Genomic DNA, 144,179 nt, shown 5'->3' on the forward strand with positions numbered 1-144,179 from the left:
TGGAAGGATTACATCTCTCAGCTGGCTTGGGAACAACTTGGAGAGTGTGTGGATGAACTGGAGGAGGTAGCCAGGGGATGGCTGCTGACATTGCTGTGGATGGATCTGATCTGATATCACCCAGTTCTGAAGTTCTAATCTCAGAGTTTCGTGGAAACCTTCGTCTCCAGATGAGAAAAGATGTTATGTCCATGTAGCTGGGCTGCCTCTGTGTCCACTGTAGAGCCCATACATCCAGGAGCGCCGAAGGCAAACGGAAAAAAAAGCTCAGTTTATTCAGATGTGCCCAAATAGAGCAGCTAATAGCAAAAAAGTCACCACAATAATGACTGGGGCAGCAGTCAATACTCATTTTGGTATATTTGAATCAACACAGCCGAGATATCAGTCAGATGAGCTGTTTCTTTCTGCACTCTACCTGAAAGCTGAGTCGTATGTTCTGAAAACTACTTCACTGTTTTATTAAATCCCTTCACAGACCACACATGAACATTCCCTTCTCTTCTCCTTTAGATTGGAGGCCAGTAATGTAAATTCCCATAATGACGGAGCCAGGAAGGAAAACAAAACTGGCCAAAATGAGCTCTCAGGTGACCAGAGGGAGAGCTGGATCAAAACTGCTCCGCTGCGGTATGAATGTGTCGATGAAAGCAGCTGATAACAGCTTCTCCACCATCATCAACCTGACAACTGAGTAAAGGAGCAAAGTTAAATGAGGTGGAGAGGCCAACGGGTGGTAGGAGGCAGTGCAGGGGGTGGAGGGCAATTAAACAAAATCGGCATCAAAGCAACAAATTGACAATTTACTGTCTGGTTTTAAAAAAGCATCATAGTTACAATTTAAAATAATAGCATGTGTTTCTAATCTGCAGCTATTTTAGTCTCTTACGCCACAATAAATAATAATTCTATTGCAAGAACAAAAAAAAAATCAAGTGTTTTATTATTAGAGCTTTTAAAAAGTTTCCCCTAAATAAGTGAGCAACATGTTCACAGCCATCTGAAGCTGTTCACATCAGACATTTGTGACCTGCTGTGCTGTCACAGTGCAGGGAGGCTGGAGGTGGTCGACATCCAAGGACAGGTTGTTCATCATGTGTAGAAAATCCATCAGCTGGGGAAAACATCAAGCTTTACATCCTTGGATGGACAGGCTGAGGCTGTTTAGTGAACAGATAGGTCCAGCTGTCCTTACGTAAGACATTGGAGCTCTACTTAAGAGCTACTTGAGGCTCTACCTGTGAATTACTGTGTGTGCATTTGGATGAATGACAAACACATTACAGAGCTCTCTGGTGACCCAGTACGGTTGCTGGTCCTATAAAAGTGCATTCTAATGGGCATTATCACCTTTATCTCATCCATAGGTTTGCATTTTGGCCACTGCTTTTGGAAGCGACCATATGTGCAAAATGGCTTAATTAGGAATCTGCACCTTCGTCTTTGAAGCTCTGCCTCGAGTTTCCACATTTCACAGGCAAACTGACAAGAGAAGAGAGCATAGAGAGATGTTTTTGTCTCTCCAGCTGGTTTAACCTTCGCTCTTACTCTTGTCTGTACTATCCATAAAATTCAGTCACTGTTATGAAGGGGAAAACATGGGAATCTGTTAGGATTGTGGAACTGCAGATCACAACATTATTTCAGCATTAGGAGAAATGTATGGCCCTTTATGTGGTTGATGAGACTAGAAAAGTGCCATATAACTGCAGTCTGTTTACCCTATTTAGCTAATTCCAGCCGTCTTTAAATAGCCAACTTGTGGCCTAAATCTAAGCACACTTGATCAGAGAACACAAAAACCTGACCTGATAGTCAGATAGTGAGGAGCCATATAAGGCTTTTTCATTCTCCAATTTAGCATTTCCCCAAGTTTTTATCTTCTCCTGCTCTGTTTATTTAACTTTCCCGAGAGAGGAAGTGTGTTTTTACCACTGAAGATGACGAGGGTAATGATGATGAGGCATGTTTGTTGAAGGCTGGGTGGTTCTTTAAAGCTGAGATTTTCTCCCTCAGCAAAACATTTTATTTGAATCCTACTGAACTATTATTCACTCATCTCAGGACTTTATGAAAAACACAATATTTCACAACTCTACTCTATATGTCACTGCTCCAAGAGAAATGTTGGATTGTTTGAGACCAGTCTAGTCATTTGTGTTATGTTTTAAGTTATTTAACACTTATTCAAGCCAAGAGTGGCTTAACTCGCAAAGTCTAGACTAAATTCTTTCAGCACAAGTCCAAGTTTACTTTTAAGCTATTCAAGGATAGATGATGTCATGCATCTTATCTTTCTACTTCTTGTTTTTGCTGCATCCTTTTCTATTGTCTCTTGTATGTCCCCTCATTGGGTCTCTTTCTGTGATGTTATAGTCATGTCCTTACAGTATAATGTGGCTTAAGTTGACTACTGTGATTCATCACGTAGATGAAATTGAATTCTCTCTCAGGTTTGTTAGAGTCAAGTAGCAAGTCATGCAAAACAATTCAAATGCATAAGTCCAATTTCAATTTTCAGTCATTTATAACTCCTTAAAGAGTCTTTTTCTCAAACTGGTCAAATATCACAATGACACCAGAAATCCTTCATATGAAGCTGTTTCTCCACTTGCACTGCAACTTTGAACTCTTCTACGACTTTCCTGACGGAGGTGCATGTGAGAACTCAGATGTCCAACACAATCTGATCAGACTATAACTGGTCTTTAATCTGCCAGCTCTGTAAAAAGAAGTCCATGACCTGTCACATTGCATTAGCTCAGCTAGTATTCTAGGACATTTAGTAGTAGCAGCAGTGAAAGGAAGTCTCACTGGGGTTTGACCATCCAGTTGAAAATGTTTGGACATCACAAAGGCTTACAGGTTATGGTTCTGCAGATGTTTGGGGTGCCATAGTCATCGTTGTGACTGATACGGTTTGTGTGACCAAAGTGAGAGTTATGTCTACTTCCGTGGCACAAAATTAGGCATGTTTTCAGTAGGTGCTGGACTCCACCAAGGTTCTGCCTCGTTTCCAAGATCTGACGATCTATCCTGTGCACCTAGTTAGTCAGGGGTTCATCCTACAGCAAGATAATGACCCAAACCACAGGTCCAAGCTATGCCAGAACTACCTCAGCAAAAAAGAACAAGATGGTGAGCTTGGAAACATGGAGAGTCCAGCACAGTCTCCAGACTTAAACCGCATCGAATTGTTATGTGAAAGCAAAGCAACCTACAAGTGCCACATTTATAGGAACACTGATTCTGAACACTTGATTTCTATTGGTCTATAAATTAATTCCATGATTTCTTTTTTAACTAAAATTTGCTTATTTGCACTGTAGTTTCATTTCAGAGTGCAATGAGACATTAAACTGCACAACTTCCAATAAAAAATGGAAAAATTGGGGCTTTCTAAAACTTTAGACCGGTAGTGTCTAAATGAACAACTGGAAAAAAAACCCAACCTGATTCTCTCAAAGTTGCTCAAAGCTCATGTGAGAAAAGTCTGACAAGTCGATCCTTGCATCATTCCAAACAAGTCCAAGTCGGCCTCGCCTCTGCAAGCTGTTCCTCAAACAACAGCCTCCCTTCAAAGCTTTAAAGTTGCTTTTACATAACTGAGACCAAGCTGCCACCACGAAGAGGCCCGATAATGAAATATTCAGAGTGTGTGCGGCAGTGCAGTGTCTCGCAGTGTGCATGGAAGTGTTTGTGTTTATAATGCGAGTGTGTCTGCTTCCTTTTGCGTGCGTGTTTATACTGCTGATGCCTTTAACCCAGGTTAGATGTCATTTCCTCTCTTCAGGCCGGCCAAATCCTTTAATTTCTGACACAAGCACGCACACACAAAAGATAAATACTTCTCATTCTCGCTCTGCCTCGCACACACACGGACACTGTAATCATTCGCTTATCTTTCAGCTACACACGCACACTCAAAATTGCACTGATATTTTTGTGAGGATCTTCGCTGACATATTACATCCCCTTGCCCCATAAACAAATTCTTAACTCTCAAAACACCCTTTGAAGGCTTGTCCCAAAGTTTGGACCGTCCCAAACATCCTGACTTGATGAATTTGGCTCTCACAAAGATAGATGTACCCACACACTTAACTTTCTGAGTGTGGAGCTGTAGGGAGGGAAAGGGCTGTGCTGTTTCACAAATTGCATGCAGACTTTTTGCATCAAGTGTCAGCCCCCCCTGCCTCCTCTTCTACCTCCTCCTCCTCCTCCTCCTTCCTTACTTTGCTGAACTCTTAAGTGAAGCACACCCTCCGCATGAGCCGTGACAGAGTGAACGCTGCCCGCATGGATTAGAAACTGTCCAGAAACACAGGTTTCTCACTGGGAATATGTGACTGTCGAACGTGTGGAATATGGCTCAGCACACGACGGTAAAATCTCAGCTGCGGAGATCTTTCAGCGAGCATGTCAAAGACTCCACCAACAAGGCTTGGGATGTCTTCTGGAGGGGTGTGAGGGAGAGGCGGCTGTGGGGTGAGTTGGGATTCGATGTGGGTGAAGATTATTTAGCTGGAAAAAAGCGGTTTATGCAAGGTTGCAGAAGTGTTTTGGTAAAAGTGTTCTGTGCAACTCAGCATGGTGAAGGAAACTGATGTTAGGGAAGGGAGGTATAGTTAAAAGCATTCGTCTGTTTCCAGTTGAGATGCTGTGCAGAAGGTGAATTAAATCAAAATGCAGTGGTTTGCAAATCAGCTGAACCCTAAAGTCCAATCGCAAAGTTTTAAATTGGCAATGTCATTGTTTTTCTGCTCATCGTGAATTCAAAGCAAGGAATGTATTTCAAAAAAGTTGGATTAGGAGCAACAAAAGAGTGAAAATTTCATGCTTAAAAGCATAAAACACCTGGTGGAACATGCTGCTTTTCACTGAAGTTCACTGGCAACAAGTCAGGAGAATGAGTGGGTATAAAAGGAGCCTCCCAGGAGGCGATGGGGATGGTTTCAGCTCTCTGTGGAAGAGTGTGTGGTGAAGAAGTTCAGTAAGTTAAGTTCCACTGATGCTAAATGAAGCATAACATCCAGGCTTTGTTTTATTTAGGCAGAGTTGTGCTTAATTCAGCAACATCGTCATTAAACAGTCAGCAGCACTGGCCTTTATCAGTCCAGACCACGAATCACCATGTGAAAACAGAGTCATCTGCAGATGTTTCTGGAAATTCCAGTGCATCTCTGAAGCAGTTGTGATTCACACACTCTTCATTTACAGAGGCAGTGCTGAGGTGAGTCAGAACCCAGTTTGATGGGAGATGTGATCAGAAAGCCTTACCTGACTGGCATTTGGCCAATCCCACACTCAGTCACCTTCTCATACACCTGTCTGGACTAGTTGGTGTTTTTAGGTCAGTCTGTTCACTCTTTACCCAAAGAAAGCCTGCTAGGAGCAGTCTTTGAAGCTCTTTTGTGAGCTGAGTGGTTTCAGGCCTGCTGATAATAGAAAGTGACTGGATTTGCATCAGAAGTTAGGGAGGGTGGTCTCTGCTTGTGCAGCTACCTTTGGAAAAACCCTGAAAAGTATTCCAGTGTTCATCAAACTCGTCTTTGGTGATATAAACTGAGGTGTCGAGACTCATCAAATGTTGTCTTTATGGGTGCAAAGTCCTGTTGGGTTCCCTTGCTCATGCGTTTCTGTGGTGTGGATTCTTTACCTTGTTTTTTATTTTGGAGGATGCCGTTGCGGGGACACAAATCTGGTGAGTGGTCCAGACTGTGAGTGAAGACTGTCTGTGTAGGCAAAATCGAGTAAAACTCGGGATATCACATTGGAGGATGAATTCATGGTGCACAACGAACAACAAGAGACTGTTGAGCTGGTTCGTTATCTCACTCCTCACCTGATGCCCTGGCTTCAGGTTTGGATACTGTGATCTCTACAACTGAAAACTACTAAGAACTCCTCGGTTGTAGCTGAACAGCCAATCTGTTATCGTAAGCCTGGAAAAATCTCTTTCTAGATGACAAAACAAGGTTCGTTAAAGAAAAGTTAAACTAAAATTGTGCACGAGTTTTGCAAATTGAAATAACAGATAATATGTACACCATAAATTTAAGCAAGAGCTGCAAGAACGTATGATACAGAAGGCGTTGTAAGTTAGTTGCTCTGGCCTTTCCTCATCTTCGAGTAACTTTGCTGGTGTCTTCAATCGAGGTATTTCAATTATTTCTGTTTGGTTCATGCAGAGACACACTACGTGTTGTTCTGGGGCTCTGACTCCTGTGAATTTTGTGAATTTTGAGCAACTGACACTTTATTTCCAGCATGCTGGTGAATTTGAATCAGCATCAGATTATGGCAGAAGTGTATTACTGGGACTAAAGAACGGCAAGTCCTGAAGATCTGAAGCATCGTTGTCCCGCTGGTTATCGTTTTCAAACGCATGTGTGCTAAATGCTGGCATCATGAAATCTACACCTTTGCCTTTAAAAGCTATGAATAATAAAATCCATGGACTGTATCATAACATGGTGGTCAGCTGCTGCTTCCTGCTGCCCATCATAGACAGTCCCATGAAGCCACTAGCATGCGAGCTGCAGCTGTGACTGATTGTGGTTTCACGTCTCATTGAAGCTGAGTGTTTTCCCGCGCTGCGAGGCAAACTCGCCGGGTGATACTCGGGGTGCTAAACGGAGCTCTCGGTTTTCGAGGAATCCCAGCGTGGCGTCCGCAGTGAGAACTTGGAAGCTCTCTCTCCATCTGAGAGATCAGGGGCAGCATTTCAGCGCTCTTAACACAAAGCAGGTTTTAATGGATCCGTGAGCCCGCGGAGAAAATATCACGCGGTCGAGCTGAAGCTGGGTTGGTCTTATTTTCCTGGAGGCCGTTTGTGTGTGGGCTTGTTAGGTGAGCCTGTGACTAAAAGGTTAATTCACTGAAGTAGCTGGGAAAATGTCAAGGTGACCCCCGAGCGTGACTCTTCGCCTCCACCTGCTGCGCCCTGTGTGCTCCACTCTCAGGTGTAAATGTGAATGTAAAGCAGGATGCTGTGAAATACCAGCGCTGGCAAAAAAGGGAGCTTCAAAGGACTTTCAGTGCTAAAGTGAGAAGTTGAGAATGGAATAATATTTTCTGCTGTGTGCATATGGATGGATTATGAAACCGAGCTCCTCCGGGCAAGACCTCCACACTGCAGAAAAGACAAAGCAGCTCATGCATTGTGTCTTTTTGTCTCCAGCTCTGTGTCTTGCAGGTGTTTTGTGAGTCCTGCTGGTGATTTGACATCTGTTTGCAGTGTTTTCCGTGGACATTTTTTTTCCATCCTTCAGTAATTTTCTGCCTTTTGTTGTTATTCATCTTTGATGATATCATTTCATTTTTGGTCATTTCCTGTCCTATTTTGGTTATTTTTGTATTTCTTTCTGGGCTGTTGTGCAGGTAAAGTCCAATTTTCAGTTATTTTCACATACTAATTAATTCCGACCTGTCGCGTATGCTTTATGTACTCACAGCATTTAATTTAAGCTGCCAAACTGAGAAGAAAGTTGATGAGTCAGCTAATTTTGGTAGCTCGTTACCCGGTCTCATAGCCTACAGAGATTTTGATGCTTTCTGCATAATCATTGGATGTTTCTCTTTTCATTGGTGCTCATTACTCTCAATAGTGTAGTGGTTTAAACGTTACCTGGACAAACAAAGGGTTGCTGGTTCGATTCTATCCAGAGGTTGTGTGTCAGAAAGAGCCAAAAGACAGTTGTAAAACTCTTCTGAATCAAACATGTAGATCTGCGCTCTGTGAAGGAAGCAGGAAATGTAGCTTTTCATTATTTCTTAATGGTATTTTATAAACAATGGTAACCCAGGGATGTCTTTGTGAGAAGGAAACGCCACCAAAATAAAAGTACCAGCTGTTTCTTTCTAAGCTTTCACACCAGCACCAGGCTGACACTTTTCTATCAAAGCGAATGGTAGAAAAGTGAAACCGTGAAGCAGTTTTCATATGTTGGTTTCACAGGATTATATTCATACTGGCTCAAAAAGATTTTTTTTCAATAGGAGCAAAAAATGGAAATGCTTTTGAGGATCACAAATTCTTCAAACTGATCCATTGTTAGCGTTATTTAAATTTTGTACGTAGCATTTGGAAAGAACACTTTCATGTGGGCGTGCTTTGGAGCCCTGATTGGATTTTTTATACATGTCCTCATTGTGACTTTGTACAGAGCCCCGCAAGGGACATAGGAGAAAAAAAAATTAAGATGAACTTTTGCGCAAATGTTTTTGCCGCATCCTTCAGAGGGCGCCAGCTCGAAGCCGACCGGGAGGTCGAAGCACGATGTGCCGGGAGTGCGGCGTTCCCCCCAGCTGTAGTGGGCCTCGACCTAAAGTTAGCTTCGAGATGGTGGGTAACAGACGTCTCCGAAAACATCTGAGCACTTTTACAAATATGTGATGTCTTGATAAACCGAGCAGATACTTGAAGTTTACACAGCTACATTCACGCCTGAAAATAGCATCAACGTTTATTTTGTAACCCAGAAAACATAAGATTAAAACTAACTAGCTGCCGCCATTGTTAGAAATGACTTGGCTGGGCCGCGCTATGAATTCTGGGATAGGTTGGGTCACGAAGGATACACCGACTCAGCCTTCAAATGCGACCTGCGAAGGATGCAGTGTATTTTGCGAGATCATGCAAAAGTTCATCTTAATTTTTTTGTCTCCCATGTCCTTGGCGGGGCTCCGTAACTGTGCAATTCTAACTTTTGTGCAAAATCAGAGACAATCAGAAACAATTAACATATAAAACACCAGCTTGCCTCTACTAAAACACATATTGTGTGAGTTTTCCTGAATCTGAACACCACATTAATGTGGCGCCACAGAACTGCCACATTAATCGGAAACACACAAGATTGAAATATACACACATTCCCATTGACCCCAGTCTCCTGTCATAACATGTAACTGTGGCCTCATTTTGGAAGAAGTGGAGGAATGAAACAGTGTGTGTTGATCCAAACAGCGGGGAGTTCGATATGTTACAGATCAGCAGGCTGCAGAGGACGAGGCCGGTCTCTGAGCTCAGAAGCTTTTAATGACAACGCTGCAAGAGCTACCTGCAGGTCTTCAAATGAACGTGAAAGTTGAGTAATCCTAGTGATGCATATTAACACCAGTGTGTGTGTGTGTGTGTGTGTGTTCTGACAGCTGGTTTGGGTTTTCTAGTGAGAACAGATACCTGGCTCCAGCTGTGTGTACACTTACATCAGTGTGTGTGTGTGTGTTTCTGGATCAGATCAACAAATGACGGTAGAAGGGTTGTGCTCACTGATTGGCTGAGAGAGAGATTATGTAATGCTGTGGTTCAGATCCCTGTAGCACACATATTCACACACAGCTGAGAGAAAAGCAGCTACAAAAAGTTTGGGTAATGGCTCAGTCACAGGGTATAGGAACATAAGACGGCAGCCTTCTGGTGATGAGAGAGAAAATCTGAGTTTGCCTGGTGACCAGAGGTGGAAAGAGTACTAAAATATTTTACTCAAGTAAAAGTACTATTACTTTGCTGAAATTTTACTCAAGTACAAGTAAAATTACCTGTCTAAAAATGTACTCAAGTAAAAGTAAAAAGTAGCTCATTTAAAATGTACTCAGAGTAAAAGTTACATAGTTACTTTTCTGTCAGCAGGAGGACAGCCGTTTCTGAGTAGTGCAAAAAAAGACAGTGGATATAAATCTCAAAGTAGTTCTTTTTTAGTGAAAAGAAAAACTTTACGAATTAAAGTGCAGTGGCAGTTAAACTGCAAGTCTATACATGAAAATGGATAATGGTCACCAAACCAATCAAGCAAACTGTCAGGTATCACAGTGTTTTCAATACAAAACCATATCATTCTTTCACATGAGAATGTGTTCTAAACTGTCAAATAAGAGAACAAGTCCTGAACTGAACGGCAGCTGCTTTAAAAATGTTTTTTAATTTTTTAAACTTGGCCCTGCCCTACTGTACCTCTAGATTAAAGTTCCTTTGTATCCATCCTAGAGTGTTACTCTCTGAACTTCCTGTTAATTTTGAGAAGCAGTTGATTTTCAAAGTTAGTAGAGTTCATCCTTGTTCACTTTGCAGTGAACAGCAGTCCAGCACAGCTAAAGAGACGCTCGCAGGCAGCTGAGGCAGGCAGGCAGTGTTAAGTTTGAGAGAAAGTTTTTTGACGTCCCTAATAAGACATCAATGCATTACATAGCTACCGCTGGTAAATTATACCAATATACCTCGCGTTTTTTTTTTTATTGGACAGTAACAGGCTAGTTAACGGGAGGTTGCAAGTGCTAATTAACAAGTAACACAAGTCAGCTGTCTTTGACTAATCTAAGGTAAGTGAGCGCTCTGTTATTCTTTTGCCTGCAGTGTGAACATATGTGGGTTAAGTAAGAAAGTAGCCGCTTCTGTCTTTAATTTAACTATTTTTTTAAATAAATTATTATTATTAACAAACAGGAAAAACGTAGGTAAACACATTTTCTTTTGGCAATTTACCAACCCAGTAAAAAAAATGTAAGTTGCGTGGACAACAACGTGCCCGATTACAGCAAGTTGCTATACCAACCAACGTTATCTGTGTTCTTCGCAGATGTCTTAACGTAATGTGATTAATTTGAACACAGCCTTTTTGCTACCATAACGGTACGAGTTGTATTTAACTTACCTCTACATGCTTGCGCAGGTTTGATGTGGAATTTTTAAAAGCTGCTAACTCGGTCTCTCTGGGCAAACACAGCTTACACTGCATAATAAAGCTGTTGCCTTTCTTGCACTTGAAGCCGAAATGGTCCCTTAAATACGGCCAGGGGTTCACATCCGTTTCTTCGAGTTCAGGGTCAGCAGAATTCGACTTCTTTTTTCACTGGATCCGTAACACCGATGTCAGACTCCATCTTTAACGTGACCTTAGCGCCAATTTGTTCTACTACCCATCATTCCCTGCAGTATTTCCGAAGCACAATGTTTTTTTTTATTTTTAATTTACTCAGTAACGGGTGTGATTGAAAACGTAGCGAACTACAATACTTTTTAAAAAATATACTTAAGTAAAAGTAAAATTACAGACTTGAAAAATTACTTTAAAAAGTACAAATACACAAAAAAAACTACTCAATTACAGTAACGCAAGTAAATGTAATTCGTTACTTTCCACCTCTGCTGGTGACTGTATCGTGTATCGAGTTGTTTGTACACTGTTCAGGGGAACTGAACCCTACAGATACCATACATGATATTTAGAATAGAATAGAATAGAATAGAATAGAATAGAATAGAATTCAACTTTATTGTCATTGCACATGCACAGGTACAGGGCAACGAAATGCAGTTTGCATCCATCCAGAAGTGCTTTAGTGATATAGATATATTACAATATATATTAGCAATAATATAGATATGTAAGTATATTACAGAAATGGGTCTATTATGGTATGTTATAATGTACACGGTATGAAGTATGTTGTGAATATTCTATAACTATAGGTATGTACAGGCTGTAGTGAGTACAAGCTATGAACAGGATATGAAGAGGATATAAATATGAAAAACTATACAGAATATGAAATAAATAACTTTACAGAAATCTGAGATATACAGTTATACAGAAATGGGAACTATGCAAGTTGTAAACAGTTGTAGGGTTAAAAATTATTGTATGTACAGAATGATTATTTACACAGAGCTATACAGTAGTGCAGTTAAGATAAATTAGATATGTGGATAATTTCTACAGTATCTATATAAAGTGCTAGTGGTTGTGAGTGGTGGTTCAGTCCATGTTATTATTGTGTGTTTGAGGGTACAGTTGTCCATTGTGGGTGTGTGTATGTTCAGTCCATGTGTTAACGTGGGTCAGATGTCAGGAGGCAGAGTTCAGGAGTCTGACAGCTGTGGGGAAGAAGCTGTTCCGGTACCTGGTGGTCTTAGTCCAGAGGCTCCTGTAGCGCCTCCCAGAGGGCAGGAGGGTGAAGAGTCCATGTGATGGGTGACTGGGGTCTCTGATGATTTTCCCAGCCCTTTTCAGACACCGCTTCCTGTAGATGTCTTTTATGGCAGGAAGTGGTGCTCCGGCGATGCGCTGGGCAGTTTTCACGACCCTCTGCAACGCCTTCCGGTCCGAGGCAGAGCAGTTCCCGTGCCAGACTGTTATACAGTTGGTCAGGATGCTCTCGATGGTGCAACGATAGAAGTTCACCAGGATGTCTGAGGACAGGTGGTTCTTCCTCAGAGTCCTCAAGAAGAAGAGGCGCTGGTGAGCCTTCTTGACCAGCTTGGAGCAGTTGGTCGTCCAGGTGAGATCCTCGGAGATGTGGACTCCCAGGAACTTGAAGCTGCTCACACGCTCCACAGCCGTCCCCTTAATGTGAATGTTTAAGCTGTTACTCTAGTGACAGGAAGTGATTGTTATTTTCTTCTTTTATAACCAAACTGTCACTGAACTGAACCAGGTTTGTGTCTCTCCTGAGGAGTGACAACTGTGGTGTAGTGTGAACACAACCCTCGAGAATCACCTCTAATTTTCATTCCTGCCTCTCGTTTTGTCCTCTGGTTTTCTTTTGTTGCTCTCAGTCTCTGAGCCTCTCCACCACGGCAGCCATTCTTCATCAGCCTGTCCCAATATTTAGAATAAAAAAAATTTGTCATAATTCAAATCCCAAATATGGCTGTCCATTGAAACCTTGCAGGCAGCATGACTCCAAACAGTCTGTGTCATAAGCTTTCTGTAAACTCTTCTGCACCGATATGAAAGCATGAGAATATCCAGAAACTCACAACAGGTGCAGGTGCCTGCAGATTCATGTCCATGGAGAATTTGAGTGCTCTTATAATCGTGTGGATTCAACTCATCTTCTGTATTTTATGCAAACATTACGATTAAAAGAACATGATGAGTAACTGCTGTATTATAGGCAAAACCATTATATTTAGCTCAACCTAATCTAGTTGCTTTTACTACTTAAACTTAACCAGAGAACATATCTTGGATTAATAATATCTCCCACCTCCACCAACCCCTCCAACCTCTAAATTTCTTTTAAAATTGTAAATCACTAAATATAAGAGTGAAAATTGTCATGATGGACACGGAAAAGGTGGCACAGCAACACAAATTAACGAATTTGAGGTTCTGACTACTGCCTATAGACTAGATCTGTCCACACACCAATCATTTTAATTCAATTCAATGTCAATTAAATTTAAGTTAGTCCGACTAATTTTCCTGCCAAGCAAAATTAGCAAGCTTCCTTTTTTCCATCTTATCTAAATTTTGCCAAAGCTGAAATATTTTCACTTGAACAAATGCTCATTTGCCATGTTCGCATCATTTGAGACAACCTAATTACATACAGCACCACACAAAACGCTTTGCTTTAGATTTGGTGAAATTTTGGCTCTCTATGACATCATAGAGATCCAAAAGTGTAAAAAAAAATGTGTAAAGCTGCTGTTTAGAGGACTTATTATTTGTATATGTTTGTTTTGGGTGGGGTTTTTTGGCCATGTTTAATTTGTATATGACAGAAAATAAGAACAATTCTAAAAGGTCCAGTTGAGAGTTTAGGTTTTGTCGTCATTTCCATGTTTTCACTGTGGGCGGCTTAATCAGTATTTGAAGACAGACGTGAGAAATGCTTGATGGATTACTAATTCTCCCCACAAAGCGCTCTTTTAATTTTGGCTTGCTCACTTTGGGATCAATTTGCCACCAATAGAGTTGTACTGATGGAGAAAAAAATAATCACAAAAAAGCGTAAATTTCCGTCCTTGCATTTTTTTCTTTCCGATGAAGCCGTAGAAGCTTCTGCTCTCCATTTGCATAAACAGACAGCAAATTATACAGTGATTTTACAGTTAAATAGCCTTGCATAATGAAGTGGTTCTTGAGGATAAAGATGATTAAAACTGAAAATGAGAAAGCAGAGAGTCACCGAGGCTCTGAGCCAAAAGTGATGGGGGAATCGATGTGAAGGCTGGTGTTTGTTCTGCGATCAGAGACGGGCCAAACTAAACAGCCGAGTGGGGAAAACTGGGGTGAGAACCTGGGTGACACGCACACACCGAAACAAAACACAAACTTCCCCTTCATGTCTCTGCAGGCTTGACAGTAAGAGGATAACACACACAGGGCGACACACACTCTTTATAATCAGCTTTCAGACACACACACACACAGAGTTTTGTTTTTTGCTGCTTGTGTGGTAAATGGATCTGTTTTGGGGCAAAAGGAGCAGCATGACTGCAGAAAAAGGGCATGTGTGTTTCATCATCTGTCTCTGAGCGGCGGCAGGACGTGAGGAAGAGCGTGTGTGATGGAACGAACTGCAGGGTTTAAAACACAGGAGACAAAGAAATAACAAACACACTGTACTCTCCCACAGTTTGAAGGCTCAGTCATGGCAGCACTGCTGACACACAAAACAGTGGACACAAATCAGTCCTTACCCTCGACGAGGTCCGTGCCCTCCCGGCTCAACCCAGAGCTGTTGTCATCTAAGTTCACGCAGTTCTTTGGTTAATCGTCCATGGGGCATCACACACCGAATCATTATTTTAAATAAAAGAGACAAAAAAAGCTTAATGATTTATCAGTTTGCATCCTGTTTGATCTACAGCAGCCTTTCTTAAAATCAAGAGTGCTGCGACCCACACAAAAACCTGAAAATCCCACACGGCCCACTGAATCTTAAATCTACATCTAATCAACATAAATGAGAGTTTATTTAAGTTAAAAAATGTTATTCAAAAATTATAAACAACGTAGGCTGTTTTAAGGCCAGTGTGTGTGACCCACCACGGGGAAGCAAACATCAGTATTAGATCAGTAAATTTAGGTCCAAGTAATGAGCAGCATCACAAACTGACCACTTCTATTACCAGTCTGAATTCACGTTTATATTAAAATAAATGCACACATTTATATAAATGCAACTGCACATCCTCATTTCAAACTGAATTTCTGTTATTACTGCGACCCACCTGCAGTACCTTCACAGCCCACCAGGGGGGCTACCACTTCACTAAGGTTTAGCGCACCTGTCGATACATTTAAGAAACCAAGAAAAAAGAATGAGGCTGCCAGCGTCTCACATTTACATTGAAGGTGGTTTTTGAGCGTCTTGACGCTCCTGATTTATTACAATCTGCCTGACCGAGCGTCTTCAACGTTTGATAAGACGCTCTCTGTAACATGCTGCAGTTCTGTCTCCTTTATTTTCAACCATGACTCTTGTTCTCTCCAGCTTTTTGTTGACTGTTGTCATGTGCAACACATATATGAACTTTAAAAAACCCACAGTGTAGCTACAGCCGACAACCTCACTGAGATTTCACTGTGGACTGTCATAGTGAGTAATCAACATATTTGTAACTAATATCGTGCTGAAGATGTGCATGAATTTGGACCATTTTCAGACCCTCAGTATTAACTTTTATTTTTTGGAACAATTTAATCGTGACCTTAAGTTGTTCCTCTCCTAAGGTGTTTATATCAGCCTAATTATAGCAGTGTAGCTAGCTAGCATGTAGGAGACCAGTATATGCCAAGTAGCCAGACTTCGCTAGCTGTCCAAACATTGCTGATATTTGTGGGGCAAGATGTCAATTTCATGTTTGCACCTTGTTAAACTCTAATCATAATGTATAACTTTTTATGCACCTACCAGTGAGAGTGCAGGTAGCTGCTTGGTGTGTACAGTGTTAGGTGCATGGAGTATGAGGGTGAAGTCAAAGTAGTGAGAAGTCTTAGCTGCAACTGTGTCAGGGAAGAGCTATGCTCACCGCAGAGACAAAGAAATCTCTTTGAGATTGTTCGCTTTCATAAACGCATCGGATGTCTGTCGTCATCGCTGCCTGGGTTTCATCAGTGGTATTACCTCATCCTCAATGCCTTCCTTCACTCCGTCTTTTTTCCTTTCCCCTCGCTCTGCTTTGCTCTTTTCCTCTCCATGTGCTGCCTCCGCTCTTCTCCTCTTTCCTCTGTTTGCCGTCACTCCGGCTGCATTCACACGACGGACTCTGGAGAGTACAGAGCTGTGTCTGTGTGTGTTCGATGGGCTTTTTGCCATTCAGATGGAGCCTACGCTACACTTAAAAAACCTTTCCAGATGTGCAGTGGGGGCACAAAAACTCCAGCTGGAATAAAAGAGTAAAGGATTCAGATTTCAGGTTTCTCGACTCCAACATCCACAAAGAGAATATTTGAAAATTGTCTTATTTACTGATAGGTTTCCCATCTGCAATTTTCCCCTCACAGTTCATGAATATTTTAGCGTATGAAGCCCTCCGAATCATTTTTATCAGAAATTGTTTGATTTATGAAGATGCAATCTTCATGTGGGGGAAGATGAGAATAAGGAGGAGGCAGGTCTTCCTGTTCAGAATGAGAATGATGGACTTTCTACTTAAAGCTGAAAAGAAAATGTCAGGAGAGGCAACAAAGTGGTCGAGTTTGCGGAGCTATTCAGGGAGCCTGTTAACACCGCCATCGACCGCATCTTCTTCTGTGAGTTAAACCTAATGGTTTCAGGGCCAATCACAGAGAGTTTGTGTTTTTAAACCTTTAAGTTAGTCCAATGAATGACTGATGAGTCGGTGAAGAAAAAGCAGGAAATTCAAGAGTTGGGAGTTTACTTTTGACTCGTCACACAAAAAAGCAGCAAAGATGGACGATTTTTCAGTCGCTCGGCTCTGCATTAGGGAGGAGGACGGCTCAGCGTGGCAGCAAGCGCCGTACCACCTGGTTTAGTTACTTATTTCAAAGGTTTGGATCGAAATGCTTCATGAGCCGATTCATATTCAGCCCATGTTGGATGCAGAGGAATGAAATTTTCATGCGCTACGTCCATCAACGCTCGCATCAAGTAGCAGCTTGACTGCGGTTAAATTCCAAAATTAAGTAATTTCCCTGAAAACAGTATGCACTGGTCTGATTGCAATGCACCACTCTGTTGATTTCTATTAGGACCTAATAAAAATCAAATGAATGAGCTACTGGAAGCTAGAAAACTCAATAAAAACATCCTCGCAGTATTTTAGGTGGCTGCAGTCTGGCTCCTAATGAAGAGATTCAACGTTGAATTTGAAGGTTCAAATTTACTGCCCTGAATTCATATGTCAGTCTTATAAAAACTAAAAATCATCATAGCAATGACCTTGACATGTTGTGTACTGACTTTAATCAAAAACCACTCTCTCTCGTTTGCAGCCTCTCACACCTTCAGCTTGAGTTCAGCCAATAGGATCAAAACTCTTCACTCTGTTTCCGCACCATGAAGAAAAACCTGTTCCCATTAAAAGCCACGTTTTCAAAGTTCGATGGTTACAGTGCTCAAACCTCTTTAACCAGCTTTTTAAACACTGAAACATGATGGCATACAGAAAATTAGATTTTCAAATTAAGATTAATTATTAAATTGAAAACCCACAATTTGGAACCAGTAGTCTGAATATTTCAAATAAATGTTTTCTCTAACCCTATAATTCACCTGTCATCATATCTTGTGACCTGTTTCTTTCCTTCTGGGATATTTTAAGGACTAAAATGTGCGCTGCTGTAAGGTGGTACCAGCATTCCTGGAGGTAGCACAGCTGGTATTTTCCCCATTTTCCTGCCACAGATTTCAGTGTCGAGAGATTAAATGAAATGTTCCCTTCCATCTGTGCTCAACCTTTTAGTGTTTTTGTTGCTTTGCTTTATCTCTCAGAAATGACAAATCACTCTAATGCTCCTGTCATAACAACACGTACTGCTGCAAACTCAACACTGCAACCATATTTTTAATGCATGAGGTATCAAACATAGAGCACAGTTAAAGTTAAAGCAAAAATTCTGACAAAGCTAGAGAAGCCAATCGACTGCTTTGTGGGTCATACATGGTTAAGAGGCCAGTTCGTGTCTCCATCATCATCTAACTATTTTTCAATCAAGACTAAACATCAAGAAAAGATGGTCAGCTGGTTGTTTTAAATGGAGAAAACTTGACAAAGTGCCTTTTGGTAAACTTTTAAAGGTCCTAATACCGATTGAAAATTATTAGAAAGCAGATCAAACATCCAGGATACCACTGCTTGTGTTGGACTGAGAAGTAAAGGAAAGTCAGGCACGGGTTAAAGTCCAACAAAAAAAGGTTTTTCTATTTAACCCAGAAAACAAACTTGGTTAAATTATACTAAAGATCTAAATCTTGGGCCCATAAAAGAGGTCAAAGTAACAGAACTCTACTCAAAAGTTGGTAACAAACAAACTGACGTACCTAAATAAGACTTAAACTTAAATACAGCCCACAAAAAGGGGTAGAATGCACAAAAACGTAGCTGAAACTAACATAACAAATTCTATTTCCCCCCCATGATCCAGAGTTGTGGTATGACCCAGTTTACAGGTCTCCATATAGCCTTGCTCCGCCCCTTTTTCCACCTATTAGCTCATCAACCCAGAGACTGGGAGCAGCTGCCACTGAGAAAACAAAGAAAAATTAAATAATACACTAAAACTAACTAAAATCTATGCACTTATTTTATGTGATCGTATAAGTAAGTTAATTATAAACCAAAACCAGTTTGTATTTCCCTGTAAGTTAAATCCTATATTTAAAGAGAAAAATATAAGTGTTGTGTTATGTATAAGTCTATTGTAGCACTGTGATGTTTGACAGATATTACCCAATATGTGTGGCTGTAACTGCAGCCATCACACCCTGGCTAGAGAAAAGAGCAGTGGAAAGTAATTTTGATGTGTTATGATGTAAATAGTTTGGTCGCCTTTTTGATTTAAATAAAGATGTGGGCCAATTAGATCATTTGTTATTATGTAACCTGGCCAATCAGCAATGATTTCCCAGCAACCCTTGCTGTTGACATTGGTCCGACGAGGTCCGTGGCGGGAGGGCACGAACCTCGTCAAGTGTGGAAAATCTAACTGGTTAGAAGGAAAATGTCAGAAGTGGCAGGACAGAAAGTCAGCTAGCCACTAAGCTAACAGCTACAGTAGAGAAAAACCCATAAGCTGTGTCCCAAAACCTAGGCCGCATCCTTCGGAAAACCCGTCCTTCGCGGTCTACGTGGGTCGGGTCCTTCTAAGACCCAGAAGGCCGGAAGAGCGAGGCTGTGAAGCGGGACGGTCTAGCCTTCAGATTTGCGTCACCAGCTGTCTTGGTGGAGTTTAATAAACTCAGACATCTGCTCCTCCCTAAAATATAACAGGACACTGGAGCAAATTCTCGACCATCGCACACTTCTGTTTGATCAGTTGTCTGCTTGACGTTTATTCAGCTGTGTGAAAACTATAACTTTACTCTCAGCCAAACCGATTTACTCAGGAACAAATAAAACACTGATAAAAGCCAAACAACAACAAGTCTGACACAGACCAGAAAACTGTACTATGCAAATTATGCAAATTATGCCACAAACCGGCCCCCATCTCGGACTCAAACACGGAAAACCTTTTCGACCATCTACACGAGAGAGTTTACAGTTGAGAAGCAAAACAGAGCCGTCAGGCACTCAAAATAGACCTTAGACTCAAACGTTAGAACAGGCTTTCACCCGCAGCACGCCGTGTAATAAATACTCACAAAGAAAACGGCGGCCGTTACAAATGTGTCTAAAAATGTATCGTTTCATGCATCGGTCAAAACACTCGACTGCAGGTACACAACGCCCAGCTGGAAACACTTCACACAAGTCGAGTTGCCCGAGTTTCATTTAATTTTTACAGAAAATACAATCTTTTGCGATTTATATGGTTATCGGGATAAGAAATGTTTTATGTTAGGATATGAGATTTTGGTCATATCGCACAGCCCTATGGCCTAGTGTCCTTTTCTCTAGTTCACTGACATTACGCTGATGCAGTTCACTGATACTGTGATCCCATGATACCGGTGCTCAAAGCTGGCTATAGAAACGTTTTAGCTTCGTGCCACTTGGAGTGATTGTAAAGTTGCTGTGGTTTTTAACAGAGCTTTAATGTGCTTTTAAGCCCTGAAAGTATCAGATGGATGTTGTACTAGTTAAGTTAGGAGGGATCAAAAATGCTGGGATTGTTTAAAATTACTGCATTATTTAATGTACCACTATTTTAGGATTTTCCCCTTAAAGATGTGGCAATGCAAACACCTTTTGCATCCTCCCCTTGCATGCACACTTGCCGGGCATATTTTCTATTTAGAATTTGATATAAATGTTTTCACATTTCAGGCCACTCAATATTTGCCTCCAAGAACCGAGCCGGCAGCCAGTTGGCGGGTTTGACGAGGTGGAAAAAAAACTGCTCTCTGCATCTCTCGCCACAATGAAATTCAATGTAAAGCACCTGCGGTTGTATTAAAGCAGCAGAGGGACACAGCTTTGAAAGGACAGCAGAATGAAAAGAAGAAAATACGCTTTCAGCAAAAGCCAGAGTCCCATATTCCACAATATTTATTGAGTTGGATTCATTATCTTGGAGGAAATGTGCTTTAGTTGTTTCCAAAGAGAGCAGAGAGGCGAGGAGGAGGCGGCCACCTGAGAGCCACAGAAAGGCCCAAAATGGCTGCTTTTATCATCATCTCTCAGCAGATTTTCAGAGAGGCAGGGTGTGGCAGTAAACCAGGGCACAGCCGAGGAAAATGGCTTAGCTGAAATGATTCTGCTATCCTGGAACAGCAGGGTGTCCTGTGGCTTAGAGGGTGAGTTTGTTAAAGGTACAACAGACTCTTCATCTTGTGGCAGCAATAGTTTCGCCCGTTTCGGTGCAGCTTTTACTCACCTCCTCATTCCACAACCTTAAAATCTAGTTTCTGTCTTATTGGATTTGAGAGTCATTCTGTGGAGCTGAAGTCAGTCATGGAGGTGCTATGAAAACACTGTATCAACCCCTGTTTTGCCATCGAACTTATAAGCTTGTTATAAGAGCCTCACATAAAAAAGAAGCTTTTTTTTATTATTTCTGTGAAACTTAATGTCATCCAGGTTAGAATAACCAGACACCCAGGAAATCTTACACTAACTCCAGCCTTCGTTCTAAAGCTGGTGAACTCGATCGGTGAATATCGAGCTGTTTGCTGCTGACAAACTTGCACAATCCTGGTGCATTAGTGTATTGTGTGTTCTATGATGTTGGATTGCGGAAGACTTTGGCCTTTAGCTCAGCATTAGTGAAGTAAAGTTTATTTATACAGCACATTTAAGTACAACAGAAGTTGAGTGTTTATGCTGAACAACACACGATAAAATAGCAAAACAGTAGAAAACATAAGAATATAATTGTAAATAAAAGTAACATCCTATACTGTTCATATACCTTTTCATGATTTCACTTCCTGCCTTTTATTTCGATTATGCTGCACTATCCATAGACGTCGTCACTTTTCTGCGCTCCCTTAAGGCTGAAGAACTGTAAAAAAATCATTACTTCTATATTTCCCATCATGAATATTGTACTGTTAGCTGACGATGAGCAGTGGTGGATGAATGTGTGGAGCTATTCATTCATAAAGGAATAAAATAAGTAAAACATTTGAAAGTGTTTCCCAAAAAATTATTTCGCCAAAAATGTTACCAAATAGCGTTAAATGGATCAATATTACTTCTGCATTTGTTTAAGATAAGCTCAGTTTAGATATGTTTTATTCATGTATTCTGTTCAGTTTTGAATATTGAAATATTGAATCATATTCTATAAAATCATATATTTTTCCGTGTGGCTTTCAAGTTAGGACCGTGTATCACTGAAAAAAGAGCTCTGAAAAACAAGCTAACACCTGTTTTTTATTTTTTAAACATACATATTACAATACAGTAATTAAAAAAATCAAAGCTGAATTAAAGGGTTTAACCCGTTAAGACCTAGCATAGAACCAAGTCTGCCAGAGCTTATATTATATTTTTACATGTTGTAGTGCCATTTTTGGGAGCATTTCAAGTTGCTATACATCAATACAACTGTTATAGCCCAAATTTTAATAATATGTATGCATTAAGTGCATAGCAATTACATTAATTGCAAAAAAGTGCAATAAACTACAAAAAAATTGAAAATCGTTTTTGGTTTTTTTTACATATATTTCTACTTGGAGAAATTTAAGAGGTTTATCCCTCAAAACTTTAAATAAAAAAAAGTTGCAAAAAATAGTTTACAACAACAGGAAATTTATTTTGAGTGTCTTCGTAGTTTTATTTTTGAGATACACCAATTTTTATATACTGCAGGAAAAACGAAAAACAATCCTATGATGCAAATTTGCAAAGAAAACAGCATGTGCATCAAAATAAACTATTTTAAGCAGTGCAATTTGAGTTCTAAGCATCCCAGCAACTATTCAGAAAAGCATAAAGTCAAACATGACTTATAAAAACACCAGTATAGGCTTTTAAGGCCTACAAATAAAAAAACTACATTTTCCGCGAAAATGACGTCACTTCCGGTTTCGGGCAGGAAATGGGTCTGTTTCAATGTGGGAAGTGTTACGAACAGCTGATCAGATCGGCAAAGCGTGTTTCTGGAATATTATGTTTTTGTTCCTGCAAGCGCTTTTTATGCAATTTTTGCAAAGCTATATGTGGAAGGAAACTGTGACCTAGCACGAGCTGATGGCATAAGATGTAAGTACAACTCCTCCGGTTTCATATGCAAAAAAAATTTTTTGCGCTAGCTTACACGGTTCCGGTTCTACAGAGATTTAAAAATAGTTATGCAAAACAGAGCGTGCCAGCTCCGACCGGCTTTAAAGGGTTAAGCCATGTATGACAGTATCTATGGGAGATTATTAAAAGAATGTGAAATTGAAATCGCTACAGTTTCAGTGGTGCCAAAAAAGTTAAAGATCCCTGGTTTGAGAAGGAGACACAAATCTCTTGGGGCTTTGTCAGGAGGTATCTGCCATAGAAATCTGCCAAATCACATATGCAGGACTCACTGTAGCGAAGCCTTGTGAGTCAGGCAGCAGTGGAAGTAGCTTTCTGGGCCAACTGGAGTTAAGGCTGCTTCCAGAGACAATAGTCAACTGTGGCCACAAGATGTCACTAAGTTTAGAGGATGGTCTGCACAGGCAACAAGAGAAGCTTAAGTGAATACTGTTTGAGATGAAAGGAGAGAAGATCCGTTTAGTTTTTAGATTTCACTGAGTAAGCAGTGCTTGGCCTGACAGAAACCCACCACATTAGTGGGGCAGGCCTTTTTTAAAGTTTTTGAAGTTTAGGTTATTTTAAAAAAAAACAAATTCAGTGTAAAAGCTAGCTGGAACCATTAACATCTATCAGTTAGCTAACCTAAGCATTCACCGTGGTGTATAAATTGATAACATGTCTTAAGGACAACCCTTGGAAGCATTTAAAAGTGCTGTCACTGCCTCTAACATCGTCCGATCCACTGCTCAGCACTTTTCATAGTTAAATGTAGCTCAAAGTTTTCCACAGAGTCACTGAAGTTGATTAAGACGGAACAAGCGCAGACAATAATTAGCTGGATGGAAAAAACCACTGGGCAATTAAAACTCAATAAGTTGTTATTTCACCTGTCAAAGCTTATCATCCTGTGATGTTCGGGCTTTGTAAGCTGATTAGCTTTTCTTGTTATTCCTCCTGTATGTTGTTGTGCTTCCTACTGAAGGCCTGACATGATTCGTGTTATCGTTCTCACATTCACATAATGTTGGGGTTGTGAGCCTTGGTTATTTTATGCTGTTTTTGTAGCTGTTGTTTCACATTGAGAAAATGTCTCTACCTGACTGAGCGTTATGTTCATTTTCATATCTCTGAAAACTCCCAGGATACAGTCATCATTTGGGGATCTGTGGCTGAATAACTTTCCATTCAGTTTCCCAGGGGGAAAAAAAATCTATTTATTTACTTCTTGAAGGAGGATACACGATAACAGCGCAGGCAACGGGTTGGTTGGGACAATTGAGCACAGCGGCATTGTGCTGCTGAGACGGATGGGAGCGAGTCACCTCGCACAGTGTTGTCCCCAGACGGACCTCATTTTCTCTTCTGCTCGAGTTAGCACATTCACACTCACTGCTGGGTGAGACGCTTCAATCTTAGAAAAACTGTTTTTCTAAGATGCCACCTGCATTTGTGAACTTTCAGTTACTACCAAGAGCTTCCTGACCCTGGGTGAAGACAGGAAAACATCAAGTGCTAATTTCAAACCTTTGTTTTGGAATTAGCACCTGAGGATTAACGTCTTCTGTCAAAGAGTGCGCGCTGTTGCAGATGAGGCTGCAGTCTCCCTTTCTCCTGTCTACCTTCACTCATGAACAAGCATGAACTCCTTCAACTCTCTCCCAGGTTCCTGAGGCCAAGATGCTGTTTTCTCCCAAAGTACCATCTCCCATCAAAGCTGTAACCTTCTGTAAATGGTCCATTTTTGGTACTGAGAAAAGTTTGGTAGTGTGTAAGCTGGAGTTTAAAAAATAAAATTGGAAGTTGCTTCATTCACAGAAACTGTTATCGTAGATAAAGTGGATGGCTGGGTCGTGCTTGTCTTCTCGAAGTGACGTTAAAGTACTTTATTAGAAAGAGTCCAACAGAGGATTCTGACCTTCATCTCTTTCAGTCATTCTGACAGTGTACTCTGACCAAAATCTCGTCAACTCCTTCACAGTACACATGCTCACATCTTTCTTATCTGGGTGCACAGCTCTCCAGCATCCCAACAGTCAACACAAAACGAGTCCATTTCAACAGACTCTCAGCTCAGCCTTTAATGAAACAGACTGGCTGGAAAAAAAGTTGCAGCTTTCTGCAGGTATTCAAAAAGTTCACCGGTTCATGGAGTACTTAAAGCTTGAAAAGATTAAAGCACCACATCAAATACAGCAATGTACTGGGTTACATCCCATATATCCACCATAGCCACAATATCTTTGTTAGTGAGTTTAGGTTTATAACATCTTTACGTCTGTGTGTACGCAGTTTGAGATTTTATGTCTTTCTTTGCAAAATGTCTCTGTAATGGCAATGTGGGTCTCACAGTTGTTTAGCAGAAACTATAAACAGTTACTGAAATGACTGTCAGTCATCAATTTGATGCTAATATTCAAATCAGAGGGTAAATCTTCATCATTCGGATAATTCCTGTGTTAATCCTTAAAAGTGCCAAGTTCGATTACTTTGATGCAAAATAAAGTATTTTGTCCTTACAGGTTAACGTTAGCTCTGCCCTGTCCTGTAATATCACATATTTGAGTTTTTGATGTCAATTCTGTCCATCCGACTGTCTTAAACTCCTTTGCCTTAGACTGCAGCTGGTGTTTAACCACGCAAACCAAGGTGATGGAGTTGGACTCCACCTGCAGGATGAGGGATTCGGCAGAGAGGCAACGCTACAGTCACACCAGAGAAAACAGTGGTTGGAGACCACAGCATGACCAAAATTAGTGCAATAGGGTGCAATGCATTTGCAATTTTGCAACTGTTCAAATGTTGTGGCCTTTAAACCGACATTGGTTCATCAAGACGGTGACAAAATGAATTCAGTCTGCCGTCACTCTGCAATGTAATGTGATCAGGTTAGCAGTTGCATGCACTCTGTTTGTGATAATATGGCAATTTACTGTAGCAAATCTGCAAAAATCACAGACGTGTTGCTGTGCATTTGTTGAAATCTGTTGACATTTATGTACTTTACATTAAGCAGAAATTCATGAACTACTTACATTTGAGTCCAGCTAGAAGCTCACAGGTTTAACACAGAAATTCCTCCACAAATCGGGCCGTGATTGCTGCAGGACAGCGTTTAAGTGTTCATCGGTTATGCTCATCAGACTGATCAAAATATGTTGGCTATATAATATATGTGTCTGTCAAACGGTCTGAGGGTGGTTGCAGTCAGTCCGAGTCAGATTGTGATCGTTGGAGACAGGTTGCCTCCCACCAGGTGGCCTCTGCCATCATCTTAAGATAGGCATGAGGTTGACAAACTGGAAAATAGATGCCAGAATGAGGCAGTTCTCAGGTGGACTGTCAGCTCGCTCTCCCTCAGTAGTCTTGCATCTGAATTCTCAGTTCAATTCAATTAAATTCAATTTTATTTATATAGCGCCAAATCACAGTCGCCTCAAGGTGCTTCATAGATACAGAGAAAAACCCAACAATCATATGACCCCCTATGAGCAAGCACTTTGGCGACAGTGGGAAGGAAAAACTCCCTTTTAACAGGAAGAAACCTCCGTTAGAACCAGGCTCAGGGAGGGGCGGGGCCATCTGCTGCGACCGGTTGGGGTGAGAGAAGGAAGACAGGATAGAAGACATGCTGTGGAAGAGAGACAGAGGTTAATAACAGATATGATTCAGTCTTGGTAGTTTCTACTCAAAATAATGAAAACAATAAACATATTACTGTCAGTATATTTCAGACTGGGCTTTAATATACTGAAAACAAATATATAAACTGTGTGTTTTGAGAGTTGATCGTTGACTGGACCATCACTAATGTATTTTAACCTATTTTCTGCTGCCAGACTCAGAGTCTTTGGATGAAAGCTTCAGCATCATGCTTAAAGCATAAAAATGTGGCTGTGTTTCTTATTCAGGCTGAAAGGATACTTTAGACATTGTGGGATTACTTCTGCTCATTATGTGCACGAAATGATTCTCTGTGTGCGATCGCTGTCAGTCATTTGACATTTCAAATGTTCTCTTGCTATTCTTTCCACTTTCACACCAGGGGGAAACAACGATTAAGTATGCAGCAGTGGGGCTGCAGTTCATACATGTATTCATGCGTAATAAATGTGTAGTGAAGTGAGAGTGTTTAACTCGGTGGTTGTTCCTGCCCACTGATACACGTCTCTCCGCCGCTGCGATTTACGTGTTTACACTGCGTGAATCTGTCAGGATGCCTCTCAAACACAGCTGCGGTGATGTTTAATCTGGGTTTTAGCTGCACGTACGCAGTTATCACAGAGCATCAGGAGAATGTAAGACTCAACGCTGGCGATGAAGAATATTGAGTGAAAATGATAAAGCGCTATCACTGAAACGTCAGTTATTAATTGCACTTCAGGAGCGACTATTCAAACATGTTGATTTTTAGTAGGAGCTGTCATCTGCGCTCATACTGCGCTCCATGATTTCCCTCTTCACTCCAGTGTTTCAGGAATTAATGTCTGTCTGCAGACATCAGTCATACCTTATCAGTATGAGAAATAAGGTGCTTCAGGAAGTTCAAGAAAAACTGTAAACTATCGTAGCAAAACATTTCCCATTACAAGTTGTCATCATTTACTTTGGCTTTGTACTTTAGTTACACCCTATACATCTGCTCCAGATGTTTTTTTTGTCCATAGCCATTCTGGCAGGCCTCTATTTTGAGCTAAACAGTAACATGCTATTGCTTGCACTAGTTCACAACAAGGCGAGCAACACTTGGTGTCAACAGGGAGGAAGAACTCCTGTTCAACAGGAAGAGACCTCCAGCAGAGCCAGGCTCAGAGTCAGGCACTTTTCTTATCTTATTTATTTGCTTTCTTACTAAAAGATTCATTCACTCATTCACACAATCATTCATACAGCACTTTTAATCTAACGTTCACTCATCCACACTCTGATAGAGTCATTGGGACAAACTCGGGGTTCTGTATCAGTAAAGTACCTTTAGTGAGATCATTGTTGCTGTGGGAGGAAATCCACACAGTTTTGTCATTTGGAGAACGCTCGTATGGATCCTGCCGCTCATAGACGGTGCAGGTGAAAAATTCCTTCAGCTTTGCCATGATTTCTGGGAATGCAATGGACATTTCATGAGGTATTTCAGTCTGCAGCAGAAGTAGTAAATCAAAAATATCACCATTATAAAAAAGTTGCACTTAAATTTTTAAATGATTTTGTTACTTTTTTATTAGTGAGTATCGATCTGCCAGCACCTGAGTGACATCAGTAATAATATAATTGAATGTTTGACTTGTGTCACTGTGTTAACCATGAATACCCTCACTAGAAGCTTTAATGTTGATTCATATGTTGTATTTTGAGTAATGTGTGCATCCTTTGATATAAACTCAGTGGTGACTTTAGTCATCTGAGCATCCATATGTGCTGCAAACATGATAATTTCCATAAAGCACTGTTCTTGCAAACAGTCCCTCTTGTTTTCCGCACATTTCACATGCACATTTAGCCGTGGAGCTAAAGCTGCAGTGCCCCAGAGAAGGATCTCTAATGGCGGCTGACTGGTGCTTTGGTGGCTCTGTATCTTCTACCTGCCTGTATCGTTGTCATTCACATCATCACAGGACAGAACTTTGTTTGCTTTTATAGCTTCACTCGGAAACCACAAACAGATGAACAGATGCTAAATGGTTTTCAGAAACGGTAAACAAGCATCTATATTCATTGTGTGTCTGATGGAGTGTGTGGGACTGTGTGTGTTATAGGATTGGCTATGTGACAAGTAACTCTGTTGTAAAATAACTTCTCTGCTCGAGTCTCACGTCAAACAGCCAGAAGCCTTATGGCCCTAAAAGGAGTTGTGCTGTCGGACAAAGATGAACATCTCTGGTCGGATTTGTGTTTGGACTAAAGCTCCCGCTGAACCTGGAGACTTCAAAACAAAAGTGTTAGCCTGCATCATTTCTCAGCCGAAGGGTGACTGCCTTTGTATGCAGCTGTTTTTCAGAGGTGTCCACGAGGTATATGGGCTCTTTTCTTTTTCTTTTGCTTTTTTAAGGGGGGAATGGGTCTATCCGCTTGTTAAGACTGAGCTCATTTGCCATTTATGGGTCCAAATATTCGTGAAGTTCCTAAAGTACAAACACTGTGACACAGCTGAGAATTAAAAATGGTCCTGATTTGTTCAGCTCCAAGAAAGTGATGTGTGGCTGTTCTCCTGGGTGCTGCATTAAAGTTTAATGTCCAGACATCCATGAAAACTAAGATTTACGAGGCTAGAGAAAAATGTGCACTCTCAACCAGCTGGCAAGTGGTTGCAGGAAGTTGCTGAGTGAAATTGGACCCAAAGAGGATTCTCCACCAAAAACAACCACAAGCAGATTGGTGCAGTTGCCTGCACCAATCGAGTTGCATGGAAAATGCCAACTTGTCTGCAAATACTTGGAGAGCAGTAGTGAAGCCTGAAAAAGCATGACGCAAACCAGAAACGGCACCTTCAAAGTAAAACTAGTGACAGTTTCCGATTCATGTCACACTTATTTTTCACTACCGCTTAGAGAGTATAGATAAGTAGATAAGTCAGCCTCTTCGATGCAAACTACTTACAACCGCTGCAATATGCTAAGCCAAAGCAATCAAAAAGAGGTCTTTGGCTAACCGTTAGGGAGTACACATTTTCCTCAAGCGAACAGTCAGATGGTCGAGGACCAATCACTAAGCCTTATTCACTTGACCCTACATGGTCACCGCAAATAAATAAATTGAATCTCATTACTGCTTCATGAACCAGCATCAGACTGTTTGGTAATTAGAAACTGATCCTAATTAGTGCATCTTATTGGAATAATACATTTTAAAATATTAAAAAATAGTAACAGTAATAGTTTCCGAGATAAGTCTATGGATTTTTTATTAAATGAAATGCTCTCCCACAGTACTTTAAATCACCAAACTTTCCAGTTACTTTCTCATCTATATTCTGAAGGCATGGCCAGATTTACAGAACATTTTATACCTCCCAAACCGATTTTTCTGGAGTTTGACAGTTTTCTGATTTATGGAGTGATTAAAAATAAAATATTTCTAAAATCCCCCCTGCAGAAGTGCTCAGATCTACCAACAAAATCAAACCGTGTTCAGATCTCTGTGCTCAGTTTTCATCTGATTGGCTGTGCTGTGAAAAAGTATTTGCCCCACTCCTGATTTCTCAGGTTTTTTTCTTGGTTTCTTAGCTCAGATAATTATTTAAATAATAACTATAAGTTCAGAAAGGGGGCCAGTGCTTTCTCACAGCAATATATTGGAGATATCCTCTCTCTGACATCATGCAGACGCAAGAGTAGAAAAAACTGACAGAAACTGAGTGTTTCTGTCCGTCTGAAGCTGACTTGGATATTCACAGAGTCACTTATTTGAAACTTTGGGCATATTTTAAAGCACATGTCATCGTAACAGTGCAATATAAGAATAGTGAGTGTTCTTTAAAACACATGGACCCATAAAAATGATTATTCTTCCCCAATGTTTCCCGGCTTTAGCTCAGTGTTCATTTCTTCATGTTAAAGAAGACAGATGATGATTTTTCTCTATTACGTTCCCCTCTTAATCCCAAACCTGCTGTTATACAACTCCATCGCCACGAATCATCCGTCTTCGATAATGAGTTTACTTTGATGGCGACAGTCGATTTGTCAGAGTTGCTGAGCGGGGTTGTGAGGTGCTCATTTACCTGGAGGATGCAGTCAGGCTGTCTGAGCCCAGCTGTGCCTCCAGACAGAAAGCCGCCGTCCCCGAGCGCGAGAACTTTCATCATTTAATGTCAGTGAAGATTTTCAACGTGAAACTTTCATTCATCAACATCAAAAATGTTTGTGTTTGCCGGGTTTTCACAAGCTTTGCATCGATGTCTGCTCTACTTTTCTTTTTTGCTCTAATGGAGACCAGAATTTACTAAATAAATATCATGTTGCATTCAAAATCACACGAAACCAGTGACTGAGACCACAAAGTCGTCAGTGTTTTCTGTGCTCGTAAAGAAGTAGGGTCATATTTCCACACATACAATCTGAATTCAGATGATGCGCCCCCTGCTGGTCACTGAGCAGAATACAGGTTTAAGGTACTTAACTGACTTTCTTATCAGATATGGAAGCTTTTGGTCATTTTTTGTGGTAATGTGCATCTCTGGGTGTTGTAATGTAGGTAAACACCTCCTCCCAGGTGTGTGTGTGTGAGAGAGAGAGTGTGTTTATATATCTTTGTGGGGACCAAAGATTGGAAGTTTACTATGCTTGTGGGGACCAACAGCCCATATGGAGACAAAATCCTGGTCCCCACGAGTTTGAAGGCATTTTTCAAGCTCAAAATGTGGTTTTAGTGTCAGGGTTACAATTCGGTTATGGTTAGGTTTAGGCTAAGGGTTAGCCATTCATTCATTTAATGGTTAGGATTAGGGTACGCGGCATTATGTCAATTAGATGTCCCCACAAAGATATGAAAACACAGTGTGTGTGTGTGTGTGTGTGCAAACATGCATCCCTGCATTAGTGCCATTTCACATTTGATCTGCTTTGCTTTATTGCGAACAACTGTGTGACTGCTGTGCCAAATCAGTGTAATTCAGCCAGCAGATTATTTGTGCTAATGGATGAAAGCAAACCAAAGGTGCTGGGTTTTATTTGTCTCGTCTCTCCTGAAGACAGAGCAGGATTACAGCAGCCGCAGAGGAAGCAGCCAGAACAGGAAGTGGACGTTTCTTTTATTCTCTTATGAATGCAGTCGTAAACTTGGCAGAGTGGCTCCAACATTAATCCCGATCCGGTTGCTCTGTTTTCCTTTTTGCTTTTGCTTTTTCATGTTTCTGTTGTTGTGGGGTTTTTTTTGGAGTCCTGCGATACCACCGGCTGAGGATTACTCGTCCCCCCGCTGCGTTCCTGGCTCCAGCAGCTCGTCCGGGTGGCTGCGAACCCCTCCAACGATTCATCTTCGTGCGGCGTGAATGTGGCCGCTGCTGATAAAGTGGAGACGCAGCGGCGGCGCTGTTCCCCTCAGCGAGCGGAGAGGAGGCTCAGACAAAAGGAAAGGAGAGGAGAGGAAGGGAGGGATGTGGGAAGTTGAAACCAGGTCCAGTGACGCATCATCTGCACTTCTGACTGTCTGATCGTGCTGCAATCTCCATAGACTCCCATGTGAAAATTTTCACCTTTAAACACGTCTACAGCCTTAATAGTGTTTAAATACTTCAGTCTCAGTCTCACACAGCTGTTAACCTCCTTCTTGACTCCAGATGTGAGGATCACAGGAGCCTCGTAGTTTGACTTCCATGTTTTTCCTTTTGCTGTGCAAGGTGTTCCTGCTATTTTAGGAAAAGCACTGTTTATTCTTTTCTTCAGCTGGAAAAGCTGCAGTGCAGGAAACAACTGAGCTGTTCCTCATTTTTAAGTGGGCACCCTGAGGAGTCCCTCGAGGACCCCCGGAGCGCCCCACATCACTAATTTGCTGCTTTCTCCCACTGAGCCGACGGTGGAGAGTGAAACTTCATGACAACTTTATTTAAAACAAAACAAGATGTTCAGCTGAGCCGAGCGTGTGTGTGTGTGTGTGTGTGTGTGTGCGTGTGCGTGTGTGTGTGTGTGTTTGTGTGGGCTAATGATCTGATATTGTTTTATGGGTTTGTTTTGGAGTGTGTTTGGTTGTGGTTAGCAACAGCAGGCCTGCAGGGATTGAGATGTGGATTGAGAAAAAAGAGTTGAGAGGGTGAGGATCCAGCCAAGAGGCTCCATATCTGCCAGGCTGTGTATGGAAACACAAAACACACACACTCAGTATTGCAGTGCTTTGTTGCAGACTCATCTCTCCTGAACCCTCTGAGCCACATGAAAAAAGGAAAATCAGGATCTCTAGCTGATGCACACCCTCACCCCTCCTCTGCAGATTATTCCCACATCATGAACTTAAAAAAAAAAGATGCTGCTCCAGCAACTTCTCTCTTTTTTTGGAGGAAGTCAACCTGCGACTCTCGGCTACCGTCCCTCACACCGAACCCCTCCGTCAGGCGACATTCAATTTGCAGTTAGCTCTCTTTCCATTTGCAGTTAGTTGGCTAAATGTGAGACTCCGGGGACGTGAAGAGCAGGCTGAAGATGAGCAATCGTTGTGGCGCTTCATTACTTAACTCTTCTCCCTTTTGAGAGTCAAAATTAAGTTTAAGTGTGTTTGGAGGAGGTGAGAAATTTGGCAGCAATTAAAAGCCCCCTCCATCCACGTCCAGAGACAAATATGTTGTTTTTACTGAGGTTAATGCAAATGTTTGATATCCTGAGGAGAGGATCTCTCATGTGTAGTCAATCAGCTATTGAGCAGAATATTTATGTCTCCACATTAAGCTGTTCAGTTTGCACATTTCTCCCTGTGGAAGCGTTTGTTTGAACAATCACTGGAATTTCCAGTACTTTATAATTTTGCCCGTTTGGCCATCTTTTCCATCTTATGAAAACACTGGGTGCATTTTATTTTTCTAATTTATTACCTTTGTTTTACCAGGAAGTCTTTACAAGACAAAACATCTCAAAAATGCTGCCAATAAACCAAAAAATACAAAATCCACTTTCTATTCTCTAGTATTAATCCAGTACCGACACTGGTGTCAATACTCAGCCCTAACATTAAGTGGTTTCACAAAAGAAACATCTGTAACAGGTTGAGACAAATCTCTCCCATACAGCAAACAGGCATGTTTAGGCCACACCCCCACTTTAATGCCACTTTCTTATGATTGGTTGAACAGCAGGTGGGTGGGGTTTCTGGGGCTGGGATGACCATATTTGGGATATATGCAATCTGTGACATCATACAGATCCAAGAGTAGAAAAAACGCCTGAAAGTGAATGTTTCTGACAAAAGTTTGAGTTTGTACAAACGCCGGTTTCTTTATTTGAACTTTTAATCATCGAAATATGAGCATCCACCACTGCAACTGTATATCTGTGACAATAAGGGAAAGCATATTCGGGCCACTTCTATGAGACTTTTTTAATCTTAATGTTTTCTGGTGTTTTCACTTCTGATTCAAAGCTGGCAGTTTTTAAAAGCTCACAAACTCCACCCAGCTGCTCCGTCAGCAAGCCCTTATACACACATCTAATTTTGTTTGTCCACCTTTCACTGCATCAGCCAGTGTGGAAACGAGCATCTCATCATTTACATGGTGAATAACTTTGCTATGTTCTTCGAGGTCACAACTAAAAGCTCATCCCGGATTGCTTTCAGAGACTCGTTAGCCTTCTTGGGGAAGATTGATTTATAATTTTACTCCACGAGACGTCCACAATTACAAAAAACGGTTGCTGGCATGAAAATTTATAACAAAGCAATTATTAAACTTCACAGCTACGAGCCATTTGCACGACCGTAAGGATGCAGCCATCCTTATAATGCCCACCCTAATCATCCGTGTCATCGCTGTCATTGTTGTCTCAAAATGTGTGCAGCTTCTCCTGTTATGGATGAGAAAATTCAATACAAAATTACCCTGAATGTAGCCCACCATCTGTTAGAGCCAAGTTCTGATTGTCATCATCATCATCATTAGCGAGTAATGGAAGACTACCAAACTGAGCTGGCCTCTGCCCAGCGGTAGTGTGTTTTTAAAGTGCATCGAAGATGGCTTCTCGCAGTTGTTCTGCATCCAGCCGACAAGAAGATGAACAACAAGAGTGAGTGAAAGAAAACCAGCTCCAGAAACAAATTAGTGTCCTCAATTAACATTCCAGCACAGAGAGAGGAGAGTTTTTGTCCTATAAGTAAACTGCCATGGTTACGTATTATCGATATATAACGGGCCCTCCTAAGACTAAACAAATGTTTTCTGAGCTAAGAGGAAATAAACCACCAGCTGTGAATAAAAGATGCCATAACTGTTGGTTTCTGGAGGAATTCTGAAGCTTTTTGGAATCAAAACTGACTTTAGCTAGCGAGCTTGGTTAGCGAGCAATAAACATGCTAATGAGAGCAAAGTAGCTAAGATGGCTTCCAAAAGCCACAGCTGTGTTTTCAGTTCTTCTCTCTTGATGCTTTTGACAAATTGAATTAACCAACAGAGCTCACAAATACTGATGGTTATAAGTACAGCCTGTAAACTCTACCGAGTACACCTTGCTAGTACCGGGTTGGGTTTTTCCTTCAGAAATGCTTCAGTTAATCATTGCTCAGAGGTTTTGGTCCATGTTGTCACGACAACATCACACAGCTCCTGCAGATTTGTGACACAGCGTTATGATCATGTCTGCATGCCTAAGTGCAACGAGTTGCTGCCATGTGAACTTACTGCACATTTTCTTTCACATCCTAAAAACAGTAACAGGAAGTGTCCTGCTCCCTCCTTCCTCCACGGTCGGTCCAACCATTGCACACCAGAAAAATCGTACTGATTATTTAGCCGTCCTCTCTCTGGCGGATTTGTGAGAGTCTCTTGCTTGAAGCGGCGGTACTATTCTTCTTTCTGGTATTGTTATGTCTCACTCTGTCACGGCTCCAGCAGATCTCCGAGCCAGCCGGGGCAGCAACGCCTTCGCCGCCGATGCCAGACGTGCTGCTGGAGGACTCTGCTGTGGCCTGGCTGCTTCTCTTCAGTCATTTGGCCTGATGGATAGCTTTGTGCTGTTGGATGAGTCTCAGGGATGCACCAGGACTACTTTGTCACTGCAGCTCTGTCTGCTTTGTGTAGAGCTGCGTGCTGCCCAACAGTCTGCCTACAACTGTAACCGAGGCGATCAGCAGTGAACCCGAACGCTGTGATGCAAAATCAAAAAAGCTTCATTTACTTAACAACAACAAACTGACATATGTGATGTAACGCCTACTTTTCTGCACGACTCTGACTGCTCTGCTCCTCACTAATGACAAAGAGGTGAAGCAGACGAGGTCACTCAAGGGGACGTCGGGTTCACGGAGGCCATTCGCCGCCGTAGTTCTCATTACATTGTGCCACGGGCCCTTCAAACCTCATTCATCACCGCGGGGATGGAAATGACGAGGAGGATGCAGCTGAGACGAGGCAAGAGGCTGAAAAACAATCTGTTTGTGTCTGAGATGGAGCTCTGAGGGAGCTCGCTGCCTGGGGATCAGAGTCAGGGTCAGGCAGGTTTGTAAAGGGATTCATATCTACGAGTATTTTTTTCATTTGGAAGCAAATGTTCATATTTGTTGCTGGAAACTTGTTGGAAACTTTCCAGGAAGTAGAGCTGTAGCACTGAAGTACTAAGGAGGGGAAAATGAGTGAAATGGAAAAATAATTCAATATTTCTATTTCATGTTGGAGAAATGCAGCAAGCTTCTGCCTGCAGAAGGACCGCGTGTTTCTTCAATGAGGATTAAACAAAAAATGCTGATTAAAACAACAGCACAATGAAAAGAAGTTATTTATTGAAGCCATAAACACATTTTAAGCTGCACAAAGTAACAAATTCCTCTTATTTTGTGAGCGGTGAGCGTTCAGGTCATTTTATCTGCTCTGCGATGTTAAACGGAGCTGCCTGAACACTTCCAGCACTGATTAATGTTGTGCAAAAATAAACAGGGCGCTGAAACTGAACTGATCTTAATGAAACAAACCTTTGCAAAGGGATCAATGCAGCAGGGACAGGTATAAAGAAATAATACCAGTTCGTTTACACCCACTATGAAACTCTTTAGTCCTTTGGGCCAGAAACAGCACGACGTAGGGTCCAATCTGACCCACGAGGTGGCTCTGCCAAGAAGGGCTGGGTATCGTCACTGATTTCTAGAATCGATTCGATTTTAATCGGGGAAATCACAGTCAGAAATATTATAATTCTGATCATTTTTCAGTACTGACACTTGTGAGACTTCAACACAGCAGATGCCTTTCTGTCAGAATAACTGAGGATAAAACACAAAAAACATGAAGGAGATTTTCGTGGCCGATATCTACGGTGGCCCTGAGAGGCCAAACGGACTGCAACTTAAGAAAACACCAGCAATAAGGAAAAGGCTGCAAAAGCACACAAAACACAGCAGAAATAGGAAAAAACAGATTTCCAAAACCACAAGGGAAGTGTTTCTGGGGAGACAATAACCTGACGGACCAGTTGCAGGAACCCAAAACATGCTAGGTGTGTTTTATCATTCATATAATACTGATGACGGATTTTTAGGCTAATAGTTAGGCTAACACACTTACCTCTCCTCTTTTCTTTCCTTACAAAACCGATACATCCTCCACTTCTTTTAAATGTCTCCCAGTGCAATTCTTAGCATATTTTGGTTCCTGCAACTGGTCCGTCAGGTTATTGTCTCCCCAGAAACACTTCCCTTGTGCTTTTGGAAATCTGTTTTTTCCTATTTCTGTTTTCTTTTTCCTATTTCTGTTGTGTTTTGTGTGCTTTTGCAGCGTTTTCCTTATTGCTGGTGTTTTCTTAAGTTGTAGTCTGTTTGGCCTCTCAGGGCCACCATAGATAACCTTAAAAATATTCTGCAGAAGAACAAGAACAGAAGATAACCATGAATCAACACATGAACATTACCTGATGCTGCTGAAGTGAAGCAGAGCAAAGTTAGAGGTTTAATTAGAGACACAGCTGAGCATTTTGCAGTTTGGTATGATTTTAAAAGGTTTACATTTCTTCGGTATTGAACAGCAGAAATGAGGCTTTCTTATCAGAAGTGATTAAAAAGAAAAACAGCGGCCGACAGCGCCGTACATGGTAGACTGGTGCGTAATAAGCAAGCAAATAATGCAGAAAAGAGAAATTTTTAGATGGGAAACTGGTCTTGAAGTACACTGAGAGAGAGAGCTGTGCATGAAGTGTGATTTTATTGTGGTGGAAGCAAAACAGCAAAAGTCAGAGAGAATTAACAACGATGTTTATGTGAAGTGTAGTTTGGATCTTCTATTCGATTTTGGTTGGAGAGAGACAAAACCTGCAGCTTCAGAATCAGAGCAAAAAAAGACGTAAACACAGAGCGCAGACCCGCCGACGCATCAGAGTCAGTGAGCTGTCGGCTTTCAGCCCGGACGGGGCTGAAGCAGTTTTAATCTATAAACCAATTATTGAAACCCAGGCCTACTGCCAAGTGCGAATGAGTTTTGGATTAAAAAATCTCAATGTGGTGAAGAAACTGGAAGTATCTGTGAACTTTACAGAGCGTGGAAATAAAACGTTCGTTCCAAAGAATCTCGACATCATCGTTTTTTTTAATCGATTTTTGTCATTGAAGGTGAATATTTTGAGGATGTGGCTGTCTACACTGACGGCATTAGAGATTTTTATTGAACTTAAAAGAGCCCAACACTCCTGGATTGGACACCAGGAGAAACCCTGCGGCTGCATGTTGTAGATAATAGATGTAGGTATGGTTTCCCCTCCTTCACACTTCAGATGCACTTTTTAACCTTTAGAGTCCTTCAGTAACTCCCTCAGCTGTTTCACATGAAAAAGATGTTTAGATGTGTTTAGATGTGGAGTAATTCAGCAGCAATGACAAAGAGTTCATAAGTCAACCTTAGCTAGGGCTGTCAGAGAAAATTTAAAGGTTAATCATAAAATCACATTGATTGTGTCGATTAATATTCGACGTCTCGCTCTCGAGAGGGCAGAATGCGAAGCGAAGCTGTCGGGTCCACACACTCGTTCAGGGTTTCTAAACCACCACTGTGATGAAACTCCTCATTAGGATCAGTTTGTGTGGTGATCTTCTGTTTGTCACTTGAAGGAACATTTTTGCACAATTATGTATTTCCTTGTTAGAAGGTTTGTAACAAATTGTGCAGTGAAATGAAGCAGACCAAGCACTGAGCAGTGGAGGAAGCAGTGATACGTGAGGTTTGAATGTATGACCAGCAAAAAGCAAGTTCTGACTGCTTAGACTGGCCGACCATGAGCAGGTGACTGAGTCCTGACTTAACAAACCAGCTCTTCTCTGGGGTTGTCTGAGGCTGAAGTAGAAGAAGGGTCTGGTTTTCAGGATAAGGGGGCCATCCCGAGCCTCTGCATCCATGAGTCAGAGTGTGCTGCAGGACATTGTGTGTCAGTTAGGCTAAATTAAGAGCTCTGCAGCTCTGACAGCCTCCCAGCCATGAAAGACCCTTTTTTTCCTTCCCTCCCTCTCTTCAGAGGATGGTGTGGCTCAGCCTGTGAACTAAAAACTCACCATGAAGATTTATGATAAAGGCCTGAGAAAGCTGCTCTTATCTTGAGCTATTTCTAAAATAACCGAGCTGGAAAACAAGGGCTGCTATCCAACAAACACAGAGGCACAAACTCTACAAAAGATGGATGATTTTTACAAATGAGCTGCTGCTTGTTAACGGAGATCGTCTCCATGTAGGGTCATTTTTTATTATTTTTATGAAAACAGCAATTAGATATCAGTTTCTATGCTGATGATAACATCTTGTTTGCATAAGTTCCACTCCAAACACAGCGCTTAGTACTAATCAGTCAGTTTTGATGCTCCGCAGATATACATACCAGCCTTAACTTACTATGAAAGAAACATGCCTTTCACAGGTTTGGGTAATAAATCAGTAATCAGCTAAATGATTAGGAACAAATACCTTTCCTCTTTCGATGCAGAGCTGCTGACATTGATTACCAAGAGTTTATTAAAGGCACACAGAGCCTAAAACACAGAATTCAGATCAAACTGGACACAAACAAAGTAAGAGACAAACATCTTTAGTGACACAGTGTGAGCAAACAGCGCCCTCTGTGTTGATAACTGGTCATTACAGGATGATGGTCAATTCTGAAAGTGGTTACCAGACTTCAAAGATAAAGTAGCTAAAAAACACACTTGACAAGTGGATTGATACACGCCGTCTACACGAATCTTTAGACCTGCATTCTTGAAAATGGCCAGCAGGGGTCGACTCCTCTAAGATGATTTTATGGTCTCAGTTGTTAGTTTCAAGTTTTACAGAATAGAACACGATGTTCATAAAACAACAGTTTAATTTAGACTAAAATGGACAGTAAGCTTTATTTATGCTCATTGCTTACAGCGATATATAACCTGTCACTGCCACTACAGCTGGATTAAACACATGAGTGTATAATCGTGTCGGTTTTAGCTTCTTTTTAATGCTATTTCAGTACAGAAGCTCAGAGATTCACACATTATACAGACAGAAATGTTTGAAAACCTGAGACTTCGTGGAAAAAGTCATCGGCGCTGATGTGGCAGTGTTGCCTGAGTGGTGACGCTTATTGTTCAGGAGAATACTGCAGTGGCTTCCTGCGCTGTAATGGTGGGTGTAGATAAAAGAGCATCTCTTTGGTTGTCCACCACCCCTTCCTCTTCTTCTGACCACTCCCAAAATACCAAGATGGTGATGCCCAAGATGTTCACTCAACACATTTACCTCCATCTTTTGTGTACAGTCTATGTATGTACAGTAAGCTGCTTTTTTTTTAATTGATTCTAAAATGAATGATTTTGTTTTCTAAGTTGACCTCCAGATTTTAAAGACCAATAAATAAGAGTCAAGCCCAACTGAAGACGAAAATGTTAAATGTACGTGAGATTTCAGTCGCATTAGCTGCTCCAACCAGCACAGCCGCGCTGCATTAATGTTGCATTAGCTGAACAAAAAAGAATGAAGAAGACTCTTTTTAAACGTACACAGGGCCACGTGCACTTTCACGCTCTCAGGTGTTTGTTTCTTATCATCCAACAATATCATAAATATTTTCCAACACATTTCTACATTTTATAGTCATGCTTTGTAATAACTGTCATAAGTAAACGGAAAATTGTCAGCTATGAAACTTTAGTCGTATTTAACCGTAAAATAATCATATTAATTATTTGTAAGCTTCCAATTTGAAAGAAATGATTTTATAGCCTCATCGCTGACACCTGCTACCCTCCTTTATTGTTGTAAAGTTGTTGTTACCTTTGCATTTATAAACCCATGGCTTCCTTGTTAATCCTGCAAACAGTGATGCAGGGAAGGCAGAATGTCTCCGACTGTTTTCCTGTTTGCAGCGTGCACAGTGCCGTGCGATAACAGCCTGATAATCGTATTATTTCTGCACCTCTGCCACTGATCTGTGACGTCTTCAGAGTGAAAACCAGGAAAGAAATTAGACAAAAATCGCTCTGCTCTAATCTCCACTTTTCCTGCGTCCCTCCCACAGTTTACCTGGCGTCTTATTGATTTCATGCACCTCTCCACGGTCCCCGGTCCTGCTGTAAACCTGTAAGCCAGTCTGTTGCTCTTTATGGATCAGGTTTTTCTCCTTCATAAGCACATGCAGGGAAACTCTGCGAGGTGCCAACCTCTCTGCACCGCTGCCTCTGAGGCATATCCCCGCACATTTATCATACTTGTCGGATAAAGTGACTCTGATTTAGATCTCTCCCCCTCCCCGCTTTCCTCTTTCTTCCTCCGAGCTTGGAAAATGGCTTATTCTGCTCCGTCCTCTCCACAAAGAAAGAGATGCATTCATCTCGGAGTGGCCTAGCTTTTGCTCCCCTCATTGCTGCTTGTCAGCTGTTTTCTCCTCAAACACGCTAACTCCGTCTGACCTGCTTATCCAGCACTATCTGGAGCTGCTGTGGCCCTGGAGCAAACTGTTCCTGGCCCGAGTGAAATCCATCATGCCACCTGGGGTCCTTATCACGAGGAGAGGGGAAGCAGGAAAATACGATAGGGGTGGTCCTGACACAAAGGTGAGCAGAAAGAGAACAGAGGAGAGATCGGAGGCAGAAGAAGGGGAGATAAGAGGAGAGAGGAGGAGGAGAGATTTGAAAGAGAGCAGAAAAGTTGGGAAGGCTTCAGGGAGAGATGGAGTCTGAGAAACAGTTTAGGAGCAGGGGCGGTTCAGATAAGGCAGATGCGACAGTCTGGGAAGACGTCACTCAGATAAGATGCACGACCAGCTACAAGCAGGGTCAACAAACAAAACGAGCAGGCTAAAAGAGAGGCGGGCAGAAGCTTTAAGCCGCACGTATCCCCGCCACATCAACCCCCCTCAGGGCCAAAAAATACAGCAGCTACACCCTTATTTACCAGCTCGAAACACGCCAAGGGATCCACCCATGCATATTTTTCCAGTTCTGACACCAATACCCGATTAATAAGCTGTGCTCCTCTCTGTGAGGAGGAGACAGGGAGTTGTAGTTTTATTATAAGGTAACATCAGGCTCGACTTAAACTTCCTTTCCTGACTTTGTAAAAGACTAAACGGCAAAGAACGGCTCAGTAAACGGCCGGACCAGCAAAACACCTGCTAAAATTTACTGAAGATCATCAGTTATTATCAGCTCGCCCAGCTCCAGTCTTCTTTAATGGGACACACCCATGAAAAAGCAGACACTACAGATTCCAACAGCTCAGAGTCAAGCAAAGACAACCGTGACAACCTGAGATGGAGGGATAGTGGGAATACTGGACAAAGACGATTAAGATGGAGCTGCATGGTCGCAGGAAAAGAAGAAGACGATGCAGAGGGTTATTGTGACAGAGCAGGATGTTAGGCACAAGGTGAGGTGGAGGCTGATGACCTGCTTTTAGGAGCAGCTGAAAGATGAAGAAGACTTATGTTGTAAAAATTTACTCTGATTTCTGATTTCTTGTATAAAAAGTCCCTGATTTATCTTTTTTTGTATCCTGAGACAATTTAAATTTTATTGATTTGTGTGTTTTCTCACTCATATTTTATTCACAGGGACACAAAACAAAAAACAAGGATGTTAAATGTTTAAAAAATAAGAAGTAAACATGCCAGAGTTTAGTGAAAAACAGCTAATTTTCATTATAGTCCCAGAGCATCACATGAAACTACAACGTACCTAATGACACACACATAAACACACACACACACACACACACAGAGGATGGACAAACAGTCTTTGGATGGACATGCACTAATAACACATGTATGCTTGACTGCACTTTCTGTCTTTCTGTTTCTCTCTCTCACACACACACACACACACACACTCATGCACACACACACACTCTTGCACACACACTCATGCACACTCATGCACACACACTCATGCACACACACACTCACGCACACACACACACACTCACGCATACACACACACACTCATGCACACACACGCACACACACTCATGCCTTTCCTCTCGCAGTCATTTAAGGTCCCAGCAGCCCTGATCAGATTTCAGAGCCAGCCGAGTGTGATGATACAGACGAGCTGCAGCAGTGCAAAACACCAGGCTCACGCTGCTGCTCTCCTCTACTCTGTGCGTGTGTGTGTGTGTGTGTGTGTGTGTGTGTGTGTGTGTGTGTGTGAGGGGTTCAAGAAGAAACACACATGCCAGCAAAAGTGTTTCCCACCTGGGATCGGAAGCATTAGCTGTTAAACAGAGCATCAGGGTCAAAGCCTCGCGCCGCTCTCGGACTTTCACCAGCTGCTCAGTCCGAGTGCAAAAAGCTTTCCCTCACATTAGAAAACAGCTGGAAAAACACTGTCCACACTGTCACAAAGATGAGTCTACAGACGCAGGGAGGACGTCAGATAGCTCGAAGAATTTAAGCAATCTAATATTTTCCTTTGAGACAGAAAAAAGTGAAAGAAGGAATACATGAAGACTGGGATGTTTAAAATCACTGGTTCCACTGGGAAACTGGCATCGTAGGCAAGATATATTAGGTGCTCTGAGAACTTGTTGGATGGCAGCGTAAATCAGGATAATACAACACATGACGAGTGTCACAATTCCAAAACAGGGACCAAATCACTGCACAAACATCTACGGGGTCACAGCGTGAAACCCACGTGGAGCGTTTCATCTCCGAGTCTTCCCAGTCTGAAAATCATTTAGTTAACTACGTCAGAAAAATAGTTCATCCACTCTTCATCCACTGTTTACCGTTTTTAACCCTGTTACTCACCTACTCACCAGACCTCCACCGATCAATCTTATTAGTGCACCAAATAACTGAAGTGTCACAGGAAATTATTCAGAAACTAGCAATCAGTATTTTCTCAGTTACAAATATGAAACCTGCTTTGATTGAGACTGAGTTCAGGTCTTCTCTCTCCTCTGTTTCCTCCTCTGAACTCTTTGATTTTCTGTCTTTTTGTCTCCCTCCATCACTTCTCCTCTGTCACCTCTTCCGTCCTTTACTCTGAGAGGGAGTCCGCAGGGAGAACCGAACACGTGTCAATCATCTTCTTATCTCCGGCTTTTAGAGAAGAAAGCCCGGGAGTTAGATGAGACACTGAGTCATGCTTTCTTTCTGTCTTTCTTGGAAAAGCTCGCTGTCAAATTCTCCCGCAGCGTTCAGCCTGGGTTGACCTGTCTGATTCGAATAGGTGCTCATTTTGCACACCGGGATACGACTGAAGGTCTCGGGGACCGAACAAAAGCTGAATCGGTGAAACTAGTGTTCTTGAGCCTCGGCTGAGGTGACGGATGACTTCATTCACTTTCGCTCCCTTCTGGAAAACACAGCTTTAACTGTGGTCGAAGCATCTGAAAAATGAAGTGAAGTTCTTTCAACAAATCACCTCCCACCTGTAACCCATACAGTTCTCTGAATAATCACCTCCATCACTAGCAGACTCAGAAAAGGAAATTGTGACTTTAGCCTTATTGAAAGCTCTATGAAGGAGGCCTGAAACACAGAAATAAGTTTGCACCTCCTCATCCATCATGTCGAAGTAAATCTTATTTTTGAGTTTGGTCTTTGGTTATAAGTCTGAAATAAATTGATGAAATCAGCTTTAGCAATTTTCACAGATTCCCACATTAAATCAGCCTCTAATACTTTTGTTTTTGTGCAAATGAGTTACAGAAGTTTGCCATGAGAATGACATAATCCTGCTGTGGCGCCTGATGTGGACAAACAAGATTTATTCAGGAAAGAAAGTTAAAAAATATAAAATTCAGACCCCATACAGCTGTAGCCAGCTGGTGTGTTACTACAACTGTACAAAAATAAACAGCCACTTAAACAGTTTGGTTTTGCCCCAAGAGCCACTCGAGGGGGTCGGTCAAAAACTGGCCATCATTTATTTTTCGTGAGTTTACTCAGCAGAGTGACTGGACAGATCTGTCTTTGAGTTTATAGGCTGTCAGTAGACTGTTTACCTCAGCTGTCAATGTTGCATCTATTCACTGTGGAGGAGGCTGTGAAACGTTGTGAAAACAGTGTGATGTGATGAGTCAGTGAAGCTCTTTTTTGACTGATGACAGCAACACTGAGGTGAGCTGTTGAGGATATCCTGAAGTTTTCTGTCAGTAAGCGCTGTTGTTTGTGTTGCTGTGAGCTTCTGTTAGCCTCTGTTAACAGCTGTTAGCTTCTGTTAGCCTCTGTTAACAGCTGTTAGCTACATTTAGCCTCTGCTAGCTAACAGCTATTAAAACGTCAATCTAACATTTTTGATTCAGACACTTAGCGAAAAACTTCCATCCGATGTGGAAATGTAATCAAACTATTTATCAGGGGGAAAGTGTGATTTTTAGGTCATACCTGAAATAACGTTAGCTTATAACCAGCTGTTGTTGTTTAGCTCATTGTGAGCTGTCCAGGAAGCTCATGCATAATCAGCTGACAATAAGTAATTAAAATATTGAGAATGAGCGTGTTTCCGTGTTTCTGAAGCTCCGACTTCAGTTAAAGAGATGGAAGCTGAGGTGAAGAGGGTGACAGTTTATAAAGATGCTGATAGCGTCTCTGTCCTCGGCCTTTTCACTTCTTTGCTGAAGGGGATTCCTGCTCTGATGATTAAACAGATATAATGCTTCATATCTTGACTCTTAAGGTGCAGACATGAATGTAATTGTCCCTCCGCGAACTCCTACAACTTCTGTTTCGCCTTTGGCGTAACACGTCTGTGTCTGGTCTCTACTCACATAAAACATAATTAAGTATGGAAGTATGGAATAATTAAAGGTTTATAAGAAAACATCACTTTCTGTGTATATTTATGAGTACAGTGTCCTTTTTGTTAAACAACCTGAAAAAACTACTGGCTGTACCTTTAAAAAAACACGTAATACAAAGTAATTTTATGCATATATTACTAGTAATACAGATTTACTAATTATTGTGCAAAACTACAACAAACTAAAACAAAAAGTGATCGTGGCTCAAGAGTCGGGTGTTCGTCTTGTAATCGGAAGGTTGCCGGTTCGAGCCCCGGCTTGGACAGTCTCGGTCGTTGTGTCCTTGGGGAAGACACTTCACCTACTGCCTACTGGTGTTGGCCAGAGGGGCTGATGGCGCAATATGGCAGCCTCGCTTCTGTCAGTCTGACCCAGGGCAGCTGTGGCTACAACTGTAGCTGCCTCCACCAGTGTGTGAATGAATAGTGGAATTGTAAAGCGCTCTGAGAAAGCGTGAAAAGCGCTATATAAATGCAATCCATTATTATTATTATTATTAAAAAGGGGTTAAATGCCTAAAAACAAAGTCACCTCCAGGCGTTCCATACTGTAAGATAACCCTACAATAATAGAACCACCTCCTCTGAGCAAACACCTGGAGACAGTCTGAAGGAAAAACTCCCTTTTAACACCTCTGTTCGGACTCTTGTCTGTTCTTCAGTAGACAAACAGTCCACATGACAGTTGTGACTTTCACCCAGAGGTGCTTCGTGTCCCTGTGAAGCCAAGATCAAAGTGGATTTACAATGTTTAAACTGGGTGGATTCATCATTTTTAGCTCCTTTAACCTCCCAGGACCTGCCGTCCACATATGTGGGCATCAAATTTTGGGTTATTTAGACCAAATTACTAAATTTTGCTCTACAAGGGCCTGATATCCACCTACGAGGACATTATGCTGCCACTGCTCTATCGAAATTTGAAACAAATATCCTCATATGTGGCTCTCATTTTTCTCTGAAACAAAAATCTGGTAAAAAAAAAAAAAAAAATCTGGTAATTCTTTGCAAAGAGAAATTAAGAATGCATGCCATGAAAGAGTTCGGGTCTTAGGAGGTTAAATTAAGCTTTTTTAATTTCAGTTTTCTGTGGTGCCACATGAGAGCTCGTGGTGGTCTGAAACAGTCATGCAACCAAAGCGTCGTTCATTTCTAGCCTAACATCAGTGTTTTATTTGTGTGATTGCAAAGATGTCATCTCAGCAGTCTCTAGTATCATCTCCCACAGAAGCTATGTGATTTTCCCAAACATCAGACAAAACCTGTTGGCTTTTTGTCCAGAGAGCCAGAAAGTCTGTCCTGTGGGTCACGACTTGTAGTAATCTGTAAATGTCCGTCTGCTGTGAGGTTCATTCATCCTGATCTCTGATGAGACTCTGAAGTGTGAACTGCTGCGTTCAGCTCTTTTATTATTAAATATTAATAAAACATTATATTTATTATAAGACTGTAGCTGTCGAAGGAGTTTCCTATGCAAAGAGCACCTGCCTTCATCCAGACCTGCTCTGACTGAAGGATGCGATACATTCTGGTCCGATGAGTATCCTCGAGGTGCTTTTATTTTTCCCCGTGTGCCTCACGGAGACCCATTCCCCCCCCCACCCCTTGTTCTTTTGGTTTTAAAGCGACCGCTGTGAACACCTGACCTTTCATCAGATTATTTAGATTGCAGAGTTTCTCCTCGCTGCAGAATCCACTGTATCAGCGGCAAATGTCACGCCGCCATGCTTTACGTTCGCTCAGGAGGAAACTCTCTCACCTCGCCGATAATACATCTTTAATACATCCATTCAAGTGCTCTACTCTATACTTCCACTCCACTGCGTTTGAGAAATGCTGCACTGATTTACTATAAACTGGCAGCACAGTGATATTTTGCACACAGTCCAGGTTCTTGATTTTTCACAGAACTCTCAGTTTTTTATTTAAATCATCCCACTTGTGTTTTGGTGTTTTCCTTGTCTCTGACTGACAGAAGATGCACATCACCAGTTTACAGTAAATGACCCTTTAATTTGCTCAAAGGAGTCCTAAATGTTTGCACAACATCTTAAACTGTCAGTCATGCCGCCAGCGCACAGCCACCATCAAATCCACAGCACGCGATCACATGCTTGGGAGCAACATCACGCTGTAGTGGTGTTCTCCTGCCACTAGGGGTCATGTTAGAGAGCAATAGGCAGGAGGAGGAGGTGAGGGAGCAGGGCAGTGATCTCTGAGTCTCAGGCATCAGCAGCTAAACATCATCTACTCACAAAAACACTGCAGGAATAACAGCTCAGCACCTCGGATGCAGACAGCTGACGTCTGAGACGTAGAGTCTTCACAACGAGGCGGGAAAGGTCTCATCTTTTTTATATCCCTGTTTGGTTCCCCTGACTGTGAGGACAGGCCCCCTCATCGTTAGAGTTCACATAGACGTCGCCCAATGAGGCACCGACAGGGATGGGCAGGGCCTGTGATCATGTGACTTAGAGCCAAAAACACTGAGTGCGTAACTGCAAATTTGGGCTTTTGACTTACCTGCTTTCCATCGAGTAATCGCTGTCCTTGCACAAATTGCTTTTCTCCGTCTAACATTGCTACACGTGCCGAAATGAGTGTCTGCAGGGGTGGAGCTAAACTGATGGGTAACGTGGGGACCGCAAAATTCAGGAAAGATGTAACCTTTGCAAACAAGATTCTCTCCACCTGCTGAGGCACACACTTTATTGGGGGATGGGTCATCATGGGGACCAGAAAAGTCTGGAAATGTCAGCTTACTCTCATCTGCACACATTTGTTTCATGTAGGCTTGCTTTTGTTTCACTGTTGATTGTCTTTGTGTATTTTAAATTTTATTTGTCAATCAAAACAAATTATTAAAAAAGAAATCCAAAAAAGGAAAATGGATCACTTTTTTTTAAAACAGCAGTTTAAGCGCAGGAATATTGGGGCGATCGTGGCTCAAGAGTTGGCAGTTTGTCTTGTAATCGGAAGGTTGCCGGTTCGAGCCCCGGTTCGGACAGTCTCGGTCGTTGTGTCCTTGGGCAAGACACTTCACCTACTGGTGATGGCCAGAGGGGATACCTAGGTATCTAGTGGAGCCAGCTGAAAAATAGGTGGAAAAGTCCAACTGAGGGGTGGTATTTAACGTTTGTCCCATCCAGTCTCACACAAATCCAGTGATTCCACTTTAAAACAAAAAACATTAAAACATAAGTAAATTAAAAAATGTAAATCTTGAAACTAAATGGAGCATTTTGATTTAAATAATGTGCAAAAGAAAGACACGTTATATTGTGTATAATGACAAAAACTCATTAATGTAAAAATCCAAATTCATTTCCCAACTTTAAAAAAAATAAAAATAAATCCAAATCTTTTTCCCGACAGAACCGACATCATCATCGCCCGCTCCTCGGCTGAAACGTGTCGGATGTTTCTCATTCTGCCGCTTCTTCTCGCGGCGTCAAGCTCAGATCAGTCTGCTTTTGTCTTCATGTAAAATATGAATCAGTGAATCACGTTTGACTTTCATTCGCAGGCAGTTTGCATGCACATCAAACTGTTAAGCACTCGACAGCGGAGGTGTTTTTACTCTGCCACCTGCCCTCCGTCTCCCAGCCCTTCATTGCTGCAGTGTTTTGTTTTCCACAATATTGATCCTTTAATGTTTAGTTGATGGAGTGCTTTGTGTTAGTCAGCATTTTCACCAACTGCTGACGGTGTGCTGCCAGTTATTTCCACCTGCTCCGGGCTGCGAGCTCGGGTGTTTTTCTGCAACATTTTTTATTCTCTGCAGAAGTCGGAGTGAGACGTCGGCTGCACACAGACGGGAAAAGTTGACAAGAATGAGGGTTAATCTGTGCAAACTCACAGCAATTATATGAACTTCTTGTGGTGCACTTTATCATTTTCTTGCTTTTGAAGGTCTAATTTCTGCTTTTTTCCTTGGAGATCATCATCGGAGGCACCAGCTGATCTAAAGAAATATATAATGAATGTTTGCAGTAATTAGACACCACCTTCATCCTGTATTCAATCATCAAAATGTTGCCTGCACGGTGCCTACAGGAGAGTTTGAAGTCTTCAAAACAGGTTTCTAATGAAAACACGTGACTTATATGCAGTAATACTGAGAAGTACTTAGACATGCATGACGCTGGGTACATTTATCTGTTTATGTGGTTGTGCCACTGTTAATAAGCCGGTACCTTCAGTCACCGTAGTAGCAGTGAGATTACGTGAGCAGTGCCTCCAGTCACGATGATTTCAGAAACATGGAGCTACTTTAGCAACCGCCAACAAAACGTTAAAACCTTCTCGTGCCTGTCATACGTTCACGGTGCAGATCTCAATAAAGTCAGATTTGCTGTGTTTCATAGTTAGTGCTGCTGGAGAGGAGTGAGGAAGTGGCAGGTTTAACACTATATAAACTATTAACAAAGAGTTGACCTATAAAAACTTGTTTTCAGCAGTTGTTTTTAAAAAAAAGTTGTGATTGGACGACAGAGGCTACAGCCTGAAATGCCACCCTCCATCACGGTCTCACTCCAGCTGATCAAACTCCAAGTTTAGCGTGTTATACATCTATGTTACACGGTTCAAACTGCTTTTGAAAGCACATGCGTGTTGCCGTAGAGCTCGAAGGCGGAAAGCTGCAGGGTCAGAGGTTAATGTCGTCCTCTGTGAGGGAGGTGAAAGGCGTAAATTTGTGCTGCCGTTGGTGAAACTCATAAATGATTGAGTTAGAATGAATATTTAGCTCACTGGGTAAGGATAAAAGGACAAAGTGTTTGGTGAGTGATTTGCTTTGTGGCCCTCGAATAGAAAACACACAAGAACAATAATAACACGTGATATATGAAGTCAAAGGCAGTCTTGACGTCTCTCTCTCTCTCCATCGGCTCCTCGGGGGACCCGGGCCAGGTAAGATGTACGATCTCGCCGTGTTCTCGGTATACCCGCAGGTATCCTACCAGCTGGAGGTGCAAAGAGAGACGAGCACAAAAAGGTGCATGTTGACCTCTAACAGGGCGAAAATGACCGATAAAGGACTAAAATTGACTATGAAGGGACTTTGTCTCAGGAGATCGAGCAAGTTTGTGCACAAACAAAAACGTTTTTTAAAGCCTATTTAAGGGCAGAAATTACAAGTGAGCACACAATAAACTTAATTTATTTCCATTTAAATTCAAGGCTTGCCCCACAGATCTAGATTCAAGATTCTTTATTTGTCACATGCATAGTTATACAAGTACAACACGCAGTGAAATGTATCCTGACACGCTCGACTGTGCAAAAGGGGAGAGAAGAACATTATATCTTATATTAGATCTAAATGTTTTAGCAAATCCATCAGATGTTTTGATGACTCAGTACGTTGTTCTTTAAGACTAAACTCCTTTAATAACTAATTAAGAAAAGAAAGATTAGTGCTTTCCTTATAAGTGTTTTATGTGTACATTTGTTCACACTCCAGAGCAGCAGGGGGCAGCAGCAGGACACACAGGAACCAGAAGTATTTGTACAGTAAGCGTGAAAGCTCGTGATTTTGTTTGTTTCTTTGCTTTTCTTTGAACATTAACTGTTTGTTTAACATTTTTTATCCTCAGTAGACGAAATATTGGATTTTGTTTTTTTCAGTTTAGCTTTTTATATCCAAACACAGCCGTGAATGCTGGGAAACATTACCTGCAGCTCGTCAGCAGGTGTGTCTGTGGTTCACCCACAGCAGCGCTTTCAGCTGCAACATTGTTGGTAGTGAGGACTGCAGCTGTGCTCTCAAATGGTCAAAATGCTAACTGTTAGATTCAGCTTTTTAAATAAAAGCACAAACACAAAAAGGCCAAGAAAGAAAAAAACTAAATGACTACAAAAAAAGTTCTTTCAAAGACACACGAAATGATTTTTTTTGGGGGGGGTGACAACAAAGATGTAATCATGGTCTTTTAAACCATGATTAAAACAAAATGTGTAAACGCAAGACGACTCCAGAGAATGAAGTGAATCTAAAGAAAAAAGGCCAAAATCGAACCAAAATGAGCACAAAGAGCAGTGATTACAAAATGACCATAAAAGAAACAGGCAGCTATTAAAAGAAGCAAAATGATCACCAAAAAAAAGCTTCTACTCAAATCTATTGAGATTAAAGCAAAACTGTGACCAGACGGAGATTTTCTGCATTTAGAATGAACTTTTTTCAAAATTAGCTCGTCTGTGCTGCTCAGTTTCACCTTTCCTGTGGAGGAATAAGCTGCACTCGGATGTATTAAATATACATGCACACAGAGCTGAGACAGTAATGTACACAAAACTAAACTCGGGCCACGACCACATCGAAGAGCCTCTATCAGCTCTGAAAGCAACCCACTTTAACACACACACACACACACACACACACACACACACACACACACACACTTTGCTCGGCAAGGTTCGTCTGCTGCTTTAATCACTTGGTTCCACCGACTCTCTGCTAGCGCGCCGTTAGCCTACATACAGTATGTCTAATTCTTCAGCCTTTAGCGCTGGCCTCGTTTCACTGTGGGATGAAAATCGATTTCATGGCGAAACGTTGCTGAACAGTTTGTGCTTTCAAACATAAAGTAGGACAGCAAACAGAGCAGCTGCTCCGGGAAACACATGCATACATACAGTACACATGTCCTACCTGACTCTGAGGTGGGCGGCTCCTTCTTTACCCTTTGTCTTACTTTTACCCGTTGGCTGCTCTTCGTGACCTCCTGTGTTCTGGGTGTTTAATTCAAGTCTGTCTGACTGCCACAGGGCTGCACTGGAGCAGGAAGCAAGGCCACGCTTAATTTAAAGTATGTGCCTCATTTTCCCCCCTTTATTCAAAACCTGATCTTCCTCCAACCAAACTGACCCTCTGTTGGTTTCATGTTTGGTCTCCACCGAATCCTCAGAAGAAAAAGGTTTTTTAGCTTTTACAGACTCTTTCTAAGTTTTTTGGTTTTGTGGTAGAGACTTTTTGAGCCAAGTTTTCAGGCTAGTGTTAAGCTAACTGTGCTTTTCAACCTTTGCTGCAGCGATCTGGATCAGTGTGCTGACTGGCAAAGCTGGAATCTCAAATGAAGTCAGCAAAAGTTTAAGTTATGAAAACATTTTTGACTCTAAATGTTTAAAATTTATGTAAAATCAGGTTTTTTATAAAAATTAGTATACACTGTGCTATTTTACAACAGAGGTGCCGCGTTAATCTTCAGGTTACAGCAGGGGACATGAAACCAGATTTAAATAATTGTGTGTTAGCTTTTTTTAACAAATACTTTCAGATATTGACAAAAAATGTTCAAAACTATTAAATTAAATTAAATCATTTCAAAAAGGTCCAAAATAACTACCACGGAAAGCAAATACAAATACAAAGTGAATTAGATGACCTTCAGAAGACAGAAAAACACTGAAAACAAGCATAAAAAGACAAATCATGACTGCAAACAGATGCTAAATGACTACAAGGACACAGAAATGACGATAAAGGGAAACTTGCAGCCAATAAAAGTCATAAAAGGGCCACAAAACAAAGAGAAACAAGTGATCAGAGGTTTTTTTTAATCTAGTAAAATACAGAATAAGTAAAAAAAAAATGACCAAAACGATTACAAAAGAAACAAAAAGATACAAAAAAGACAAACATGATACCTCAGAGACACAAACTGAACAGTAGGTGAAAGTAAAAGACAGAAAATGACCACAAAGTGAGACTGATGGAGGACATAACGAAATCAAAAATCACTACAAAATTAACTACTGTTTGAAAATGTGGTGGTAGTAACCAAGCTTTAAAAACAGGAAGTGGTCAGAGCTCTTTAATATCTCCGTACTTTTACTCAGAGTTTTTAATTCAGAGCTTGCATTATCGTATTTTTACCCTCCTTTATCTCTGACTGTAGTATTCTCAAAGACATCCGTCTGTCTTTGCCACTGCAGACTTGTCTGTTCTTCCTCGCTCTCTTATGGCCTCTGTGCTCATACCTTTAATGTCATGATCTTTAGCAGCCAATGATTTTCAATAGGAAAAGGTGGCCTGACCTTTCTGTCAAAGCCTTCTTTCCGAATGCTCCTAATACAACGAGGCAGGCTGTTGTGAGAAGCGGGCTGCTGGCTTAGGTCTCTGGTGATGGCTGGATGTGAACTGTATACAAATGTTTGGGAAAACGGCTCAGTTTATGAAGCAGAGTCTATGACCGGGGAGAAGCAGGATCAAAGTAAATTCAGAGACCTTTTTTTGACTGAGAAACAAAGGTTGAAATTTTAAGTGACAATAGTGAGTGGTTGGTGAAGAGCCAGATATTGTTTTCAGGAGCTGGTGGAGACCAAAAACAGAGCTTAAAAAAGAGCTATCTGAATTAGAGACCACCAACCTTTTCAAAAAAAGAGTTCACGGCCTTCATAAAATGTTCCCCTGCCTGATGAAGGCTTTTTCTTTACCTTAAACATGACTGTGATAATACCCAGAGAGCAGACACGGGGCTTAATGTAGGCTACTTTCGTCACCAATGGATCATCTATGACATAAGTCACATAAACCAGTCGTAGCTGGGTGGTAACATGGGTTACAGCAGGTGTTGTCTGGACCACATGATGACCAAATGTCTCAGTGCTCCTAACATCTGCCTCATATTAGTTTAACCTGTAGCTGAGCTGTGGAATCCAGACTAGCCCTGAGCCACTGCCGCCAGATGTGGCGAATAGGAAACTGCTAATGTGGGCCACATTTGGGCCAAACAACGAGGGCTTTCTGGATAAACACACCTTAATTACTCCTGGAGTCTTCCATGGAGTTTTTTCTTGTTTTTACAGGCTTTAGAGATCAATTAATACTACAGAGAGAATGTCGGCACATCCAACTTAGGAGGTCAGGTGAAGTAGTATAGAGTGCAACTAGGTGGCTGGTGGATCCACCAGCTGGTGGCAGTCTGCTACCTGTCAGTACGAGGCAGCAGCCAGCAACTCACAACAGTTACACTAACTTAAAATAAAATCTGCTTGTTCAAATATGTAAAAATCTAGTCCCACAAAAGACCATCGAACTCTGTGTTTTCATGCCAGCCCAGCACAGTGCATAAATGAAAAGGACTGTAATCCTCTCAAACATGTGAAAATATAAATAATACTGCTGGCAACGACCACGTCACAGCTCAAGCCAACAAAGAGTAAACAGAAAGGGCTAAAATAACATCCAGTGTGGCATTATCCAGCAAGGCATCAGCAGACTGAACTTCTAAGTGGAAAAAAAACAATTCAGAAAATCCCCCTAAAAACAGCTTCTTCTTTTCTTTTTCTTTTTTTTACACTAAAAAGCCCTCGAGCAGCACCAGGAATCATGATTCTCGTCCACTGGGAGTGAAGAGGAAACAGTGTGGTGTTGCTTTAGAGCCACACAGGAAACTGGTGTTTGTCTCCTACCAGTGAATGCATGTTTCTTTGCTCCCTAATCAGGTCGTTCTTGTTTCTAAACCTAATCACATCGTATCTTATCAGGAAATGAGGGCACTTATAGTCAACATATTTTATCACTTAATAGAGAGACCGTTGCGAAGAGCAGGTCAAGGGAACGAATGGGAATTCATGTGTGGAATTTGAGGGGAAAAGGTTTAGTAAAGCACTCTGTACAACATGAAAACGTAAATATTTTACACAGAACATCTGGTCTCTGAATTGTATCCCCGTTCCCAGCATAATTCAGTTCCTTCTTAGGACCTTCTTGCACATGACGGGGGGGGGGGCTGTTAATGATGGACTTGAGGACCGAGTCCAGGAAATGAGCAAGGCATACCAAAGCATATGAATCAGCTGGAGACCACTTACATCTGTCATGAGTTGGATTCAAATTTGGACACTATATCTGGATAACCTGATCTTTTTTTAGCCCAGGTCTACTTCAGGATAATGCCCTCAGTAATTTCAGGGTACGCATTAATACATCGACATAATGAATTACTAATATGTAAGGAGTAATTATCAAATCTTTCACCTTTAGCACCCGCTGAACTCTTATGACTAGACTGCTATTTCATGTGGTGTTGGATGGAGACAGAAGAGAAAGAAATGAACAAAAATCAAATCAGCAGAGAGAAAATACCCAGCGACAGGAAGCAGACAGAGTTTACTGATTACTCATTACTGCTGATGACTTTTGGAGAAGTGATTAGCACTTATAGCTGTGTGATTCGTCATTTCAGGTCAAACACAGATATACTGTACAGTCAGACTTAGAACTACCTCCATCCAGTAAGGCATTTAAATTAACCTAAAAAAAAAGCACATATTTAAAGACTATAGAGCTAGTTTTAGTGGATGTAACCAAAACTCTTAAGCTGAGAAAGCTTTGGGACACAGATAGAGAGCCCTGTGCAGATAAATGTCCGGCCAAGTTACCAGTTTAGCCCCAGGAGTTTAGACCAACTAGCCACCGACATCATCTGAGTTAGCAGACATGCTAGCGTAAGTCAGACAATCTCTCCACTGATTGAACATTAATGTTTAGCATTTAATCAATCAAGCAGTCACTTCTATTAGGGCAAACTGGCTTTTTTCTAGTTAATGTTAGTTAATGTTAGTTAGTTAGCTTGTCAGTGAAGCTGCTTTGTACCTACTGTAGTAGCTAGCTAGCTAACGTTAGCTTGTATGCTAGCATCACTAGAAAAACAAAAAAAATCATTTTTTTTACAAGTAGATGACGTCTAAAAGACAGAAAAAAGGTTAAAAAAAATAATCTTAAAAAGATCCATCATGACTACAAAAGCAAAAATGGATCAAAATGAAAGCAAAAATGCAAAATGACCACGAAGAGAGACAGGCGAACAGCAAAAGAAAAAATCTACAGCTACAGAATGACTACAAAAACACCCAAAACAGTTAGAAAATACTCAAAAAATTATACAAACAGACAAAGAAATAAAATTGATGAATATTAAAAGATATAAAATCATTAGAAAATGAATATAATAAGTTGAAAAATAACTTTAGAGACACATAAACAGAACATTAAGAGAGACTATAAGCAACTAAGAAATACAAAATGAAAACAGAAGCATAAAAAAACCAACACAAAATGAGACAGAAAATGGCTAAAAACAAACATGTTTTAGAAAAGAGATCTGATCCCAAAAAAGTCCAGAAAAATGTCTATGACAAGTGACTGACCACAAATGGAAACAAGAAAAGTACAAGAAAAATTGTGAAAATAGGGTTCGGGTCATTTACAGAACAACGTTCTTGCTATGAAATTAAAGCTTTCGGCTTACGGCCCTCATTAGGAACATCGTAAAATATACTGAACATATTATTTGTAATAAACTTTCTCTTGTGGAACGGCTGAAGCTGTGCCAGAAACCCTTCTCTGCCTATATTATAATTATTGCCAAATGTTTCCGTAATCACATCCTTAATACCCAAGCAGTGCTCGTCTCACAAACGTGTGCGTGTGTCCTCTTCTAATCTGAAACTGAACGAGTTCAAACACTAAAAAGTTGAGTCTTGCAATTCTCTCAGTAAACCTGAGATTTATGTCCAATGCAGAAAGGTGTGTGTGAAGGTCAGGGTGGTGAATGTGCAGGTAGTGTGTCAGCCTTCAATGTACTTTGGTCAGAGTTAAGGTACCATCACATACCTCTGAGCTACAATTTTATTCACAATAAACACATTTTGTTTCCAAATTCATCCATGTGGTTCTGACGGGCGCCATCTTTAACTATATTTCTTCTCCTTATTCTTTCAGCTGCTCTCTTTCTGAGTCAAAGCAGTTCATCTTCTTACATCTCATTCTGTCTCTAGCATCCTGTTCTGTCACACTAACCCTCCTTCACTACATCCATAATCCTTCTCTCTTGCTCCCGCCTGACATGCCTTCCTCCTCTGCTCTTTCTTTTTCTTTAGCCAGCAGCAGCACAGTGTTGGTCAACAGCACCGGGCATGGTCATTGCTATTAACAATGATACTGGCCTGAAAATAACCCCTTGACTTGGGTTGTTTGAGATGAAGTTCCACATGGCTAGAGTCCAGTCAGTGACCATCTGGCAACCACAAGCCCAGGTAGGGTAGTGAGCAATGTTGCCAAGTGGTTCCTGGAGGTCAATGGTAGTTACCAGGTGAGGTGTATAATGCTGCACCAAAAGCCTTTTGTGATTGCTTTGGTTGCCAAGAATTCAAGCTAGTTTCCAATGACTTGTCTGCAAACACTCACCAAGCGTGACACAAACCAGAAAAGAAAACCAATCACCTTCAAAGAAAAGGTCGCTCTTTTTAAAGGTTCAGCGTCACTCAGCGAGAAGTTTGTGAGTATTTGCAGACAAGTCAGCATCTTCCACACCAAGTTCAGATTACAGCGACAGCATGAATCTGACAACCAGAAAACCCCGGCAACTTGTCCGGAAATACACATTTTTCCTTAGCGATCAGCCTCTGTAATGCGTCTTAGTCACCAGTAACTCATCTGATGGCACAAAGTAGAGATATATATATTTGTTTTTTACAGTAATGGCATAACAGCCTGTGAGCTTTTTCACATCCAAGTCAACTTTGGTGTATGGAGGTATACTTTAGCTGTGCAAGTAGGGAAAGCTCAGTAGGTAGAGTGGTGGCCCCATGATCGGAAGGTCGGGGGTTCGATTCCCCTGAACAGCTACCCTGAGGTACCCCTGAGCAAGGTACCGTCCCTGCACACTGCTCCCCGGGCGCCCAATGGCTGCCCACTGCTTCACTAAGTGAATGGGTTAAATGCAGAGAGGAGTTTCCCCACGGGGATTACGTATTCTTTTTTTTCTGACTTGTATTTTCATCCGTTTATTATCTTTTACTCAATCATGTGGATTGAGAGAGTTTTTGTTCTTCTGGTGGCCGTGGAACTGTTACTTTTATCAAGGAACGGGACCGCGGCACATCTCCTACACTCACGGACTGTTTACTCCAGAGATCAGCTGATCGCCCTGATGCCGGCCGGCTCGCTGGCCAGGCCCGCAGAAGTACCAGCTGAAATTTGGAGGAAAACACATCGGGGATGCAGAGGTCAAGGACAGAAGAGAAGAAAGAAGGAGACGGTGAGACAGCGGAGGCTCGAAGCGAGGAGGAGGTATAAACCGTGTCTGCCGTCTATCGTAATGGGAAATGTGCGATCGTTGGCAAATAAAATCGACGAGCTCTCAGCACTGGTACGGAGTCAGAGGGAATACCGAGAGTGTAGCCTGATGTGTTTCACTGAATCATGGATGCACCAGGACATTCCCGATGAGAATGCTTCCGTGGAAGGCTTCCACACTGTTCGGGTGGACAGGGACAGCATCGCTAGCGGTAAGCGGAAAGGAGGTGGGCTTGCTGTTTTAGTTAACAACCGGTGGTGTAACCCTGCCAACATAACAATCAAAGAAAAGATTTGTTGCCTGGACATTGAACTGTGTGCTGTAGGACTCAGGCCGTATTATTTACCCAGGGAATTCTCTCACGTCATCTTGGTGGCTGTTTATGTTCCTCCCTCTGCTAACCCCACAGCTGCATGTGACGCTATCCACTCTGCCGTAGCCCGGTTACAGACTCAGCACCCGAGTGCCTTTATTGTGATCTCGGGTGACTTCAACCATGTATCACTGGACAATACACTAACAACATTCAGACAATATGTGGACTGTCTCACCAGGGGAGAGAAAATTTTAGACTTACTGTATGCTAACGTCAAGGATGCATACAGCTCCTCCTCCCTCCCCCCACTTGGTAGGTCAGATCATAACCTGATTCACCTCACCCCCCGCTATGTGCCAATTGTGAGGAGGGAACCTGTGACCACCAGGACTGTTAGGTGGTCAGAGGAGGCAATAGCAGAACTACAGGGCTGTTTCGAGGTGACCAACTGGGAAACACTCTGTGAGCCTCACGAAGAGGACATCAATGAGCTTACTGAGTGTATCACAGACTACATAACTTTCTGCACCGACTCCATTGTTCCAGCTCAGACTGTTCATTGTTACCCAAATAACAAGCCGTGGGTGACTAAGGACATCAAAGCCCTCCTCAACAACAAGAAGAGGGCTTTCAGAGGGGGCAATAAAGAGGAGGTGAGGAAGGTCCAGGTGTTACTAAAGGACAAGATCAGAGAGGCTAAGGACAATTACAGGAGGAAGCTGGAGTGGAAACTCCAGCAGAACAGCATGAGAGAGGTGTGGAGGGGCATGAAGACCATCACTGGATTCAGGCCAACCAACAGCAGGGGAGCTGAGGGAGGTGAGAATAGAGCTAACGAGTTGAATCTGTTTTTCAATAGATTCGACACCACAGTGTCTGCTCCCACCCCCACAACCTCACCTGTAGTCAGCCTGGAATCCAGAGCCACACCACTGTGCCAGCCTCTCTCTTCACATGGCGCTGTTGCCTCCTGTGAGAGTCCTGACACCCCTCCCCCACCCATCACCTTCACTCAATACCAGGTTGAGATGCAAATGAGGAGACTTCACTCAGGCAAGTCTGCTGGACCAGACGGAGTGAGTCCCCTCGTCCTCAAGACCTGTGCCCCCCAGCTGTGTGGAGTCTTTCATAAACTGTTTATGCTGAGTCTGAGTCTGCAGAGGGTCCCAGTGATGTGGAAGACATCATGCCTCGTCCCTGTACCAAAGACGCCACGTCCCAGTGGCCCCCAGGATTACAGGCCCGTGGCACTGACCTCCCACATCATGAAGACCCTGGAAAGGCTCATCCTGGACCAGCTGCGACCCATAGTAAGACCACACCTGGATCCCCTTCAGTTCGCTTATCAGCCTCGTCTTGGAACTGAGGACGCCATCATCTACCTGCTCAATCATGTCTACACCCATCTGGACCAGCCGGCGAGCACTGTGAGGGTCATGTTTTTTGACTTTTCTAGTGCTTTCAATACCATCAGGCCGACCCTCCTGGGTGATAAGTTAGCAGCGATGCAGGTGGATGCTTCTCTGGTGTCCTGGATTGTTGATTACCTGACAGGAAGACCACAATATGTACGTCTCCCACAGTGTGTGTCTGACAAGGTAATCAGCAACACAGGGGCACCACAGGGGACTGTCCTCTCCCCCTTCCTCTTCACCCTCTACGCCACAGACTTCAGCCACTGCACAGAGACCTGCCATCTTCAGAAGTTTTCTGATGACTCTGCGGTGGTTGGATGCATCAGCAGGGATGATGAGACAGAGTACCGGGCTGTGGTCAACTCCTTTGTCACGTGGTGTGAGCAGAATCATCTGCAGCTCAACGTGGCAAAGACCAAGGAACTGATCGTGGACTTCAGGAAGCCCAGGAAACACTTGACCCCTGTTTCAATCCAGGGGGTCAGTGTTGACATTGTGGAGGACTATAAATACCTTGGAGTACACATTGACAATAAACTGGACTGGGCTAAAAACACCACAGCACTTTACAGGAAGGGCCAGAGTCGTCTCTATTTTTTGAGGCGACTGAGGTCCTTCAACATCTGCCAGAAAATGCTCAGGATTTTCTATGAGTCTGTTGTGGCCAGTGCGATCCTCTATGCTGTTGCATGCTGGGGGAGCAGGCTGAGGGTCGCAGATGCCAACAGACTTAATAAACTAATCCGTAAGGCCAGTAATGTTGTGGGGATGGAGCTGGACTCCCTCAAGGTGGTGTCGGAGAGGCGGATGCTGTCCAAGATAAAAACAATGTTGGATAACACCTCCCACCCACTCCATGACATGCTGGTCAGTCACAGGAGCACGTTCAGTGAGAGACTGAGATTACCGAAAAGCACCACTGAACGACACAGGAAATCTTTCCTGCCTGTGGCTCCCTGTACAACGCATCCACTTAACACACTGGTTACTGCTACAACTACACGTTTCTTTTCCAGCTATTTATTTATGAGTGACTTATGTATGTATATATATGTATATATTGTACTATTCTTAGTTAGCGTATTGTCTGTCTTGTCTTAATGTTGGTTTATAATGGAGCACTGTAACAAAAAATAATTTCCCCCAGGGATTAATAAAGTATTCTGATTCTGATTCTGATTCTGATTTGTGTTCTGATTACTTCATGCGGATATTTAAAACTCCTTTTCACCATGAAACTGGGACACCGGTGGATGCCATCGTGACTGCTGTGGGACTACAGCACTCAGAGCCACCTTCTATAGATCAGAGTCTGATTTTCAAAGTCGGGATTTGGGTGGAGTGTTCCTTTAACAGTCCAACCAGCAAGACAAAAGGGAGATGTGCAAAGGGAGGGAGCATGAGAAAAGTGAAACGACAAAAGAAGCAGACAGATAGTGATCTTGAGTAAAACAGAAAGATTGAAAAACAGAGAAAAATAAAACCCTACGAGGGACTAACGGAGAGAGATTAAAAGAGAGATTGAGAGTGAAAGAGTTATCCACAAGCTGTATATCCAGGTCACTTCAAAGTACTAAGAAAATCCAAAAGTCCCCTGGGCAGGCGGCCAAGTTTTACCTGCCCCTCCACTTCTTCCATTAACACCCCTCCCAAACCAAAAAAGCTGCAGCAGATTTAGTGCAACTGCAGGAAGTGTATATTAAACATTGGCAGTTTAAATACGGCTCCCTATTAACACCTCGGAACTGGATTGTGAATCACCAATAACGCAGCGGCCTAATTTTTTCTTGTTCCCGAGTTATCAGTCATTGTTCCCATCAAAGGTTTATGGGCCCCAGGAGGGGACAGTGCTGGAGAAATCGTCCGCCAGTAGAGTGATTAGAAGTTTGGAGATGAATGTGGAGAGGAATTAAGTTTCAGAAACCAAAGAAAGACAAAGGAGAGTTATATGCTGCTGAGCAGCGAGACATTTTGTTGCTTCAGTTTGGTGGATCATCCATATTTAATGTGATGTGTGGAGCATATATTAATCTTTTGTTATTGAATATATTGTAAAATAAACCTCTGCTCGGGAAGCTTTGAGAAAAAAGCTGAAGAATTTTCTCTGCTGAACTATTGGATGATTCAGATGACAGAGACTCATTCAGTAGTGTCACATGACAGCTTTCAGTCAGCTGCTACCTATGAAAAGCAGGCCACTGTTACGCAGAAGGCATCTTTGCATTGGTGCCTTGCAACTTCAGTCGTGGCACTACTGGCCACCAGGAGATGACGGTCTGTTCTACGGACTGGCCAACCACGTTAGGGTTCAAAAAAATCAATGACCTACTAAAAGATCCAGTAAAGCAGTACGCCATACTGGAACACAGAAAGTATAACAACATGGATGTAGATTGAGATATCAGATGTACTTTAGTGTAATACCACTTTGTACCACAAAATGTCATTTGGAAAAGTCTTTAAAAACACTTTATTTATATTAGTGTGGACAAGGAGGGTAAAACACCGCCCCCTGGTGGTGAAAGCTGCAGGTTAAATAGACTGTGCATGAGAAAATGCTAACTTCCTGTTTTAAGACCGGATGTAGAGTTGTACATTTCCGGTAGTTTTATTTTGCGGTTAATCGCTACTGCGAAGAAGGACTCCAAAATCATGTCCAAAATACGAAAACGAAAAGATCACGTTAAGTTACAAAGAGCAGAAGGTTTGGACACTCGCCATTGCTGTGTCCCGCTGGGGGGAGATTTAACAAGATGTTAAGTTTCCACTCCTTTCCAAAGGATCCAGAATTGCGCGCACAATGGCTGAGAAAAATCAGAAGGGACGGCTTCACAGTTACGACCAGCTCTGGTGTGTACTCGGTATTTTGAGACTGGAGAGATCTTCGTGTCTTCCTCTGGGAAACGTTGTCTTCAGCCGAAAGTTGTTCCATCGTTATTCCACTGGAATAATTTTTTTAAAAAGACAGAGCGACCCGGAGTTTGGGAGCACCGCCCTTGACCTGTTGATACCGTGGCTATGGCAACCGAGAATGACAACACAGAGGATGAAAACACCGATCGCTGGGCAAATGTTCAGCATTCAAACTACAGGTGAACATTAGTCAAAGCCAGATGTTTCCCCGGTTATGTCGATATTAGCTAGCACAGTCATGTACACATCTACACAGCATGTCAACAAACCGTGAAAAAAAGTCACAGGATATAAATAAAAATGCTGGTAAGCGTCTCTATATATTAGTATTTATGACGGGTATGTTGGGACTTACCTCCAAAATTATACAAATACTGAGAAATATAAAATTTGAATCCTTTCTCTCTTTTGCTCTGAGGCGCGGGGGAAAAATTATCGACAAGTCGATGAATATCACCTACAGATATATTTGGTAAATGCCCAAGACGTCTTGAGAAATGTAAATGGCCGCTTGATTCATCCATTTGGTTGACTTGTTTTGGAAAACCCGACTGTAAACAAGGCGCGACTATCACACCGGAAACGAAGCGCTCCACAGGAGTTTCCCCACCGGAAGTAGCATACGCTAATGCGCACATAGTCTATTCAGAGATGTTCACTGCTAAAAGTACCTTTAAGTAGCTGATACATAATAAAGCAGGAAAGATCTTTACAGCTGCCAATAGAAGAAGAGACCATCCTGCTAAAGGGGGCTACAGACCTGTGTATGTTTGCTGAGGTTTCACAGATTTTTTTTATGTAATTCAAATTGTTAAGTTACAGCAAAGTTTGTGCACACCTGACCGTTGTGTCCTCAGTGGCTCTCTGCACAAAACAACTGTATTTACACATTTTATTTAAGATTTCCTCAAACGTATTGGTTTCTCTCGAGTTAAAGGGGTATTAAGTAATTTAGAGTCTAGACAGGGAGCGCTCCCTGTGATACAGACTGCAGCCAGAAATCTGAGCAGCTGAAGGAATAGTTGTTTAGTCACTCGTATTGATCTCCAAACTCTATCAACCCTCTGCAGATGGGGATTCTGTGCTGCAGTGAAAAAAAGAGAAAATCTTACTTATTGCTCTTTTACAGCTAAGCAGAATGAGGCGGGCGTAATAAAGTGAGCAGCCAGGACGGACAGGTAATCAGACATATGGGCGAGAGGACAGTTGAGACAGGCGAGCAGACAGTCGCATTACTGCAGAGACAAACAGTCGGACAGCATAATAGGCAGACAGACAGGCAATCACGCAGCTACTCAGGAAGGGCCGCTTAATCACAGCGTGATTTCCTGAGCAGGCGAACACGAGCGCTACAAAAGGCTGTATCGTCCTGCGTATCACAGCGTTCTGGGCGGGGACTTCCTGCAGTCACGCTACAGAGTCTCTGAGGTGTGGATGGCGGCGTCCCCATAGGAGACCTCGAGGAATGTAGGCTGAGAAGCACGTAGTGAGGGTGCTCTGTGGTCACTGCCTCCCAGGTCCGTTATTTATAAGCACACGGTGAAGACTTCAAGCACATAACTGGTTTTTGAAGGAAACACTGGTGGAGTGACAAAACCTTTAGAGTGCTTTTTAATTGTGTTTGCATACAGTTTTATATCACCAATTACAAAAAACACAAATGGAGAAACCCACTGTGTGGTGCGTGCATCATGTATCCATGATGATGTGTGTGCAGCAACAACAAATAACAAGCTTCTCGGATGAGAGGTGAAACGTCTTCAAGTAAACTTAAAGAAGTCCAGACGCTTTTCTTTGCAAGCTCCTTTGACTACGATGACCTGGATGACTGAGAACCTTCACAGACAACAAATAACATCATTTGATTGGCTGGAAATGTTGAACGTTGGCTTGAAATCCAGGTGTTTTCTGGCACCTATAGTTGGATAAACTAGGATTCAGCTGCATCCAACTGTAACTGTAACCACACCCTAAAGACTAAATACAGTTAAGTGGGTGACTTGTACAGTTGGCACAAAGGAACAAATTCTCTATAGAGATCTTTAGAGACACAAACTGTTTTTGTAGCAGGTTGTAAACGTGATCATTTTAAATGGGCGTCTGTGGGTACTGACTGATGGGAAGCCCCAAGTGGACATTAGAGGAACTACAGCTTTGGCAGTCCAGTTTTAGCTTTAGTCCTTTTTAATAGAACAGTTTCATTAATACAGTTTCTTTTTCTAACAGACTTTATTGGAATAAATCAGTTTAACCATCTACAAAGTGCAGCACAAGCATAATGTAATCTTACATTCTTACTGATAAATGTGTCATTTTTTTCTCATTTTTCTATGAGTAGTGTTTCTCATAAATTGGCAGTTTTTTAAATTACCACTTTCTTCTCATAGACTTTTTTTCTTTTGGTTTTTTTTTGTTTCCTTTTTACTCATTAATTTACCATTTGTTTCTCATCTATTTATGTTTTTTTTTTTTAAATATGCTTGTAAATCTTTTCTCATAAATTTTTCTCATAACTTTAAAACTTTAACATAAAAAGTTTTTTGTTTTTGTTTTTTTTCACCAAAAGAAATGTTGCTTAATGTTACACAAAAAGTTCCCCGTGTTTTCGGTGCCCGTGCCGGGGAATGAGCCGGTGTGTTTCCAGTATTTTTCCAGTGTGTGATCATATTTGATGTTGTTCTTGCAACGCATTTCAGAGAAAACAATCAGCTCCTATAAATAGAAATCAGACATCAAAGCAAAATTTTACTGTCAAGTTGATGATGAGTGTTTAGATGAAAACACACAAACACAATGCGTCTAAATATATGTGTGCCAACACCAGCAGATTGAGAAATCAGAGGGAGGAAATCCCAGAGCCATTAATACGAACACGCTGTTTTACACTTTATGGAAAATCTGGATTTTATCTTTAGAAATGAGGTAAATTCCAGGAAACATTAACTGGACGGTCTCACATTTTCTAAATTTTTAACCTAATTTTTAAAAAAATTAATTTGTATCGCTAGCACCAGGTTGGACACGCTGATTCTGCTGTTTTCACCTCATAAATGTGTCATTTTGTCTTCTAAATTTTTCTTTTTTTTCTTATATGTGCCAACGTTTCTTTTTTCAGTCACACAAGTTTTATTCTCATAAATTTGTCATTTTTTTCCTCTTTTTTTTCTGTCTTTTTTTTTAAAATGTTTTTCAGACTTGTAATTATTGCTAATTTGATGGCGATTTTCTTTTTGGGTAATAACCACCCCAAGGACTGTTGGGATGACACGAACAAGCACAATGCTTCTAAATATACCCACACCAACACAAGCACACCCAGATGTAAGTCAGAGTGCAAAGGGAGGAAATCCCAGAGCCACTTGTGAGGACATGCTGGTTTTACATGTAATTTGACAGGAAGCATAAACTACGGCCAGAGTTCAATATTTATGATGATTTTAATAGTTTTTATGCATTTATTTGTGAAACCAGCTGAATTGGTGGTGGTCTGCACCCATGATCCCCGGGGAAAACGCTTTGTGTCCAGCATAATGTCCAGTGAGGACAGTCACCGCATTCCCGGGTTCATGAACTTATTTTGATGCCACAGCTAACGGGAAAGGAAGTCCACCACATCCTTGTTGAACAATAAAACTTTGTCGTTGCGATCTTGCGGGGTTCATACTTCTGCGCTGTGAAGATTTAGGACTGGTTTAAACCCAGGTTTGATTTTTGGTCGGGTCAAGTTTACACATTTAACTGTGATAATTCTGTAAACAAAGGTTTGCAAAAACATCAAAGTACAAATGGGTGCATTGATGAAGAGCCATTTTTGACTATCAGGATTCAGTTTATAGCACTGGGTTAATTACAGCTTCACCTCTCTCTGGAGCTGCATGGTGGGCTCTACAGAAGCCGATGGCACTATTCCCTGCACTTTGTCTCCTGCCATTTTAGTGTCTTTTCCTCAACACGTGAATTATTCATAATTTTGCGGCAGCGTTTTTATGTCTTTTATTTATTTTTTGTGGAAACACCACGCTCTGTTCCACCCCGTTGGTTTGAAATTGTGAAACTCAAAATGCAGTTAATATTTAATGTTATAGAAAGCAGATGACATAACAGCTTTCATAATAAAAGTCGCCTGTGATGCGAACCCCATCGGATGCCGTTTGGCCGTGACACTGAAGGTTGGGTGTCTTTTTCAGGTGTTGTGTTCCAGATGAAGGTGCTGACAGATTTTGGGCATCAGAGATGGTAAAGCTGTTGTTGGGGTGGGACTTCCTGACGGGAACACTCAGACCTCTAACAGTGACCTTCACCGGACACAAGTTTCCATTCATGGGTCTGAAGTCAACAACAAGCCGTCATTTATCTATAGGAACTCTTGTTAATAGTCTTATGTTTTCTACATGAGTGTTTCTGCCTGATCTATATCTATACCTGCTCTCTTACACTTTAACAGTGTCCTTGTTTGGCCTTTATCCTCAAAATCAACAAGGTCATATCAACTTTTTACCCATTCAGGACACCCGGATAACAGAACTGTGCAGCCACATGCATGTTGGAGAGTTGATGTGAAAGATAAAGGGAGCTGAGGGTGAATGTGACGCTGTCCATTTAGTGCATTTAATAAGGAATTGAGGAGATGGAGGATACAAGCAGCAGAAATGAGCTTCTTATGAAGGCGATCTGGGCTCAGGTGAGAGCTCAGCCACTACTCTTCATCTAAAAACGCCAAGATGGCTCCTGGACGGCTCAGTGAGGGAAGGAGACAACTAAATACTGGTTTAGGAACCTCTCGGTATCCCTCTGGAAGACCTGGACGGTGGTGGCCAGGGAGAAGAAGTAGAAATTTGATGGATGGGATAAAGAACCCACACTTTTTTTTTTAGCTTTTTCTTCCTAATCTTCTGTTTTTGGGAACACAAACTGCCCACTGTGGCTTCGTGCTTAGCATCTTTGCCCTGACAAGTCTCCAAACTTGGACTTTTGTCAGAGGAAGATGTCAAACATGGCGCCAGCCGGAGCCAACTGCCACACTTGGTGTTTAGAGGAATTTTGGAACAATATCCTCACTGAAAGGCTGGTAATAACATCCCTGCACATGGTGCCAGGGGCTCTGCTGACCCTTGGCAGTGTCCCCGGGCTTTTCTTCCACAGGCCAGAACAAAACAACAGAGAACACTTTATTTATAGCAGCGTGACAACAAATAAAGTTGGAAAGGTCAGCCGTGGGGCGTCCACATGGGATAAAGGGGCCTGTTGCACTGCTGAACTTCACAGCCAGTTTTTGTATGCATTTCCTAGCAACAATTACACTTCATGGCACAACTTTTTAGTCCCGCTGTTGAGTTTCCCCGGGCACGCAGGATGCTTCAGATCCCAGCTTTACGTCCAAACAGGTGCAGCCGGCTGAGAATTTATCAAAAAGAAACGGCGGCTGACAGCATGATAATGTTTGGGTTTTAGCATGGAAATACGGATGAGCTCTAGAAGACGATAACAAGATGGCAAGAAGAAAAGCAATCCATCAAGTAAATCCCCAAACGGCCATTTCTGCTTGTTATATCAACCGCATTGTGGAGAGGGAGCTGAATGGGCATTTGGTAACAAAACAGCTTTCGTCTGTAATGGCCACCACACTTCACTCTCTCTTCTTTTGTGTTTCTGGTATTTTCCTCCTAATTTAAAATGTGCTGGAGTCCTTGTTAATGCTAACTGTGCTTAAGGCCGCATGCAGACACAAAACTATGTAAAGGCAATTCAGACGACAGACTTCGACTTACTGAAGTTTGAGTTAAATCTGCACATCCCCCAAATAATATATCACTAAAATACTTCAAGAGCAAGCAGGAGAGTCCCCAAAGAAAACACGAACATGATCAGCACCGCATGCTTTATGTTTGGAGATATTAAAGCCTTTAATAGATTTTTCCAGGAGATTTCACTTCATAGACCTGAGCTTGAGGTTTTGGGCTGCACTCTCAATACATTTAACTAGTCTTCTTATTCTAGCACTATCTTCTTTATTTGGACAATCTCTGTCTGATTGCATCTTTGGTAAATCCTAGGTATTGGTTTTCTTTTAAGTTTACCTCTATATGCATCAGTAAATACTTTAATTAGATTCAGTCCTTCCTCTTCTGTGGCTTAGGTGTTTTTTAAATAACATCTTCACTGCAGGTACAGTTGGGTCAATAATTTGTTGAACAGAAACATGTTTTTTTGGTAGTTTTGCATGTACATGAGTTTGTACATGAGTTACAGTGAGTTTGAAATATTAAAAGTACAGACTTTCAGCTTTAATTTCAGGGCTTTTACAAAAGTATTGCATCAACTGTTGAGTAATTACAGGTATTTTTATACACAGTCCCTCATTTTCTAAATTCATGCTATTAATTGACCGACACACTGCCTAGGTAAAGCTGGTTCCCTCTTAAATTCTCAACAGGTTACGCAAGAAAGGATGTGGAGTTAATACTAAGTGTTTCCAACTTATATTCTGTAGGGAGGCCAGAAACCATGAAAATGACAAAATGCTGTTTCCTCTCTTTAGATGATCTGTCAGTCCATTACAGCAGCTGCTGCTTGTTTTATTGTTTCATCGGTCTAACCTGGCCTTCGTGTTCTGGAGTGTAACCAGAGGTTTGCACCTTCGTATAAAAACTGTGCATTTACATTGATGAAGGTGATTGTTGACTTTGTAAATGACACACCTACAGTGTTCTTGACTTGGCTAGATGTTGTAAAGTTGTTTTTCTTAAACATGGAAATAATTCTGTGATCATCGTTTTTAGCTGGCTTCGTTACTTTAAATGGTCAGAGCATTCATTCTTTTTAAAAATGTACCAGATTGGTTATTTGGGCACTCCCAAAGTTTCCACTGTTTCTGTGTGATATGGTTATTTTGTTTTTCAATCCTCCAAATCAACTCAGATATTATGTCTGCTTCATTTAGTATGAAATAATGAGGAGATAATACTTTTCTGTTAGCCCTCACCAGTACAAAATTCATGTATCTATTAGAAATGGTGAGGTAGTTATATTTTTGTATTGGATGTCTGAAAGGACAAATGTCCAGGTAGATCATGTATAATTTATTCTAATGGCCAACAGGTGGCAGATCCTCTGGTTTCCAGTTTGATATTCAATTCAACTCAATTTTATTTATACAGCGCCAAATCACAACAACAGTCGCCTCAAGGCGCCTTATATTGTACAGTAGATCCTACAATAATACATACAGAGAAAAACTCAACAATCATATGACCCCCTATGAGCAAACAGTTTGGCGACAGTGGGAAGGAAGAAACCTCCGGCAGAACCAGGCTCAGGAGGGGCGGGGCCATCTGCTGCGACCAGTTGAGGTGAGAGAAGGAAGACAGGATAAAGACATGCTGTGGAAGAGAGACAGAGATTAAAAACAGATATGATTCAATGCAGAGAGGTCTATTAATACATAGTGAGTGAGAAAGGTGACTGGAAAGGAAAAACTCAGTGCATCATGGGAATCCCCGGCAGCCTACGTCTATTGCAGCATAACTAAGGGAGGGTTCAGGGTCACCTGGTCCAGCCCTAACTATATGCTTTAGCAAAAAGGAAAGTTTTAAGCCTAATCTTAAAAGTAGAGATAGTGTCTGTCTCCTGAATCCAAACTGGAAGCTGGTTCCACAGAAGAGGGGCCTGAATTGAATGAATGAATTTTGGTAATTTGGAAAATTATCACTTTATTTATGACCTGAGTAAACACGTTCCTGGTGATTTTATAGTCTTGCTAGTTTGAGGTCACACTGAATGACACATTATGTCCATATTGTAAAAAAATAAGGTTCTTGTTAAGGTTTTAAAGGGTGAAAGTTAAGTCGATGCTGCAGGGTGTAATAAGAAACTGAGCCCTTTGCACTCTCAATGATAGTTTGAGGCTTCACAGCAGGACTTTATTAAGCAACAGGTGACGACACAATAGCTACATCCATCTTCTATATACAGTCTACAGTGTTATCTTGAGTGCATGCTGGAACAAAAAGGCGAAGCAGCTACAGACCACTTAACACAAAACCTTCTGGAAACATCTCTGAATCTTTAGCATTCATGCTAAATTAAATTGTAGATTTTGTTTCTATTTGTATTTATTTCTATTATTTTATTTCTCCTTTGCAGATAAATTCATATGTATGGCATTCTCACTCAGTCACTCTCCAAAGATACTAAAACAGCTGATATAAAACCAAAAGGATGCACAAATGAAGCTAATTTACTCGCGGCAAATCTGGATCCAGATGAGGATCATTTGGACAAATAAAGCAGCACAATTTAAATATAACAGGCAAGCAGGGACACAAAACCTCTGCCATGTGTACTGCCAGACTATTTTTTTCATTGTGTGGAAGGCCCATTACTTCACTCTCTCAAATGGCTCGTAAGCGCTAATGAAGAGCAGCTTTAATCAGATTCCTAATAAATTGACCATGTTTGAGGTTGGATGTACTCCTGCCAAGTCAAACAGAGTGTTTACCTCCACCAAAGAATGAGAAACCAGGATTTAAGCTTAGCAGGACAGATGCTCGCATTCACACTGGTACTTCAGTTGGATGGAGACAGACGTGCGTTTACTGTGATTATAAGTTACATCATACGTGGTTGTGTAGTGGAACTGTACGTGTGGTTTTGATGTGATCTGAAGCATGTTTAACGAAGTTATCTGACATTGTTTTGGTCCACTGCAGAGGATAAGGCTTCATAAAGTCAGCAGCAGAGACAGAGACCAGGGCAAAAACACCTGTGCTCCTCCAGTGGTTTGCAGTGAATGCAGGACACAAATTTAAGGTGGCCCAGGCATTTTTTTAGCACATCTCACCAGATGCAGAAAGAAACTGAAACTCCATCACTCATTTTGATGGTTAATAATCTCTTTGGCGCTTAATGTTGTGCAGCGGATATACACGGTCAGGCAAATGTCAGAAACCCAGTGACAGGTTCAGAGTGCATCGCTCAGAGGAGGAGGCCACAGTTCACGACAGCGGCTTGCTTCCTGTCCTGCTGCATCGGAAATACCAGAAGCGAAGCCTCCACGGCGGGACTCAGATGAAACTGCGCACACTCAGGAGCACACAAAGTAAACCCAAAGCCGTACACACCCCAGAAGCAATAAACACAGCCTCGCATGCTGATGCCACCTCCCTCAAACACCAAAAACACACATAGGACACGTGAGGATTGTCCTCACGCTGAAAACCTCCCATCCGCTGGAGGTATTGTTGGACTCTTCCTCCTCTGACGCCTGTGAGGCTCATGTTTAGCAAGAGGAAACACAGCCTCGTCTGAGTTTGTACACAGCACAGAGGCAGAAGGTTTGCACCGTGTTCCAAACCTTCTGTATTTACACTCATGATGGCGTCTCTTGATCGCAGACTTTCACCTTGAGACCTCCTCCACATGCTGAGAAGCTGTTTTTCTAAACCATAGACATAATTCTGAGATCATCTACTTCTGTTGTCTTTCAGGCTTTTTGTTGCTGCTGAGCAACAATTGTTGACACGTTGTTGATTAGGCCTCACAGAAACCTGCAGTTTCTCTAATGTCCACTAGAGGCTCCAGCAGTGAGTCGGTCCCTGTAGATTGACAGTTTCACAGCAGAAACAAGCTTACCGCCTGATTCTCCCATTACTCTGTCTTGTTTCAGCTCTTGGTGCATTTTGGTGCATATTGAATCAGATAAAAATACACTGGTACATTTAGTCACCAACCCTTGGACCCGAGCTGACTTATAGTAAAGTATAATCCTGGCTAACCAAGTTTACTATATTTAGCTGACTATTAGCACTCCACCCTCGTGACTTCTGGCTCCGAAAACCACGGCTAAAGTTACAGACTCACGATGCTGACTCAAAGGCCAACAGTAAGAAGAAAAGGAGAATCTATATTTCAAGATGGGAAATACTCACTGAAAGTTTAGATTTTTTTTAATATATTTTTATGACTGATAGAATATTCAGATATAATTTTATGACTTTAATTTTGTAAATCAAACTTTAATCAGATCCTTACTTCCTTTTTTTGATCAGCCCCACGTTCCTCTGTCCAGCGTATGTACACATCTGGGATCACCATCCCAGATGTCTCCATAAATCCCAGATGTTGTAAAATATCAGAGTAAATATTAAGGAGGCAATAGAAGTGATTGAATGTAAGCCTGCTGCTCAGTCTGTTCACAGCAGCTGCTGTCTCTCACTCACACACACACACACTCACACACACACACACACACACACCCTAATTAATCAGCGTGAATTAGGCCAGTTTAAGTGGTGACATGGACCGAAATATGACCTCATCTCTAAAATCTCTGGGTCGGTTTTAAAGCAGCTTATCGGGCCTTGTTTCCACTCCTCCTCTTCCCTCTGCACCTCCACACACTGGGAAAAGTCCATCAGTTGTTTACATACTCCCACTTCCTCCTCCTCCACTTGTGAATTAATGATGCGAGTGCCGCGAACCGCTCTCCTCTCCTCTTCTCTGAGGGAGTTATTCACATTTAAAAGCCCATAATCAAACACCTATGCGTTAAATGGAAGCCCATTAACGCTAATGGTATACCTTGGACCGAGCCGAGATGAAACCTTGAAGAACTACAGACTATTAGGGCACGGCAAGGACTTTATCCTTCCCGTGTTGAGTCACTGGCTCAGTCGCATATCTGTCTTCCATTTCATCCAAAGCTGTTCTTTTGCAGCACCAGTAATCGGTTAAGGTTGGAGACTGGAGCTGGTGGAAAGCACTGGATCTCAGAGAGAAGGAAAGTTCATTTTGCTCATTTCTTCTCTCATTTCTCTGTCTGTAATTTCACCGTCTGAGGGTTGTGATAGCAGCCTCGAGCGGAGGAGATTATTGATTAGGCCTCTTCTCAGGCAAACTGGATTTTCTGTTTTATAGTATTTAACACGGGGGGAATAATAATCACCAGCCTGCCTGGGTGCAGCCAGGTCGCTCTACAATCCAATATTTCCTTCTTGGGGGGACCTTCAACATCTGTACAGATTTTATCTCCCAAACTCACCCTTCAAACTCAAAGCGGCTCCTCCAGCAGGCGCTCACGTCTTCCCTCTGGTTATTTTTAGGATACCCCCCCCCCCTGTCTGTGGTGTTCAGATGGTCTGGTCCAAGGCATGGGAAGGGAAGGGGAGTGGTAGAGGAAAAGGGGAAAACTTCAACAATGACTTCATTAACACGGTGCCCGACACGACCAGCATAACTGGACTTCACAGCTCCGTTCCCACGCTGGATATATGTCTCTGGATTTAATTCTTTATGAAGCTCATGTGTTTGTCCGGTTCAGCTGTCAGGGGTGACATGGAGGCCTGCTGAAGTTTCCTCTGCTCACACTCCTCACACCTCGAACAGCATGTTGATCACAAGTGAGTATGAGTTCAGCTCAAGCTTAAATGTTGTGTTACACGACAGGATGGGAGGTAATGAGATCGGCCTCCTAATGCCGTTTCTCTCTGATGGCGTTATTCAAAGGAGGTGATTTGGAGATGAGTTTAGCGAGACATAAAAACTTTTTCAAAGGTTTGTTTGTTGAGTGACTTCAGATGAGACGTAAATATGTTGATTCTTGAGGCAGAAGAAGAATTTAAAGAACTCCAGCGCTGACTAAAACCTCTTTGTTGTTTGAAGGCCGTGGGCCTGAAAACATCACAAGTGAGCTTTTGAACTCTGGTGATATAAAAGCTCATTTTACTGGCAGGAAGAGCGTGGGATTCACTCTGAATGTGCGTGGGTTACTTTTGAAATGTGATCCGCTGGAGAGAACTTTCCACCTGCTGAAGAAAACCACCGTACACGTATTCAAACATTTTACTCTGAAAACACATTAAAGTGCGTCGAAGGCACTCCTGTATGTAGACTCAGTGTAAAGAATTTCAAAGTTGAGGCTTTTATTCTGAAACATGGCACTTCATACCTGTGTTTTCCTTTTGGACCCTTAGTTTCTTTCTCACCATGTTTTTATTGTCAGTAAATTTGTGTTAATGTGAAGAAGCACCTGTTTGAACTGTGGCGTAGCGGGAGCAATCAGGATGCTGTTTGGAGGTTATTGGTTCGATTCCTGGTGCCTTTTGTCCAAGTTCAACTTGTAAAGTTTTTTGAACAGAGGTTCTGTATATATGCGGTTCACTGTGGCTCCACACTCGCCAAACAGCCGAAACGTCCTCGGTTTGATCCCAGGAGGAGACGCCCTTTGGGGTTGTGTCAGGAAGGCATCCGGAGTAAAAAGATCTGCCCGACGAAAGATGCTTCACTGCCGCTGTGGCGCCTCCTGGCGAATAAGAGTGCAGCTTCGTATATGCGCTTCATTGTTCAGTGAGTTGCTTTAGCTCTCTAGTTCCGACATTTTAATTCATCTTTTTGTTGATTATCATGAATAAAACGTTTGTGGCTTCTGGACTTTTGACTCGGCATAACCAGTGATTTTATTTATGGTGGTTTTTTTTTATCATTTTAATTATTTAGTTTAATTTATAATTAATTTATCTCTCACTCATTTGTCAGCACTGTCCTTGTTCACACACACAGAAATGTTTGTCTGTAAGTGGTGTTGATGAACTTCCAGCATTGTTTTGTTTGAGTTTCCTGGCATCACAGGGGTATGTACAAGGTGCCCTTGGGTGTGGATCTCTTGGCGTACAAACCAGCCGTGGTAGTATTATTTGCTGAGAGTAAACGGTCTTGTTTGACAGAGCAATAAAGTCTACGAAAGGAGACAGGAGGCAGTGGCTTAAATCATGAGACTAGACAGTTATTCCTGCCTGTTCTCTTGCCCAAGGTTAGTGCTCACATGGTTCATTTACACACAAGGTCTGTTATTCCCAACTTGTCATTTAGTAGGTAAGTAGGGTTAGTGTGATGAACAGGTATATTTAATGCAAACCACAGGAGTCTCTAACAAACTACCTAAACCTGACCAAAACTACCTATTCAAGTAATTTTAGTGCCTAAACCTAACCACACCCATATGGAAAAGAAATAGATGTGGCCTACTTCATATAGTGAATCATAGAAGGCTTATATGATTTACTCATGAAAGTGGCCACTTTCTCATTACTTTCATATATTGTTTTAGTAAGTATCCAAAACATACAAGTTTCATTTATATAATTTTTCAATGGATCTTATATCTGTTTTCACTCTTGTATGCTTTTCATGCAAGTTTCACACAAGACAGATACAAACTTTATAAGATTTATATAAATCTTTTCCATGTGGGCAAATACCTCAGCAATTAGTTTTCAGTGTCTAAACCTAACCAGTAAATGAAAGATAAAAAAGTACAAATCCCAAAGGCAACAACAGGTCACAAAGTGCAGTCTAATATCTGATACACCTGCAGCTTACACCACCTAATGCAGTTGTTTTGAGAAAGATTCCTCCCTGAATGTCTTCAAAAACCTCCACAGAACACACATTTCTTCCTTTACATAGAAGAAAATAAAAGTTTTTCCCAGTAAAGGTTAAGAGAGAGTTTCTCCTCTTTTTCTAACTGCAGTTAATTCTGGTCCATTTCCTTCTCCAGATACTCATCTGAAAATGCCAGACAGCCTCATAAAAACAAAGTACAGCAGGTTTCATATCACAAATAATAATAATATATCAGTTGACCTTTTTTTCATCAAACACAACTTAACCATAATTTATTTTAAAAACTGCAGTAAGATTCACCGAGGACCTCACACGTGTTGTTTTTCACCTAACAGTTAATGAGCTATAGGTGTTTCTACCTAAATGCACAAGTGGCTCATTAAGTATCAGGACTCACTGAGGTTTTAGAGTCAATACTGAGGTGAGACATGTTGCAGGCCAAAGCAAATGCAGTCGGGAACCTGTTGGGAAATTAACTCTTAACATTTCATAGTAACCAGTTCATATTCTTGTCCCAAACGTATGGTTGCCATTCCACTAATTAAGTCAAACATATCTCATTGAATCTTTTAATTTAAAAAAGTATAAACCAGGTTTCTCATGTTTAGGTGTTACCTTTAGCTAACATAATGCATCTCTAGATCTGCCTCGTCAGTCTTAAAATGGTCAGTGTAGCTGCTCTACCAGGTATAACAATCAAGTTTAATATCCAGGCAGCCATAAAAAAGCATTTAAAAGGATTTGTGAAGTTTAACAGAGTTAGAAGTTAGCAGGCAGTTAGCTTGCTAGTTTCCATCTTAAGATGATATACCATGTTGTGACTGAGATTACTAAAACGTACAGCTCTGCATAAATTAAGACAGAAAGACAGACAACTAAACAGCAGCAACGTTTGTAGGGTTACTGAAGTTGGGCTAGCTGGTATATAATGGTGTCAGAGATGGGCAGTAACGTGGAATCCGATTACTTTTTTCAAGTAACAGGTAAAGTAAGGGATTACTATTGCAAAAAGGTAATTAGATTACTGTTACTTTCCCATAAGCACGCTGCGTTACTGCATTACTAAACTGTGATTTCGTTTGCGAGAATGTCTCATGACAGTGACGTAAGCGAGTGCGACGTTCGTGACAACAGCTGTGTGCAGATCAACAATGGATCATATATCGAGTGCGGGAGAGAGTATGAGCGTGCAGCGTTTAAAGCGTGGAAGTACTGACCTTACTTTGAGTTTGATTCCGTAAAAAGTGGCAAAAACATTAGCGTCCGCTGTTCACTGCGTGGGAAGAAAACTTCTTTTTACAGCAAAAAATCCCTAAACTTCTGAGTGAGCACCGACAGTACGCTGCCACGGGAATGTGACATTCACGGAGAAACTGCTGTACTTCTTTAAGTTGCTTGAAGACGTTTCACCTCTCATCCGAGAAGCTTCTTCAGTTCTAAGGTCAAATGGTGGGGAGTCCCAGATTTAAACCCAGTGGGAGTTTCCCCCCAAAGAGGGACAAAGGACCCCCTGATGATCCTCTACCTAATCACATGAACCAAGGTGTGAAAACGGGTGTGGGTCACAATCAGCCAGGGTTTTGGGTGAGCTCACCCAAAACGTCTTCAAGCAACTTAAAGAAGTCCAGACACTTTTCTTTCCAAGCTCCTTAGACTTTAAATGTTAAACAAATTTCTTCCATTCAGAGAATGTTGCATATAATTAAATTTTTAAAAGATTAGAACTAATAAAACAAGTTTTAAAAAGAGACCTTTTCATTTGATTACATTTTATATGATGGAGTATGCAGAAAAAGTAGAACTGGGCTGAAAGCTCTATCGCTTTATTACCTATTCAGGTTGTAAATCATGTTTTTTTTAAAGTAACTAAGTAACTAATTACTTTTGAAAATAAGTAATCAGTAAAGTAACGGGATTACCTTTGGGGGGAAGTAATTAGTTACTAATTACTTTTTTCAAGTAACTTGACCAGGGGCAGAGCGTGGGGGTGGCTTACAGGGCTTAAGCCCGGGTTGTTTTGTCAGAAGCCCGGGGTCTTTTGGAGTGTAATTTTTTCATAGTTAGATGCCTGGCTGACAACTGTATAAAACAAAAAGTACACACAATATTCGAAGCACATAGTGCACACTGTGGGAATTTACGACTGTGCGTGAATCCCCCCTGATATTGGTATGATCCGAGCTCAGGCACTAAGCGACTGAGCGAGGGGGCGGGGCAGCTGCTGTCTGTGAGTGCGCTGTTGGAGAAACGGAGCCAGCCATACTAAGGAGAGCTTAAGTTTGACCAGGTACCAAAGCAAATCATTCGTACTGTACAAATAATGTGAATATGACGGTGTATCACGAAAGATTGATATCAAGCTGATCACTTGACCAATATTACCTTACTTGCTCTTCGAGTGAATCAACAACTGGCGAAATGAAAAGCCGAACAAATGCTATTTTTTTTAGAGAGTCTTAGCTTACGTGTGTTTATTTCATATTTTCAGTTCTTACCCTCCCCGACTAAATCGGTTTCAGTAATGTACTGAAATATAAGAATGGACATTAGAGGGTTCTTTCAAAGAAAAAACTCAGGTAAATGTTATTTTATATATTATGCTTTGTATGTTGTTCAGTATATTTCTATGCAAAACAAGAGGGATTTCAGTACACAGCAGGATATTCACATTTGTAACCAGATATTTACATACACTTTAGGGAGAAAACAAAAACATTTTTACTGTACAACATCAATTTAGAGTAAACTTTTGTTTTAGATAAATATTGAAATATATTTTGAATTAGTTAAATGTCAGAATAAAGAGAGAGATCTGTCTATTTATTATCACTTTCATCAAATGTAGGAGTACATGTACACTAAGTTTATTGTTAATTAATAAGAAAACTCCAGACGATTCCATTCTGAGCTGAAGAAGCTTCTGATAGGTTAGTAGAGTCCATGTGAGTAAACTGGTGGCACAGCTGTGGATGCATATAAGGCAAAACACAGAGCCTGTTTCTGTGACATGGGAAAATCAAGAGATGTCAACCAAAACACCAGGAACAGAATTGTGGAGCTCCATAAGTGTGGCTCCAGTTTGAATACAATTTGGTGCCATTTACAATTAAGAAATACAGATAGTTTCTCTCTTTACTCTTAAAGTTAACAAATATGTTTTTATATTTATCAATCTAAAAAAATAAACATTTAGTCTGATTTGTTGTTACAATTAAAAAAGTGTTTGTGTTTTTATCTGAAGAGTGTGTAAATATCTGTATATTTGATGATTGTCAGCACAAAGAGGGAGAGAGAGGAACAGAGAGGGAGAGAGAGGAACAGAGATGAACAAGAGCAGGTGAGACACACATGTTAGTCAAATGGTTGTTTACCAAAAGTATCACCGTATCATAGGTCCTCATGTATCTTGTACCTAGTGTTTCTTTTTAGGTTTGCTATTTTTCAAATTCTACATTTATTAAGTTATGCAGGCTTGTTTGCACAACAAGGCTAAATAATTATATAAACTTTTCTCAATCTAAATATTGTACTTTGGTAGAATTAAAAAAAATAAGTGTAGTGCAGGTCTATGATGATTTTTAGTGCTACTATCATCTAGTTCTGATTCTGGTTCTGTCTTGGTTAAATCCCAAGTAGTCCTGATTTTGAACTGTTGTAGTCCTGTTTTAATTCTGGATCAGTTCTTGGTCTGGTTGAATTGGGGTTTAGTCCTCGTGCCTTGATACAGCCCTGACCTTGTTCTGCCTTGCTGCTTAATTAAAAAAAGTAGTTTAAGGTGTCCTGCACATGTGATATATATTTTTCCCTATATGAAGTCATTCTTTTTTGAACAAAACTCAAAACAGAGCCAATTAATCTTTCAGTCATTTCTACCCCCCCCCAAAAAAAAAAAAAATCCCACATGCATACTACCCTTTTGGGCTAAGCCCCAGGTGTTTCAAATGTCTGGCTCCGCCTCTGAACTTGACCAACACTGAATGGTGTGCTACGTGCTGGCTAGCTACAAAGCTATGGTTAGCATAATATAAACACATTAGCACAGTGAAGCTGGTGGATGAACACTAACTTTTTCCCCTCAATAAAAGTTAATGTAAGAGTCCCTGCTGAGCAGATGATCCATCCCCAGCATGAGGTTAGTCATTATTACACTGCTACATTGTTTGGATGACTCGCTGTGAAAAACTCCTGATCCTCAGCTTCATGTGCACAAATCTTAGTTAGCCTCAGAGCGTTTCTTTTCTGAACCGTTCAAATATTTGGTGTCTGGCAAACCATGAGACGACAGTGATAATAAAAACCCAGAGAGGCCACAACGATCACTGACTATGTTTTTTAAGGGCTTGTTCAAATTAAATAGAACAAGATACATAGCATAAAACACATTAAAAAAACAAACCGCCTTAATGAACACAGTGCAGTTTGTACCTAGAAGCAGGGTTCATACGTCATCACTTAACAACCAGATACCTATTTTGACCAAAAAAGAAACTTTGAGTAATTTCTTTTGGTTAGGCAGTATAGCTTATAGTCCATTAAGCTAATGTAATGATTCTTCAAATGCAAGACTATATAACCTTAAATTGGGGGGCACACCCCCGTTTTCTTCATGCTAATTCTAGTTTTCTTCTTGTCCCACAGGAAATCTTTAACAAAATGAAGTCGTATGCTGCTACAGGTATTGAATTAAGAGTGATTCATGTGTATTAGATGAGTAAGCAGCCTCATGTTGTCTACCGCAGGCCTGAACTTAACGAAGCCTACTTGCTCTTCACCTATGTTCTGGTTTAGGGGCCAGTGAGCAATTGAGTGTGTCCCACTTTGAACTCACTACCCATAATGCCGAGTTCCTGAGAAATTATTCACTCCACCTCTTGAGCCATGTACCTACTTTCTTCTTTGCCTTCTTTCAGCCCCACCATTCTCACATTAGTCCTCTGGCTCCAGTTCTCCAAATCCTCCACCCATGCCCAGAATGTTACCAATTTCTTGTCACACTTCTCCGCACATTTCTCCACCCGAGCATTTACATCTTCAACATCGGACACTCATTGTTCCACTTCGCCCAGCAGTCTTATTTGAATATTTTCTACTGAGTCTTTAAACTCAGTAGGTTCCTTGATCGAAATAACAGATGCAGCCATCACTTCCAATCACGCGTTCATCTTTAGTTTCTTACAAACAGTAGCAATCAGTACTTCTCCTGTCAGTATAGCTTGACTCTTTCAGAGTGCTCAGAGTCACTGAAATACTTTCAAGCGTTGGGCTGGTCCTCATTGCTAACTTCTCATTCCCACACAACTTTTTCAAAAGTTAGCAACATTTCTCTGGAAGAATGCTAATATCTGGCCACTGACGACGATTTTAAGTTTTTACGCATCAGAAGTACTTATATTCTGATAGGCTGAGAGGCATATAGTCCCAATTTATGTGAAATAAATGATGACTCCACAGTTAGCTTAATAGTAACCTGAGAGAGTTTATCCAAACTCACAAAAGCTATCTTCCACTGGCACAAAGGCTCTGGACAGACTGTGTTGTTAGCAACAAAGACATAATTATACTGTACCTACCTATCAGGTACGAACTAATACAGCAATGACTGAGGATGAGCTCAAACAGATCCAGTATCCTACAACATAGATATACGTTTACCACAAAACTGCTAACTACCAGTTTTAGCCTGCAGATGTTTAAACAGAGTTCTCACACAGATGTTGAATTACTATTATTACCAATTATTTGCTATAAAAGACATTTCAGAATATCAATGAATCAGAGTATAACAACATAACATATTAAGATACTTGATATAATTCAGGATAATATCAAGTAATTTAGAATTAAAAAGATGTTACCCTGAATTTAACATCATAACAAGCTGCTCAATCAGCTCTGTGCTGGCATTACTTACTGTTTTAGACCCGTATGAATGTGACCTGGATTTATTGATTAGATATTTGCATTAAAGAGCAGATGAAATGTGCACCTAGTAAGTGTTTTCCAGGAAGGAGAAAGATTTGATAGCTGTAAAACTCACTAAATACTTGAAATTACTGAAATGTGAAAGTAATTATATCATGCAGCAAAATAAAGACCACAAACAGACAACGAATAGTTTGATGTTTACGTTTGTACACCAGCATCAGTTTATCCAGGACACCTAGAAGTTTCTGTAAGCGTACCACTGAGGAGGTTTAATGAATGGGAGCTTGTATTTATTGGAAGATGCCATGAACTCAGGGTCACTGCTTCCTGAACACTTTTAAACAGCTATTTCTAAGGACTTCAATGTAATGAAGTCTTTACACAAATGTTTTCACATATTTGTAAGCTTGTAAAATTGGTTTTTGTTCATACTGTGGGTCAAAGAGGAGAACGTCCTTTCAGAACCCACAAATTGGCTCATTATTACTGTTTGCAGGAACAAATCTCTTCAGCTTCAATTAAATTCACTTTTTGTAAAATCTGGGACTTTATTTGTGAGTACTTTGCATGTTTTGTACTAAAGTGTCATAAGTTTAGTTTTCTTACAGAGTCCACAGAGCAGCCAACATGCAGTGTAGATAAAATGCCGTTACTGGACTCTCAGTCCTGTCAGTGCAAAAAACCACTTGTGTATATTTTTACTGTTGTTGGTCTAAAGCTGCATTTCTGATTTGGTGAGTTTTGGTATTTGCCCCATGTGGCCCGTCATAACCGCGGGCGTCTTAAACTTTGCAAAGCTGACTCCTTTTGCAAAGCTGACCGAACTGACAGGAGAATACCGCAGAGAAGGAGCGAGGAGGAGTACGGGAGCATGGCGTGCCGTTTTGACAGGCAGCTGACATACCTCTGATCTCCAACCACACCTCTGGAGCCCTGGAGACGCTCCCGAGCTCTCCCTGAACGGCAAACAGAACATGGACCAGTCACGCAGACATTCAGTGAGGTGTAAAAAGCACTGCCCTCAAATATCGGTTGGATATTGGACGTCTGAAGGACGGGAGCTGCTCGTGATCTGAGTGTGAGAGAAAGCTGAGAATATCTGGCTTTTGCAGATTAGATCAAAAACACAAACGACTGCATAGCAAACACGGCAAGTTAGAAGCAGAGTTGGAGTAAATGCTACTTGTTTTATATGCAGTTAGTTGGCTGTCATAGTTTATATAACACATTATATCCAGATTTGTTACAGATTATAATAAACTGAATAGTTTTTCCTCTCAAAATATAAATAACAGTCACGTAGTCCTTCAAATTAAAGTCATATTTGTCTTTTTTGTTAAAGGAATAGCCTGTTTTTACCTTTTCCTACGGTGATGTTACCTTTCGAACTTGTTTTCAGAAAGCCACGGCAAAACACACACGTGTAACTTTTAACATGCAGAAAGTTCTGAACGTGAGCAGAAATCTTACAGAAGCTTAATTTTTAAATGAATTTCTTGTTTCTGTTTACACAAACACAAACATGTTACTGCCCCGAACAAAATGCACAAAACCCGCCTGATGTGGACGAAATGTGAACTCGATAAACTGACTCACAGGAGTAAATCCTGCTGATGTGTGGTGGTTCAGTCTGGATAACAACAGAAAAGTTGAGGATGGTCATTGTTCTGAATGTACCTTAAATTTCCATCTGCTGCCTGATTTTTGTCTTTTCCTTTACATAAATGAAAAACATGTTTCTAAAGAAAACTTATGAATGAAATTAAGCATCTGCTGCTCAAAATGTGATAACAACAATGCGTCCACACAAAACCTACAGCCATGTACTTTCATAAACTTTTTAAAGCAGTTCAACGAGTGTTGTTAACTTTATTATCATATATAAATCTGAAATTTGATGTCCGCTACTAGACCTTAAGTCTAAATCTTTATTATGCACATTTTCAGTTGGAGTCTGACGCAGTGAGGTGACCTGATAGTAAAATCTCTAAACCCCAGATCAGCCGTTTTTCTGGTGAGCAGTGATTCTGTTTGTTCCAGGTCAAAGCTTTAGTGTCGAGACAAGCGTAAACACCCAAACACAAACGGTCCACCGAGCACGTAACCTCACCGTGCATAGTTCCTCTCTGCCGCCACACATACACTGTCCAGTTTCCTGCAGCAAGCCAGGCGGAGTCACCCTAATCAGACACTCCAATCTTATCAGGGCCCAGAGGAGCCAAATCACAACTTCCTCTGAGACAAAGTCATTTGGAAAGGGAAGAGGCCTCTGCCTGCTACTCAAACAGGAGCGCAGCAGATACCATCGCTTACGTAAATACAGAGCCGAGTAGAGTGGGGACCGGGGTCTTTCATCAAACCTGCGAGACCAGTTTAAAATACATTGTTGCTTCTTGACAGGTGTGGAATGTGTCGTTCTTCACTGGACTCATAATTCATGTGAAAATCAGGTCAGAAATGAGTCAGGTCTATTCTTCCACCCACTGACAGCTCCTCTGGTGCTAGAAGGCGCTGGGATGTGTTCTTTGAATCACTGACGGAAATCATGAATGTTAAAAGTGCGCTCGGTAATATCACTGATACATGAATGAGAATAACACTGCATGTTATTCTAATTTAGCTAGAGATGAGACGTACTTTATTTAGTGCGTGACGGCAGCCAAAACATGAACAAACACCAAAGGAGCTCCAATCAAAACTGAGATAAAATGCTTAATAATTAGCTTAATAAGAAAAATCGAACAAATAAACATGCATGCTGTGGTATGAGACGGGAAGGACTTCCTGTTTAAATCAGCAGTTTATGATCACCAGAAGCATTCTGTCTGAAGGCCACCAGATGGCGATATCTGTGGTTCCAAAAACATTTCTGGTCCCTTTGAGGTGTTGCAGACATGTGACCACTCACCATGTAACGTGACAATCAGTGTTCTCAGTGTAGGGTCAAGTGAACATGGCGCCAGTCACACAGGCCTAGAGACTGATCTGCAACCATCTGGCAACCACAGCTCATGATGGAGGAATGTGCATTTCCCAGCTAGTTGGCATTGTTTTGGTTGCTAGCATATTTTTGCAGCTTTTCTCTGACCTGTAGTGAAACCTGAAAATTGCAAAGCAAACCAAAAAATAAAGACACTTTTCCTTGAATGTAAAATGTTTGCCCTTTAAAACATGTTAGCTGCAGCACAGAGGTGAAACTTTGACTTTAGCGAGTATTTGCAGACAGAGATAAACGCTACAGCCAACTGTGGCAACCTGCTAGCAACCAAAGCATGATTGCTAAGAGGTTTTTAGTGCAGCAAACGTCTTTGATTCTGATTTTACTCAGCAAATGTCACCAATTTCCAGCAACCAATAACAACCAGCCGGGGAATACACATTTTACCCAAGCAACCAATGGTTGTATCACCATCATCCAATATGGCGGATAACTCTTGAGCAATGTGTCCATGACATATCCATTTCACATCCAGTCATATGGATGACCTCTATTCTGTCATCATAATGATATTTGTGCATTTTCACAGCACATATAGACATACAGACCAAGTGTGGTGGAAATGGTATGGAAGACAGAAAACTGAATCAGTTCATTAGAGCTTTCTCTCCCCACGTAGAAAAACTGCTAATTGTCTCTTTGCCAGAACTGAACAAGCTTTTCCTTATTTTATCACCTCTAAGACATCAGTGGCAAAATAGCCTTTTTATGGCCTGCTGCCTTTTAGAGTCTCTAAGTTTCAAAGCACAGTTCAAACATCTAACTACACTGCAGCACACAATAAATCATAGGAAATCAGCCTTTAATTCAAAGTCGACTGACCTTTGTTATTTCCACTACCCCTAACAGTTACCAGTGATTTACAGGCCCAACAAGCAACAGTTCCTGAAAGTTCTCGGTTCTGCCTCCAAATTCCTGTTAACCTGCACTTCCACAGCTGTTTACAGTGCTGCTTACTGACAGAAATCCCACCTTTAGTGCAGCGTCTGTCCCTCTGTGATTTCAGTTAAACTGTTAGATAATTACAATAATAACAATTGTACGTTTTTTCCCCACTAAGGCTGTAACCTCAAACATTTCCTGCAGGAGCTGTGAGCCCCTGTAGCCTTTAAGTAGGAAATAAGAACCTCTTTAAAGTGAGAAACTGGTTTAAATGACAACTTCTTTAATCTTGTGAGCCCAGAGGTTGCAAAGTGACAGGCTGTGATTTTTTTTCTTCTGTGCTGTAATGGTCGGAGTGAGAGAAAAAGCAGTTCGGAGCTCTGGTAGCTCCACATATCCCTGGATTTACAGCTCCTGCTGTAGATGTGAGCCAGCCGCTTGACAAGCACTTGATCCCTTTCCTGTCTTGAATGTCACATCTCCATCGAGACGCCAGAAAACGGGCTCAGCATCTTACTATCCCGTTACGTCTGGGTCAACATAAACATGCTAATTTGACCACATTTTACCATTCAGCCTGTTCCTTTCATTCTGTCTCCCCCTTCTGTCATTCTGAAGGTTTAATATCCGCCTGTGTTTTCATATCGGGACCATCTGCTGTTCCTCTGACCGGGGGGGAGGGAGACCACATCATAAGCCAAGTTTCCATCCTGCTGTCAAGCAAATTTTAGTCAAAGTTTTGAAAAGTCACAAATAGTAAAATGAGAATTAGATGCCTTTTCTTCATGTCAGCTGAAGTGAATAAGTAGGCAGTAAAAAAAAAAAACCAACCAGCAGACAAGACGTGTTAGAAGAACGAATCCGTCATGGCCAAACGGCTGTTGTTTGTTCTTTAGTGAAGACTAATGTCGGCCATATTTCATGCTGTCTGAATATGAAAACAAGAAATGCCCTTGGCAGTATTCTGACTGCTAACTGCGACGGGCCTCTTCTGCATGGAGAGAGAGCAGGTTTAACGTTTCAGGGGGAGTTGTGGTGGACAAATATTTTGAGAAATCCAAATCCTCCTCCTGAGCCGCACAGGCAGACGGAGAAAATGGTTTCTGTCGCTGCTTGTTGTAAACATCCTGGATCAACTAAACGTATTCCATGCTTCCAATCACAGTTTTCCACACATATACCGGACGGCAGCTGAAATTAATTGATATTCTGGTGTGTGCATCTTTCATGTTGTTTTGAAGTGGGGAGGAAATGTGTTGAAGTATGCACGCCTGTTTCTATTCCTGTTTCTCATCTAAGTGTGTGAGCAGGGAAGAGCATTACTGTGTCAAGTGTACTTTACTGTGTGTGTTCTTTTTAAGGCGTTTTGATAAAATGGTCACTTAAACAAACAGACTTTAATTTAACCCCACTATCCTCAGTGTTACTCTATAGAGCTGCAACAGCCACAAATATTTTTTAGAGGAGGGATGGTATGAATTTAAAATAAACATGCGTGGAATCTTATAGCAAATGTAAGAGATTTATGCTGCTTGGCAATATTTTCCGTGTTGCAGAGTTATGACAAATCTATATTTTGGGGCATTTACATTAAAGCAGTTTATATTTATGAGTTTTAGTTTTTTTAATGTTACTAGCTATTGCTAGTACTAGCTAACATGATAGCTAAATTTATTCGATTCCTACTACGCAGTGTTGCCAACTTAGCGACTTTGTCGCTATGTTTAGCGAGTTTTCAGACCCCTTAGCGACTTTTTTTCTAAAAAAAAGACGTGAAAAGCGCATATGGCTTTTACTCTCAACAAGCAGCAGGTGCTGTAACGCAGTCAGTTCTTCTTTTACTCTTTTACTCTTATGCTGTTTTGTGGATCACAAGGTTTAAAACTACTTGTAAACACACACACACAAAGTAACTCCACCAGAGTGCCTATTTCGGGTCACTTTTGCCGGTCCAAGCCCGGGTAAAGGAGCAGGGTTGGAATTGTGACATTAAAAAAAAAACAATAATTGCTAAAAGAAATTTAATTTGTAGTTCTAAATAAACTCTAAATGCATTTAGGACGTTTTTTACTCACTTTATGTCTCTTCCACGATGTTATTTCTCTCTCCAACAACGTAGGTTACAATTACATTAGCATGACCAATTATGCAAATTAGGCGATGACGTCATGTAGCAACTTCTAGCGACTTTTAGGACAGCCAATAGCGATTTTCCTTACTGAGGAGTTGGCAACACTGCTACTACGTGTTAGTAAAAAGAGTGCAAAATTTTTTTTATCCTTTTACAAAAGTAATACGTTTTGAGACTCTTGACTAGCTCATTAGCTTTACACTAAAGGGGATTTGTTGTGTTTATTTGCAAACCTACAGACATTCACTGAACTAGCTTAACTGTCCTTGTTTTAAAGCTAACTATTTTGGAGGACACATCGTATTGCTAATGACCTTCTCTGATGTCAAGGTTTTCTGTGGGACTGCTGAAAATTACCTTTTAAGGCAAAGACATGTTCATTCTTGGTTGTGATATTAGCTACTAGTAGCTAATGCTACTAGTTGTATGCTGCTAGCCCCCACTAAATGAATTTGTCATGTCGTTTGCAAAACTCGCTTATTTTTAACTAGCTAAACTGTGTTTAACCATATTAAATATTTGCAATAGCACATTTTGCTGCTAAGTAATATTTATCATTTAGAACCCATTATATTTTGGTATCTGATAATATTAAATCAACACACCTAATGTCACTGGCAGCTCATTTTTTAGAGTTAGTACAACCTGTGCCTAATCTGGGCTTCTTTTGGCACTGATGGCTCACTTAAACAATGTTGTGTTGACCAAATGAGCTGAACGTAATGAGGTGGTTCTAGCATGGGTTGCAGGAAGTTTAATGTGGACTGGATGTAGCCTAAACATTATGAGCCAGCCTTGACAAGTGTTATTTGAGCCAGATGTGGCCCAAACACCTGACAGCTGGTCCATATACGACTTGTGGCTGGTTTTAGGCAACCAGACTCACCCTGTGTCGGGACTGCCAATTAAAACCAGACGTATTTATATGTGGGATATGGAAAGCTTAAATCAAAGATGCACACACTCCAGATGTATTATCTGTGAAGTTCAAGCTTTGTCATGGTCTGAATAGAAAATGAGAAGTGTGTGAGAGCTGGTGTGTTGATGAGCCCAGCCATAGCAGCGAGTCTCAGAGGAAGAAGGTGACAGATGGCAAGAAGTTGAAGAGGAGGAACCTCTTTTCCCCGCTCTCTGAAGAACCCCCATCCCCACTCTTAGCCAATTAGCAGTGATTAAAACGGCCTCTTCCAGGAGTCACAGTTAATTAATAGCCTGAACGTGCTTCCAGTTTTTCTCCCTTCATGTTCTTTTTTTGCTTCCAAATGCAGATGTAATTAAACTTCATAAACAGACAGCTGATTAAGTGCAAATATTTGCCCTCTTAAAGCGGGCGGAGCATGAAATGATTATAATTGAATCAAATGTTGTTTTCTTTTCTCTGTGTTTTCAGAGATTGAAGCCAAGGAGGCCTGTGATTGGCTGCAAGCGGCCGGCTTCCCTCAGTATGTGCAGTTATTCAAAGGTAAATATGAGACTGTTCAGTCAACTCCAAGATACCAGAGCGTAACCCCAGACGCCGTCTTATTGTGCCATTCGTCTTGTCTGTGTTTCAGACTGCAGATTCCCCATTGACATCGAGTGGGTGAAGCGCGATCACCACTTCCTGGATAAGGATGCACTCGAGTCGCTCTGCAGGTAACGAATGCCACGCGGGAGCGTAATGCAATATTATGGACAACTTTCAGCAAGTTAATAAAACTTTAAAGTCAGCAGCAAACTTCTTAAGTATTTTTCGATCAGATTGTAACAGACCAAAAAAGATCGATGCATTTCAATTTCTTGGTACAAATACAAATTTTGGTACAAAAAATCCCTGTTCACTCCTCTAAGCACTCTGGATCAGATAGTTGTTTTTTTTACTCTGGGACTATATGATGTCAGCAAGAAAGAATAGTTAAGTAATAATATGAAGCTATGTAGCTGAAAATGACTATAATACATGCAGTTTAACGTTTCAGTATCCTGCACTCATTTACAGGCAGGTCCAGTACTACTACAACTTTAATGGGCGTAGCATTTTTGTAATTTATATCATCATTATTATTGTTGCTGGATTTTAATTTTCTTAATTTTCAGATTCAGTTTGGAAGATGAAGACTAATTGTTTTTCAAAACTCGCCTGACTGTCTCTTCTCCAAAGAGCCCAAGGTTTTATTTTTTTATTTTGGCCTCGCAGTCTTTGAGCTGCAACTGACTAAATATGGAGTGAAAATAAAAACAACAGCCTAAGGCAGGGGTGCCCAATCCCAGTCCTCGAGAGCTACCGTCCTGCAGCTTTTAGATGCATCCCTACTCCAACACAGCTGAATCAAATAGTTTGATTACCTCTTCAGCATGCCATCAAGTTTGGCAAAGGCCTGATAACAAGCCATTCATTTGATTCAGCTGTGTTGGAGTAGGGATGCATCTAAAAGCTGCAGGACGGTAGCTCTCGAGGACTGGGATTGGGCACCCCTGGCCTAAGGTTTACAAGAGTGATCGAGGGTTTTTTTACACTGAGCACAAACACTCCAACAACAGTGTGATCTGTGCCTGATTAGATGTTATTCAAGAGAAGCTGGATGTTTGGTGCCTTGCTAAAGGGCTAAACTGTGCTGGTAAAGACAGAGTTCTTTCTTCACGTTCATGCTCCTGGTTTGGACATTAAACTTGCTGCCTCATGATCCAAGAGTCATATTTTAAATCAGATTTTCAGGTTTGAACCACAGGTCTTTGGTTTCATAGAAACTGTACTGAAGGTATTGATAAACAAGTACGAGCTACAGTGTGCCATTTAACCTCCATTCACTCTTCTTCCTCTTCCTCTTCCAGGAGGTTAATCACTTTAAACAAATGCGTGGAAATGAGGCTGGAGCTGCGGAGATCAAAACGCAGGGTGAGTGCTGAGAGTGAGCAGCGAGTAACTTGAACGCAACGGGGCGCTCATATCAGAGCGGCTGGCGCCACGCAGGGGGGCTTCACGCCATGAAATCTGCTCTTTAAGCCGCACTTGGAATTCACTGATATCAGCTGATCGCTCCTCCTGCTCGATGCTTCGTTCTCTAAGAGGAAGTGTTTGATTTGTTTTTCATGCCTGAGTCTTTATTGTCTTGTATCGCCGTGAGGTCTCTGGTGTCACGTTAAATTCATGCAAACAAACATAAAATAGCTTTTTCAAGCCAGGAAAGCACTATCAACACTACAGACCGTGAAAATATTTTGACTTTTGGCCCCTTCTGTTGCGTCAGGGACAAAACTTCTACACTTCCCACGATGCAACTTATGCAAATACACCTTTCAAATCCCACGCCATAACTGTGCAGTACAGGTTTGCTGTTAAAAACAGGCCATGGTTGTGTGTTTGTGTGGTTTTCAAACATTTTATGGGTTTGTCTGAATGGGCCATCATCATCTTCTTCTTCTAGGGAGATGACAGTGGTGAGGAAGACTTCTGTGCCATCAGCCCCAACTGGACCTACGACAAGCGGACCCGACAATGGCGACGCCTGGACTCCGCCGTGGATATCCTCCAACTGTCCCCCAACTCGCCTGATGTGTCGACATGCGATGACCACCATGATATCTGCTCCATCCACAGCTCCAGCAGCACTGAGAGCGAAGGCCACGAAGAACACCAAAAGAGACTGCGAGAGCCGACTGATGGCTCCACCGTCACCACCGCAAGCACCCCAGATGACCTGGAGAACAGCAGGAGCTCGTCCCGCTGCTCGTCCTCGAACAAGACCCCGTCCCTGGATACTTCTCTCAGTGGACCCCCCTCCCCCGGTGGAGGATCCTCCAGTATGAGTCTCGAAGCCGAGAGCTGCTACCCCGAGAAACCACCCAGGAGGAAGTGCACCACATTGCTGAGGAAGATGGAGAAACTGAGGCTCAAGGGGGTATCAGGTGAAAGCAGCAGCAGGGGTCGGGCCTGGCGTGTTATAAGCAGGCCTCTTCTCGTCCAAGACGAAGAGAGGATGGAGGGGCTCCACTGCACGTCAAGGTGAGGCTGTCCATCCTACCCGGCGTTGACTCCAGCATCATTAACCCTATGTGTCTTTAACTTGTACCATCCTGATTGTATCCAGTCTGCAGGATCAGCCCAGCAGTCATGCTTCTTCGTCGCCCTCGTCTCCTCACACCATCAGCAGCAGCAGCAGCAGTAACAGCCACTCAGAGAGCAGCAGCACCGTCAGCACGCCCAGCCCGGTCACTCGGGTGAGGAGCAACTGCAAACGATCCAGCAACAACGCCGTGGTTGGCGGTGGGACGAACCACACAGGACCAGAGGTCAGAGCATGGACAAGATTCCTCCAAACCTTTTATTTCATCTAATCCTAACCGTTTAACCTTGACCTATATAGACCTGTATCGTGACTGACTCTGTTTCATGTATTAAATCCTTTTTGTTTCCCATTTCTGAATGGATTGTGATGTAACCTAAAACATTAGACCGTTCCCATCTGTCTTACTTACCAACAGCAAAGGTTTCTTCTTTATTTACTGACTCCAATGTTCTCGTTATTTCTAGGACTACAAGAACCAAATCAACAACAACAATAACAACAGCCACCAGAACATGGTCTTCACGATCCCCCACGGACACAAACCAGGGACCTTTCCCGCCTCCCTCACGCACAAACACGCCAATCTATTACCCATCAGCTATGACACCTCCGTGAACTGGAGGACTGGGAGCTTCCACGGTTATCGGACGCGTCAGACAAGATGCCATGGGATTTCTTCTCTGGCGACCGGGAGCATCTCATCCTGCGACGTTCCGAGCCCACTGCCTGTGCTCGATTACCGGTTGAGCGTCTATGACAATGTGCCTGACCACCACCAGCTGTCTGAAAGTGAAGGCGGCAGCGGTGGAAGCGCCAGCGATGCAGACCGGATGAGTGAGTCAGAGGTGGGTTAAATCACGGTTAAAGTATTTTTATTTTATACAATAAATAAGTACTCTATATAATATTACACTGACGTTCTTCTTTGATGGGGAATAAGGTTATAATAATATCCTTAATATGATGCCAAACCACCTTGTTGTTCAATTTATGTTTGTTCAGCCAATCAGAAGAAAATTGACATAAAGCGAAGGGGAAGAAAAAACTGCATCTTATTCAGACAGAGGATGAACTGTCGACCCAGAATGACACAAAGAAGGATTATTTTGAAGCTTGACTCATACAAAGCCAGTGTAGAAGAGTCCAAGAAATAAATGTGGAGTTGGAAATGAGCATAATGCATCCACTTTTCAGTGTTTTCTGTATTGCTGTTTTTGGACTCCTAAATGGGACTGTATGCCCTTACAGGTGGAGACATAAGTTTCAAAATGACATATTAAGCCAAATAGTAATATGTAGAAAATAAGGACATCATTTATTTTTTACTATATTGTGTTTTCATAGAAAAAAAGCTTTAAAATTAAACCTTCAAATGAAATTTAAAACGGGTAAAAACAGGAGGAGGCGCCCTCTCAGTTCCCCTTTGGCTCTGCTGCAGTTCTACAAAAAAGTATAAAATCTCCAATCAAAGTATATAATATTGTTGTTAATGTAATGGATTATATTAATTCTGCTAAGCTAAGCTTTGGTATCAAGTTGTAAACTAATCTGACAAAATCTAGAAGTCATGTAAAAGTAGATAAGAAATATTACTGAATTAATTAGAAAATGGCTTTTTATTTCTGCTCCATGAGTGTGGGAAAAATCCCAAAATTAAACCCTTAATATTACAAAATCTGCTAACTTACAAAAAGGAGAGAGATAGAGAAGTCATACAGCAGAATAATGTTTGCATGATATTTTCATTATTTGTGATTTTTGCAGATCCCACAGCAAATCCCACAGTGTGCCTTCAAAGCTCCAGCAGTGATGCTGCAGAAGATACATTTAACTGAGTCTAGTATCAGCTGTAATCCAGCAATCTCTGCTATTAAAGCTGCTGTAAAATGCTTAAAACATGTGCAAACCTCTTTGCAACCTGACTCCAGCCCAGTTAAATCTACATCTGCTGTTAGTGATGCCTGACCTGTTATAAATGAGGGTCTTCATGTCGCTTTCCCTTCTTTATACTTCCTGTTTGTGAAGGGTGGAGAAGGTGTAAATAATGTACTTTTTGCTGTGGTCACCCCAACCAAACTGATTTAAAAGAATAAAACACTCTGCTTGGTTCCAGCCAGGTGTTCTTTCCATTACTGTACCTTTTGTCTCTTGCTTCAGTTCCTTTGTACATTTTTTATGCATCTGAGGGCCCCACAGTAAACAGGAATATGTGGGCCAAACATTAATTGCCATCTGGGCTCCTTCTTGTTGTTCACCTACTAAACAGAACACCAGTTAACTAAGTTATTCTTCTGACCTCGTTATCTCTCTCAGGTGAGCCGAGTGCTGGCAGGTGAGGACGTTTTCTCAGCTCTGGACAGCGTTTTGGAGAAAATCAGTGATCTCCAGCAACTGGTGTCCTCCTGGTCCGAAAACCTGTCTGAAGATGACAGTCAAAGAACCTCCTCCTCTTCCTGCTCTCAGGACTCACCTGCTCACGGCTCCTCTGCTGCCTCCCCCTGCCCCTCCTCGCCCAGCCATATCAACCTGGAGGTGCAGCTTTCAGAGGAGGAGGAGGCTGAGAACTGTGAGAAGGTTACCTTGGAGTCGAACGCCGTATTACGACGGAGAAAGAGCAGGTGAGTGTAACGTGATTCAACATTTCACAAGCTATATAACTCAAAGTGTTTCACAGGTGTTGGTAAAAACTGATCAGGGTCATTTAAAAAAAGATAAATTCAGGCTGTGCAGACATTACTGGATGCTTGGAGAAGCCCTGGAGACAGTGAGTGTAAGCCAAGTGTTAATAATGACAGTTACGGGGATTTACTCCCTCAGGCATCGACCAAAGTAAGAGTGAATTTAATGTCAGGCACTAAAGATAAAAGCAGCAACCTCATGCTGCATATTTGTTTTCAGATATAGCGCAATAAAAAGTTATGAAGCCTTTCAGGTAATGCAAAGTAAGCCATACTATTAGTGTATTTGCTCACGGGCTCTGCTTCTTTCTCCTGTACCCGTAACAATATGGGTGTGTGCACTGTTACTGCAAACTAGTGTGTTTTTTACACCACTAAAATATCCCATTACTGGATACACCTGTCAGCCTATTCAGCTTTTTCCTACTTTCTGTCATATATATCTTGTTCCACGGGTGGATGTTCACATTAAGCACAGCCAAAGTTTAAGGTTTCATAATGATAATGAACTTTGAAGAGCTGAAGTAACTACCTCATTTTTTTCTGGATAATTTCTTTCTGACGGCAAAGCTCAGAAAAAGATTTCTGGCCAGGTCTAAGCAAAAATTTGAAACCTTTGATAGAACAAATTAAAAATTTCAAGTCAATAAACCAAAATTTCTGAATGAGAGGCGGGAAACCTAAAACACGAACACGTGATTTCTTCCTTAGGGGATACACTCCTTTGACTTAGTGCCATACTCAGGAGTTCGGTGCTGTACATTTTGATTGTGACTTTGCCTTACAAACAAGTGCATTTATACAAGTGATTTATAGAATTAACCTCCAGTCATTTATTTTTGGACATATATGCAGTTGAATATGATTTTGCGGCTGTTTTGTTTTCTATACATGGATAATAATCTAGAAAATCAGTCTGTGCTTCCCACCCGACCCTTGGAGTATTGATAGCTGTAATATTTTTGATGAAGCCTTGGTATTATATATTTCCAGAGTTAAAGGCCAAAATCTGATGCTTTTTAAAAAGAAAAAAATGTAAATAGGACTGTAGTAGAAAATAGTTTGGACCCAGAACGAATCAGAACTAGAAGATGGGCCTGTAATATAAAATAAGACTTTTATTATGTTCTAGCTGTTTTGAGCCTGACCCTTGTAAGTTTACCCAGAAAGCTCTTTTTTTATTTTTTCTCCTGAGAATGATCAGAAAACAGAGCAAACATCCAGGGCATTATGCTTGTTTAGGTTTGTCTACATCAAAGAAAATATGTCTAGTTTTCCCTTGGATTAGGTGTAAAACTGATTTGGCTGAAGTTTCTAACCGAGCTTGTGTTTTTCAACCACCCTATGTACTGTGAGGGCTTCTTCATGGCTTCATCAAATATTCATAAGTTATTCAGAAAAAAGGCAGCTGATTCTGAGGAGGTCCTTCAACTGTGCTGCTTCACGCCATGATACGGTTATTCCGGTGTCTCCAGCAGGGTGAGCCAACAGCTCCTCTGGTCCAGCGAGCAGAGCCTGCCCTCCCTGCCCTCCAGTCCAGGCGTGGAGAACCAGTCCGCCTCCCAGTTCCTCCTGCTCCAGAAGCTGTCACTTCTCAAACTCACCGCTCTGATGGACAAGTACTCCCCGTCCAGCAAGCAGGGCTGGAACTGGTAAGAAGTGTGAAAGGATGGAGCTTAGTGGGTGATTTCATGCATGAAAATAAAAGTGGAGTTCAGCGGAGGTCGAGAAGGTGAGAAAAGTCCACAGATGTGAGGAGAAACTTTTTCAAGGAAACAACTGTGGGAAGGAGGACAGGTGGGCGGGTGGAGGGTAAATATTTCAGGCAGCCAATTTAGAAAAGTCATTCATAATTCATTGCTCAGGTGCAACCTTGCCTCATCTGAAAAAAACAAAAACAGAACAACAACACACTTCAAGAGGAATAACCCCCCCCCCCCAAAAAAAAAACACAGGGAGGACTGCCAGTGGCTCACCTTGAGTCTATTTTCCTGAGAAATTAAAGGAAAGTGTGATCTGTAGTTGTTTCTACTTGGCATTCATGCACAGTGGCTTATTTTGAGCTGTATTGTGTCCTTTTAAAGGGTCAACACATTTACATTGTTTATACTGCTGCGCCAAATGAATTGGAAAATGACTACAAATAGGAGTACAGATAAAGATTCAACATTGCTAAATTACTAATTCAACATTTAGCTTAGAATTTTATTGGGTTAATTTAACAGTAGGTACAGGTATACGACCCTGTTTAAGAAAGATTCTGTTTAAAATGAGACAAATCAGCAGTCTTAATTTACTTGTGTAGCATCTTTCATGAAGGTACGTGTAGCTCTGTGTGCTCCACTGATAGCTTGTAAGACAGAGCAAAATGTAATTGTAGTAATAAAATAATAAAAAGGAAACTGAAAAAGACAAAACTAAATGGATAAATAAAATACAAACATTTTAACCATGTAAGACCCAACCTGTCAAAAAATAGCCAGAAAATTCTGACATGTGTAATAACCCTTATAACAAAATCCACAAAAATGTTTTTGCTATATCATGTTGTTTATGATATATTTTGATGATATATTTATTATATAGTTTTTATATCACATTTGATAAATTGGGAGGTTTTTTTGGCCATAACATTATTTTAAAAAACCCACAAAGTGAACGTAATAATGCACCTCTGGGTAAAAGAGGCTAAGTTGCGCTTATGTACCGTACACGTGAAACACCTGCTATTTAGTGCTAACGTATTTGTTTTTATTGTGAAGTTGTTAAGTCACAGGGGATTGACTCGCTTTTGGAGGTAACCTCAAGTGGCGACTACAGGAACTGTTTTCAGTGTTAATGCTAAGCTGAGCTACCTATCTGGTCTTTAAGTGATGAGGTGATGAATCCTCCTTCGGGGCTCACTCTACTCTTTGTTTATTAAGGCTGTTGTGTTTTTAACATGTTTTAATGCTTTGTAGCTTGTTCTATTTAATCTCAACAAGCCCCTAAAAACAGCCAGTGATCACTGTCGGCCTCTCTCGGTTTTATTACCGTTAATCATTTTAAAGCTCAGTTTTTAAAACCTTACGATGTAACTCCAGCCCAGCCCAGCAGCAGTATATTAATGACTAACCTTGTATTGTGGATGGATTATGTCAGTTGTTCTCCCGACTAAAGTTTGGTCCGTTTACAGCATCCTGCCATGCGATTGCATTTGTCCCTAACCTTCGGGAACCCTCACGTTAACTTTTATCAGGTGGAAAAAAGTTGGCGTTCATCCTCCAGCTTCACTGTGTTTATGTTATGCTAACATAGCTGTGTAGCTAGCGATCATGTAGCACATCATTATACACCAGCTAGCCCGACTTCAGTAACCCTACAAACGTCACTGCTGTTTAGTTTTCTGTCTTTATTTATGTTGGAAGTGATAGCAGAGCTGTACGTCTTAATTTGTTTCGGAAATCTCTCAGTCAGAACATACAACTATATTATATTCAGATGGAAACTAGCGAGCTAACTTCCGGCTAACTTTTAACTCTATTAAATTTCATAAATTCTGTTTTCATGGATGCCTGGCTGTTAAACTTAGTTGTTACACCTGGTAAAGCAGCAACGCTGATCATTTTATTAAAGATGAAAGGATTTAGACCGTTTTTAACTCTCAGTGATCGTATGACTTCGGGACCTGCAGCAGAATTTGGGCCCAGGTTGCAGCTACATATTTATCATAAAGCCCTAAATGTATTGATCTTATTTCAGTTTTCAGTAGAAAGTGAATAAAGTTCATCCAATTATATCAAACTAGTCATTTTATTGTAGAAGAACTTAGCTCAGTTTTTTTGTGTAATCAGTTTGAACCTTCCTGAGGTGGTCGGAGTGTATGTCGTGTTTTTAATGTTGCTATCGGAGCTTAACATGCAAGTTCTGAGGACAGGGTAAACACAAACAGATACCTGTCTGTTTATTAGGAGTGTTAAAGTCAAGCTTTACTTATGCTTTAAATGTAAGGCTTCACTTATTACTGACACACATGGCTGTAATGAGATCAGCGTTTCGCCTCCTACACTGTTTTTGGAGTGAACCCTCGTTCAGAACTGAGACTAATTAATTTTTCATTTGAATAAAACATTCAAACATTCTGCTTGTTTACGTTGCTGAGCTCTTAGGTTTTCATTATTATTATTATTATTATTATTATTATTATTATTATTATGTGCTCTCCGTGAGCATGTGACCTGCTTGTTTTATGCTTTGGTAGAAAACCAATTTGTTTTTGGTCATGGGTGTTATGCTCAATGAGATAAGGCTGGATGTGGGAACAGAAAACCCTCCTGAAATTACTCCTGGTAGATATTCCTCTTTAATTTTCAGGATCAGACGTGTGTTTGAAGGGAATAACAGGGAAAAATTCCTTTGTGGAAGCAGGTTGGGGAAGAAAGCTTCCTACGCTCCAATTTGGCATTTCAAACTGCTCCGCTGGGTTAAAAGTCTAATAAACGGCATGGAAGGGAAGGAGGAAAGCATTGCACAGATGACCTCTACGACATTACAGAAGAAAACATCAAGTTAACATTTGTGAAGCAAAACCGGAGTTTTAAAATGGCCCAAATTCTGAAGTCTAAATTACTTATTCTCACTCACATTATGTGAAAATAATGTTCCTCTTTTAGCCGAACCAAATAAAGACGATGCTGTTGTTGGGACTGCGTTGGGATATGTTTCACCCCATCCATAAAGACCCAAACAGGTTTTGGTAGCAGGCTGTAAACAGGTCTGTTTCTGCTGTAAGTTTGGATATTTAAATACGGGACTCTTTGGGGATTTACCCACTTTTGGAGCCGGCTACAAAGAGATGGGCGCTCGTAGGAACACATATGAAAGAGGTGTCAGTCTTACCTTCAGCCTTAATAACAAAGAGTTAATAAGTGGAGCTCTGTGTGCTCTGTCACTTCAGCACAGTTGGGAGAAATGCTCCAGCAATAGAAGAAAAACACTTCCAGGCTTCAACAGTTTGATCAAGTCTTCTCATTTCATTGATTTAATCACTGATGCCAAAGCGAGCTCTTGATGATTTAAAAATACGGCAATTAACTGCTGATTGGGGCGCCTGATACTCGGAGGCACTTTGCTCAAAATAGCCGGTTTGTTTCCGAGAGAAGCTGCAAGGAAAAATGAAGGAACGGGAAAGGGAGTCGAAAAACTCTAAGACATTTGTCCTTTTAGAGGAAGCTTCAGAGCCGAGACACGGTTTTATAACTTTTAGAGATAATGAGCCAAGTAAAAGACGAGAGCTTTAATTTCTATTAAAAGACTGCAGTTTTATTCTGAGTGCACTCAGCACTACAATTCCCAGCTAAAAGGCAATCATTCAGTCATTAAAAGGATGCTGGTACCAGTTCAGAAACACAAGGAAACTTTAACAGTCCTTTCAAAAGTTCAGATCTCTTTGATCAACGTCCACGGTTTCTGAATGTTTTTCCTGCAGCGCTGCTTTGAATGGCACACATATTTTAGCAACCACCAGAGACTTATGCAATCAAAAACTGTTTATTTGGCTCTCCCTTCAAAAGGAAACACTTCCAAACTGCCTTTTTTCCCCCAAACACTCGACTGGTTGAGATTACACATTCTTGAAATGCCTGCAAAATGATTTCAGAGTATACATTCATTTCCATAACTTGTCTGTGATTTTTATATATTATATATTTCACTGTCTAACAGAGGCCTCTCTCTCGCCTGCAGGACTGTTCCCAAACCCCCGAGGAAGACCAGGCCGATGGAGGTGAAAGGCCGACAAGTGTTTGGGGTTCCTCTACTCCTCAGTGCCCAGCAGACAGGAGAACCCCTCCCCCCCTGCATCCTCCGAGCTCTGGTCTACCTGAGGACCAGTTGTTTGGACCAGGTAAACCAACAAAAACCTGCAGGGATTGAAGAAGCTGTGTTTAACAAGCTGTGTCAAAAATGCAGAGTGCCGTGTTATTCGGTGGCCATTTGTGTTTTATTGAAGTTGAAGAGACAATATTTTTATTGTTTCACGGCCACATGTGCTTTTGGTGATACTGGGAATCACAAAGCATCGTGATTTGATTCAATTTCATCAAATTTAGTTTGATGAAATAAAAGTTTTTAGTACTTTAACTGTTTGTTTCCAGTACGTTAACTTTTGTAGTAGGAATGTTGTTGTTGTTTACTATTTTTAACTCCAGTTGAATATTTCTTGAAAGTTGAGAGGAATTGAAAGCGTTAAGAAAAAGCGTCTGCTGCAATCATGTACAATAGTGTAAAACATGACAATAAGAACGTTTAAAGTCTTTTACTTCCCCTCAGGTGGGCCTCTTCCGGAAGTCGGGGTTGAAGTCTCGCATCCAGTACCTCCGTGAGCTGGTGGAGTCTGATCCAGACGGAGTTTCATTCGAGGGCCAGTCCGCCTTCGACGTGGCCGACATGGTGAAGCAGTTCTTCAGAGACCTGCCCGAGCCAATTTTCACCAGCAAACTCTGCGAGTCCTTCCTACACATTTACCAATGTGAGCAGATAACACTCAGTTCTGATTGATTGTCATGAGGGATCAATGGTTTGCTTTCCTAAAATGCATCTTTAATAAGAGAAACTTTAAGGACTTTAATCTTGCCATAAAAGCATCTCGTCCCCTTCTTCATGCAGATTTTCCAAAGGATCAGCAGCTGGTCGCGGCTCAGGCGGCCATTTTGCTGCTTCCGGATGAGAACAGGGAGGCGTTGCGGACGCTGCTCTACTTCCTCAGTGATGTTGTGGCTTGCGTGGATGAGAACCAGATGACTCCCACAAACCTCGCCGTCTGCCTGGCGCCGTCTCTGTTCCACCTCAACACCCTGAAGAGGGACGCTAATGCAGCTAGGTGAGCCGAGGCCAAGAAAACGGTCTTAAAATGTGTCTCTGGGGCATCAGCAGGCATCGGTTACCTCATCGCGTCTTCTAAGCGTCTTTTAAAAATTGACATCAGACGTTTCTCTAACTGTGAGGAGTCACACAATCTCAATATGGAAAGAGACGGAGGGCGTGAGGCGTCTGACCCACATTGTCAGAGTTATGCAAGTTTTAACAGCAGTTACATAAAGAGCTGGAGGTGTGGGGTCCACTCTGCCTGTATCTGTGTGTGTGTCTGTGTGTTGCTTTGGTTTTGGCCTAAAATGAAAGCAGATGAAGATCAGAAGAACTGGGAGATTTCTCTGAGAGCTGTTCCTCTGCTAAGCAGCTTGTTTTGCAGCTTTTAGCCCATTTACTGCAAATCGTTTATTTGATATCTTGCCTGGAGTAGATTTTCTGACACGTCTCATCCTGTGTGTCCTTAAACATTAAACCGAGCATCGTTTCCTCCTGCTCAGAAGTCCGTGAGGTGACGACGTCAATGCTGTTGTGGTCAAATTAGATCAAACTAAAGTAGCCTCGACTTTTTCGTGTGAAAGACCAAAGTCTCTCAAAAATCTTACATTTTTTTAAAATAATTGAATCATTTTGGTGGCTTTGCAGTCTCTGTAGGTACCATTTTAACCCCTAATAACCAACAGTTTACCTTATGTGTGCCTGTTTATCTGACAGTGGGCAGGTTGCTCATTGAGGCGCTTTTTCTTCCTCATTTTGTCCTTGCTGGATGGCAGTTTTCCGAAGCTCTCTGCTCTCACAGATCTCATGACTTCTGGATCTGATCCATCTTTTTCTTCTCTGTTAGCGAAAACCCGTCAGCAGAGTGTACACAGAACTTATTACATAAGCTCCACAGATTTCCATCTGACCTCAGCTTCACGCAGTCAGATGAATAAGTAGATTTTCTGCCGCTCATCTGTTTCATATTGAGAATGTGGTTTAGAAAACAGAAAAACTAGATGATATTCAACAGTATTAGAGTTCATTTTTTAAGGAAAGATCCAATGTAATTGTATAGAAGGCTCATGACTTGGCTTGTGCCGCTTTTGAATTCTCGTGTCCGGTATTAGAGAGAAAATGTATTTTTGTCTTTTTTTTTTTTTATGCAAACGTTCAGCAGTGATTTGTTGGCTGTAGTTAAGGCTCTGAAAGTCGCTTTTTAGGAAAACAAGTCACTAAGGGGGTCTGAAAACTCACTAAATATAGTGACTTAGGCTACGTTCACTCTGCAGGTCTTAATGCTCAATTCCGATTTTTTGATCAAATCCGATTTTTTTTGTCTGCTTGTTCACACTACAAATAAAATGCGACAGCAAACGTGCTCTAGTGTGAACGCTCAAAGCGCATGCGCAAAAGAAGACGTCACACACACAACGCGCTCTGTTTAGACCCAGAGCAAACAGTATTGTTTGACTGATGACCTTAATATAAAGACTTCGGACTTCACGTTTCCCAATTTTTGCTTTAAGTTATTTTGTTATTTACATAATAATGTAAATAACCTAATAATGATCCTTATTGCTGTTTTAGAGGAGCGGTGCTTCAAAGGATAGCTGCAGATTTCTGTCAGAATCTGCAGATTATACAGTACAAATAAAATGTTCACGTTTCTCCAATGTTGTCTTCCCAACAGTTTCACCGGATGGCCAGGAAGCGTTCACGATGTCTTATCGGGCGCTGATAATTGGCGTCTGTCTTGTGTCAGTGACGTAAAAGACTGATTTAATGCGACATGACCGTTCAAACAGCAGTCGCTTTCTAAAACATCAGATATGTATCGGATTCAGAACCACATACGAAAGTGACCCAGATCGGATTTGAAAATATCGGATTTGTGCCGTTCACACTGTCATAGCATGATCGGATATGGGTCGCATAGGGTCAAAAAAAATCGGATTTGATGCGCTTTCGCCTGCAGTGTGAACGTAGCCTAAGTCACTAAGGTGGCAACACTGCATCCTGATCAAGCCTCTCTTTTGAACCACGTTAGCTCCTGTTAGTTTTGTTAAACCAGGATTAGGCTGGACGAACTGTTGGTTTGTACCTTCAGGAAGTCAAACAGTGAAGCTGCATGTTGCTATTTAGGGCATCTTTGGACCGGTGTCGGTGATGAAACATGAGACGAGCCTCACGCTGAGACTAAAAAAGTCAGTTTCTTTGTTGTTGTGTTTTTTAATAAACTGAGAGGCTTCTCCTTTCTTGGCGCGATACTGATGTAAACATGACGGAAACATTTGCATGTTCACGGTTTCTTCCATGAAAATGGAGGAAACTCTGGGAACAGCTGACACCTACAACAACTGTCAGTCCTCTCTTGCTGTGTAAGTTTTATCTCTCTTTTCTTTTCTAACTTTCTCTCAGCCTTTTTTACATAAGCCACTTTGAATTGCCGTCTTGTTGAAAGGCGCTACACAAATAAGCGTCCCCCCTCACCCTTTGTTTTTTGTCTGTCAGCCTTCCTTTCTCTCTCCACCCTCGCTCCGCTCATTCTCTCCTCATATATCTCCTCCTCTGCCTCCTCTTTCGTCTCTCATTCGTGTAATCACCCTTCTTTCAGCTTTTCCTCTCTCTACCTTCTTCCTCCCTCCCTGCCTTTCCTTTTCATCTCCACCTCTTCCTCTTTCCACTTTGCCTCTTTTCCTCCCTTCAGGCTGACGGGACGGATGATGGAAGTGACACAATCAGCACTTTGTGCCTCCCGTTCTCCCTCGAGCTAAAGTCCCGGCCCGTCAGAAATCATGTCACACTTTGTGCTGGGAACAATAACTCGGGGTGGGGGGAGACTGCCGCTCCCACAGATCTATGAAATCTCATCTGGTGTTTCTGCTCTGACAGAACTCACCACTCCCACAGAGTTATACTCTCTTTAATGCATCTGACCAGCTGGGGTTGCTGGAAGTACCGTGTAATTTCTCAGTTAAAAAAGAAAAAAAGCAGCTCATCTCTTATCCGCCACAAACTAAAACAACTTGAACTTTCTGTGAATACATCCAGTCAGCCTCAGTCGGTTCAGTTCAAGGGTTTTCCAGAAAACATGACCTTCTGAAGGTGGTAATTCCTGATATATGCACAAAGCCTGAAGCGCTGTGACGCTGACACGTCCCCAAAAAAACAAAAAGCATAGAGTTGCAGGGTTCCTGTGGCTTGTTAAAAAAAGGCATTCAATTAATTTGATAATAACATTCATAATGTTTTTGCCCCCAAACAAGAACTTGACTGAAATCTACAAATCTTCCTGCCAGTTTGACCATATTCCTCCATAAAACAAACCCAAATGAATAAAACGGTTTTTAAAACCTGATGACTGTAATCTGACAGAGGCATAAAGTTTAAAACAAGAAGCTTTGACGGCATGATGCTGGGTGGAGGATCAGAGTGAGGGAACCATTATGGAAGGATTATTCCTGCTGAAAAAACAGTTGGGAAGGAAAACCAACTTTCTTCTCGGTGACCAACCCCGAGTACTTAAAGTACTCCTCTAATAGGAGATGATAACAGGATGTTGAACTTGCTCCTGTGGTGTCGTTGCTGTAGGTCCGGTCACAGGAAGTATAGCCTCGGCCGCCCGGATCAGCGAGACCTGAGCGAGAACCTGGCCGCCACCCAGGGCCTGGCTAACATGATCACCGAGGTCCAGAGACTGTTCCAGGTACCACCAACCCGATGCAAAGGACGTTTATAAGCATGAAAATGCATTTTTGAGAGATTAAAAGATCTAAATCATCTTTCTGCAGCTTCCAGAGTTTTGGCCCGGCCAGAGTCAAACCGCCAGTGATGACGTCTTCACTGAGGAGTCCAGAGGAGGCCTGGTTACCTCGAGTCAAAGCGGCGGTGAGGAGGACTTGGAGGAGAGAAGGCGCAAACTGCAGCTGAGCACCCAGCAACTCCTGAAGGAGGCCAGGGAGAAGAGCCGAGGCTGGGAGAGCCACCCGGCTCCAGATCACGTGGAGCTGGCCTACAAGAAGGTGAATGTGGGGGGGGCGGAGGAAGTGACATCACCACGCGGTTTCTGTGTCGCACTATGAAGGCTCGAAATTAACCTTAAGGCCGGCCTCTAATTTATCATCTCTGCTCATCTTCAGATGGACGATGGCTGCCCGCTGTGGATGTGGCGAGGCTCTGTGGAGGTGGACGCCGCACAGGGGGAGCTGCTCCACCGGCTGCTGAGGCAGCAGCAGCTGTGGGAGGAAGGCCTTCATCAGGCCGCCGTCATCCAGACCTTGTCCAAGGACGCAGACGTCTACCGCTACCTCCTTAAGGGCCAAGGCCACGGCCTGGGCTCGCAGCCCCTACAGGAGCACCTGCTAATCAGGTAATGAGCCACAGCGAGCCCGCGAGCGCTCGCCTCGACCTGCTGAGCTGTACGGAGCGGGGAGGACGGGGGAGTTGAAGCTGAAAGTACCCTCAAAGTGTCACTTTGAGTTACACTGAAACAAAGCATATTTTTTGTGTGCGTGAGGTTTGAATGGGGGGGGTTGATGAAATTTTAATCCGAGCCTGAAGTCAGATGAGACGTGACAGTATCTGTGTTTACAGTCGGCCCGCGTCGCTGGTGCACCTTCAGACTCCCCTGCCGCTGTGAGTGCTGTGAGCATGAACTCAGAGTTACCCTGACTAAGAACTAAAAATCACCACTTCTGCATAATGCATCCAAACGAGGTCTTTTACTTTCACCAAATCCCTCACGGAGACCCAACCAGAACATTAGTGTGGCTGTGAGGACCCGTGGGCTTCGAATGAAAACGTCAATCTTTAAAAAATAAATAGTTTCATTTGTTAGAAGGAGGGAAAACACTGGAAGCAGCTGGTCGGGGTCTATTTGAACTTCCCCAGCTGATGGCCTACACTGAGGCAAATTTGCATTTATTTACAGGACTTTCAACACATATTCAACAGAAATGAAATAAAAATGATATTTAGCACAAAGAAGGGTGATGGTAGTTTGGTTGGAGGATTTGTGTGACTGAGTCCTTTTGCTTGAGAGGCTGCTTAGTTTAGATGTCAACGGCAAGACAAGCATCACTCGGACAGCGGCAGATTATTCCACACAGTAAAAATAATGTTGTGGGAGCAGTTTTGAACTTTGTAACATGAATCGCTCCCTCCTCAGGATGTGGCAGGCAGACCCGTCCTCCGGCCTGACGTACCTCTCCTCTGTGTCTACCGAACTCCCCGAGGTGCTGGCGGAGGGGATCAGGGTCCACACCCACATTTGCCTCTACCTGCTGGAGCCCACAGGAATCAGGAAGACCCGACTGACACACCTCTGTCGCACAGATACAAGGTGAGGAGACGTTTTAAACTGATCTGAGCCGGAAGTAGAAAGCATTTAAATTTGTTTACAGTAAAGTGGCCAAACGGTCCTTTAAGTTTAAAGGCTGAAGGGTGAATTGTGCAGCAACTACAAAGAGGCCGAGAGGGTTTAAGGCCGTGAGAAGCCTATTAAAAGAAATATCTAGAGAGAGCGCTTAGTCCATGTTATCTCTCTTAATTGAGCCCGTTCTGTGTTTTTGACCTCTGCCAGCACCCATCTGCAGCTCCTCCCTGTAGGTGAGCAGATGAGAAAAAGGAGGAGGAGGAGCAGGTCTCCTCCTCATGATTCATGCCCTTTGAAACTAAGTTGCTGCAGATTTTCTGCTGCTTACGTGATCAGGCTGACTCTCGGCGGAGCCCTGCAGCTCCATTTGTCTATGCTGATTAAATGAAACTAGCCCTCCGTGCCACAGAAAGCAGGTGGCGGTGGCGCTCTCGTATCCCTGACATTGAACTACACGGGAAGGTGCTGTAGGCAGCGACACCGATTCAGTGTGTAGGAGGCACATTTCTGCCAAAATCCTGCGCATATGTAAGCTCTCAGGTTTGATCTGGTCGAGCCATTTCATTTTTTTTTTTTATTGATCCTTCACAAACGAAGCAATGGTGATCTATCCTGTACCTGACGAGACATTATAAATGATTGTAATTACTATAATAAATCCTCAGGGAACCACGAACAGCTCCACAAGATTTCATAGATGGAAAAAAGAACTGGGCCACACCTTTTAATCTTTGAATTTGGATGTTTTAAGGGCTCAAAATCTCATCTGGCATTAACATCATCACAGAAACTGCACCAGGAGCTTCGTTGCGTGGGTTTCCATAGGCGTAATGTGCACGTGGTACAGTTCTTTTGTCCATATAAAGTCTCGATAACTACTGTGGCACTGCTCTGGGAATAAAATAAGACACAAAATTAGGTACAATAACTCCCCTGGGAACCATGACCATCTCAAAAATGTAATGGTGACTCATCCTTCCTCCTGCAGTGGATTCAAAAATTACAAAAACACCAATAGTTTTTATTTTATTGCATTAAACAGCTGCAACAGGTCTTCGTGGTTCCAAGAGGATGCATCCCACTTGCTCCGGTGTCCTAAATGTGACGACAGAAGTGATGTCTCAGCTGCTTACAATAGGTATCCTTGAATATTGCTCCATCCTTGAGGACGGACTGCCATGTAGATTTGTTCTTGGTTCCCAGAGGAATTACCACACTGACGTTGGTGTCATGGACTCATTTCTGCGTGTAGTATTGGCGCGGTAGCTATGACAGCAGTGTCGAGCAGAATCCATAATGCCAACGTGATTATGATCATTCTTTCGGGAAACATCTCTGCACATGTTTCATAGCAGTCCATAGGTGAGAATAGGGTACATCCCCTGGGAACCATGAACAGCTCTACAAAATAAGTAACATGAACCTACAGGTGGAAAACCTGCACCACTGCTCCCAGAAAACCGTTATACACCAAAGCTTCTACACAAAGCTCAGGATGTATCCTCTGGAACCAGAAACATGTCTTTACAACTGCATCCAGTTTTTGATGAAGACCAGACCAATCAATGCTGTCCATAGAGACACAAGTATCACAAATAAAATTTCAAAGATGCAATTTGTCAGGATTTTCTACCGTTTCACTTTTGATTTCCTAATTTTCCCTGAATGTCGTCGCCATGTGAGAAAATGAACTCCAGTCAAAGAGTGAAAAAGGTGATTTGCTACATGAGACGGAGGACAGAACAGCAAAGACGGGTTTGATCTCTCACTGTGTGATTATCTCAGCAGGCTTTTCAGTCGGCCCATTACGACTGAAGTGAAAAGAAGCGCACAATCACACACTCGCGTCTGTTTCTGATGAGTACGTGCTGAATAAAGAGCCGCCTGTGAAACCGAAACTGTTATCCAGAGCGACGTAGAGCGCATACAGAAGCGAAATCAGCTTCATTTCCAGGCAAACATCGGCCCGCTCGCGCTCCTGTTACGCAAGAGTGATCACGTAAGAAAGAAGTGAAAACGCCCAGAGGGATGAGTGCCTTCACTCTTCCCGTTGTCCAACTTCCTCTCGCCTTTAATTTCCTCTCATCTAAACATCTGTGATGCGCCAGCCTGTCTCGGGCTTATTTGCTGTGGCATTAATTTTAAGTGCTTGTTAGCTTTGAAGGCAAGACAATAGATCCACTGCATCAAGGTCAGCAGGGCTTCTTACAGTACAGGGCTGTGAAAGAGATCCTATCGCCTCCAGAGGAAATTAAACACGTTACAGCCTCAACGAGAGGAGGGAGGGAGCGGGGAAAGCAACATGGACTTTCAGGCTGAAGCTCAGATGCTCTGTTACCATCCACCTGTTCTTACTCAGGTTTAGATTACGAGCCTGAATAGAAGAACTTCTAAACAAGAAGTGCAGAAATGTATTTAAGGGACTTCATACCTCAGTCAAAATCTCTGACTACCTTCTTTGTCTTCTCATCCAAAGCTCTCAGACATAAGGACAGCGACTTTTGAGTTTTTGCCATGCTTCCTGCACTGACCCCTGACTAAAAAAAACAAACCAAGACCATAAAACATTTGACCAACATTCGAAACAGTCTTGGTGCTCATTTGAGTCCAAGCTTTAACAAATCCAGCAATGAAATACGTCCATTAACAGTCTAAAAAAACGGAAGGGGGCAGTACTTCCTCTGTGCTCTGGCTAAAACTGCAGCCCCCGGTGGCCTACGCAGGTACTGCAGGTGGGCCCCGATAAGTCATTTGCAAAATATAGCTTTAAAAAAAAGTCGTTAGATATTAAAAGATATTAAAACTTAATCCTCTGGGATAAAGCGATAGAAAATGCCCAAACCGATCCCAGGATCCAGTCGTTTGGGGTTTCAAAATCCAAAAGGATTTTTTGAGTCCTGCAGGCCTCCATCTCTCAGCTTTTAATAAACGTGATGAAATTGTGAAACTGAAACTACATTTTTTTAAGTATGGCGTCAGTACTTATTGTTAAGGCCTTTACACACCCGACAAATGTGCCCATTTCTTTTGTGTTAAAATGATTTTTCGGTCTATTTAATTGGATTAATTTTATTTTTTCTCTAGATCAAGCTTGGCTTTTCTGATTTTATTTATTTATTTATTTTTGCAGCGAGCTCAGTGTGTCCACACGTCACACGACAAGTTTGAGCTGTAAAATTCTGAGTTCCACGTTTGTTCCTAATGCGCTCGGTGTGTATCAGCCTTTATTCCACATTTTTGAAGCTATTTTTGATCCTGATGTGAATCCTGATCTAAAGCCATTGATGGAGACTTGAGTTCAAAATCAGAAGACTGAAGCAGCACACCAGTGTAAGTCCTGAACAACAGGTGTCGCCACTCAGGCGAAACCTCATCAGAGCTGATTTAGGAGCATGTTTTTCGAGTGTCATCTTTTCAAACTGCTGCTGCGTCTCCCTGAAATCCGACACAATCGTAAACTTGTGTTTTGGTCCTGCTGTGGCGGCAAAACGCAGGAGGTTACAAATATGAACAGCAGCAGACATGATGTCACTTGTGTTGTCGTGCGGAGACATTTGTGTGCCTGTAATGGTGTAATAGTTCCCCTCTCCCACCTTTTTCCCGCTGACACACCTCCTCTGTGTTTTATCTTCCAGGGGTCGGTCGCACGAGTGGCACAGCAAGGTGAGCGGACTCCGCCTGGCCTCCGGTCTGCTGGCCATCAAAGACTCCTTCAGAGCCGAGTACAAAGAAACAAAGATATGAGCCCATGCAGAGAAAGTCAGGCTCATCTGGAGCGCTCGTCCTCCTCGTCCTCCTCCTCCTCTTCTTCACGTCTGGTTGAACTGCAAACCGAGCAGAATGCAGGACGAAACGGGGCGGACCGCACCGGCGCCGTCCTGCATCTTTCTGGAAGTTTTAAAACTCTGCCGTTGGAGTTTTCTCTATATGTTTGCTTTTTACTGTGGGTGACCTTGCGGATTGCCAGCAGCACCTCTGCACTCCCTGCTGTGCCTGTTACGCTTCACACTCGAGTTCACACACAGACACACAAAAATGCAAAGCGTGGCGAGCTTTGACAAAGGACGTTTTGATGGGAGGGTGAAAAAGCTGAGGCTGGTTTGACTTTGAGGAAAAAAAGGAGCAAGTGTGACTTCTGGAATAATGGCATCACCGGCAGGAAGAGAAGGAGGCAGGGGAAGCTGCCGGGACAAAGTCAGGAAGCGAGGACAGAAAACATCAGGAAGCAGACTTTCAGCCACCAGAGAGCGGCTGCTGTATCAAACCTGTGACCGAGAACAAAGAAAAGGAACGACGTGCGGCCGTCCTGAACGCCTTAAAAGGACATCGAAAGCTGTGAAGTCGGCTCGACGGTTCTAGAGACGGTCCGGCTAAACCAATCGGGAAAAATCTGAGGAGAGACGAGCAAATCGTCTTTCTCGAGCTCGGCGGTGACTGCAGGGCGGTGGTGCCTGTAACAAAGTGGACTTTCTAATGCCTACACACACTTTTTGCCATCACCGGAACTTCTGAATTCGCTCCTGTGACGGTTCGCAGACGAGCGATATCTACCTCTACACGGGACGACGCCGCGGTGGTGAAAACTCGGAGGCCAAACTCCAGGATATTTTTTGAACTTTGTATTTATTCTTGTACAGATCTTCGAGTGTTGCTTTTAAAGCCTGCTTGACCCGAATACTGCATGAAAAAGTCATTAAATTCTATATCAGATTATTTAAAGTACATCTGAATACAAATGTTCTATCCAGATATGTTATTTAATTCCTGGCTTTGTGTGTGAAACCTATCCCTGCCAAACACCTAATTAAAATGTTTATTTCTCCTCAAACCTGCTTCCTGTTGTTATTTCTCCCCCTCTCTCTCCTCTGTGACTCGTCTGAGTGCCAAACAGATTACCGACTGTAATTTTGCGGGAGGCGGGGGAAACAGCAGGCGGCGTGAAGATGAGGTGCCACACTGCGCCACTGAAGCACAAGAGATTAATAAGTCTGGCAGTGCGATCCAAAAAAACCTTCCAACCCTCACCTCTTCCTCCTCCTCATAAACATGCAATGTATTATGCAAATCGTGTCTAATTTGCATATCTTATTGATTCATCTCTCAGATCACATGGTTAAACTGCTGATGAACGCGATAAGACGGAAACGTGAAGTAAAAATACTCATCGGGGCAAAGACGTCGTGCCCCGGTCCAAACAGGCTTGTAAGAAAGAGACAATGAGAGAAAACAGAAGTCCCTGCAGGCGGTTTCATTTCCATAAAAGTCTGTTCTTCCATATGGTGCCAAAACATCACGAGCTGAACTTCGGATGAACTCAGGTCAAAGGTTCAAGAAGCCAGCCAAGACTAGAAATCACAAAATAACGTGTACCTGTCCGCGGGTCGTTTGGTACCGGGCCGCGAGAGTTGAGGCTCGGGTATGAAATGTATGGTTTTTATCGTTTTTTTTTTTTTTTTAATCGTTAACTTGGTTTCCCTGGGTCTTTTCCCATGTGTTATGAATGAATCTTATTTTTTTGGTACTGACGCTGGTCTTATTTTGTTGTATTCATCCATGACACCTCAAAGGCCGGTCCATGAAAATATTGTCGGACATGAGCCGGTCCATGGCCCGGTTGGGGACCGCATAATCCAAATGTACTCATTGTTAATACTATGCTTTTACTTGGGTAATACTTTGGTTACTATATATAACTTATTAATTCCTTTCATTTTCTGTTGCTATGTTCTTACTGAGCTGTAATACAAGTGGGGGGTTTTTATACCTCAAGAGGTGGTGGAGACCAAAACTGGAGTTAAAGGATTAAAAGATTACTGGACTTACCTTCCTGAGACAAACGCAGACACGGGTCCAGTGGGATGATAACTTCGCCAGAATGGACTCAAGCTGACACGTGCTCTGTAAAGACAGACTACAGTCATGCCCCACAGTGGTAGCCAAAATACATGCAATTTAAATATAACCAGAAACACAAGTAAAACTTTATCTTTGAAGGTAAAGAACAGAGTTTAAGTTTTGAAAAGTTTCTTATGAAACGAGGATTTCAGAAGGACGTCAACACTGGGAAACAAAGAAGAGACAGTTGAATAAAGAGGGAATCTGTCACAACAAGAAAATAAAACATGAAATTACAATGCTTAACGAATTATTTGGTAATTATGAAAATCATTTTTTGCATTGATGTAATGCTTCAGTATGCACAACCCTCTCAGCTGAAATCGTTTTAAAGCTAAAATCTACATGTTATTCATTAATTTTCAAATGTAAAAATTCACCCAAAAAAGCTGAAAAAATAGTAAAGCTGTTGATTTAACAAGTTAAATTACAGTTATTTACTCAGAGTCCTGCAAAGTTGAACATTTATGCTTTCCTTAACATTTTCCAAATCTGACTGCAGTCTTTGCCGGCCCTTTCTGGGCCCGGAGCCTCATGTTTGACACCCCTGGTCTAGACAATTCAAACGACTCAATCCCACTTCTCTAGAACCTCACTTTTCAAAGTCATGCTGAAGATGATAAAGAAAATTGGAGTTGAATCTGCCGACACAAACAAACAGATCGCATCTTTGTGGCTGTATGTACAGACACCTGCTTTTTACCTGCACTTCTCAGGTGAGCCCCCATCCCGAACCTGAGCACGTTGTTCAGCAGCTTTGATCTCCACAGACGTCGTCACCAACTCCCAGGCCCTGAAACCACCCAGTCCTTCTAACCCAGCGCGAGACATAAAGGAGAGGGAATAAACTTCAGCTGAAAGGACTGAGTGATGATAATCGTCTCTCCCACTGAGGCAGGAGGGTTATTGCTTCTGCAGGTGTTACTGAGGTGGCGGTGGCATGGCGAGCGGTCTCCTCCCGGGGCGACTGTCAAAACACCTTTAACGCCGTCCTTCAGCAGCAGCAGCGTGGCAGCACCCAAAAGAATAAAAGAATAAACTAAAACAGAGGCTCTGCGGAAGCCTGATGAATGTTTCATGAAGGAATTATTGCCTGAGAAGGTACTGCGATAAAGTCCCGGGACGTATGGGACGATAAGAGACAACTAGAAAGGAAAGGGACTTTATATTTTTCATAAGCTTCAAAGATGGGTCACAGGAAGACATCTTCAGAAGTCTTCTAACAACTATTGTATGGCTTGTGGCCATTCTTGGAGACATACAATTTTTATATCTACCGCAGTGCACATCTGTCTGGGGGGTAAAGGCAGACTCAACAATTACAAGCTCGCGGGCTGCCTCGAGGAAGTGTGTGATGTATAATTAAGTTCATCAAATGGGTTTGTTTGCCTCACACTTTGAGTTTCTGAGAAACAAAGGCCACTTTCTCACACGAGTCATGAAAAGTGAAGACTAATCGTTATCTGAAATGCAGCGCGAATTAAATGTGACTTTCCATACATCAGGGTCAGGGACGCAGGGTGGGCGACGCAGAGGAAAGCGATTACAGTCAAAATACATGCAAAACAAAAAAGCTTTAAGCTTTAAGTCAATCTGTGGACTTTATGTGTGATTAACGTGTTACGCAAACCTTTAAAGGAACGAGTTCGGTGTCTGAAGACGAGACACGGTGAAAACTGGAAATACAGCAGAGGTGAAAGCTCGAGTCCGTCAGCCACAGCTCGCTGTCGTTGCTTCACGCGTCCAGAAATGATGCTACAACTGCTGATAGCAAAGCCCTTTGTGCATTTTTATTTTGTGTGGATATTGTGGCTCTCAGGTTACTAACATTACAAACTAACTAGCTAACCGAATACACTGCACTAAAAACCTGTGTATGATTGTTTGGTATATTGCCCGTACAGTTGCCCATAATTCTAATGAAAAGCACCAACTTGTCTGCAAACACTTGCCAACTACCAGCAAAGACGTGGTAAAACTTGAAAAAGTACAATGCAAACTGGACCGGAGAAGGTGCACCTTCAAAAGTAAAATTTGTGCCTCAGCATGTTTCAAAAGGAGCAACTTTTTTAAGGGTACTATTGCTTGGATAGTTGCTGGCAACTGTGGACAACTGCTGCAATCACAAGGGGGGACTTGCTAACCTGTCACACGTGTTCTCCTGCAGGAGGTTGCCAGATGGTCGCGGACCAGTGCAGCTGAGGCCTTATTCACTTGTCCAAGGCAAGCCAGACAAATCAACGTTGCTAGCAGTCACATGTCTGCAAAGGCAGTTACATGTTCGTGTCACATTTTAAACACAGACTCAGAAGTAGCATGTCCCACTTTTATATTGTCTGTGATTCAACATCAGCAGACTAATAGCTTAAGGTTGGATTTGAGCTGAAAAACCAAACAATCCTTCTGCTTCTTGTTTTTTTAGAGCTAATATTAGCTAATGCGGGCCTGCTAATACAAAATGCTAGCTCTGCTAAGTCTTAGTTAGCATAATTAAATTATTCAAACGAGGTCTAGTAACTTCACCGTCCATTTTCATAGTACTTGATGTTTAATAACCATGTTAGATGAACTCATTAACCATCAGTAAACAATATATTACAAAATATGCATAGCTAACATTTGCTTTTTAGAGTAATGAAATCTCATAGCAGATTTTTACTTATGTAGCCAAGTTAAAGCTAGCTAGCTAAGTCAACTTTACAGCTGACTTTGACTTAGCAGACCTTAATGTTGGCATACATAACATGAGATACAAAAGTATAACGTCAGTTTTGTGTGCTGAATACCTAAACACCGTTTCATAGATATTAGCTTACACACAAACACAAGTAATAATATTATTACTGCAAATAGCAATCTCAGATTTTTCAAGGCTTTTTAAATTCATATTTTGCATCTCTGTCTTTTCTGGGTGAGGAGAAAAAAAAAAAAAAAAAATCATGTTAATCAGGGTCTACAAAACGCCGGGTACGCTGATGAGCCAGGTGTAAATTACCATGTGATCTCTCTGTGTAATGACCTACAATCAATGGGCCTTTCCAGCTGCGCTTTCGGAAATTAAACCCAATGAGCAAAAGTGGCACCCATCCATCTCTGTGCCTACACTTCCCAACGTAGAATCCCACAGATTGGCCGTCATTATCCAGACAGATCACGTGTTAACAGCATGAAGTGGAAACAGGGTCTTAATGAGCAGCAGCACATGTAATCTACCTCTGCTTGAAAAACAGCCAGTTTATCCTGTGATATCCAAGATCGTAATCAAAATGCTTTTACTCGCACACCAATGAACCGATTTCAGAGCTTTACCCTCTGAAGCGCCGCTGTGTACACATTTTTTTTCCACAATAGCTCCCAACCACAGAGTTTGTGTTTAAATATATCCGACCAAACCAGGAAGCCGATATGTCTCAAATGAAAGGCAGTTTACAGAACCAGCTTTAAAATGACTGACAGGAAGACTGGGTGATATTTTGGTTTCACAATCGCCCTTTAATAAAAAGATCCTTCACACGAGACATTGATAAATGAGTCGAACACAATGATTTCCCCGTCCCATGTTTGATTTAATAAGTGTTATGGAAAAATAACTCTTCCGGTTCACTGAGTTCAGACTGCCGAGGTTCATCTTCAGGCTTCCCCTCGTTCTGAACTCTGACATCACATCCTCTCGACCGGGGTCAGACCCAGGATATCAAAGCTTTTGGCCATGATGGCTGCAGTGGCTTCGCAGAGCAGCATCCTCCACATGTTGATCTTGATCACCTCACCTGAAAAGGTAAAAGCAGACAAACGGAGGAAATCAAAGGCGTGTTTGAGTTTATATCTCTTGAACTATCTGATTATTTTCTCAGTAAATACGCATTTTACAAAAGTGCTAGCACAAACCAATCCCATGATGAGTGTTTAACAGGACTTTATTTCCCCATTTTTTGTCCTTATGTAGAGGATAAGAAATAACAAGGCAGCTAAAAGATACAAATTCTGAAACAAAATAAAATTAAGGCGGCGATGATGGAAAAAAAGACAGAATAATAAACAGAGGTGAGGTGAGACTGAAGCGGTCAGAGGTGCACTAGACAGCGAGACTAATAAACAACAAAAAGATCAGAGGGCGCGTTTAATGATGCCGCCATCACCCGGCAGCATCAAATAAAAATCAGTGACCTGAACATCTGCATCCGCACACAGCAGCCGTGACAGCCTCGCACTGTCAGACGGAGAAGAAATCCAATAGAAATTAAGTCGGTAATGAGCAGCAGAGGAGCGTTACACAGAAAAGGTCGTTAAAGGGGCGTGAACGTGGACCCAAACAAGCCGACATCCCGGTGTGCGGTGATGCGACAAGGATGGAGACAGGAGAAGATTTTTTTTCCATTTAGTAATTAAACACACACTGGTCTGTGGATCGCCATTTTAAGGTCCAATTTCACTATTTTCACCATTTTCTCCATCTTGATTTGTTGAAGCCGGCAGTGATCATGTTCCAATGAGAAGGTGGAGTTACTCTTAGGTCACTCTTACTAACAGGTTGAACGAACTCTGCCAGTTTAAAAGATGATAATGGACCCAGCAAAGTGCTTCAAAGCTGCATTCTATTTAACAACCACCAGAGGGCGACTGTTCTGGCTGGAGAAAGAATTGCAGCCCTCGGCTGTGAAGGTTCTCAGTCATCCAGGTCATGGTAGTCTAAAGAGCTTGGAAAGAAAAACTTCTGGACTTCTTTAAGTTGCTTGAAGACGTTTCAGCTCTCATCTGAGAAGCTTCTTCAGTTCTAAGGTCAAATGGTGGAGAGTCCCAGATTTAAGCCCTGTGGGAGTTTCCCCCAAGGGGGTCACGAACCCCCTAGCCCCACCGTATCATGTGATTTCTTGAGGTCAAGCTGGTCTTCAAGCAACTTAAAGAAGTGCAGACGCTTTTCTCCAAGCTTTTTAGAATTCCAGCCCTCGGCTCCTGGGATTTGTCCTCGGCCAACACTTTCCTTTAACATCAATCTCAAACTGAAAGCAAGGCCGCTCTATGATCCGCACACAGAATCGCAGGCTTTGTTTGTCCATCTCCAAAACAGATCGTGTAACGTCATTACAAAGAAACGTTGCTGTAGTAAATCTAAGAAATCCACCAGCAAGGCGCTCTGGGCTTGAACGACCTTACACTGGTGTAGGCTTTAAGCCGTGGGCTCTTTGTTAGCAGGAAGGCTGTACAATGAGTCAGACCTCAGCTCAGACTAACAGTCCAGACATCCTCTCTCTCATCAGGATTCACTGACGACCTGCAACACATTGATTCCTTCTGCAAAAGCAACAGTGAAAAGTCGAAAATTCAAACCCTTCTTTACAGCTTCATACCAAACAGTCGGGTCTGGATCCTTTGGCCATCCAATAGGACCTTGGCTCAAACTTTTGTTCTGACTACATTATGCCAAGTTTATTATTTCAAAGTTTGGACAGCTTTGGTTTTGTTTTACAATTTAGGACACAGAAAAGAAAACCGAAGAATTTAAGTACTTTAGAAACACAACTTGGAGTAACTTTTAAAAGCACATTCTGAGAGGAAAGGACGTCATATCAAACCAAACTCTGAATATTCAAATCAAAGTGAAGAAAAAAAACGATCATCGGATGCACTAAACAACCAACACGCAAACACAAAACTGAAGTTTGGATCCTGACCAGAGAGTTGTCCCCCTGAAACCGATCTAAACTTCGACCCAGCTCACCCGTCTGCCGGTCCTTCTCCACGCAGTAGCAGCTGTCGTAGAACTCTGTGAAGGTGGTGGCGAGCTCGTACAGGTAGTCGCACAGCGTATGGAGGAGCAGGTCGTCCAGAATCTTCTGCAGGATCTCCGGGAAACGCTGGATGCACTTCCCCAACTTCCACTCCTTGTCGTGGTCCAAGAGGATCTCCGTGGTCTCTGCCGCCTTCTTCAGCGTGGCCTCGTCGATTTTGGCCAGACGGGTGATGGACCTGCGAGAGGAAAACAAACGTTTAAAAACCAGTTAAAGAGTCCAGGCTAAAAAGAAAACGACTGGGAGGGCTGTGCTGTCTAACACCTATAGCCTCAAATAGTTAATAGTTATGAGACGGGTAAATCTACTACAAAGGACCATGAAAATGCTCAGAACCAACACATGATGATCTCCAGCAGTTTAAAAAAACCGTAAGAAACAGTTGTGATTTTGTGAAGAGCTCAACAAAGACTTAATTTTAAAGGCAGATACCAAATATAATTGTTCTGTGACATTCAGGAGATTATCAGAGCAACAAATGATGGACAAACCAAGTCCTGAGACTGTTTATTACAAACATCGGCATGAATCAGTTCAACTCAAAGACTAATCGGCTTTTACTTGTGATGGTTTTGACATTTAAAGCAGGGAGAGTCGCAGTGGTTAGCTCCAGTATCCTGCACTCTCATTGGTTGTTGACCACTCCAAAGTTGGTTTAACTCAGGACCCGCCTACTTCATATGAACAGCGGTTATTCTGCTCAACGTGACTTTAAATCACTAAATATCAATGACCTTCGACGGTTTCCACGTCACTGGTCACCAAAACCCTTTCACACGCCCCCGATCTCCTGCTGGTGATATGATGAGAACTCTGTTTTGGAAAAAATGTATAAAACAAGTCAAACCGGTCTGATTCTCCAAGCATCCACTCGGCCACAGTTATCCCATCGTGTTCCCAATAACGATCCATCTTTTATCCACAATCAAACCAAGCAGAAGCCGGCTTATAAAAATGACCCGTTGATAGTTCATCGTTTTCTCTTTTTATCCTCCACCTCAACAATGAATAAACCAATTTTAGGAAAATACATGAAAGAAGTGATGTTGGGGTTCATGTTGAGGAAACCCAACATCTCCTAAAACACTGATTAAGCTCAGTTTTTTTCCTTCTGTGTCCATGTTCAGTTAAACTGGACGGCCCAGCTCAGGGTTTTAAGTTCTGCTTCTGTCCATTTTTCTCTCTTCTTCTCTGAATCTTGAACAGCACAGCAGGGGGCAGCTGCCGTCACTGAGTGCTCTATTGACTGAACGCACGAACATCGAATCCTCTCGGGCGAGCCTGCTCACCCCTCCCGGTTGGAGGGAAAAAAAAAAAAAAAAAAAAAAGAGAGAGAGGGAGAGGGGATCAATCCTTTGCCGGGCGCTCTGCCACCCCGACTAACTCCTCCGGGAAGCTGGAGAGGAAGATCAGTGCAGCTCTTGTGCAGCCTGGAGACGCTTAGTCGATGGAGGGGATAAGGGTGAGGACAAATTGGTTGGGTCTCACTGAGTGGAAATACCCCAAAGACTAATCCCAAGCCACAACGATCGCGGAGGGTCTGGCGAGGCCAATCTGATACGAGTAATGAAAGTATACTGGTGCTGATGGGAGGTTCTCGTACAGGACAGACGAGAAAAATGGAGGCACTTGATTTAACTTTCAGGATAGTTTCAGTGTCCTAAACTCAGGGTCAAGCAATAGTTCATATAACCGATGGACAGATTACTAAACAGACCGGCTTCTGCATTGCTACATAACTAATCAGTCACTACTGTTAAAAGAGGCTGTTAGCAGCAACGCCGCTCGTTATTTTACACTGGGTTTGATGGGCTGCATGAAAAGAGATGCAACAGAGGCGCAAAGCTGCAACTTTTCACTTTATCTCTGGATTTAGTCCGAATCTGAATCTTCCAGGTGTAAAGTGAAGCCAAGACTAACTAAGGTCGTCTCAGTGACTGTGAAATGCCAAGACTGCTGGAGAAGACTGAGGTGGCACAAAGACAGGATGGAGTGGGCCACCGAGGTTAAATGTGGAACTCCTGGTACTCAGCCGGGACTCGTCATCCATTCATCTAAGACTTTCAAACCTTTCCTGTCAGCAAATAACTTTGAGCCCTGAGTACACATGTTTAATTTACCTCAGTTTTCATGTGCACTTCAGTAAGGTTACAAACACTCAACACTCCATTAGCTCCTTTAGGGCTGTATAACAGATCAGGTCTTCCGATTTGTCCACGCTCATTTTAGATCCAGGCTGTTCTAAACTTCAGAACTCGTCTAAATCTATATGGTATTTTTATCCTTGTGTGCTTGACTGTCTGCTGGAACAGGTGCACTTCTTAAATCTTTTTTATCTAAACTGTAAGTATTAAAAGTTGTAGTGAACCCTGACCTGATGCGGGTGAAGGCGTAGAGGAGATACGCCGCCGTGTTGCCTCGGTCGTCCAGCATCTTATCAAACGAGAAGACGTAGTCGTTGTTGCGGTTGTGGGAGAGGTCGGCGTATTTGATGCAGCCGAAGGCGACGGCCCTCTGAGCCTTCGTGAGCTCCTCTGGAGTCAGGACCTGCAGAAAGAAGATTTTTTTTTTTATTAAAAGCAGACAATCTCTCCCCATCGCCGTCTTCGCCCGGCGTGCTTTATGGCATTAAAAATGCTGATAAGTGTCGTTTTAATCAGCTTGTAATTACTGAAGGCAGTGCTTCACCTTCTGCTTCCAACAGTTAAACCAGTGAGATGAATTTAATCCAAATAATGAAACCAATTTACAATCCTCAGGCAGAGATTAAATTGACTTATTGAGTCATAGCCTTCCCTTGAATCTGTGTGTGACGTGTTTGATACCGTAGGGAGTGAAGAGGAGGATTATGAAGATTTCGTGATAGTGATTAAAAAAAAAAAAAAAAAAAAAAAAAAAAAAAAAAAAAAAAAACTGCAGTCAAGCAGAACACAGCAGATAGAAGAAGTGACGTGACAGGACAAAGATTAATGGCACAGGAGGTGAAAACAGGGCTGCGAGTAACGGGCAGGTTAGATTTGGAACAAATGGCCACTTTTCCACTGCGGAAACTTCCAACGTTTACACAAACTGGCCTTCGTCGGCTCCTCCAGCTGTTCCCACTGTTACATACGATCAACTGAACTTTCAAATCCTTTTGAGATAGCTTCGACTGAAACACCAAAATAGAGCTCGAAAAAAACAAAGATAAATATGATGGGAATACTGGTCACGTAACGTAACTCGGGCTCTATGACCAGAGGTGCACAGAGATGACCGGGTTCAAGCTTTTCCGGCCGATGTGCCAGGAGGACATTTGTCTAGCTTCTGATTTTTTTCAGATAATATGGAAATTAACTGTGAAAATATCCTGCAGTCTACATAAACAGAAATTCACATTAACTACGTATATTCAGGGTTTGAAATAGGGTCGGGCGATATTTTACAACAAGCGTCAGTCCAATAATCGACGATGGGGGTTATATTCACGCATGCGCAGACTTTTGATGGGCGGAGCAATGTAATCATGCACGGATTGATTTGTGCATTTACAACACAGAAGAAGTCCAAACATGGACGAACTAATTTCCCCCAAAAAATTAGTGCCGTCAGTGTTAACTCATTAATGTGGCATTAACGCGGTCATCACCATTAACGCCATTAAAATTTTTAACACACTCAACCCATCTGGAGCGCAGAAACTTTGGACAAACTGCCCGAAATGTGTTGACAGAGACATTTCAGGGATTTTGACTCAGTCTGTGCTCCAGACGGGTTGTTAATCACATTAGTTGTGATGATGGTGCGTTAACGCTGACAGCACTAAAAAAGAAATATAAAAGTTGCCAATTTGGGATTTCTTTGGCTTTAAACTAGATGAAAAAGGTAAACCTAAGGATGTAACCAAAGCAGTGTGCCGCTTGTGCAGACGTATAGCGAGCAAAGTACTCAAACACGACTAACTTTTTTCTTCTCTTGACTGCTTCCATTAGCTCCATCATTATTAGCAAACTGACTCATGGGCAAATAAATAAATCGCCCTTGTAAAAACGGCCGCCGATAGTCGATATATTTGTCCAATCGCCAAACTCTACTTTGCAGTCACTCTGCTTTTCTAAATTAGATCCACGAGTCTGAGAGTGACTGCAGTGAGGTGGACTGTGATTGTTTGTAGACAGGTTGCCTCCCACAATGCAACCTGTGCAATCAGCTTATGACCCAAAGTGGTCGAACAGCGAGTGGTCGAGTGTAAACCTCTGGTTGAACAGCTGGTTACAACATTGAACATGCGATCGCTTATTTTTCCTGAACAGAAAGACAAATCAAGCACTAAAACCTGCAGTTCCGCTAATGTCCACTAGAGGCCGCCTCCAAAAGTGAGTCAGTCCCCATAGACTGCCATGTTAAGATGACCAACCTTACAGCCGTAAATAAATCTTCACAGCCAGCTATAAAATACAGTTTTGGTCTCCATCAATACTTTCCACCTTCAACAACTACAATGGGTGAATTGTTGTAATTATTCCCAGCGGAGGAACAATTCTGGGCTTTGAGATTCTGGAATATAAAAATGTAAACATAAATATTTTATGAAATGATTGCAGTAAATGTTTTTAATCATCCTGGCATTCACAGACATTTGTCTCCCGGTCGAATCTTCCATTTTCACTCCATTTATGAACCAAATCCTAAATTCAAATCCTCCTCCTCCTGCAGAGCCTCTAAAAGACATCAATGTGTTTTCAAAATTACCGCAGCAGATACAAGGTTTTCTCATTTTTGTCCCATCTTTTCAAAAGTGTCGAGGGGAAAAAGTTTGAAGTGGAAATTTCTGAAATGATCTATAAAAATATGAATCTTTAAAACTCTGCCTTCCCCTCCTTTCATTGCATTCTGCCCTGAATCTTAATCCCATCTTTCAAACGGGGCTTGATGTTCTTTTATTTAGTACTAGAAGGTGTATGTTACTTCGCTGAGCTCTCAGAGTGGCTCCAAAGAAACAATAGATCTCATCCCCCTGGTAGCTGTGACCTCCTGATTCAAGGACAAACCTTCAATATAAAATCTTGGATCCTTTATTGAATTACAGCAGAACAGAGCGAGCTCTGAGAGTTTAAAGGGAAGCCTCTATAATCCAAGACTGAGAAGCCTCTACTCTAAGAGTGTAGGAGAAAATAAATTGCCTTAAAGACATATTCAGACGTTTAATAAGCTGGAGCCAGAAGTACTCGACAACTGGTCCAAAGACTAGCCAACTGATTACTCGTCTTATCAAAGAAAGGCACTTTATTTTAATTCTCTTTGTATTTAGTCAGAAATTAAACATATTTATCACCATTTTTTGCTCCTAATACACAATTATTTCTTTTAAATGAGATATCCTGATCAAGGGGTGCAGTGATTCTCCAAAGCCAGCGTCTGGGACGTACCACTTGTTTCTTTAGAAGAGGGTCAGTGACATAAAACAGGCCTGACCCATTTTTCTGATGTGTTTATATTAACATTTACTCAGATTACATGCACATCTTTGGAGTAAGTTTTACTTATATGTGGAGCTGCTGTTTTGAAACTAGGGCTGCCACAAATGATTATTTTGATAGTCGACTAGTCAGATCATCATCCATTGAGCGTAAAACGTACAGCTTATTGCACCAGCAGCATCTGCTCTTATATAACTATCATTAGCTTACAGCTTTAAGTGTTTAAGGTATGTGCTAACTAAAAATAAAGACAAGATGATAGTTTATTAAATTTAAATTAAATTTGCAGATCGTTTCGGTGAAGTTTAATAAACTCCTTGCTATCTAAAATACAAGGGGACACCGGAGTATATTCTCGAGCATCTCACACTTCTGATAATCAGCTGTCTGCTTGACGTTTATGCAGCTGTGTAAAAACTATAACTTTAATCTCAGCCAAACCGATTTACTCAGGAACAAATAAAACACTGAAAAAAACCAAACAATAACATTTTTAAGTTATCTAAGTGACTTATATATGTTTAACCTGAGTAGCGAAAGACTGTGCTGGGTTTGAAAACGATTTGCCGGGAGTCCGGTGTTCTCACGGCTCTATCGAGCCTTGCCCCCAGCTAGCTATCGAGCTAGTGGCTAACAGACGTCTCCGAAAACGTCGGAGCGCTTTTGAAAGTATGTGGTGTCTTGACATTCTCATTACATTCTCACCTGAAAATATATCAAACGTTTATTTTGTGACCCAGAAAGAGTAATAAGAGTAATATTAAAACTAACTAGCTGCCGCCATTGTTGGAAACTGAGCTGGGCCGCGCTATGAATTCTGGGACACAGCTTCTTCTTCTTCTTCGGGGTTTAACGGCAGCTGGCATCCTTGTACATGCAGTGCTGCCATCTTCTGTTTCAGTCCGTTATTACACTCTTAAATCCTGCTACTTATTCCTGCGTCTTTTGGGATCTTACAAAGCTTCAAACGACGTGTCGACTATTAAATCAGTCGTCGACGATTTTGATAGTCGACTAATCGTGGCAGCCCTAGTTGAAACTTGAGCGAGGAAGACTGATGATCTTATTTTGATGTAGTAAGAGGAAGACAAACCATTGAAGAGTGTAGATTAGAGAAAATCCTAAATAAATTCAAACTCATGCACCCAATTCTTGTTTTAAAAGGTGAAGATAAAAATATATAAAGTAAAATATATACTAGAATCTTTAGAGGATCTAGTGTCGTTAGGTCCAGAACACCTGATTACCAGGTCATACAGCTTAACGGGGTGCTTTAGTGACCTTATCCACCATATCCAATCAAAACGAAGAACCAGGAATGAGAAATGCTAAAATAATCATAAATGTAAACCTTTCTGAGACCCTCAGAGTCCAGCAGAGCTATAGGTGGACGTTTTATGACCAAATGGGTTTTTGACTAATATTCTACTCAACCTGGCGACACGTTAGCGTTTTATGTACGTGCCTTGAAAATAAGACTGACGTTGAGTCACTAGAGCGACTAATCAGCTGAGCTGTTACATATACATGCAGCAGATTCTCAGACCAGTTTAATCGATCGCAGATGGCCTGAATGTTTGTCAGTGAAACACCTTTGCGATGCTGAACATACGTTAGCTGTGTGACTTTTTCAGAAAACCTGACCTCTGACCTGTGGTTTTAATTTGAATTTAATTCATAAACACTGCCTGATGCCTGCGCGGCGCTTCAGCCTGATGTGGTTGAAGGATTATTTTGAACAGTGAATCATGCAAAGCTACTTCACAAATAAAAATATGGAGCTAGAATGAGGAGAAGAGGCCCCATCATGCTTAGAAAGGTTCCTGCTCTGTACTACAAGCTAAAAAAAAAAAAAAAAAAAAAAAAACCCAAAAACTGAGTTGTAAACTCAACAATCGGTCCCTGCAGCGAGAAATTCTTACAGTCTGGTCTGAAAGGCGCTTTTCTAACAGCCACAAAAGGACAGGTCAGGGCCGGAGAGGCCAGGATGTGTGTTACACACGGGGCAGGATGAGACAGGAAGGGCCAGAAAATAACAGGAAATAAAAGCACCAAACAGAGAAGACAAAAAAATGAAGAGAGAGCAAAGTGTGAAACATCACAATTGCTGAAAACAAACATGAAGGAGCAGCAGTGTAAGAGAGCGGGCTGAGGTTCACGGAGGCCACGGCTGGGGTTTGTTTTTAATGAGGCCGGGTTAGCAGATGGTAGACGTGGGCACCGACCCAGACGGAGCGAGGAGCGCCGGGCCGGAGGGGCCTGCAGGGAAGCTGGCACCGGCTTCCGGCAACCTTCTCAGCATTAAAATTGCTGCAGTTCAACTGAAAGTCAGCGACTGTTTGTACCACACCTAGTGCTCCACATAATAACTTAACTGGGTCAGGTTCTCTTGTTTTTCTCCTCTTTTAAAAAAAAAAAAAAAAAAAAAAAAAAATCTCCCTGCAAGTTTAACATCACAGAAACACCTCAGCACCAGCAGGTGAGACACGGCGAGTCAAAGTAACGGGAACGTCGAGAGTCTCGCTGTGTGAGGCGGAGAGAGCGGCTAACGATGGCCCGGGGAGGGAAGAAAAGGATGTAAACAGGTATTTTCTGAGTTGAATCAGGCAGGAAACACTTCCCACCTCCAAACAACCAAACAAGCAGCTCTTAACGAGGTCCGGGCGAGCCGGTGATGGAGGATCAGGGCCGGGCGGCGGCGGCGGCGTGGTTTGGTTTGAGGAAACAAAGAGGAGGGAAAACCGGACGGGAAACACGCTGGCAGAAGTTTGTTTTTCTGAAGAATGACTTTAGAAAAAGGAAAATAAACAACTCGAGGCTCGAAAGACTCGAAGGACTCTCCGCTGACAAATGCTCAATCCACCGAAGATAAAAAAAACGTGAAGTCTGACATTCGTCTGAGCTTTGAGCCCTGAAATGGGATCGCTGGGTCATCAGTCAAAACGCAGAGGCGCTCAGCAGAGAGTCAGGAAGTTTATGACACAACTTCCTGCTTTATCTGTGCAAAAACTTTCATTTAACACAGAATATCTGCTGAACTCAAGCAAACTGAGGCAGTCAGCTTCCCTTTTACCCTCCACTAACCTCTGGTTTCCCATGATGCACTTTGCCTCTGTGTTTACACACCAGTCAGCTTTTTATCATTAGTTATTACTAATCTCCGTCCCTCTTCCACAGCGTCTTTGTCTTCCTCTCACCCCCAATGGTTCTGCCGCAGATGGCCCCGCCCCTCCCTGAGCCTGGTTCTGTTGGAGGTTTCTTCCTGTTAAAAGGGAGTTTTTCCTTCCTGCTGTCGCCAAAGTGCTCATAGGGGGTCATATGATTGTTGGGGTTTTCTCTGTATTACTGTTGGGTAGGACTCTTATATACACTTTACAGTACAACACACATAGTATACTATATAAATAAATCTGAAGGGAATATGAAGACTCACTATGGGAATGGATGTAAAGTAAGAAGAAGACGTGGAAAAACTTCAGAAACAAGGAAAAGTCAGAGCATCTAAAGCACGACCACATGGTGATGAACGTTAGCTTGTTTTTAGCGATGTCGTAGCTATATGAGCCGTTAGACGCACGTGTCACATGACTTTCACGCACTTCAGTTCAGGATCACCAGTTAGCCTAACGAGCACATCTTTGGACTGTGGGAGGACAAAGAAGGAAAAAATAAACATTTTCTGTGTGTTCTCCTAAATGTTGATGTTTTTAGTTAACAAAGCGAAGCGCTCGTCCCATCGAGCCTCTGCTCACCAAGCTTCACGTCTCCGGTCCGATTCCCCGCTTTTTAAAGCTCCACGTGTGTGTGGTGAATATTTAACCACGAGTCCTCCTGCTGATTCAAACTCGATCGATGGCGGAAAGTCTTTTTTTATTCTCCCTCCTGGGTTACAGTCTGCTGGAATAACTCCTGTTATTATGCTGATGTTATATCCATATTCTGTGTCAAATATTTTATCTTTTATAAGCAGACGTTTGAAGCGGCGAGGGACGCCGTCCAGCGAGTCGCTCATTAGTTCTTCCCCGAGCCCGGCTTTCGATTCGCTCCGACGAGGCTTATTTTACAGTAATGACCACCTCGCTCTACAGTAGCCATTAATTCTTCCCGCTCTCATCCCGCTCGGAGAGAGCCAAACTTGGGAGCTTTCTCATCTCGTCCAGACAGACTGAGGCTGAAACACCACCGCCCGGCTGTTTCCCTCTCATCCTCTCAGCCCTGTGTGGTCCTTTCATCCTCCTCTGCTCATGTGTGAGCTCAAACCTCTGCAAACACTTTTCCTCTCGACTGTTTTGAGTCATTAATCCAAACAAGAGCAGAACCGTTTGTGTCTGATTGGTCAATTTCACACTGATCGTCCGCTGATGAGTCAACAACAGGAAAACAATCATTCCGGTTTATAACCTGATCTGTTTTTCATGCCCTCTTTGAGCTCTCCACCTCCACCACACGTTAAAGGCACACGTTTAGAAGTAGCACCGGCTCTTCCTGCTCAGAATACACTGGTTACCCCATACTGGGCTGTACTGGGACCCCAGGTTTGGTCTGTTTAAAGATCCAATGGGATATTCCCATTGATAACCTGTTTTTTTATCTGAAGGCGATGTACCAAACTGTAATACTCAAACGTTACTCTCGGTCGGGTCCAGCAGCCTATTGACCGACCCGGGTCCAAAGAATGTGACGTTTCCTTATGTTTGAGCAGTGATCATGAGAAAAACGTTACATGCAGCTCGTTTTAAGGTCACGCAGGCCTGCAAGTTGTTATTGTATCTATTTTATAATAAGTTAAGGCCCAAAACATTTTTACTGATAATAATAAAAAACATTTGATGATTATTTGTCTGATTAATTCAGTCCATAATGTGGCCCCTGAGAAGCATATTTACGATGTAAGATGAGGAAAACATCCAATTTTCAATATTGTCGTTTTTAAAAATCTGACCTGTTACCTTCTTGTTGTGCCTACTTTCAAGTATTTGTAGTTAAATATAAAGGTAGATTATTTATTTATTAAAAATAAAATAAAATTATGTTTAATTACACCCGTGTTATGAAGTGTTACCTTTTGTCTTTTAATTTCTTTGTGCGCTTTTACTGTGTTTTTACTTGCTTTTCTTATGTTGGAGTGCTTTTGACCTCTCAGGGCCACCGTAGAAATCTTCTTGCTTACGTCATCTCGTGGAAATTATATCTGAGTTGAAATGCTCGTTGGCCAGTTAGTTACTCTAACTGGGACTGTTGTTGAGGGCCGTCCCAGTTTCTCGTGTGGAGCCCGAACTCCTCGCTGCCGTGTGAACAGGTGAGGATTTTCTTAAACTTCCCATCACGTTTTTGTTCTGCCGCGTCTGCAGCCTCACCTTGTCTCGCTCCTTCTCCTTCAGCTTGTCCATGGACCTCTTCAGTCCCTCGTCCAGCAGGTCCATCAGCCTCACCGTGTCTCCGGAACGAGTCTTAAACTTCTTCCTGTGGAGGAAACGGCAGAAACAGCGGCTCAGTGCGAGGACGACAAAAACCACCTGAAGGGGAACCAGTAGTGGAGCTGCTGCAGAGTTTCACATCCCCAACCTGAACCAGCAGAGGTTCCACTTCCTGTCTCCAATAATTATCATGACAGCAAACTATTAGATTATTTCTGCTCGCCTCGGGGCGATACATTTTGTACAATCAAGCAAATCAGCTAAGCATTACAAGCCGAGCATGAGCCAAAAATTTAATAACCCCCGCCTCCCCTCCCTCCTCTGTTTACTCGCAGCTATAACGGCTCCCCCCGTGGCTGCGTTAAGCTCTTATTGTCTGGATGAGCGATTATGAGAACAGCGTGATAAATTTCTAATGGAGTCTGCCGTGGTGCAGACATAGTGGGGCCAATTTACGCCCCCTCAGGTTACCGCGGGGCATTTAGCGGCACTTAGTTATGGCCTCCGCGAAGCGTAACGTCAGCCCGCCGCCTGAACCCGGCGCTTCTTCTCAGGTCGACTGATTAGGAATAAACAACAACGTGACAGATAAGCGGTCAAATCACAAATTTACTCACCAGCGATCGCTCACGACGACACGATAAAACCCAACGCTCAGAGACGAGGTGCTCCGGTGCTCAAACTGCATGACAAAAAAACCGGGAACGCGGCGGGAAAAATTTATCTGAGGTGTTAAAGTTTATGAACGTGATGACTTGGAATCTACAAATAGATAAAAGAGGAAGAAGAAACAAGAAAAGCAGGAGGAGGAGGCGTGGAAGAAAATGGAGGTTTAATATAAGCAGCGAGAGGACAAAAGAACAGAAGGACATAAAGACAGTGGAGGAAGAGTGAAATGAAAATGTTGAAGAACAAAAAGAATAAGGAGAAGCTCCAGAAAAGGGGAAAAAAAAAAAAAAAAAAATCAAAGAAAAAGTTAAAGCAGCGGCAGAAGAAAGAGAAAACGAGGAAATAAGTGGAAGAGGAGGAGGAAAATAGGAGGAAAGGGAGAAGGACGAGGAACGTAGGAGGAGGAGTAAACGAAGAGGAAAGATGGAGAAAGGAGGAAGACGCAATGGGAAGGAGAAAATGAAGGAAGCGAACGAGCACTACTGAAGGAGGAAATAAGTGGAGGAAGAGGAGGAGTTAAACAGAAGAACAGAAAATTTAATTAAACAAGCAGAAGAAGAACGAGAAGAAAGGAAGAGGAGGAGGAAGGAGACAAGTAAAGAAGATGAAAGAGGAGGAAGGAATAATAACAACACGGACTGAGTGAACTTTTTCATCACTGCTGTCCTCCTCTTGCTCCTCCTCTTGCTCCTCCTCTTGCTCCTCCTCCTCACATGCTGAGTAAGGCAGGCTCTGCGATTCGCTGCAAACGACTAAACTGTTTGTGGGGCAGTGGCTGAAAATCCTGCGTTTGATTCATCGACGCAGAAAAAAAAAACAAAATAAATAAAACGAGCCTTTATGTGAGCAGCAGGAAACAGGAAGTCTGCCCGTCTGGCGAGCAGAGACCTTGGATCTGAAGTCGGCTTTAGACACATTTTTTTTAAAACCCCAAAAAGCAGTTTTATTGTTTTAGCGTTTGTTACGTGTAGTTATTCATTTACTCGTTTACTTTGTGGCATTCCAAAACCGTCGCAGAGCGCCCTCTGGTGGACAAACTACATAACGCGGCTGCAGGGCGTTCCTCCCGGCTCTTCATTTATCAGCCAATCAGGTGGGCTCTCATACTTGAGCCCTATTTTAGAATTTTGACTTCCCTGACCATCCACGGATGAGGTCAGGGGCGGAGTTATAAGTGCGCAGTGGGCGTCGTCCAAGGGCAGGACCTAACCTTAACGTACACCTCTGCATTGAATCCATGTAGAAACTATGGCGTAGCCTTCGCGAGCGGTCGACACTAAAACACTAGTGGCAGGCTGTCCCCGGGGAGGCGGTCCTTTTAAACCTCAGAGTCGTCACATGATCCACCTCAGGTGCTTCAAACCCCACTCACACTTTGTCCCCAGTGACAATGCCCCACCCCTTTTTTCCACACCTTTGCTCAGCACTACCTCCCCAGTGTGTCTCCACCCGGTGATGTCATACCTGGCAACAGTCGGGTACCTGCGGTCCTCAAACAGCACTCAGAAAAACAAACTCTACTGTCAGAGCGTGTTTTGAACTCACTTGTCCTCCCCCAACACCACTCCAAAGCCAGCGTGCTCCACCCGGGTCACTTTGGGGTTGTACCAGCTGATCAGCTGAGCTGCGGCGAACACCACCTGGAAGTGCGTGCTCTGGAGGGGAAAACACACCCAAATCCAGTGAGAAACCCTCCAAACGTCATGTTTAGGAAAGAGACGGAGCTCAGAGTTAAATCCAAACCCTCTGTGGTCGCGTCTCCACCTACCTGTCCACTGTCAGTGACGTAGATGATGATGTCGGCCTGCTCTTCAAAGATTCGTTGGCGAATGGCCGCGAGGTCTGACGTGTCGTAGGTGTAGCCCCCGTCTGACTTGACGACGGTGAGGGGGATGGGCTGCCCTGGGGGGAAGACGACCTTACGACCCTCGTCGAGCTCCACCAGGCCTGAGGTGGAGATTTAAAAGGATGGAGGTGGTTTAATGAGAGGGGAAAGAAGGTCCAGTCAGTCCAAAAAAGACAAGGAGATAAAAACAGGAGGGCACCAAACATTCATGAGGCAATGCTGCCACCTGGTGGTGACACTCAGAAACTACAGGCTGCACTTTATTATCCACTGAAAGAGGAAAAACTGATTCTAGAAAGATTTCTATAAAAATCAGTGTGATCAAGGGAACAAATAAGCTCTATTTCTGGTAACCCTAAATGCTCAGAAATGCCCTCCGTGACCTTTGACCTGCTGCACACTGACCTTTCTTCTCAAACTCCTTCACCACCTCAACCATCAGGCCCTGGTAGTACGACTCTCCTCTCTCGATGAGCTTGATGTCCAGGCAGTCGTAAATTTTCTGAAACTCTGGAGAAATAAAAAAAAGAAATAATTAAAACCTGTCACGGCTGCTCTAAAGAGGGGGAGGAGCTTCAACGGGTTAAACCCTTTCTCGTGTCACATGACTAATTTAAGGCCAGCGGCTCTGAATCAGGGACGAGTGTTTCATTCCTGTTAGCATGAAAGGCTAAAACCCGACGTACCTTTCCTGGACACGTCACAGATGAGGTTCCAGGCTTTGATGAACTCCGGCTCTTTGCTCTGCAGTTTGACGACACACTGGTACGCCCGCTTCTTAAACTCCTCGTCCGTGTCAAAGCGCTTCTTTGACTCCTGAACGAGAGTACGAGAGACTGTCAGCTCCCTGGTTTCACTGTCACAGTCAAATCTGAGAAAACGTGTCTCCCACACAATAACTCCAGTTCATCTAATGAAGGCATGAAAACATTTTCCCCTCACACTGAATATGTTCAGAAGCCTCAGGGTCGGTTTAATTTGGGGCTTTTTTCTTATTTCTGCAGCATTTTTGAGCTTTAATAACTTCACAGTTACAGGAAACGTTGACATGAAACCTTCAGGGCTGAAGACACGTTTAAGCTGCACCAGATTAATGTCTGTACCCGAACATTTGATCAGTGTCATGAATGCAGAAACTTCAAAAAGTGCATTCTGGGCAAACTTTCACGGCTCGCATCACCATGTGGGACAGGTGGCTGTCCCAGGTCAACTTTCTGGCTCAAAGGAACAACGGCAGCCACATCTTTTTGTGTTTGAGCTGAAGTGACCAGCAGCCTCGCCTCTGTCAGTGCGCCCCAGGGCAGCTGTGGCTACAATGTAGCTGCCATCACCAGTGTGTGAATGTGTGGATGACTGAATGTAGTGTAAAGCGCTTTGGGGTCATAGGGACTAAGTAAGTGCAAAGTTATGATGGTTAAAAAACTGCACTTGGGGTAAAACCCTTAAAGGGCCCTAACCCCACATGGGATTTTCCCCAAAAGCAGCCTGATCACACACAGAGACGGGATGAACTGACTTTGTAGAAGGCCTGCAGGTCACTGATGGGAGGGGAGACGGTCAGGTAGTCCGGAAACATGTCCTGCAGGTGGGCGATCAGCATCCCAAACTGGGTACCCCAGTCCCCCACGTGGTTCAGCCTGCAGAAATAAAAACTAACATTAGATTTTATTTCTTGAAAGGTTTTTAACGTTCGCAGCTACGACACAGCGAGCACGGCCAAGCTGACCTGAGGACTTCGTATCCCAGAAACTCAAACAATCGGCACATGCTGTCCCCGATGATGGTGGAGCGCAGGTGACCCACGTGCATCTCTTTGGCGATGTTTGGAGATGAGAAATCCACCACCACCTGAATGCAACACAAACACACAGGAACTGATAAATGCAGACGCTGAGACAGGTAAACCCATCACAGGTGAACTCAAGAAGACCAGCTCCACGTTTTTATTCCTGGACTCTATCAGAGCAGCTTTGCATGAGTCATGGTTCATAATAAGCCTATTTTATGTTTGATCAGTGCCGTTTTGGTGTGTTTAATCAAATTTTTTGACATCTGCCATAAACCACACACGTTTTTACTTCCTGTCACAGCTTCAGTTTAAAAGCAATCTTCTTCTTTCCAGTGTTGCATTAATATTAACTTCTGTCTCTATAGAAAAAGCTTATTTTGGATTCTCCCTCATTCACATCCTCCACCTCTTTCTCTCTGCTTTTGTGAGCATACACATTTTTTTTTTTATGTCACACTTTATATGAATAATTTCAACTCCACACAGAAAAATGTGAACGTTACTTTTACAGCAACAAAATAATTAAATGAGTAAATGTGGTTCTTTATTTTTGTAACTGAAATAAATAAATTAATAAAATAATCTGTCCATTTTCTGGTTCCTGCTATATGAAACTGAGCTCCTCACCTCATCTCTGCGTCCAGATTGCCTTCACAGGAAGCTCATTTCTATAAGTTTTATGAAAATGTTTTATTTATTAAGAAAAAAAATTTAATTTTCCTTTTCACAACTTGTAAAAAATATTTAAAATGTGAACCTAAAATCTGCTGTAATTTGCTTTGATGTAAATCTATAAACTGTTATTGTTTGTGTGTGTTTGTGGAAGGCTTTTATTGTGAAAGGCAAGGACCGAAACAATAAAACTGGTGGGCGGGGCCTCTGTGGTACTCTCTTTGACATCACACAGAGCCAAGAGTAGAAAAAATGCGCGTGAAACTGTGTTGAATACCAGATAATTAGACACAAATAATTAAATCAAATGTTAAAAAAGGGATCAAAGACTTCAGAGGTTAACTAAAAAGGAAAAACATGGCAGGAAAATAACTTCAGCATGTGCACAGACCTTCTTCTTGGATGGCAGTGGCGGGGGTTGCACTCCGTTAATCAACAAGTTGCTCAGCTGTTTGGACACAAATGTCTTCTGCAGGTAGATGTTGATGAAACCTGAAAAAGAACTTTTTTTAGACTCACTTTTTAGTCATTTATTTACTCTTGTTTTAAATCTTTTAATATTTATACAAAACAAAGAATTATTTCTCTTTAAATATGTACACATTTGACAAGGTTCTAAATTAATTTAAATTAAACTAAACTAAACTAGAAAAAGTTGCATTTCCTGCAAAAATGCAGTGTGAATGCCGTGTAGTGGAAATCGGCTTACGAAAACAGCTGAAGAGGCTGAACTGTCTGCTGAAAACATGCTGCAATGGGCAGAGTGGAACCCAGCCCTCCTGCTCATCTCACTGAGCTAAAACACAGCTCAACCCGGCGAGCTAAATCAGCGATTACACTTGTAATGTGTTCCCATTCATCTCAATGGTCCAAAAAAAATTGCATAAAAAGCTTAATATTTAAAAAAGTATAAAGGTCATGAGCACCAAATGATATAGCTGGCATTAGCAGAAAGAGCTGAACAGTTTAAAATTTGAATGGGGAAAACTGTGGGAGTAGTTAACCAGCAAAGAAACGGAGCAACTAGAATAATAAGGTAGAAGAAGAATAAAGTTAAGAGAAACAGGAACTTAATAGCGTTCCTGTTACTATAATTGTGTGAATGCCGTGATGTCTTGTTGACATCATTAAAAGGCGGAGTCTCTACCTGGCCCCGCGACCTCAGTTTTCTGGACGAGTTCGTTGTCTGGAAGATTTGTGATAATCTTCTCTGCGATCTCCCTCGGGTTCATCTTTATCCCCTTTGCCTTCAGCATCTGCAACCCGACAGCCAGAGACGGTCTGAAGCAAAGCTTTTTAATCTGACCTGCTGACACCAGGACACACTGCACTGCTCCAATACAATCCTCTAATTTGACTCAATGCAGCTGCAGCTTTTAAAACTGTAAAAATCATAGTAAGCTATTATAAATCACAATAAGCAACCAGAAATGAAAATAAGCCACAATAATTCATAACAAGCCACCATAACAACCATAATTCACAACAAGCTACCATAGATCATAGTAAGCCATCATAAACCATTAACCATAAACTCGTCAGTTTTCGGGCGTGGCCGTCTAACCTGGGACATGCTCATGGCGCTGTTGCACTGGTAATCCCCAAACTTGGCCTGCTGGCTGGGCGCAATGGAAAGTGGCGGGTTGTCGAGCTCGGGGCAGGAGGCCCGGATGGCCTCGCCGAAGACCTCCTGAAGTCGCTGGTTGATGTTTAACATGGCTTTGCCGCGGTGACTCAGTGAGTCTTCCTGCAGACTCTGAGGACAGCACAGAAAGGTTTAATGGTTTTTCATCAATCTGCTTTTCTCAGGTTAAGATTAAAACGCCTCAGGACATCTTTCAGCAGAGCGTCACTCACCTTCTTCAGGATGTTGAGGCGGTACTTGAGTCGGGCGTTTTCCTCCCGCAGCTCTTCCAGGCGTGGAGACTGACTGAGGTTCTGGGAGTTTTCAAGATTTTTGATCTCTGCAGACAGACGCTGGATCTCTTGCTCCTAGATATCAAAATATTTCCATTTTCCAAGAAAGACACTGAGAAAGAAAGTTCCAACTGGAGCTGCTCAAGAAGCTTTAACGCGCTCCTATAAATAGTAAATATTTTTACACCGAGTTCCAGCCAGAGAAAATGCTTTAGGGTCTTAAATGCTGCCCATTTTTGTAAAAATACAATTTTTAAAAGGAACTGTGGAAGTATAAATATTTTTACCTCTATGGCTACGAGCATTACTTACATCAATGATCATTAAAAGAGGACCGAGTTAGCACCCTGTGGTACACTTCAGGAATTATAAAGACACATATATTCATAACCTTTAACAGTTTATACTCTGTTTCTGTATTTCACTGTTGATCTCTTATATATACCTGTGTTTTTGATATTTGTAAACTACTGTGCAAAAGTCTTGAGCCACCCCTAAATTTTTTAAAACTCTTTCTTTGGATATTAGCCGTTTCGTTTTTATTCCAATACACACACCTGACCATTATCAGATGTGGGGGGTGGGGTATGTGCTAAGCCAGTTAACATGACCATGAATCATTTAAGTATGAAACAAGGAACCTAATTCAACAAATGAATCAATGTAATTGCGAGCACTTAAGACTCACGTTCGGACTTCAATTACAACTTTGTTTTTTTAAATAACTTTAAACACATTTGTTTATTAGAAAAATAAATAAATTAAAAAAAACAGCCTTGGGTTATGTGAGATTAGACACACTTTCACTTTCTTCAGCTAACCAACATCTGCAGGCCTGCATTCTTTTTAACCCACATAATAAATGTTTTGACTCAGCAGAGAAACCTGCCAGTTGACTTTCTCCCATCAAATCTTCTCAGATCAGGTAGCTGATACATTTTCAAAGCAATTTTAAGGCAATACACAGAAAATAAGGAATTTAATGAGTTCCTGGATACGTGGTGGTCAGGTGGGTAAGCGAGAGAGCTCAGCAAATAATAACTGTATGTATAATGTATAAAAAGTTAATAATACATTTTAACAATTTCGACAGGGTGCACAGCGAAGTTAATAAAGCCAACTTAGACTAAAATTACACTTGAAAAACATTTTAGTTAAGAAAATAAAAATTAGAAAAACAAAATGAAACTAAACAATTTGTGAACTTGGAAAACTAAACTAAAATAAAAAATACATGTTTAGTTTTTCAACCTTGTCCCGGGGCTAGCGACTTTTCCAGTCGGGCTACCAAAATCTATCTCTGCGCTGCCCGTCGGGCTGTCAGAGGAAGGAAAAATATATGTCAATGCTTTTGCATTCTTTCGGAAATGTAGCTGGGTAATTATGTCATTGGCATCGGTGAGCCACTGTCAACATGTGACATATTGAAATCGCGTTTGAATTTGCGCTTGTTTTTTGCTTTCACTTTGCAATCGCACGAACTGTGTATAGAGAGCGACAGCACTGATTGGTGAGTGACGATAATTTGCGCACCAATTCCTCTGACATAGTCTTATCAATCGTTAGCTTACTATGCAAACATGACAAGTGAAATCTCCCGCAGCTTAAACATGTGAGAGGTTGATCGCGCAGAGAATCGCTGAGCGTTATGTGAGTGCGTGTGTAAAAGCAGCAGGATATATATTTTAGTTCTGCTCAGCCAAATAAGACAGGTCAGGGTGAAGAAGTGACCACAAAACGGAAAAGTTATGACAAATCAGACTATAAGGCAAAAAGAAAGTGCAGCTTTATGGTTTCATGGACAAAAGAATTTCTGTGGCTGCAATATGACGAGCTAAATAACCAGGGCTGCACATAAGTGGTCCGCAGGTGCGCATTCGCTGTCAAAATAAAAAACGCGCACAAGATAAGAAGTTGCAACGCGTGTTTGCGTACATAGGATTTTCTGGAGGAGGACAGACATTTGTTTAGAACTCTTAAAGATGTCGAAGAAGCTCCTTTAAGCAATTACTTTGGTTTTCCTCCACCTCCAAAGAAATGTCAGAAGGAGACCGAACCACAAAAGAAGCGCGTATTCTCGGAAAAGTGGTTGCAGGAGGTGAGCTGGCGTCAAACAAATGATGAACGCACAGAGATGTGGTGCAGAATGTGCCGTGAAAATCCCACTCTAGCGGACAAAAACACTGCCTTTTATATGGACGCAAACGCGCGTTGCAACATCTGGTGCGCGTCTTTTATTTTGACAGCGAATGCGCACATGCGGACCACTTATGCGCACCCGTGTAAATAACAATGTTCTGCCGGGTGTGTTGTTGGTTTTCCCTCGATTTCTGAGTCGACAAGCGCCTTTGTTACTGGGACCAGTCATTTTAAGAAAGGCCCCCATTAGAACCCATGAGAAATGTAAGAAATGCATTATTGCTCAGTCTGCAATATCTTTCCCAGAACAAACACCAATTGCAACTAACATACTAAAAATAAACCTGAAAAATCTGTTTAGAATAGCTACTATGTTGCAAAGAGTGAACTACCACTGGCACAATTTAGCAGTCTTTGCAAACTTCAAAAAGCAAATGGCCTCGATCTTGGTTCCACTTGCCTCTTACCCGTGACTTCAGTGGAAATTTCAAATTCAGGATCTGACACAGACTGATTCATGTCCTACACAGTTCTTACAAGTTCATAGAAATTTCTGTTCAATTAGAACCAAGTATTTGAGTTGATGATTGTAATTTTTATACAATGTTGTAATTTGTGTTTCAACAATTTTTTGATTAATGTTTTGTTTCCGTTACAATATTATACATTAAAGTATAATATTGTAACGGAAACAAAACATCAAAAAATTGCTCTTTATTTGGGCAACTTAAATTTATTTTGGGCTACCAAAAACTGAAGAGTCCCTGGCCGAAGGGCTACCAGGGACTTTGAAATTTTGCGAGCCCTGCTTGTAATATTTGTTATAACTTAGCTGATGAGGCTTTTATGAAATTTCAATGTCTGCAAGACTGAGAGTCAACTGCTTTCAAAAGAGAGAAGTAAAAGATTACAAACTAAACTAAAATTAAACGTTTCAAGCAATAAAAATTAAAATGAAGCAACCTGTTTTCAAAAACAACTGAACCTAAACTGAATTCAAAACTGAAAATGGCAACAAAGTAAAAAAAATAAGAAAATACAAAACTATCCTTCCACTAAAAGACCGACCACACAGCAGGACAACCTTCAGTACACCATATAACTGAGTAATTAATAACTACTCCTTATCAAACAATAAAGCGAGTTACTCTTTTTCCAGCAGCTTAGTTGCGCTGTGCAGTCTTCTGAAAGCAAAATGCAAAAACACCCACATCAAATTTACGCTTCAGTTTATTCAGTAAAAGCGTCTCGTTGCTTAACGTGTCCAAAATCAGATGAAAGCTCCACACAAAACAGAAGGAAAATTAGGAACCGACAACTTCACCTAAAGCCCACTGAACAGAAGTGAGCCTCGGAGTTCAGAAACACATCGCTGTTGTGACTTTTAAAGTCTAGCTCAGGTCGGGCTGGTGACACACCAACATCACACCACAGGACACCAACAAAGTGATAACAAAGCAGACCTTCAAGTCTTTAAAGCGCACATCCTTCACCAAAGCAAAACTGAAAGTATTTGTTTTACAATGTGTGCACAACAGCTCATGCAAGAAATGTTTTCATTGCAAACCAGAAAGACGAGCGCTCTTTAAGCTCCCATCAAACATGCGTTTAAATACCTGGTAACAGGAACTATTTCAGAAAGGCCTTAAAGAGTGGTACAGTTATAAATACACTGTTCAAAAGAATAAAGGAAGTTAGTTAAACTTCTGAATTATTGATGTTATCAGTTAGTATCAGAGGAGGTTTTTAATCAGGTTCAGCTGCTTTGGTGTTATTGACGTTCACCAGGTGCAACGATGAGACAACGCTCGCCTTATCCGACTGAACACCTCGGAGACGTTATGTTTCAGCCCGTCCAACGCCTCCAGGGTGAACCTCAGACTGAGCACAAGCTCGCTGACGCCCTGGTTAGATATCCAGCATGATTTTTTTTCCACATCTTTGTGTTTGTGAAAACACACCTGTTATTAAGGAAGGAAGGCTCAGGGTTTAAGTAATCAGCATCATGGGCTCATCCGATTAGAATAAGAATAAGCAGTCATCTAATCATTCACAGGGTTCTCCTTTTATTCTTCAAATCAATAAAGCAAAGAAGGAAGGAAGGAAAGACACACATGGACTGCCAATGCTGAAAGAAAACAGATTTGAGTTACTCATTACCTTAAACAACACATAAAATAAAAACCCAAACAGAACCTCACCTCTGCTGCCGCCCCGTGTGGGAGTGAAGAAAGAGTGAGCCAAAAGTGAATGCAGTCCTTATATATATAATGTGTGACAGGTGAGTGCAATTAAGGACAAGCACCACACCCAATCAAAGGTGAGAGAACTAAACAAGGTGCATCTGGTGAAGTGAGTGGGTGTGCTGGGATGTGCTAAAAGGTGGGTCTTTACAACAACACCTGATGTGTTTTCAAAGTGAATTAAAACCTGCTTAATCTCCACTAGAGGGCAGCAAACACCACCTTAATGCTTAGATTTCAAGGTAAGGACTGCTCATGTTTTTATATCAGATATTGGGTCTGTACATGTGACATTATGTTTTTTCATATTGTGAAACATGCTAGTAAACAAACTGAGGCAGACTAACTGTAATTTAAAGGCTGCATGAAAATCCTCACATATGTGACTCTGCAGGTCAGTGCAGGATAAACAGGTTACTTTGCTGCAATGTGGTGGATTTAAAGTGGAGAACAGTGTGTGACTGGTGCACAGTGGCTGTGGGTTCATGGTCACAGTTAGGTTTACATCAAGTGTAGCAGAGATTCATATAAAGTTTAGCTGATGATGCTGTGATTCTGACTGAATTCCACTATCATATTAACTTCATAACGTCTACTATAAACACAGCATAAACAGTGTAGTGTCAGTGTAGAGGATGGAAATCAGCCAGGACTACTATTGAAACATCTGCTCACATCTGGTTGAATTCAGTTGTGTACATCCACAGAGAGCAGCAGGTCAGCTGATCACAGCCTGTACACTAAGAAAATCTACTGGAGCTCTCAATAGAAATTATTATGAGTTGTGATTCTTTTCCCCACACAGAGGCATGACAACTGATTCCTCCACCTGCTGAATCCACTTTAACGCCTGACTGGACACATTTTCCTGTTTAAACACAAAGTCACCTTCTACAATGTAGGTAACACAAAATACAGCTTTCTTCTATTTTCCTTCAGATTCAAACTACAATTAGAATTAAAGAGTTTCTATTCCCAACGACTGATATTATTTTATCATTATGTTAATAAAGCACAAGGTTCAGTTAGCTTTGCATAAAAACAGGTGGTAAAAATGTCCTTCAAGGAGATACTTTTACTTTCTTACTAGTGCATTTCAAACTTGGTACTTTCACTTTTATTTTTAAAACAGGATTATCTGTACTTCTACTTAAGTACAGAATATGTCCTTACGGTGGGTGGGGTAATTTATTGATTCATATACATATCATATATCATAAAAACGGCGCTCCAAGCTCCCAAAAAGGAATGTGAAATATTTATTTTTCTGAAAAAATAAGTTTGATGCCAGGGTTAAGTAGAGAAAAATGTTCTCGCCAGACTCAATTTAAAAATCTTCCGATTTAACTCCTCCTTTCATTTTCAGTAGTCACTCATCTTTCTGGGCTCCACTGTGCACAGGTGATAGCCAGTCACATCTGGTAAGTTCGGCATATATGTGACTTACAATAACGAAGCACAGCTCTTTAACAAGTAAAAACTCTTCATGCCATTCCTCCTTCATGCGCTGTCAAAGCAGTGTCCTCGAACAAATCAAAGGGACCTCCGACTACAACAAGACACGTTTGATTTAACAAACTTAACCCGAATTTGACACTAATGCATAGATATTCAATCAAAGCATGTCTGGTTTACTCGACACTGCACCTATTAAATAAAAAGCCAAACAATCTTAAATTAGTACTTTTTTTCATTAAGTCTGGCAGAACTTTGGAATGTTGCTATCCGGCGGCAGGATGCGCATTTAGCCCTACAGCTCGCATTAACCGCTGACCTGTTGCTGCAGCCGGGCCGTGTACTCGGTCACAGGGTCTCCCATGTTCCTGAAGCTCTGCGGAGAAACTCTTCTGTCTGCTGGACTTGGAATCTCGTGGCTGACGAAATACAAACCGGAGGAAAGGAAGAAGCCCGTAACTTTACAGTCCACTTCCGGTGCCGGGGAGCGCTTCTTCCTCGCTGCATTGCGCCGGATTGAGAGCGCCTCCTGCTGTATCGGAGCTTCCAGGCGTGATTTCAGTGGATGTTTTAGCTTATTGTGCTTATTTTCTGACACCGTATCGATAACAGTGATACATTGATTTAGTAGATAGAAAAAAGTTAAAATGTTTAACAGCTGCAGCTCTTTGTAAGTTGACCCAAAAATCAAACTACGCACACAAACAAGCAGCAGGAGAGAGGATGACATTCCCATATGAGACGATCTATTTGATCTTTTTAACCCTCTCAGGCTCAAATTAAGTTTTTTGTTGCTAATGCACAACCAAGTCCTGCAGTGGTACTTCTGAGTAAAAAAAACTCATAACATATGAATGTGGGGTAATCAGGTTGTTAGTTTTTAACTGTTGCAAATCGGCAACGCCTTCCTCAAGAGGGTTAATATTTTAATATATTCATCAAATTGATTTCATATTGTTTAAATTTATAATTGGTAATACTCCCATGCACACTCAGTGCAACATCACACTGCTGCAAATGCATGTCTGTTAATTGATGACAGTCCAACATCTTATATTCTTCGTATCTTTTGTTAGTCTTATCGTGTCAGTGGTCGTGTTTTTAGTGATACTTACCACATGACACACATAAAAGTCATTTTGGTGTGTTTGCATGAAGAAAATCTTGGTCTTGAATCTCTTACTTTGGTTGGAGAGTGACTGGTTTTGTCTCAGGATCAAATCTTTGCTTTTTTGTAGATGATGTGATTCCGCTCATATCAGCTCAACAATACAATGTATTAAAAAAAATAATTAAAAAATCACTTTTTTTTCCCCCTCTCCCGTTAATGACTGGCATGTAGTCCTAAAATTGTCAGCATATAATAAAAGAAAAGGGACCAAGTCCAGAACCCTGTGGTGTCCCACAGGAGTAATTAAGCTA

General features: G+C 42.0%; 2 protein-coding genes and 1 long non-coding RNA gene across 6 annotated transcripts; 1 reads left to right on the forward strand and 2 right to left on the reverse strand.

The window, feature by feature from the left end:
• Window positions 1–4,134: 4,134 nt before the first annotated feature.
• LOC146379654 (rho GTPase-activating protein 7) lies at window positions 4,135–114,428 on the forward strand. 4 transcript variants are annotated; one of them, XM_084940970.1, is made up of 17 exons: window positions 4,135–4,488; window positions 89,932–90,003; window positions 90,095–90,176; window positions 91,353–91,416; window positions 91,946–92,523; window positions 92,609–92,810; window positions 93,052–93,432; window positions 94,901–95,205; window positions 96,744–96,917; window positions 100,990–101,149; window positions 101,575–101,773; window positions 101,911–102,124; window positions 105,685–105,799; window positions 105,885–106,115; window positions 106,233–106,462; window positions 107,261–107,434; window positions 111,103–114,428. In XM_084940970.1, the coding sequence occupies exons 1-17, from the start codon at window positions 4,368–4,370 to the stop codon at window positions 111,209–111,211; spliced, it is 3,411 nt and encodes a 1,136-aa protein (XP_084797096.1). In that variant the 5' UTR covers window positions 4,135–4,367; the 3' UTR covers window positions 111,212–114,428. The 4 variants fall into 4 exon arrangements, with proteins under 4 accessions (XP_084797096.1, XP_084797095.1, XP_084797097.1 ...); XM_084940969.1 differs by having other exon boundaries at window positions 4,136–4,488; window positions 96,741–96,917; window positions 111,103–114,426; XM_084940971.1 differs by lacking the exon at window positions 4,135–4,488 and adding an exon at window positions 73,253–74,603 and having other exon boundaries at window positions 96,741–96,917; window positions 111,103–114,424.
• On the reverse strand, window positions 12,509–16,078 carry LOC146379655 (uncharacterized). Its single transcript, XR_014801450.1, has 3 exons — window positions 15,865–16,078; window positions 14,435–14,498; window positions 12,509–12,599 (listed from the first exon to the last, which is right to left on the reverse strand). It is a non-coding gene; the product is annotated as an uncharacterized LOC146379655 (long non-coding RNA).
• Window positions 114,429–116,828: 2,400 nt separating the features above from the next.
• Window positions 116,829–143,244, reverse strand: rars1 (arginyl-tRNA synthetase 1). The gene is made up of 15 exons (XM_084940973.1): window positions 143,077–143,244; window positions 136,861–136,995; window positions 136,568–136,759; window positions 136,151–136,259; window positions 135,395–135,495; window positions 134,269–134,390; window positions 134,059–134,179; window positions 133,229–133,358; window positions 132,948–133,052; window positions 132,465–132,643; window positions 132,242–132,351; window positions 129,968–130,073; window positions 121,526–121,698; window positions 119,082–119,329; window positions 116,829–117,132 (listed from the first exon to the last, which is right to left on the reverse strand). The coding sequence occupies exons 1-15, from the start codon at window positions 143,119–143,121 to the stop codon at window positions 117,023–117,025; spliced, it is 1,986 nt and encodes a 661-aa protein (XP_084797099.1). The 5' UTR covers window positions 143,122–143,244; the 3' UTR covers window positions 116,829–117,022.
• Between the last annotated feature and the right edge of the window lie 935 nt (window positions 143,245–144,179).

Source organism: Perissodus microlepis, chromosome 10 (assembly GCF_051167445.1).
Source record: "Perissodus microlepis isolate ML-2025 ecotype Zambia chromosome 10, ASM5116744v1, whole genome shotgun sequence".
NCBI classification, from domain to species: domain Eukaryota; kingdom Metazoa; phylum Chordata; class Actinopteri; order Cichliformes; family Cichlidae; genus Perissodus; species Perissodus microlepis.

Excerpts from the sequence above, each read along its gene's own strand:
- LOC146379654 (XM_084940969.1), top strand. The coding sequence starts at position 4,368 with ATGGCTCAGCACACGACGGTAAAATCTCAGCTGCGGAGATCTTTCAGC. Across the intron at positions 91,417-91,945 it reads TGCGGAGATCAAAACGCAGG|GGAGATGACAGTGGTGAGGA; the intron begins GTGAGTGCTGAG and ends TTCTTCTTCTAG. Across the intron at positions 96,918-100,989 it reads AGCAAGCAGGGCTGGAACTG|GACTGTTCCCAAACCCCCGA; the intron begins GTAAGAAGTGTG and ends TCTCGCCTGCAG.
- rars1 (XM_084940973.1), bottom strand. The coding sequence starts at position 143,121 with ATGGGAGACCCTGTGACCGAGTACACGGCCCGGCTGCAGCAACAG. Across the intron at positions 134,391-135,394 it reads CACTGCCATCCAAGAAGAAG|GTGGTGGTGGATTTCTCATC; the intron begins GTCTGTGCACAT and ends TGTTGCATTCAG. Across the intron at positions 117,133-119,081 it reads GGAGAAGGACCGGCAGACGG|GTGAGGTGATCAAGATCAAC; the intron begins GTGAGCTGGGTC and ends TTACCTTTTCAG.